Source organism: Balaenoptera borealis (genome assembly GCF_965194805.1).
Source record: "Balaenoptera borealis genome assembly, chromosome: 5".
Classification (NCBI taxonomy): Eukaryota; Metazoa; Chordata; class Mammalia; order Artiodactyla; family Balaenopteridae; genus Balaenoptera; species Balaenoptera borealis.
In genome coordinates this window covers 76,522,239-76,666,417 of record NC_138862.1, presented here as the reverse complement: position 1 = coordinate 76,666,417, position 144,179 = coordinate 76,522,239, and the positions used below count along the sequence as shown (strand labels likewise).

The 144,179-nt window shown below is 35.2% G+C and overlaps 1 long non-coding RNA gene across 1 annotated transcript; it reads right to left on the bottom strand.

The window, feature by feature from the left end:
• Window positions 1–65,618: 65,618 nt before the first annotated feature.
• On the bottom strand, window positions 65,619–131,232 carry LOC309629405. The gene is made up of 2 exons (XR_014245059.1): window positions 129,968–131,232; window positions 65,619–75,413 (listed from the first exon to the last, which is right to left on the bottom strand). It is a non-coding gene; the product is annotated as an uncharacterized lncRNA (long non-coding RNA).
• Window positions 131,233–144,179: the final 12,947 nt, after the last annotated feature.

Below are 144,179 nucleotides of genomic sequence, written 5' to 3'. Positions count from 1 at the left end.
GCTTTCTCTAGTTGCGGTTAGCGAGGGCAACTCTTCGTTGTAGTGTGTGGGATTCTCATTGCGGTGGCTTCTTTTGCTGCGGAGCACGGGCTCTAGGCGCGCTGACTCAGTGGTTGCGGAGCACGGGCTTAGTTGCTCCGCGGCATGTGGGATCTTCCCAGACCAGGGCTCAAACTCATGTCCCCTGCAATGGCGGTCGGATTCTTAACCACTGCGCCACCAGGGAAGCCCCTGCCTCGCTGATTTATTTATTTCTAGAATACATGCCAACAAGGGAAAGCACTGCAGACTGCATCGTTCAGCAATTTAGGATTTCACAATCACATTTTATTAGTTTTTCCTCACTAAATCCCATGACATTGACCTAGCTGACTTTCTTAATAGGAAAAGCAGATTTCTAGATATTATAGCTTAATGTTGTGGAAAAAGGAAGTTTTAAACTATTTAGTTAGGACCCTTGATTTCTGCCTCTGTCAGTAACTACCTGTCCGGGGGGGGGGGGGGGGGGCGGCAGTACTAGTCTCCAAAATACATACTTGTTTTCCTAGCTGTAAAATGGGGGTAAACCTGCTTTGATTCCTTCATAGGGATATTGCAAGGATAATGGGAAAAATATTATCATATATTTGCATATATAAAAGTAGTTAAAAAATCTGGCACAGTAGCTAAGAGTTAAGTGGCAGGACTTGGAGAGCTGTGTAGACAATTCCTGGGTAGATAATTCACCTTTTTTGAGCTTAAGTGTCGTCATCCATAATGTGGAGAAAATAACATTCTTACATATAAGGGATGTTTTTAGAATTAAAAGTGTTAGTATGTATATGAAATTTAAAAGAATTCCCATGTATACTAGGCTCCCAGTAACTGTTAGTTCTTATTAAAGAAACATACAAACATTCAATTTTATAATTGTTTTGGGACATCCAATGAGTAAGCTTCTGGATGACAGAGCTGTTTCTATACAAAGCACAGAACATTTTGACACTGGGAACATGAAAGCTCCCAAGCTTAAAATAGAATCTTAAGTCTAAAGGATAAAATATGACCCATATTTCTTTTCACTCCTCAGCAAACTGTTATTTTTTTTCTTTTCTCAGGAAAGTCCTCCATGATTAGTGTTTGGTGATCTGTCTGTGGGTCTGGCTGTAGCCCTGTGACTTGCATTCTCTGTAAGATTTCTTTAACAAGGTAGCATACTAACTCCTTTCTTACTTGAAATGAGGGACACAGAAAGACTTCCGTGCCCAGGAGCCCAACAGGGTCCTGCTTGGTTTCAAAGGGGAGGAAAGCAATTGGCATGGAGATGGAAAAGCAAATGTTTGTAAACAAATGTTTTTGGCCCATACAGAGACAATGAGACAAAAAGGAATATTAAAAAACAGACTTTGCTAGGTTCCTCTCTGTGTATACACCCAGTTCATACTTTGTTATCTATGATGATGATTCCCTTCCTGGAACAGGTCCTGTATCTACATTCATTCAGCAGTTGGTGGGAAGGTCAAAGTTTCTTCCTGAATCTTTTGAACCTGTATTGTTTTCAGCTCAAAATAATGCACATGCCAAGTAGACATTTTGGAGTGACAAATTTTGTCTTCCCACAATACAAACACCAATTTTAATTCTGCAGTTTGTATATGGATAGTGATGATTCAGGGTAAACATGGGCTCGTACTGAACCATAGTACTAGCATTTTATCTCTTTGTCTTGTATAGCACATAAAATTTTGGATGCATTAGCTCCAGAGTTTAGGCTTTGTGTGTTCTCCAGGACTCTACACTTTGTGATGTGACTAGGAAAGAGGTAGAATGTGACTCTCAGCTCTTTTTCAGTCAAGTAATCAATTCTACCCCTGTCTTTTTGTTTTCCTATACAGTTTCCACCTAGTGAAAGCCACCAGTCATCAGTAAATACCTGGTTACCTCTGTTCCTCCATAGCATATAAATGATAGGCTCAAGAGAATAGTATCACCTCTCTTGAAACATAACATGAAAGAAAACTTAAGTTCTTTCACCAGTGGCTGCCATCTTGACGTAGCCTTTAATTCTGTTTTCTTTCCTCAACTCCTGCCCTTGGTCAGAAACACTTCTCATCCCCAGTTTATCTCCTTGTGATCTTGCTCCCTCTTTGTTTCCCTACACTTTATACTCAACATTAATTGGATTTACTATGAAAACAATGATAAAATGGAATAAGCACAATGACAATAAAAAGAAAACAGAAAAGCAATAGCAAATATTTTCACAATTATAGAATTTCAGAGCTGAATGCCACCTTAGGTGTAGAAAGGCATTGTCATTTACATGATTTGTCCTTCTTATATAGATATCAAATACTTATAAAGTATTGGAGCCAAAGAAAATCTTAGAAGTTACTCAGCTTCCTTAGTGAATCAAAAATATATATTGATTTCCTACTGTATGTTGGGCAGTGTTCTTTGGCATTAGGATATAATAGTGAACAAAACAGGGCTAGTTCTAGCCCTCAGGGAGCTTACATTTAAAATTAAAAAAAAAATGTATGGAGGTATAATTGACATATAACATTATATTAGTTTCAGGAGTACGATGTAATGCTTTAATATTTGTATATATCATGAAAGTGAAACTGTGCACCTCAGATTAGGACTTGAACCCACGTTCTGGGACTCGAACCCAACCAAAACCCAGATTGGGACTTGAACTCACGTGACCGGGACCCGAACCAGGCCAAAAACCTGATTGGGACTTGAACCCACACCTCTGGGACTCGAACCTGGCCAAAACCCACAGTCTTCCAACTGAGATCATACACCTGGTTTCAGGACTTAATGAAGCTCAGGTTCTTGCTGTCTCATTGCAGAAAGAATTCAGTGAGAGACAAAGTGATAGGTAAGAAGTGGATTTATTTAGAGAGAAACACACTCCACAGACAGAGTGTGGGCCATCTCAGAAGGTGAGAAAGGCACCAGGGTATGGAGTTGTCAGTTTTTATTGGATTGGGTAATTTCATAGGCTAATGAGTGGGAGGAATATTCCATCTATTTTAAGAAGGGGTGGGGATTTCCAGGAATTGGGCCACCGCCCACCTTTTGATCATTATCGTCGGTCTTGGAACTGTCATGGTGCCCGTGGGTGTGACATTTAGCTTGCTGATGTGAGCTTGCTGATAATGAGGCTCAAGGTCTAGTGGAAAAAGTTGACTTGTCTGCCATCTTGGATCCATTTGGTTCTAATCAGTTTATGCCATGTCCTCAGGTTATGTCATTCTTTCAAAGGTTGTGCCCTACCTCCTTACCTCCTGTTTCAAAAGATCACCACAATAAGTCTGGTTAACATCCATCAACATACATCGTTACAAATTTTTTTTTCTTGTGATGAGAACTCTTAAGATATACTCTCTTAGCAACTTTCAAATATGCAGTACAGTATTACTAATGATAGTCACCAGGCTGTACATTACACACCATAGTTTATTTATTCTTAACTGGAAATTTGTACCTTTAGACCCGCTTCACCCACTTATGGATGAAGATTATACTTGTTGAGTGGAAAGAGACACTAGATTTTAAAAATAAATAATCACACAACTTTAGAACATGAAGAAGTGGTTGAAATGGGGTTTAAAAAAAAAAAAAGCCTCTCTAACAGTAGACATTTAAATTAAAACAAAAATAAGAAGATGAAGACAGCCATGTTTCCAACTAGGGAAGAATGTTCCAAACAAAAGGAACAATAAATGCAAAATCTCTGAGATGAGAGTAAGCTTGGGATATTTAAGAAACAGAAATGAGGACACTGCGGCTGGAGTGAAGTGAATAGCGCAGAGTGCAGGTAGGGTAGACAACAAGGAGAAGAGAAGGGGCCCGATGACATAGGGTCTTGTAATGGCTGGTAATTGGACATGGTTGTGTTATTTACTGAGATGGAAAATGCTTGCTGGACGGTAGATTCTGGTGGTGTCTCTGGGTTGAGGTATGAGGAATCAATATTTCTCTCATGGATGAGGTGAGAGGACTCTAAGAATGAAGGGGATTTCCCATAATGTTTTTTGTGTAAATGAAACAGCCCTAGAAAAGAGGCCGCTTGATTTTTAGTCCTGTTCTTCTCCCAGCATGATTGTTGCCCTGCAGGCCTGCAGCCCTGTACTTGCACAGCCTTGAGAAGAAAGAAAGAGCTCAGAGTCAGCAACAGAGACATCAATGGTTTAATGGATAGGGGGATCTTACACGTCTGAACTAAGGTCCCGGAGCGACATCCCACCATGTGGCAGATGGTGGCCAGGACATGGCAGCAGTTTTCACTACCAGGGGAAGAGGGAGATTACCAGTTAGAGGAAGAATTGATGTCAGGTTGGCTCATCAGTTGTCAGAGAAATCCGCAGAAGGGCACTCCCCTCACCACCCCTTTGATAAACTATCATAGTGGAGACAGTTCTGATCTAAAGATTAGAACAATCACTAGCCAGGGCTGGGGGCAAGTACATAAGCATTTACTGATTAGGATTTATGATTAAGAGGGAAGGTCAGTCAGGTGAGTAGGATGTGGGTGAGGCAGGGACAGGTCGAGCAGGGGATGTACAGAGAGCAAGAGAACAGCCATCTTGGGTGACCTGATCATACAACGATCCTAGTCATGAGTTACTTAGATAAGACCATACTGTTCTCAGATCTATCCATTGTGCTTCCTGGCCCTTATTTGCCACTGTGACTCATTGACAGGAAGCACACTTATGTTTAGAATTGCAGAAAATAAATGATCTGATTATCAATGTGCTCTGCCCATCTTAGATTTTCAGTAGGTTTCACTATTGTATCATCTCCTTTCTTTCCACATTACAGAATATTCATTAAAAATAAGGAAGCAATATTTTGGCCTACATTCATATGAAAAATGTATCCCAGTTCTGGTATGAAACTGTCCCCTAGGAAAGGGAACAAGTCTTTCAACTGCAATTTGAATGTTATCCACAGTTGAGCCAAAATTATATGGTGAAAATAATTACACATTTGCCTGACTAATACCATTCAGTATTTTAAAAATAATCTCTTTTACCAGCTGATGCTGAGCTCTGTGTTAAATCAGAGGCCCTATACTAAAAAAATGTGCTGTAGTGTGGGAAATATAGGGCTCCTCCAAAACGTCCCATTAAAAACAGTTAAGAGGCTATTAGCCTCTGCAGAAAAAAATAATGCAACTATTAATCTTCATGCTTAACTACTGACAGCTGAGAAAAATAAACGACTAAACCACAAGGATAGCTGTATAAAAAAAGGAAGGAAACCCTTTCTTCTGCACTTTCGTACACAGATTGTACAGAATAATTTTAAGCATTTTGCTTACTTTTCTCCAAGTATTTTAGAATCATTGAAGATGAGAAGTAAAACTTAGAACTTTAACTCACTTTAGAACCCACTTACCTTAGAATCATTAATTTCAAACTGCCTATTTTACAAATGAGGTAACTGATATTCAGAAACGAGGGGTACTTCTTAAGGTCACGTAGCAAGCTGGTTGGTATGTCAGGATAAGAATCAGAATCAGCTCTGGTGTTATTCATAGGCTTATTTTCTCTGATTTCTCCTTGTTTCCTTAGAAAGTCTGTATTTTCTTCAGAAAGCTGATATCAGAATGTCATAGTTATATTTCAGTGAAGAAAGAGATGGTTATAAATCTTCCAAGGAAACAAATACTATCAAAAATACAGCTATTAGTTACTCCCTAGATGATAAATTTTATCTCATGAGATATCAAGAACATCAAGATCTTTCTTGAAAACCAATGAGGAGACACATGACACCTGACCCCTTTGTGAACTACATCCTCATTAGGGAGGTAATTGGAAGCCCCTCCGGCCCACCACTGTGCTACTACTTCTAATGGTCTAGGCCTGCATATGGCTGTTGCTTTATAATGGTTGTATAGAATTATGAGACGTCTCCTTGTGCCTGAGCTTGAAAAGAAAACTTCCTTTTTAAAAATATTTTCAAAGAAATAAGCTTTGGGTCAAAAATTAACTGGCATGTTAACCATATTAACAGTCATTGAAGAGAAACAGGATGAAAAGAGCAGAAATGCAAATAAACAGTATTATCATTTTACAATTGCCTTTGTGCATCATGAATTAGAAAGAAAGATGATGAGTCAAATTTTATTTACAATAGGTGCTTTTCTCTTTCTCCTAGTTTTTTTTTTAATAGAAAAGATTTATAGCCAGACAGAAAAAAATGTTAATCTACAGCCACTAGTAGTTTATAGTATCTCCTATAAGACAACAGTTCATCAAATTTAGACAGTGTTTCCTAAGTGTACAAGATTCCTTTAGGTAATCATTTTATTTGATCCTTTCAACAAACCTATGAGGCAGATAAAGCAGAGATTTACTATTCCCATTATACAGGTGAGGTGACTAGTACAGAGAACAATAAATTGATTTGCTGTAAATAAATGGAGAAGCTGTGACTTTTGGCTGGACCTTCTTCCCCTGCTCATTTTACCATATCATATCGCCCCCTTCTCTTGGAGTTCCCTAGGATTTTAGATTTTAAACCTAAGGCTGTCAGAATCCCAGTGTGTTAGATCTCTGTTCCCAGTGCAGAGGACTTTCCTCGACAAAGCAGCAAGGTACAGATGAAATAGTGTTAGATGAGGAAATCCTGGTTTCAGTTCAAGTTTAACTGGAGAAAATCACCAAACCCTAGCGGTCACTGATCCTCTAAATGAATAACATCCATCAGGAGATTTCTGGCAAGTGTCACTAAGAGAGCTGGGTCACTTCTCACAGATTTTAATTATTGAGAGAAGACTAACAGACTCTTTTTTTTTTTTTAATTAATTTATTTTTATTTTTATTATTTATTTTTGGCTGTGTTGGGTCTTCGTTTCTGTGCGAGGGCTTTCTCTAGTTGCGGCAAGCGGGGGCCACTCTTCATCGCGGTGCGCGGGCCTCTCACTCTCACGGCCTCTCTTGTTGTGGAGCACAGGCTCCAGACGCGCAGGCTCAGTAGTTGTGGCTCACGAGCCCAGTTGCTCCGCGGCATGTGGGATCTTCCCAGACCAGGGCTCGTACCCGTGTCCCCTGCATTGGCAGGCAGATTCTCAACCACTGCGCCACCAGGGAAGCCCCAGACTCTTAACAAGGTAGAGCGCAATAAGAGAGCTTAGCCAAATCCCCAGTGAAGCTGGTGGATGCTACTCACTTTTCTGAAGGGAATATTCTAGGCCTTATGAGAGAGAGTGAAGACGATTTTTACCGTGGGGACTGGAACCAGCAGAGCTGAGTGGACCTTTGTAATGTCGACAAAAGAAGGAGGCTGGAAAAGAAGGAGGCTGGAAAAGAAGGAGGCTGCAGGAGGCTGGAAATAAAATAGTTTATTTGGGGTCTTAGGAATTGCAATTTGAGAGACACAGCTTCAGGTAAAAATGAAAGAGTGTTCTGGGGAAGAGAAAGTCAGGAGCTTATAAAGGCAAAATTAGCCACAAGGTTGTTCATTGTTGCCTGATGAGAATTGTGATTGACTCTAATGCGAGTCAGGACATATTTGTCCTTAAGGAATCACAAGTTATTGGGGTATTGGGTAGGGGATCTAATAAGTAGATACACTATCATAAGTTATTTTAGGGTAAAGGTCTAAGAAGCATCTTGAGTTTCTGGCAGATGTTCTGGATGACTTCATTAGGAGACTAAGTGGCCAAAAGCTCAGATTCTGTCCAGGCTGAGATGTGCATAAGCCACACTTTCTTCATGGCCTCCCAGCTCCATTTTAGAGATCTCTCTGAGCAATACCAACTTCATTTTGATTTTTCTTTCATAATATCCAGGAGGATTTTCTATCTGAGGTATTTACAAGAGGAAGAATACAATATTTCCTTGTTCCATCAAAGGTTTACCATTGATTATGTTGCCATCATTGAAAAACGCTTATTTGATGATGTCTTTTGTGAAAATGTCCATCTTTTCCTCTGCCTGAGAAGGTAATAAATGGAATACTGTATCACTCAAGACTGAACTTGAGCAGATCAAAGTTTTAAGGGGTATATAAATACCTACATCTATACACACAGACACATTGAGCATGTACTATTAACTACCAGAGATTGCACATTTGTTAGGAGAAAAGATAGTATGTATCAGTAATGTGTAATTGTTAACATTCTAGTGTGCAATTCCTTGTTTTGTTTTATAACATAGACATTCTGTTCTAATTGTATGCATCTATGTGCTCTGGTAAGGCATAATGTATTTATTCTACTGGTTTAAGGCTAAATGTTTTGGTTTTTGAAAGCTGTGTGTGCTAAGAAAGCCCATTTAAGACAATAGTATCAAGTAAAATGAGCAAATCATTAAATTGAGAAGAAATAAATATTAATGTTCTATAGTCTTTAATGGCAGATAAGCAGTGGTCAAAGTGTTGACCATATTGATGATTCATTAAGTTCTAGAAAACTGAGTGCTAATCCAGTAGACATTGTCTATGAAATCTAATATGAAGGCTACTTTTTACATCTTATAGTTGAGGTACCAAAGAAGAAAATCTTCTATCTCGCTGAATAAGTAATTAGAAATTTAGACTTTATTTTCCCCTACCCCACCCTGCCAAATTGTAAGGGCCAAACAAGATGTGATTCAGAGGGAAACAAGCATAATTCCCATTTGGTTTCCTGGACAGCCATCCAAGCAAGCCCTCCTTGCTGCAGCTTTGAAGTATGACAAAGAAATAGCTGCCCCAGGTGGTATAGCAGCAAGATGCCTTCACACTGCAGGAGCATCTCATCAAGGAAAATCAGCTTGGTGAAAAATATTACTGAAGTGATTTGGAGTGATGGTATTTCAGAAGGGAATTGCTAAATAGAATTCAAAAGATTACCTAGGTTGACAGCTGTGATGAAGAGAGATTCTTTCCTCTGATAATATCCCCTCATCCTTCTCTTAGCCCTTCACTCCCATGTTTGTGAGTTAGAATACCAGTGTAGCTAATTTAATATATTATGTGGTAGTTAAACAAAATAGGATGCAACATTAATTTATATTTTCCCTTTTACCTGCAAACTTTGTGAATTAAAGATAATTTTTTTTTTGGTCTTGATGCTTTGGTTATCAAAAAGGAAATAATAATTTTAAATTTAGACTTCTATTAGTGAGAATAATTGTGAAACTTAAGTATATTTTTGTACATTTTCAAAGGAAAGAACATACTGCATGTAAACACAAAGTATTTTATTTGCATGTAAGAAGATTCTTATAATCACCCTAATCAAACTTATCATACTTACATGAACAGAATTTTCATATTCTTAAAGACCTAAAAAGGAGCAGTGTTAATGAATTTTTATTCAAGATATTTTGTTAGTAGTAAAATAAATATAATTAGTGACAATGTTTCTATAACAGTTTTATTACATTGTAGAGTAGAATGTCATTGACATAAGAACTATTCAGAATGGATGACAGTTAAAACAATGTAAAATGAGAATTTGCAGTAATCTGTAGAGAGTATACTTCTGACTTCATAGGAACATGATTCAATAAGTGGAGGATTATATAATAATGAGAAAGTCCAGCCTCATTTCAATCAGGCATGCCTAATACCATTCTTTCTGTGATTGAAAGCTGGGCTTGTTTTATCTCCTATAACTTAACATTCTATATCTAAAGGTGGAAACCCCCAGACTGTAATTTACTAAAAGAAATGCTAATGATTTTTGATATGATTATTCAGAAATTTATGTATCTTACTCAATTGAAGCTGCTTACGGATGGGAATTATCAATCCATGTCCTCTCCTTGAATTGGAGGGATGACTGGTACATGGCCTGCGCCCAAATTTTTACTTTTCTTCCAAAATTCATTCAAGAAACTTTTTTAAACATCTATATCATGCCCCAATTCTTAAAACTCTATGATGAGGGATTCTATTATTTTGAGTTAAGCATCTCTTTACTCTCTGGAATTATTGAGTGGATGTGCTCTAGTTATTGACTGAGATTGATTTAAAGTATACACATAGATTTCAGCCCTATTCTTTTTTCAATATACACGTTCTTGGGAGTGTAATCCATTAGTTTTGCCCAGTGGCATTTTGAAATCCATGGTGATTTTAAAGGGATACGTATTTGTGAGTTAGAGTTGTTACTGCATTGGGAGCTGCATTGTCCATCTGATGTCTAAGTTAGTTGTGGTTAGAGGTGGTGTAACTAAAGGGATGATATGTAGAGAAAGTCTGCCTTGCCCTCTCGGATATGATTTTTTGGTGAGGTCATCATGGCCCAGAGTTTTATCTTTAATTTTGCAAATGCAGACGGTTGGTTTATAGGCTCCCTCAAAGGTTATCAACTTTTGGAGATTTATTCACACTAATCAAAATTATTTGAAACTGAGAAATCAAATATATGTGGTGAAATTAACTTTTTAGTGACTGGAAGATTCTTTTTCGGTTTTCAATGTACATGGGAAATAAAAAGACTCATTATAATATTAGTTTTTTGAGTGTTTGTTAGAGTGTTTGATTATGGATGACTTGAAGATAGTCCTAGTTTCAATAGATTGAATAGAATCAAACTTGTTCCAATATGGATACTTTTCTTATGTGTACACATTTTATTACTTGCACTTCTATATATTATTTCTTGTTTTGTTTTTGTTAAAAATGATTTGACATGACTTCTTACATGCAATGTGAAATGAGGTGAAATTTTAAGTGTTTCGTTCTAGTGCCTAAAGTTATTATAACTGCTTGAGAAGTATAAATAAATAAAACCTTTTTCCAACATGCATATGTGTATATGCAAATTTATGTGGAGATACACACACACACACACACAGAGGTATTTGTCAAAACCACTGTGAAATACTCCAGTCCAATTAATCGGGGGAGACATGCTATTCACCTTGCTTGCTTGTATGACTCTAGCTCATGGTATGTGTTCAGGGGCTAGACTGAAGTTCAGCTTCCAAGAGAATCTGATTCCCTTTCCCTGAATAATTCAGTGCCAGGTTGAATTATTTGTTTTTCTAAATGGTTAGGGATTGAGCTGTTACACCTGATATGGGATATATGGAAAAAAACTCTACAACCTAAAAGAATGAGATGCATATAATACTAAAGAGAGATAGAACAAGAACATTTATTTGTAGATTTATATTACAAAACAAATAAATTTAACAATGCTTCTGGTTTTTGCTCTCAATATAATTCAATAAAACATAGAATCTATGAAACAAGTTCAAAGATGAGATAAAACAACAATATGAGACAACAGACTGAGTTGAAAAGGCAGCTGGCTGAGCGGCAGAAATAAAGAGAAAACTGCATGAGATAAGAAACACTGTGAAGAAACTGAAATTGCTGTTACAAAGGGGCTTAGTATCCCTGGTTTAAAATGTCCTCTAGCTAGGAGAAGCTAATAGAGTTTGCTCAACATTTTTTTCTGAAAATATTCATAAAGAAAAGCCTTTCACAGTATTGAAAACAAAGATTGATAGAAAACTAATCAAGGGAAAATTAACTAAGGGATTCTTCTACTGGAATTAAAAAAAAAAAAAATTGCCACATAGGTTTTGCTCCAACCTGCTTTAGGACTTTTGCATTTTCTTTTTCTTCTTTTTGGAATAGTCTTCTTCTCACCCCATTTACTTTTAACAGCCCAATGGGTTGACTCCTACTGATACTTCATATCTCTGTACAAATGTCACATGCTCAGAGAAACCTTTGCTGAAGACTAGATCAGATCTCTCTCATTTTATATTTCCTCTTGACAGTGGGCTAGCCCACTAAAATAAAAGATACTTAATGGGAACAGGACGTTCATCTTTCTTCACTGATCTATCCACAGAATCTGGAATAGTGGTTGGCACTTAAGAAGGCACTCAATGAATATTTGTTGACTAAATGAATTAATGATTAGATGGCAATCATCAGGGTCTATTATTGTTTTTGCATGTGTGGTTATTTGATAGTCTGTTTCCTTACTTGATCAATAAGCTCCACAGGACTAGGGACATATGCCTTGTATCTATCTTGATCACTGTTATATGTTGGCACTAAGCAAGAACACTTGGCACATGGCAGACAATTAAATATTTGTGGGATATTTACTGAGTATTGGACAAGCTTGTAGGCAGAGGCAGAAACATGAAAAGCACTGGTAGCACTGACCACTAGGAAGTATAGCTGCTCAAGAGTATAAGATAAACATGCTGTGAATAAAAAGGAAGATAATACTACCAAAGAGCAGACCTATCCTGGCTGGAAGACCAGTGGGAACTTGGAGGCATACATTTTAATCTGTTCTCTGCTTGGGGGCTGTAAATGGCATTTAACAGCCACATCAACAAATAGAGAGTGAGATCAAAGCAGTCTACCATCCTCTTTTTAAAAATACCAAGTTTTTTTTTTTTTATACAGATTCCATGTTGCCTGAGGATATGTAAAGGTTGTTTTGGAGGAGCCTATTGAAAATTGTTATAGAACAAGTGAAAGGAATATTCAGAATATTCCTCTGAAAATAGTTTAACAATATGGAGGTTTCTTAAAAAACTAAAAATAGAATTACCATATGATCCATCAATCCCACTACTGGGCATATACCCAGAGAAAACCATAATTCAAAAAGACACATGCACCCCAACGTTCATTGCAGCACTATTTACAATAGCCAGGTCATGGAAGCAACCTAAATGCCCATCGACTGACGAATAGATAAAGAAGATGTGGTACATATACACAATGGAATATTACTCAGCCATAAAAAAGGAACAAAATTGGGTCATTTGTTGAGACGTGGATGGATCTAGAGACTGTCATACAGAGTGAAGTAAGTCAGAAAGAGAAAAACAAATATTGTATATTAACGCATATATGTGGAGCCTAGAAAAATGGTACAGATGAACCGGTTTGCAGGGCAGAAATTGAGACACAGATGTAGAGAACAAACATATGGACACCAAGCAGGGAAATCGGTGGGGTGGTGGGGGTGGGGGTGTGATGAATTGGGCGATTGGAATTGACATGTATACACTGATGTGTATAAAATTGATGACTAATAAGAACCTGCTGTATAAAAAAATAAATAAAATAAAATGCAAAAATTAAAAAAAATTTTAAAAAGTAATTAAAAAAGAAGAGAGCAACCAAACCAATAAACAAATCCACCGATGTTATCAAGCGCTAAAAACTATACTAAGATAAACATAAAAATCACAAACAAGTTAGTCGCATACAGTAAACCCCAAGTCTACAGTTGCTCCCAAAATCCACTGCCTCAATTTTGGGATGATTCGTTGTCTTTTCAGGTATTCCACAGATGCAGGGTACATCAAGTTGACTGTGGAGATTTAATCCGTTGCTCCTGAGACTGCTGGGAGAGATTTCCCTTTCTCTTCTTTGTTCGCACAGCTCCTGGGGTTCAGCTTTGGATTTGGCCCCACCTCTGCATGTAGGTCGCCTGAGGGCATCTGTTCCCCGCCCAGACAGGAGGGGGTTGGAGTAGTGGCTGATTAGGGGGCTCTGGCTCACTCAGGCCAGGGGGAGAGAGGCATACAGAATGCAGGGTGAGCCTGTAGCAGTAGAGGCTGGCGTGACATTGCAACAGGCTGGGGCATGACGTGTGTTCTCCCGGGGAAGTTTTCCCTGGATTACAGGACCCTGGCAGTGGTGGGCTGCACAGGTTCCCACAGTGGGGGAGGTGTGGATAGTGACTTGTGCTTGCACACAGGATTCTTGGTGGCTGCAGCAGCAGCCTTAGCGTTTCATGCCCTTCTCTGGTGTCTGTGTTTATAACCGCCATTCTCGCCTGTCTCTGAAGGTCGTTTAAGTGGCTCTCTGAATCCCCTCTCCTTGTGCACCCCAAAGTAATGGTCTCTTGCCTCTTAGGCAGTTCCAAACTTTTCCCTGGACTCCCTCCCAGCTAGCTGTGGTGCACTAGCCCCCTTCAGGCCGTGTTCACGCAGCCAACCCCAGTCCTCTCCTTGGGACCTTACCTCCGAAGCCTGAGCCTCAGCCCCCACCCGCCCTGGCAGGTGAGCACACAAGCCTCTCAGGCTGGTGAGTGCTGTCAGCACCGATTCTCTGTGCAGGAATCTCTCCGCTTTGCCCTCTGCACCCCTGTTGCTGCTCTTTCCTCTGTGGCTACAAAGCTTCCCCCTCAACCACACCCCATCTCCGCCAGTGAAGGGTCTTCCTAGTGTGTGGAAACTTTTCCTCCTTCACAGCTCCCTCCCAGAGATGAAGATCCCATCCCTATTATTTTGTCTCTGTTTTTTCTTTTTTCTTTTGCCCTACCCATGTACATGGGGATTTTCTTGCCTTTTGGGAAGTCTGAGGTCTTCTATCAGCGTTCAGTAGGTGTTCTGTAGGAGTTGTTCCATATGTAGATGTACTTTTGATGTATTTGTGGGAGGAAGGTGATCTCCACCTCTTACTCCTCTGCCATATTGAAGCACCCCTCAGGAACATTCTTAATGAGAAGATTACTATTCTAGGCCAGTACTGTCCAAAATGGTAGACACTAGAGACATGTGACTACTGAGCACTTGGAAAGTGTCTATTCCATTTGAGATGTGCTGTAAGTAGAAAGTACACATTGGATTTCAAAGATTTAGTACAAAAGATAATGAAAAAAATCTTATTAATATTGGTATATTCATTAAATATTAAAATCCAACTGGGGTTAAATTCAATATATTTTTAAAATTAATTTCAACTGTTTTTTTTTTTCCTTTTGCTTTTTATAATATAGCTAATAAAGAATTTACATATGGGGCTTGAATTATATTTCTACCGGACAATATTTATTTAAAATGTAGAGTTATAGAAAATAACCAGACTGATGTATGTAGAGAGAAAAGAATAGAGAACCTAAAAGAGTGTAAGATACATATAGGACATGAAATAATTGTCAAAATGAATGCAATTGGAAATCCCAGAAGGGTAAGTAAGAGAGAGAAAAAAATGATGCAGAAACAATACTTGAATAGATAATGACCGAGTGTTTTCTAAAATTATTGAATGAAATTTATAGAATCAAGAGTTATGGTAAACCACTAGAGAGAAATAAATTACTTAGGCACATCATAGTAAGACTATTGATGACTAAAAATAAAGAGAAAAATCTTAAAAGCAGGTAGAAATAAAATACTTTAAAATGAGCCACAATAGACTGATGGCTCACTTCTCAACAGAAATAATGGAAGCTAGAAAACAATAGAATCACATCTTCAAAAATTGCTGTAACTGCCAACCAGAATTTTACATCAAGCAAAAATGTTCTTTAAAAAGGAGGGCTAAATAAAGACATTTCTAGCAAATGACTGCAAGCAAAATTGCATTAAAATGAATACTATAGAGAACATTTCAAGCAACAAAATATCACAGAAATGTAGAAAGTAATAAAGAACAACATAAATGCAAAAAATATGGACAAAACTAAATATTGACATTTGAAAAAAACAATTACAGTAATATCTTATGTGATTTAAAGTAAATGCAAAATTAAAATGCATGACTATAGTAATATGAAAAAATGAAAGATGGTAAATAGAATTGAAAAGTGTGAAAAGTGCTAGCATTGTTTGCAAAGTGTATTGTAAACTAATACTAAATTTTGTCAGACCTTGATAAGTCAAGGATGAGATTGTTATCTCTTGGATAATTGCTAAAAGTACAGCAAACTAATGTATAATTAACCATCTAATCAAGCTAAAATGGGATAATAAAACATACATGATTAGTCCAACAGATGGCAAAAAGGAAAACACACAGAGGAACATGTAGGGTAAAAGAAAAAATAATAAGATGTTAGATATAAACTAACATAGATAAGTAAATGCATTAAATGTAAATGGAATACATACCTTAATTAAAAGACAAAGATTGTCAGATTAATTTTAAAAGTAGCCTCTGTATTTTTTCTTCTAAGAAGAAACAAAAAAGTTGAAATTGAAAAGACAGAAAAGATATACTTTAGGAACACCAAGCTCAAGGAATCTGGTGTAGCTATACTAACATAGTACAATGCAGCCTTTAGCAAAAAAGCAACACCAGGAATAAACAGAATGTTTCCTAATGATAGAAAATTAAATATGCAAGGAAGATGTAAATTTTTTTAACTTTATGTACTTAAAGAGATAGCTTCTTAAAATGAACAAAAATAAAAGTTGAAATAGACATATCAACCATCACTGGAAGATTTTAAGACACCTAATTTCAGACAAAATATAAATCCTAAAGAAGGTACTGTATCATCATGCTATTTCCAGGTTTCAATCTGAAGAAACTGTTGAGTTTGACCACTTATTAAAGCTCTGGCAGGAATTTTACATGCAAAATCAAACCAATTATCTCCAGTTCAAAAAAAATTCTGCTTACTAAACTCCACTTCAGCTTTTCCAAAGTTTTCTTGAAAATTTACATATAGGTACAAGAAATGAAGAAACTAACATAATTTCCACAAATCAGATGCATGATGGCAGCTTCTTGGCAAAATTAACACAAAATATTTATGTAGTCAGAGCCTGAAAATTCTTACCAGTGCTTTAATAATATTTGGGTAGTGACTACCTTTAGATATATTTTTACTTTTTAGAAATAAATTGTGGTTTAGATTTTCTTCCTATTATTATATGGTTACTTCTATTATTTCATTTGCTGTGAATGCTTACATTGTATTGGCTGAGTTGAAATTAATGTTCTTCTCTTCCAAAATTCTTCCTCCTGCCTATTGTTCTACAAAGACTCTGAGTTTCCTTAGACAGGTATTGTATCTGAATCATCTCTGTTTCTTTATTGCTTAGCACAGTGCCTGAAAATGGCAGATATTCAGGAGCTGTTAGAAGAATAAATAAATTATATCTTGTGATGATTAACTGTGACATGATTCATTGCTTTGATATTATAGATGGTATCTTAGTAAATTACTTTGCAATAAATAGAAATTAAGAATGTAGACAAGGATATATCTATAGCAACATTAATGCCACATAACTTTTTCAAAGGCTTTGATCCACTGGCATTAGTGTTACAAAAGAATTTTGGTCAGTCTGTGGATTGTTGATGGTAAGATTAGATCTCAAATAATGATTTCTTATTGATAGTCTTTATTTTTCATTTATAGGCCTTTTAAGAAAGCACATTGATATCAAGAGGGAGAAAAATCCACAAATTCTAAAACTTTGGTCAAAACCAGAGAAATTGGCTGCTTTGACATAAATATTTTTAAGGCAATTATCTTAGTAGTAGCCTATTGTCGTATACTAGACTCTTTTCAAGGAAAACATCATTTAATTTATTGTGGAATCCAAGAGGATCTTTGCAGATACCAACAGATGTTTAAGTGCTAACAGAAGAAACGTTTGGAATGTTTTTAGATGTAATTAACACAGGACATGTTATAACTAATTGTACCTTTAAAAATTGCTTGCAGCAGTTTTCTTTTTTATAAACAATTTGACCTTGAATAACACAATCTTTTCTATATGTACTCTGTTGACGTTTAGCAAAATATAAAGCAAAAGAAGACAGTATGTCCTCTACAGCATTGTCCTTTATACTATAAAAATCAAGCAAACAAAGAAATGAAACAAAGCAAATAAAATAAATACTGTACTACCTGGTCAAATTAACTTGGGAAATACCCACTTCACCAAAGTTCATTGAATATGCAGGTTTATGATTATTCCATTACATTATATTTTAGGCTTTTAAAATTATATTGTAAATCCATAAGATATGATACTATGTTTATCATAATTTTTCTTTTATTCATTCAAGGTTCATTTAAGGATATTAACATATTCTTGTTTCATGTTTCCTGAACTCCTTAATTTTTAATTGTGTGTATGTGGGGTGGGAGGGAATGATGTGACTGTATAAAACATGATGGGGAAAATACACTGCAATGAAAAGAAATTTGGATTAAGTAGTAGGAGACCAGGAATTTGACCCTGTTTCCTAGATTGTTGCTTTGTGAGCTTTGACACATTGTAGATTTTAATAATTCTATGTGCAAAAGGGAATGTTGGATAAAATTACAAAAACTTCTGTTTCAATTCTAATGGTCTCGGATTTATAATCCAAGAAGAATTTACCTCAGAGCCTTGACTTCTGTCCTGAGACATGGAAATAGCCTACCTCACCCATTAAATAAATTTGTCCAATAGTTTATTTAAATTCTAAGGTGGAGAATATTAATCTGAAGCTCCCTAGGATCTGCTTTTATGTTTTGCTTCTTGTAAGATTTAAATCCTAGTGCCCCTTTTCTAGTTCACACCCCACCCACTCACCAAAATACAGGTGAATTTAAGTGCTTTTAAAACAATCTAGATACATAATCTTCATAAGGGAAGCTAGAGTATCTATTTGTAGTAATTTCCCCACTCACTCATTATGTACAGTTAATTCAGAGAGAGTTGAAATAGAAAAGGTTCACAAAATATTCTTAAGTAGGTTCTGTTTCAATATTAGAAAACTGCATAATTTTAAATAAATAAACACTTGTTAAATACTTAGAAGTGGCTCAGAGAATATGAGAAAGTAGGCCCTTTGCATTTTAGTATAAGTAGAAAGGACATGGCATATTTGGGGCCAGCAGAAATGGGCTCATGGCAGAGCTTCCTTCCTTAACTAGCTGTGTGATGTGATCTTGGATGAGTTTGTTTTCCTCTTTCCTCAATTCAAATTCTCTCATCTATATAAACTGAGAATAATAATGTTTTTCCTCCAAAGATTGTTGTAGGTATTAATTAAATAGCAAATGGGAAAGCCTTAGTAGTGCCTGGGACATAACAGTGGGTGTGGAATCCAAATCCCTCTCTCCTTATATAAGATGGGGACAAAACCCTTTTCCAATATAGTACTGTTCCAATTTTGGCTTTACAATAACAAATCTGTGCATTCTCAGTCCCCAGTTGGACTAAGTAACCCTAATGCAAACTGGAGGGTTATCTCTGTATCCACAGTAGCTTTAACAAACTCCCAAAACTTAAAAAAAAAATTCTGTAACATAATTTGAATCACTGTTCTGACTACCTTGCAAGAATGGCAGATTAGACTGTGAGTGTAAAAACACTGTATAAATTCTACAGTACAAGAGAGGGAAGGTCTAGTAATCATGGTGAGGACCCAGTCCCTGCTCTCAAGATTACACCCTTAATGGGTGGGTGAAAGGAAGTGTAAGATAAATTAATCAGAGAAAACATATAGTAGTTAAGTTCTAAATTGATTCATATTCTTTATGGGAGAGCAGAAGAAATGCTTTCTTAAGATTAGGGAATAACTCCTAAAAGTGGACTTTGTAGGAACATTAGGAGAGAAATCTGAGATGAAGCTTTATCAAGCCACAAGGGAAATATATTCTTTTCTGGTCATTCCTCTTGTTTCCTTTAACCATTTTCCTCTGCCCTTCCCTTAAACATTTGTCTCCTTATAATCCTGAGACTCCTTTTCTCTTACCACTTTATGCTTTGGAGTGGTTCATACTCAGCTATTGCTATGGTTTCAGCCATTTAAATTCCAAATTAGTACCTTCAAGATGAATTTCTCTTTTGAATACCTGTCCTCTATATCCAAATACCTATGAGAGAGTTTCACAACAAAGTCTCATAAACACTTTAAACAACTCAAATTCAGTAAGTCACAAAGTGACCTAATTATCTCTCCCCCCACCCAAATCCGTATCTCTCTAATAGTCTATATTTCAGTGAATGGCATCACCATCCACCCAGTTTTGCAAGCTGGGAATATGAGCATCATTCTAGTATTCCCTATCAATTATTTCTCACCAACCAAATCCAGTTAGTCACTAAATCTGAATCCCCGCTCTCTCTCAATCGCTCTCCTCACATTCCATTGCCATTTACTGCACTTCTTCTTTTCATCATCTCTCACAAAGATCATGCAACAGCCTCCCAACTAGTTTCTCTAGTTCTATTTCTGCTGTTTCCAATGTGTTCTTCACTTTCTAGGTGACTTTTTATAAACTTCAAAACCAATTGTGATGAGATAAATATTAACAATTCATTTATGGCCCTAGTCTTTTAACAACCCAATAAAGAGTATTCAAGCTTAAACACCCAGAGAGTTTCCTTCTTCCATCCTCTATATTTAGAAATAAATGTTATCGATTTTTAAATTATCAATTATATTTTTAAATTATGAAGACATTCCAACAATAAAAGCCAACAATGCAAAGATGCCCCAAATTTTAGTATCATATCAAACGCCTAGGCAAAATAAAAGCCTAAAGGTTAAAAGTCTCTGGAAGTTAAAGACATCAAAGTTTAAAATAATTAAAGTCCTGAAATACAATTATTTTGCCCTACTGAATTAAATGTCCAAAGAGATTTCAGTGCTCTTGAATACTTTATTCGACTCAGTCTCATCTAGAAGTGTTCTTGATGCCTTTTCCAAAAAAAGGTGAATTTTTTCCATTGGCGGCTACATTCAAGATGCCTCTCACTAGCTTCAGGGTCTCAAGGTTTGTGCTGGTTCAGTGCTTAGTCTCTGATGTGCCTAATTTTCCAGAAGTCCTGAGAATTAATGGGACACCCAATACTATCAGGGCATTAATTCAATGACTATTCCATTCAGGCAGTAAGGTCATTGGCAGCGCCATGGCTGGTTTATCAGGGAAAATTTGGTTCCTAGTGTTACCGACCAGGGTTCTTGGCCTCCTTAATCAATAGAAATTGATCAGAGGCCAGACAAGAAATTCAGGCAAGGCTTTACTGGGGCCCCTGCTGCAGCAGGGGGGAGTGAGAACAAGTAGCAGGTTCCCTGGCTTACTTGCTTGCTGAGGGGAGGGGCGAGCTGGTTCCTTATGTGGGGTGAGGGTAGGGGTGTGTCCAGGGGTTGGGCTGGAGTGGTGGCTTAGGAGGTTTTCCCAGCCCTCTGGTGGTGTTCTGTTCAGGGAGCATGCTCAGTACACTGCTTTTGCTCCTGACCCCCCTGCTTTTACTCCCGGCTCTTCAGAAGTGGCAGTTGGGGTTTTTTGGTCTTTTTATATCTTGTCCATAATTTGCCCCCACTGTGCATGCATGCAATTATTTTTAGTGTCTTGTAATTTCTTTGTATTTTGTTGCTTGAAGAGATGTTTGTCCAGGTGCAAGCACTGCAGCAAAGGATCCCAGGTCCCAGGTCCCAGCCTATCTCACTAGAACCCACTACCTGAGGAAGGAGAGTAGATGAAGAAATTTTGTTTTTAGCTCTGTGGATGCTAGTTGACTTCAGTGATCCAGCAAATGGAACCTGAAAACATAAATTCACCCAGGAGAAATTCACCTAGAGTGTTGATTTGGGAAGGCCATCCTGTAATACCACTACTTGGCCTTGCTCCTGGAAAAGATTCCTCCAGGTAATTATATTTAACAGTATACCAAACAAAAACAAAAACAAAAACAAACATGATTCTCAACAAAATAAAATTCTATTTTTGTCTTGTCTCTGGATAAGAATTCCAGCAAAGTCATGAGTTTTTTGCCAAGTGCTTGATAATAGACAATCCTACTGTCACCTTGAGACATAGACATCCTCACTTGTGTTAAGTATTCTCCCTTTTTCAGTTTAGGGCACTGCAGACTGCGGTGGGAAATCAGAGCACAGTAGGCTTCTCCCTTTTTTCTCTGTGCTCACCTCCTTCCCTACTCACTCCCTGCTCTTTAGCTTTCCCATCAAGATTAAAGTGGGGCAATGTTCATTGCAGCTCTGTTTACAATAGCCAGGACATGGAAGCAACCTAAATGTCCATCAATAGATGAATGGATAAAGAAGATGTGGCACATATATACAATGGAATATTACTCAGCCACAAAAAGAAATGAAATTGAGTTATTTGTAGTGAGGTGGATGGACTTAGAGTCTGTCATACACAGTGAAGTAAGTCAGAAAGAGAAAAACAAATACCGCATGCTAACACATATATATGGAATCTAAAAAAAAAAAAAAGTCGTTCTGAAGAACCTAGGGGCAGGATGTGAATAAAGACGCAGAAATAGAGAATGGACTTGAGGACACAGAGAGTGGGAAGGGTAAGCTGGGATGAAGTGGGAGAGTGGCATGGACATATATACACTACCAAATGTAAAATAGATAGCTAGTGGGAAGAAGCTGCATAGCACAGGGAGATCAGCTCGGTGCTTTGTGACCACCTAGAGGGGTGGGATAGGGAGGGTGGGATGGAGATGCAAGAGGGAGGAGATATGGGGATATATGTATATGTATAGCTGATTCACTTTGATGTAAAGCAGAAACTAACACACTATTGTAAAGCAATTATACTCCAATAAAGATGTTTAAAAAAATGATTAAAGTGGGGAAAAGGTGGAGGAGAGAGTTCTTACTTGAACTTGTGCTTTTATATTGCCAGCTCTGAGTTCTCTGGGTGTGCCAGATGTTTCAAGATGATTCTTTCTCTCCTGGAGCCTTTTAATGGCTTTCCACAGGTTTCCTGCTGGGCTCTTTTGCCTTCAATTCCTTGATGCTTCTTTCTTCACAGTAGTAGTTGCAGTAGTTCCATCTGAAACTGAGTACATCTGGGGGAATAATTTCAGTCACTTTCTTTTTAGATTTCCTAGACTCTCCAGCCAACTCATTGGACAGGACTCTAGGTAGCCTCCAAATCTGCATTTCTCACCCAACAACCTTAGGGTGTGAAGATCAATCCCTACACAGTCACACTCTCCTGTTCTGCCACCAAAGCATGCAGTTAGCCTTTCTCTTGCCCTCAAGATTTCCCAAAAGTATGTTACAGCCCACTCCATATTCTGTTTTAGCTTTCTCTGACTTAACTTAGGCACAAATCACCTGTCTCTATTAAGAGTTTAGGGACTCAAACTCCCTTCCTTCTGACAAGTGTCCATGCAGATTGTCAAATGCAAGATTGTCCTTAGGTACCAGGTTTCTGTGGAGAAAACCCACATCCAATAACTGTTCTGAGTTCCTTCTACCCCTGGTCCTCTTGTTACCAAGTCCATTCTCATACTGCTTGCCAAACGATAGGCCAATATAAATCGAGAGACAAGTTGTTGAGGCAAGGAATAACGACTTTATTTGGAAAGCCAGCAGACCAAGAAGATGGTGGACTACTGTCCTCAATGTCCTCAAAAAAATCTTACCCAAGTTAGAATTCAGGTTCCCTTTATACTAAAAGAGGAAGGGGTGTGGTTGGTAGTTGCAAACTTCTTGATGTCGGAATCCTTTGTTCTTGCAGCTGTTCATGTAGGTCAGGTCATGGTATTCCTGTAAACCTCCAACAAGACAAATGTTACTCTCTGTTCTGCAAATTTTTATCTCTGTATGAATGGCGGAGTGTTATACCTTTAAAGGTCAGAGCCTTGAGAATGGGCTATCCTGTATATTTCAGGCTATTGGCAACATTCTTAACTTGTAGCAAATGCAATAGAATACAAAGGTTAAAGTAAAAGAAACAGATCTAATATGGACTGATTTATTCTTTCCTGTTGCACACTTCACCTAGGCCATCTTCTAATTTACACTTGTCAGTAAGAGGCACACTTCACTTCTCTCTTCTTTCCTCTAGTTCCAGGCTTATCTGGAACATTCCTTTTAGGAGAAAAAAATATATATATCCTATGAGCAAGATTCTTCACTGTTACTTAGATGTTTATAGCTGAGGTGAGGGGTTGGTTCTTTGAAGTTTTATTTTTACTTTCCAGTGACTTAAAGAATAGAGAAAGCTCTTCAGGGAATAAGAGAGAAAGAAAAGAAGGGAATGTGCAGAGAAAAACTAGATTTATATTTTGAGTTATAACATTGTTACATATTCTTCCCTTCTAAACTTTGCATCTTTCCAAAGAAAGTTACTTTCTATCTAAGGGGCTTTTCCTTCCCAAGAATGCAGGAGTCAGGGTTCGCTGAATTATGTTTTAACAGGATAGTAATTTCTAAGTGACTCCTTGCAAGCCAATGTGCCACGTGGTTGACATACTGTCTCCTGGTTTCCCAGACAAATACACAAACCATGATGCTTTTTTTTTTTATTAAAAAATTTTTTTCTGAAATATAGTTGATTTACAATGTTGTGTTAGTTTCAGGTGTACAGCAAAGTGACACATATATTCTTTTTTAGATTCTTTTCCATTATAGGTTATTACAAGATATTAAGTATAGTTCCCTGTGCTATACAGTAGAGCCTTGTTGATTATCTATTTTATATATAATAGTGTGTATATTTTAATCCCAAACTCCTAATTTATCCCTCCCCTCCTTTCCCTTTTGATGTTCATAAGTTTGTTTTCTATGTCTGTGAGTCTATTTCTATTTTGTAAATAAGCTCATTTGTATCATTTTTTTAAGATTCCACATATAACCGAGATCATATGATATTTGTCTTTCTCTGTCTTACCTCACTTAGTATGATAATTTCTAGGTCCACCCATGTTGCTGCAAATAGCATTATTTCATTCTTTTTTATGGCTGCTTATGTTTAAACCTGGCTTCTCATGAAGGGGCACGGTTACCTCTTTTACCAGATGGAGTCCCATCCAAAAGAATTGGGATCATTCAACTCTCTGACTCCCACTTCACCTCTACTTCTTACACGTTATTTGTAACTTCCAAAACTTCATTTCATCTTCTTTTTCTTTTAATGGAAAATTCCAAACATACAAAATTTCATTGATTCTAAGGTACACATAATTTTTCAGCTCTTAGTATTTCTAAGGTTGGAATATATCTCAGTTGATGATGAGCTATAGTTTAATTCTTTTCTCTTCTTAAGTGGTGCATTGCCTAGCATCTAAGGTTTGATAACACACATTGCATAAAAGTGGAGAGAATAGACTAACATTCAATACTGATCCTCCAGGATCAAGAGGATCATTATTGTATATCTTCATCTTTTAATGGTATAGATTTTCTTTTATTTAGTCATTATTTTATACCTATGAAGTTTTTTTAAAATTTATTTTATTTATTTATTTATTTATGACTGCGTTGGGTCTTCGTTGCTGTGTGCGGGCTTTCTCTAGTTGCGGTGAGTGGGGGCTACTCTTTGTTACGGTGCGCAGTCTTCTCATTGTGGTGGCTTCTCTCGTTGCAGAGCACAGGCTCTAGGGCGCGTGGGCTTCAGTGGTTGTGGCTCGCAGCTTCTACATCGCAGGCTCAGTAGTTGTGGTGCATGGGTTTAGTTGCTCCACGGCAGGTGGGATCTTCCCTGACCAGGGATCGAAACTGTGTCCCCTGCATTGGCAGGCGGATTCTTAACCATGAGCCACCAGGGAAGTCCCTATCTTTATCTTTTAAACTATTTTTTTTTATTACTGTGAAATCTCTCTTTTTAATAATTATCTTAGTAATTTCACTGCATGTTAACCCTAAATACTATAGTTTCATCTTTAAAAATCTGAGTACATTTTCTTATGTAACAACAATATTATCATGCCATCAAAACTTAAAAATATACATTAACATATTCTAATACCAAATCCATTTTCAATTTTTCCCAGTTGCCTTTCTTTTTTTCTGTCATTGACATTTGAGGAAGCCACATCATTTGTCAGAAGGCCCAAATTCAATATTTGTCTGATTGCCTCCTTATGTTATAATTTAAATTATTTTTCTGTCCACTCTCTTTCCTATGAATTAGAAATTAGAGATAAAAACTTGATGATATTCAGGTCCAATCTTTTTGGCAAGTATACTTCAGAACTGGTACTGTATACTTTGTATTGTATCACATCAGGGGAACACCATGCCTGGTAGTACCACATTTAGAGACCATCAATTTTAGAATTGATGCCTTTCCTTAGCAGTCCATTTTCTTTTTCAGTGAATGAAAATGACTCTCAAATCTTTCCAAATATGAGAGGCATGTTAATGTTCATCTCTTTCTTTGTTTGAGTCCTTCTCTTTCAAACTATTTGTTTTTCACAAGTCGTGGACATCCATCCACATAATTTATGAGTGACTATGTCTACAGAATGATAGCTCAGTATCAATGGACTTCCTCCTTAAATAGAAAGACTGATAAGGATTCCTTTGTAAGTGTGTGGGTTATGGTGTTGCATAGGATTCCGTTTTAGGTCCACATAAGTAAGCTAGAATATGCTAATATCAAAATGAGGCTGGGAGTGGAACACTTTAAAATATTTCCTCTAAGCTAGAGATGTTCTTTATTTTTCCCCTATACGAGGAGGAAGGAAGAAATGACTCTGATCTGAAAAATCTAGATAAATTAGCTCAATGCGTATAACCAGAAATTACATGGCAAGAAATTTATTTAATCTCTTCTGAAATTAAATAGGAAGTTGTTTGATTTCTGGAATTTACTGGGATTATAAGAACTTTTTAACTCCACATTTCTTTTCTTTTTTTTTTTTTAATTTTATTTATTTATTTATTTATGGCTGTGTTGGGTCTTCGTTTCTGTGCGAGGGCTTTCTCTAGTTGCGGCAAGTGGGGGCCACTCTTCTTCGCGGTGCGCGGGCCTCTCACCATTGCGGTCTCTCCTGTTGCGGAGCACAGGCTCCAGACGCGCAGGCTCAGCAACTGTTGCTCACAGGCCCAGTCGCTCCGCGACATGTGGGATCCTCCCAGACCAGGGCTCGAACCCGTGTCCCCTGCATTGGCAGGCAGACTCTCAACCACTGCGCCACCAGGGAAGCCCAACTCCACATTTCTATACTGATAATTAGAGAAAATATATTTCCAATCTTTAAAAACTAAGTGCCAATTTTTTTCTTTCATAGAAATATCTAATTCTGATTGCTTACTTGTTCTTGTATATATTTTAGTTGTTTGAGTTAGACAGGCACCCAGAAGAATTAAGCATCAAAATTCCATATACATGGTCCCCAAAGCTTTATAAACAGCAGCAAAAAAATAAAGTTTCTGAAGAACATAATGTTTTCCAAGGTAGGGGGAAGTAATAATGAAATTAGGCATGAAGATGCAAAATAGAGCAGTCAGGAGCTCTCTGAGGAACCCTTGTTTAAAATTTATTATCATTTTATTTTTTATTTTTAAAAATTTTTTAACATCTTTATTGGAGTATAATTGCTTTACAATGTTGTGTTAGTTTCTGCTGTATAACAAAGTGAATCAGCTATATGTATACATATATCCCCATATCCCCTCCCTCTTGAGTATCTCTCCCACCCTCTCTATCCCACCCTGCTAGGTGGTCACAAAGCACTGAGCTGATCTCCCTGTGCAATGCAGCTGCTTCCTACTAGCTATCTATTTTACTTTTGGTAGTGTATATATGTCAATGCTACTCTCTCACTTCGTCCCAGCTTACCCTTCCCCTCCCCGTGTCCTCAGGTCCATTCTCTACGTCTGAGTCTTTATTCCTGTCCTGCCCCTAGGTTAATCAGAACCAGTTTTTTTTTAGATTCCATATATATATGTTAACATATGGTATTTGTTTTTCTCTTTCTGACTTACTTCAGTCTGTATGACAGAATTTAGGTCCATCCAACTCACTACAAATAACTCAATTTCATTTTTTTTATGGCTGAGTAATATTCCATTGTATATATGTGCCACATCTTCTTTATCCATTCATCTGTCAATTGCTGGGTCATATGGTAGCTCTATTTTTAGTTTTTTAAGGAACCTCCATACTGTTCTCCATAGTGGCTGCATCAATTTACATTCCCACCAACAATGCGAGAGAGTTCCCTTTTCTCCACACCCTCTCCAGCATTTATTTGTAGACTTTTTGATGATGGCAATTCTGACTGGTGTGAGATGATACCTCATTGTAGTTTTGATTTGCATTTCTCTAATGATTAGTGATGTTGAGCATCCTTTCATGTGTTTGTTGGCCATCTGTATATCTTCTTTGGGGAAATGTCTATTTAGGTCTTCTGCCCGTTCTTGGTTTGGGTTGATTGTTTTTTTGATATTGAGCTGCATGAGCTGCTTGTATATTTTGGAGATTAATCCTTTGTCAGTTGCTTTCGTTGCAAATATTTTCTCTGATTCTGAGGGTTGTCTTTTCGTCTTATTTATGGTTTCCTTTGCTGTGCAAAAACTTTTAAATTTCATTAAGTCCCATTTGTTTATTTTTGTTTTTAATTGCCATTTCTCTAGGAGGTGGGTCAAAAAGTAACTTGCTGTGATTTATGTCATACAGGGTTCTGCCTATGTTTTTCTCTAAGAGTTTTATAGTGTCTGGCCTTACATTTAGGTCTTCTATCCATTTTGAGTTTATTTTTGTGTATGGTGTTTAGGGAGCATTCTAATTTCATTATTTTACATGTAGCTGTCCTGTTTTTCCTACATCACTTATTGAAGAGGCTGTCTTTTCTCCATTGTATATTCTTGCCTCCTTTATCAAAGATAAGGTGATCATCTGTGCATGGGTTTATTTCTGGGCTTTCTATCCTGTTCCATTGATCTATATTTCTGTTCTTGTGCCATCCATACCATACTGTCTTGATTACTGTAGCTTTTTACTATAGTCTGAAGTCAGGGAGCCTGATTCCCCCAGCTCCGTTTTTCGTTCTCAAGATTGCTTTGGCTATTAGGGGTCTTTTGTGTTTCCATACAAATTGTGAAATTTTTTGTTCTAGTTCTGTGAAAAATGCCACTGGTAGTTTGATAAGGATTGCATTGAATCTGTAGATTGCTTTGGGTAGTATAGTCATTTTCACAATGTTGATTCTTCCAATCCAAGAACATGGTATATCTCTCCATCTGTTTGTATCATCTTTAATGTCTTTCTTCAGTGTCTTATAGTTTTCTGTATACAGGTCTTTTGTCTCCTTAGGTAGGTTTATTTCTAGGTATTTTATTGTTTTTTTTTGCAATGGTAAATGGTAGTGTTTCCTTAATTTCTCTTTCAGATTTTTCATCATTAGTGTATAGGAATGCAAGAGATTTGTGTGCATTAATTTTGTATCCTGTTACTTTACCAAATTCATTGATGAGCTCTAGTAGTTTTCTTGTAGCACCTTTAGGATTCTCCATGTATAGTATCATGTCATCTGCAAACAGTGACAGCTTTACTTCTTGTTTTCCGATTTGGATTCCTTTTATTTCTTTTTCTTCTCTGATTGCTGTGGCTAAAACTTCCTAATCTGTATTGAATAATAGCAGTGAGAGTGGGCAACCTTGTCTTGTTCCTGATCTTAGAGGAAATGGTTTCAGTTTTTCACTCTTGAGAGCTATTTTGGCTGTCAGTTTGTCATATATGGCCTTTATTATGTTGAGATAAGTTCCTTCTATGCCTACTTTCTGGAGAAGTTTTTTTTTTGTTTTTTTTTTTTAACTCTGGAGAGTTTTTATCATAGATAGGTGTTGAGTTTTGTATGTTATTTGTGGCTTTTCTCTTGCTGTTTTTAATATTTTTTCTTTGTATTTAATTTTTGATAGTTTCATTAATGTGTTTCTTCTTGAATTTATCCTGTATGGTACTCTCTGTGCTTCCTGGACTTGGGTGGCTATTTCCTTTCCCATGTTAGGGAAGTTTTCAACTATAATCTTTTCAAATATTTTCTCAGACCCTTTCTCTTTCTCTTTTTCTTCTGGTACCCCCGTAATTTGAATGTTGGTGCATTTAGTGCAGACCAGAAGTCTCTGAGACTGTCCTCGATTCTTTTCATTCTTTTTTCTTTATTCTCTTCTGCAGTATTTATTTCCACTATTTTATCTTCCAGGTCACTTATCCATTCTGCCTCAGTTATTCTGCTATTGATTCTGTCTAGAGAATTTTTAATTTCATTTATTGTGTTGTTCATCATTGTTTGTTTGCATTTTAGTTCTTCTAGGGCCTTGTAAAACGTTTCTTGTATTTTCTCCATTCTATTTCCAACATTTTGGATCATCTTTACTATCATTACTCTGAATTCTTTTTCAGGTAGAGTACCTATTTCCTCTTCATTTGTTTGGTCTGGTGGGTTTTTACCTTGCTCCTTCATCTGCTGTGTATTTCTCTGTCTTCTCATTTTGCTTAACTTACTGTGTTTGGGGTTGGCTTTTTGCAGGCTGCAGGTTCATAGTTCCCTTTGTTTTTGGTGTCTGCCCACAGTGAGTGAGGTTGGTTCAGTGCCTTGTGTAGGTTACCTGGCGGAGGGGACTGGTGCCTTTGTTCTGGTGGATGAGGTGGGATCTTTCCTTTCTGGTGGGCAAGACTGCATCTGGTGATGTGTTTTGGGGTGTCTGTGAACTTATGATTTTAGGCAGCCTCTCTCTTAATGGGTGGGGTTGTGTTCCTGTCCTGCTAGGTGTTTGGCATGGGGTATCCAGCACCGGAGCTTGCTGGTCGTTGAGTGGAGCTGGATCTTGGTGTTGAGATGGAGAACTCTGGGAGACCTCTCGCTGATTGATATTATGTGGGGCTGGGAGGTTTCTGGTGGACCAATGTCCTGAGCTCAGCTCTCCCACCTCAGAGGCTCAGGGCTGACACCTGGCCAGAGCACTAAGACCCTGTCAGCCACATGGCTCAGAAGTAAAGGGAGAAAAAAATCGAAAGAAAGAAAAAAAAAAATTGAAATAAAGTTATTAAAATAAAAATATTATTAAAATAAAAAAAGTAATTAGAAAAAATAAAGCAAGAGAGCAACTACACCAATAAACAAATCCACCAGTGATAACAAGCTCTAAATACTAAACTAAGATAAACATAAAACCAGAAACAAATTAGACACAGAAAGCAAACCCCAAGTCTACAGTGGCTTCCAAAGTCCACCACCTCACTTTTGGGATGTTTCATTGTCTATTCAGGTATTCCACAGTTGCACCAAGTTGCATCAAGTTGCATCAAGTTGATTGTGGGGATTTAATCCGCTGCTTCTGAGGCTGCATGGAGAAATTTACCTTTCTCTTCTTTGTTCACACAACTCCTGGGGTTCAGCTTTGGATTTGGTCCCACCTCTGCATGTAGGTTGCCCTCTGGCATCTGTTCTTCACCCAGACAGGAGGGAGTTAAAGGAGCAGCTAATTAGGGGGCTCTGGCTCACTCAGGTCAGGGGATGAGAGGGGTATGGAATGCAGTGTGAGCCTGCGGCGGCAGAGGTTTATGTAACATTGCAACAGCCTGAGGCTCATCGTATGTTCTCCTGGGGAAGTTGTCCCTGGATCATGGGACCCTGGCAGTGGTGTGCTGCACAGGCTGAGGGGAGGTGTGGATAGTTACCTGTGCTTGCACACAGGCTTCTTGGTGGCTGCAGCAGCAGCCTTAGGGATTCACGCCCATCTCTGGTGTCCGCATTGATAGGCGCAGCTCACATCTATCTCTGGAGCTCGTTTAGGTGGTGCTCTGCCTTCTGTGGGCAGACAGGGAAGGAATCCCCTCTCTTTGCACACCCTGAAACAATGGTCTCTTGCCAATTAGGCAGGTCCAGACTTTTTCCTGGACTCCCTTCCCACTAGCTGTGGCACACTAGCCTCCTTCAGGCTGTGTTCACACAGCCAACCCCAGTCCTCTCCTTGGGATTCGACTTTCAAAGCCTGAGCCTCAGCTCCCAGTTCCCACCCACCATGGAGGGTGAACAGACAAGCCTCTCAGGCTGGTGAGTGCTGGTCAGCACCGAACCTCTGTGTGGGAATCTCTCCGCTTTGCCTTCTGCACCCCTGTTGCTGCTCTCTCCTCCATGGCTCTGAAGCTTCCCCCCTGCCCACCCCCTGTCTCCACCAGTGAAGGGGCTTCCTAGTGTGTGGAAACTTTTCTTCCTTCACAGCTCCGTCCCAGAGGTGCAGGTCCTGTTCCTATTCTTTTGTCTCTGTTTTTCCTTTTTTTCTTTTTCCCTACCCAGGTATGTGGGGAGTTTCTTGCCTTTTGGGAAGTTTGAGGTCTTCCCTGCATTCAGTAGGCGTTCTGTAGGAGCTGTCCCACATGTAGATGTATTTTTGATGTATTTGTGGGGAGGAAGGTGATCTCCACATCTTACTTCTCCACTATCTTGAAGGTCCTCCTCATAATTTCCTTTTCATTACTGCTCTTTGTGTTCTATTGAGCACACTTTAGTGATTGCTACTAAATAATGCAATCAGTGAATTTAATATAATCTAAAAAACCTACACTCAAGTAATATATCTTTATTAAGATAATGTGAAAATTAAAGAAAGCAAAGAAAAAAATATATATTTACTTGAGCTAAATATAACCAATATTAATAGTTTGTTATATTTTCTAGTATGTTTCTAAACCCATAGCAGTTTTAAATACATGGTTATAATTACATTTTATGTTAAATATTGTAACATGCCCCTCACACTTAGAAACACTATAAGTAGTTTTCCACATGAAGCAGTATTTTTTTAATGCTTCGTAATATTCCAGCAGGTTTATTTGGCCATTCCCTATTGTTTAACTTAGCTTTATAAAAATCCCTCTGTTTCATATTTTTATAAATTCTGCTGAGACAATTTTGTTTACAAAAACATTTTAAATTAAGTATTAATTTCCATAAGATATTTTCTGAGAGGTATACTTTCTAGGTCAAAGTATATAAACATATTTAGGACTAAGAAGAACACAGTAAAATAACAATGTATGTAAATCCTCTTCCACAGGACCCTAATATATTTTTCATTGGTGTTTTGAAAAATAAAGTGCTAACATAATAAGTAATCAGGGTTGTTATATTGTTTCTATTTGCATTTTTGTGGTCACCAGTACGTATGCACATTTTCAGATTTGTTTAATTAGTATAATCTCTCTTGTGTTAATTAACTTTTAATGACTTAAGTGTTGTGGTCATAGTATTATTCTCATTAATTTGTGTGAGGTTTTATAAGATTAACATGATAACCTTAATCATTTATAAATACAAGTAATTTTCCCATGTTTTTATTGCTGAATCATATTTTTAAATTATTAGAGTGACACATATTCAACTAAAAAACATACCTAACTAGTGTGATCTTTTGCTTGTGTTATTTCCTCTTAATTGGTCTTATTTCTTCTTTCCTCACTTCCTGTCTCACTTGGCATGGGTCTCTATTAATCCACCAAGGGAATAATTTTAAAACATAAATCACATCATATCATTCCCTGATCAAAACCATCCAATGACTTCCCACCCCAGAGGAAAATCCAAAGTCCTTTATATAATTCCTAAGTCCCTGTATGATGTCAGACATCTCCTATAACTCTTCTTTTCACTCAATCACTCAACCCCCACTGGCCTTCTTACCTTTCCTGGAACCTCCATGCATACTTCCACCTTGGGGCTTTGTATTAATATCTTTTAAAGTAATCAACCTGCCCAAATATTCATATGGCTCAATCTCTTTCTTTATTCAGATCTCCTCTTAAATGACAAATCCTCAGTTTTATCTATGATTGTATCTTCAAATCATTCTTCATCCCTTTTTTTTCTTAATAGTCATAGTACCTGTCAGTATTTCAAGACACACAAACACACACACACACACACACACACACACACACACACCACACACCTTTGTCTCCCTTACTAGAATAGAAGCTTCAGAAGGTGGGGCTTTTTTTCTTCCTCCCTCCCTCTCTCTCTCTTTCTCTCTCTCTTTCCCTTTCTTTCTTTCTTTCTTTCTTTCTTTCTTTCTTTCTTTCTTTCTTTCTTTCTTTCTTTCATTTCTCTCTTTCTTTTTAATGCTGAAAACGTTGGACCTAGAATAATATCTATATCAAAGAACTAGAAGAAACTTAAAAATATAAGAAAGTAATGCAATCACAATCACTGTTAACATATGGGCATTATTTTGTCTTTAGAATTTATTATAGATATTTTAGAATTTATTATATATATTTTAGAATTTATGATAAATTTTTGAATTTTACATTCAGAGTAAGTATATGGAAATATTTTATTCAAGTTTTTACTTGACTCTATTCTGTAAGCATTTTTTATGTCATTATGTAGTCTTCATAAGCATTTTAAAGGACTGAAGATTATTTCTCAATTATAACTTAATATCACACCAGGGTCACACTATTTTAATTAAATCTTAGCTTAAATATTTTATTAATCAATAGGGTCATCTTCTTTAAATTCATTAGTAAACTTTTGTCATTTTAAAGTAAATTTATGTTTTCTTTTTCTTTGAAAATTTACATTTTTGAAAGCCATTTATTTTTTTTTAATTATTAAAATTAAACTGTTTCTATAGTTCACTAAGTTTGCTCAAGTCCAATATATTGCTACAGTTCCTTTCTTTTTATTCCAAAAGCTCATTTCTACATTTCTCTTAACTGAGTTTTCCAGATATTTTCTAATATTACTTACATTAAAACAATACAACCTCTATATTTTTAAATGCTGCTGTTTTTCAGCTTAGTTTATTTAGTTTACTTTTTTCTTTGCCATTTGATTTATTCAACTCAGATAATTTATTTCCTCTCTTTTTTTCAAATAATGAGAGCATTTAGGTTTATAAACCTATCTTTGTTCAAATTCAATTAATTTTTGCCTGTTTGTCTTTATTTTTAAATATTGACTTAACAGTATATTAAAATTCCACCTTGATCCAATATTTATATAAGAGGATGCTTTTGAATATTCAAACAGGTGAAAATTTTTGAACTATTTAAATTTATTTATTGTCAAGTTCTATTCAATTTTAATTAGAAAATGTACTCTGAATAAATTCTCTTTTACTATTTTTTATGTAGTCATGGAGCTAAATCTGATCATTTTTTATAAGTTTCCTTTGGTATATTTATCTTTATTCTAGTACTTTTTTATTGTTTTTATTAATGCTAGTATGGTTATTTTTAATTTGTCTATTTCTTTACCATAAAATGAAGCTTTATATCTTTTTTGTTTTCCTCTTTAAATCATATATACAGATCTATTGCTTGTTTGTGTCTCCCTGACATATTCATTTTGCTTTTTGTTTTAACCTTACTATGTCATGTCATGTTGTTTTAAACCACATAGACAAACTATGGATTTTTTTAAAATACAAAATTTAAAAAAATGACTTTTCACAGAAAGGCATAATTAATGTCATATATTTTCTTGACTACTATGATTATTTTATATATATATATAAAGTTTTTTTCAGCATATAATTCAACTAAAGCTAATTTTCAAACCAGAAAAATAAGTGTGGTACCCATTTATCAAATATGAGGGAGAATATTTGTTTTACTAATCAGTTTTCTTGGGTGAAAATCTAAGGTTGTAATATCCAGAGTTAATATATATATGATTAAAATATGTATAATCTCATTGTTCCATCTATTGTGATCACAATTTCAATAGTTATTTAGACATATCCCTACACATTCAACTGTTTCACTGGTCACAAATACCAGTTCCTTTCCATCTTATTTTTTCACACTTTTTGGTTTATTTATTTGGAGTCATATCTTGGTTATGGCTTATGTATTCAAATAATTTTTCAGTAATAATACACATTAGTAATATGCTTTTATAGACCCTGACTATATAAAAAATTATTCCTTTTAACTCTCTTTTAGCAACAACTTAGTTCAGAAGAGAATTCTGAGTTACAACCTCTTCCCCTTAAAACATTTCAGATGTTACACTAGTAGTCTCTAATATTTAGGTTGTGGAAAAGAAGTCTAAGATTTGTTTTTCAAAATTTAATATGTTATTTTCCAGATTGCTCTATTTTTAAATACTTCTATTCGTATATCATTTAATTAAAAAATTGTATCCTCTTATTCTTTTCCTTTGAGTTTTGGATTATTGAGTTTGGATTATTTTCAGGATTACCATCTAATTACTTTTTTCTCTGCTGTGACATCATCTATTTCTTGACTGCAATATGAATTTATATCAAACAATTCCACAAGGTCTTTTATCACATAAATTTGACTGTTACCACAATCAAGATAAATATCAATTTTGAATATGATAACCAATACTTAATCTGTAATAATGAGCTATGTCTTTATATGTGTTATCAAACAACCTTCAGAAGCATTCCTTAATGTAGTTTCTCTTACCTCCTTTACAGATGAGGATAGAAAGAAAAATTCATTCATTCATTCTTTCAAAGTCATAATTAGTAATAATTGAATCAGGCATTCGATTTCTGATTTATTGTACTAAGTTCTTCACAACTGGGCTCTTCTAAAAGGTTCTTATGTATTTTGTAGGGAATTCAGTTCAGAGGAAGAATTTTCCTTTGATGTCTGTCATCCTCTACTACAGAAACTTTTAGAGGTCTAAAATATGTTTTCTTCTGTTTAGTCATTTGGCTATAAAGAAAACTCTTATCAGGTCTGGAAATAGAGAACAGCAAAATTGTCTGAATGTCACTTAGCTGCTTCATACTCCATTTTATGTCTGACAGAATAGCAATCTTATCTTTTAAGTTGAAGAGAAAGATGATGCAACGTTCTTAATACTTCCCATGTAATCAGGTCATGTTAGTTCCACTTTGTGAGATAAAGAATATTCTCATCATCTAGGCTGATGGTTCCCAAACCCAGAGTAGTGAAACGCACTAAGATGACCCATGATGATCCAAGGCCTCATGTAATTCTTTCCCCTTGACTGTGGGTAGGATTCATGATTTGCTTCTAACTTGTTTTATATAATACATGGTAAGGTGATGGGAGGGATGCCACTCCTAAGATTATGTTTTGTTGTATTAAGATGCCATCTGAGCAAACTGGAAAAGAAATTCTTCTACTGGCCTTAATGGAATAGGTAACAATGTTATGAAATACCTGTGAAGAGAGCCACACATTGGGTAGTTTGTGAGCAACCACTAGGGACCTAAAGTGGCCTCCAGCTTCCACCCAGCAAAATGTTGGGTATCTCAGTAGACAGCTGCATAGATATGGATTCTACCAACTATCTGAATGTACTTAGAAACAGATTCTTTCCTACTTGAGCCTTCAGATGAGAATACAGCACAGCCAGAAACTTGAGTACAGCCTTGTGAGACCCTGAGCAGAGAATCCAGCTAACCTGTGGCTGGACTCCTGACCCATATAAACTGTGAGATATTCCTGTGTTTATATGAGCTACTAAATTTATGGTAATTGGTTATACAGCAACAGAGAACTAATACACATGTTTATTTACATAATTAACCTGGAGGAGATGGTTAAAACCATATATTCTTGTACATTTTTTATTATTTTTAAACTTAATCATGATCCTGAGGTAGGAACACGCTTTAAAAACTCTTTTTTTCATGAAGCATGCTTGAGAACTATTCTCAGAATAGTATTTGAAAATCAGCGCTCTAGATACTACAAAGAAGAAAGTATCTTTTAGTGAAACACAAGTTGGAGTGCAGGGTCTGGGAAAATCTCAGGTATATTCATGTGAATGGCTTAAATCTGAACCTCTATCTATAGGGCAAATACATCTAAAGGGATATCCTTTTCATTCAGTTCAGCTCTCTTGAGAAGCAGAAGCCAAGACAGGACTGGAAGTCTGAGAAATTTATTGAAGGAAATGCTTGCAAATCATAAAGGGAGCAGGAGCTGACAGTGAGAGGCTTCAGATAGTGATGCAGGTCTGACATTAGGGAGACAAAAAGGAGAAGAAAGCTGGGGCTCATCCTATACTCTCAGACCCCAGCCCAGTACTAATGATGTCTCAGCCTATGAGAATCCTCAAGTAAAAGTTGCTTATTCAGGTAGGAGGGGTCCAGCTACAAAGGCCAACATGTTATTATCTGGGAGTAACCTGAGTATGGCTTCCACGTTCCTGTCTAGGTAGATCCAGTCGTATAGCAGTGGGACTGTCAGTCAACTCTGATCCTTGGAGCAGTTTATCTTAAAAGAGTATCTGAGAGACACACCTCCAGGGCCACATTTTAAATTAAGTTCTGTCACCCCCTCCTTAGATGTGTATAGCCCAATTTACTTAAATTAGTTTTTCCTTTTGCTACAATCTGGCTGAGAAACATGCATCTTCTTTCCAGTGAAAGAATAAAATGAATGTTCTGTTCAAGGGCAATCACCCGAATATTCCAAACAGGCAGATGGCTTTATCAGCTTAGATCTTGGATGACTATACCATTCAGTAAGATTAGAACATTTGCATAAAAGAATTGACACACACTCATATTGATAAATCTGTGAAAATATTGTCCATCATTCAAGTTAGTTCACATCTATTAAAACAGGTTCCATCACCTCCTTCTTGCAGTTTTTTTTTTTTTTTAAATAAATTTATTTATTTTTGGCTGCGTTGAATCTTCGTTGCTGTGTGAGGGCTTTCTCTAGTTCTGATGAGTGGGGGCTACTCTTTGTTGTGGTACACGGGCTTCTCATTGCCGTGGCTTCTCTTGTTGTGGAGCACAGGCTGTAGCGAGCTGGGAAGAGTATTGCTTTCACCATTAAAGCAATACAAAATTCAGGGAAATCAAGTAAATAACTTTACTTGTACTTATCAGAAAATTGAGGTTGCAGTGTAATCAACTAGCCTAAAATCTAAGGAAAGAAAGGATTTTCAAGGAAGAGATGTGTCAAGGAAAACATTGCACTGGTCAAAGTTAAACAGGCAAGAAAGACTTTAATCAAGGCTATTGCAATAGGAGAGAGAGACCAGATCTCAACTCCATAGAAGCAAAGGGCAAGAGGGTTTTTAAGTGCTGGGGTGAGCTAGTGGAAAAGTACAGAGTGTGGTGGGGGAAGTCATGGGCTATCTGTGTTTGCTAATTGACTTTATCTAAAGGAAGAATAAACTTCACATAGCTCTATGACAGGAAGTAGTTTTGCAACTTGGAGCAAAACATCCACTGAAGGTAGGCTTGCTCCTACTCTCCCACAGAGACTGCGGGGCAGGGGCACCATCTTTCTTGATGAATACATTGCAAAAGGAGCACTCCAGTTTCCTTGAGAAAGACAATCCTGAATTGTAAAACTGGCAAGAGGTTTTTAAAAAGATTTATATCTCCAAGGGGCAGAAGCAGTTTATAGTTACAAGTTTTCTAAAGTAAATGGTATAAGAAATGGGAGGTCAGGGACCTAGAGTAAGCAGGAAGCCTGTCTGAAGTTTAGTCACGCTGGTCGGATGGGATATAAGCACTGGTTTACCTGGGGCAGACACAGAGTGCTATAAAAACTAGGAAGAATTCAGATAAAATTTTCTGTAAATTGATGAAAGCCACGTAGAGTATGGTCTAGAATAAGACCATAGAGCCACGGATATAGCGGAAATTATCCCCCATTAGCAGGCTCTTCTTCACGGATCTCAACAGATGTTCATGAGAAAGACTGAGGGGAGGGCAGGAAACCACAGAGACCCTCCCTGTGGTCCAGGCCTGAGGCAGAGCAGCCACAGTGCTGTGGACAAGGCAGGAAACTGCCAGGATCCTCTGCCCTTTCTTCCCAATGGAACAAAAACTTTAAGCCATTGGGGAAGGCAGAAAAACCTGTTTCTCTCAAGCTCAGAAGAAGACCCAGTGTAGCTGTAGGAAAAGATCAGGAAAATAACTGTCTACTTCTGGGGGAGGGGCAAACTACCATCCTGGCCCTGTATCATTGGAGATACCCTCCTGCCAGGAAAGGGTCAGGGTCATTGAGATGGCCCCACCTCTGAGAGCTATTAATTCAAACTTTATATTGTCTCTTCTGACCGTCTGTCAGAATGTCTGTCATATTTTAAGGATTTATTTATGTATGATTTTCATTTCCTTCCAAAAAACGGCCTAATATATGTGAAGAATCTGTACACAAGGGACACAATGTATCTTACTGGTATATTTGGGGGAAAAAAATAGCAAATGTTGTAGATAGGAGAGGTTTGCAAGTTAGTTCTCTTTCTTTTTCTGACCCTACTTCTGAGTAAGGGATGTGAAAAACAATGGCATAGAATCCTATTATGCCATTTTTGTTGAAATTTCTTAGTCCATGAAGCCACCCCTGCAGCATGGCCCCAGGATCATCATTGTGCTCTTGGCAATGATTGATATTGTTCAGCAGATGTTATTGCCCCATCACATAGCTTTGGTTTAATTTATTCTTACACAATTGCATTGCTCTTTATGTTTCTATGCTGTATATTATTACAACATAAAAAGGGGCTTTGTTAGTATGAGTGTACCATAGAGATCCAGCAAGAGTCTTCTAATCATTTTGGTTTAGAGATGTTCAAAAAGAATAAGTTGTGCCCTTGGGGCCTGGTAATTTAAAGACACCATTGTAAGCACTTTAGGGAGAATAATAATAATAATAACAACAACAACAATAATAACTAGAATAGCTAAAATGTTAATCCCCACCATATTTGCATTAGTTACAATGATATTCATTTTACAGATGAGATTTCTGAGACAGTACGTTTTAATAACTTATTCAAGATCACCCAATAACATGTTGGAATTGTTAAAATTCACATCCAGACTGATGTAAAAAGACCATGACCTTAAGCTTTTTTTTTTTTTTCAAAGCGTTGTTGGTCATATGACTAAAGAAGAATAATATAATTTTTTTGATTTGCTATTATGTTTCAGAATTCTGTGGAGTAATTTATTAAAAGGTGCATATTTCTAGGTCTCATACTTCCTCTCCCCTAGACCTTTGAAACCAGACTTTCTCAGGGTATACCTCTGGAGTGTGCATTTTTTTTAATTTAATTTTTTTTTAATTTTTTGGCCACGCTGTGTGGCATGTGGGATCTTAGTTCCCCTACCAGGGATGGAACCCACACCCCCTAGAGTGGCAGCTTGGAGTCTTAACCACTGGACCGCCAGAGAAGTCCTTCATTTTTAACAAGTAATCCTAGATAATTCTTATGCACAGTAAATTTGAGAGCCCTACCACCTCCAGCTAACCTTCCAGCACTTCATTAATAAGCTTCTTGGACAGTAGATTTGGGGTAGCTTCTTAGGTGTTTTGCTGGTCCTTTGAGTATGGCAGCCAATTTTTGGAGGAGCATTTTACGTTTTCCCCATCTCCATGCTAAAATCAATTAAGTAGATAGTACAGGGAACTTCTCCAGCTGACTTGTTGCAAGCTTAGCCACAACTCATCAGTGTTGTGGCATCTGCCATCCTTGTCTGGCCTTGAATCATCTCACCTATTAGGAAGGTTTCCTACAGCAGGAAATCTTTAAGCAAATGTAAAACTAAAGCCCTGTACAGCCTAAGGGCAAACAAGGATGAAGATGGATGAAGGAAGAAGTGAAAAATAGAGAATTACTTTGATTTCCTAGAGAAAAATTTGATAGTTAAAAAAAAAGAAATAAAATATAATGCATATATTTACTTATTGATGACTGTGGTGGTCAATGTTTTAAGTATTGATTATAGAGTTTGCTCTTTGCTGGATGATATAGTTATAGAAGCTGCTAAATAAGAACTTGCACTAATAATTTTAATAATTCATGTTTGAATAGAATTTCATACTTTTATAAATATTTTAGCTTAGGTCATTTCATTTGACTCTCAAAAAATTCTTGGTAGGTAGGCTAATAGTAATTTTCACCATCTTAGCACACAGTTGGTGTTTATTGAATAAACTTTGAATACATTCAGAAATAACTAAACGTAATTAGGGATTAAATATTCTTACCCCATAGTCACACAGCCTTTAAATCATACAAGTACTATATCCATATCATTAGGTTTTTTATACTCTTCAAACTTGTCTACACTTCTTCCAATTCTTCCAAATATTACTCCATTAGACTCTTTCCTGACAATCCTATTTATCTCTGTACCCTTAGCTCTAACATAGTGCCAATTAATGAAAGAATACAACATATTATTCTTGTGCTTAGGAGTTTCCTATGTTTTATTGGAATCGTGTCTTCATAAAAAAATACATCAGAATACAGGGCAATGTATAAGTAAGCCACATAAGTAAATTCATCAGTCATTTAAATATATTAAAAATTAAAGAGACAATTGAATAGTTGTAGTAGGCAGGATTTCTAAAATGAGACCCCAAATATGTCCCACTATAATCTCCAAAACCTATGAATATGGTGAGATATCACTCCCATGATTATGTTATGTTATGTGACCCTAAGACAGGGAGATTATCCAGGTGGGTCTGATTTAATCACATGAGGCATTAAAAGCAGAGCACCTTCTCCAGCTGATGACAGAAGGGGAAGCGAGAGAGAGTTGAAGCATGAGAAGGAGTTGATGTACCATTGATGGCCTGAAGTGGGCCACATGAAAAGTACAAGGAGTCTTAGTTGCTGAGAGGGCCCCAAGTTAGCCAGCAAAGAAATGCACACCCAGCCTGCTATTGCAAGGAAGTGTATCTGCTGAGAGGCTGAAATGAGCCTGGAAGCAGATTGTTTCTCAGAATTTCTAGATAAGGACCCAGGCTGGCCAACCCTGATTTTGGCCATGTGAGATCCTGACCATAGAACCCAGCGGAGCCTGCCCATACATCTGACCTACAAAACTGTGCCATAATAAATGGGTGCTGTTTTAAACCATCATATTTGTAGTAAATTACGGGAGTAGAAAACTATTCGATTTAATAGAAGTGGCTGAGGTTTTCAATAAAGGTTTATGGAACTTGTTTTTCTGAGAATGAAATAAGTGTTAATTTTAATAGTTTCCTATTCCTTCTGTAACAAACGACCACAAACTTTAAAGCAAAAAACAACACAAATTTATTACCTTAACAGTTCTGAAGTCAGAAGTCAAAAATCAGTCTCACCGAGCTAAAATCAGGCAGAGCTATTTCCTTTCCAAAAGCTCTAGAGGAGAATTCACTTCTTTGCCTTTTCTACTACTGAAAGAGGCTGCTGCATTCTTTGCCCTGTGGAACCTTCCTCCATCTTCAAAGCCAGCAATGGCCTTTTAAGTCTTTTTCACATTGTATCATTCTGACTGACATTTCTGTCTCCTGCTCGCACATTTAAGATCCCATGTGATACTACTGGGCCCACCTAGATAACAGAATAACCTCTCCATCTCAAGTCAGCGGATTAACAAAATTAATTCCATCTGCTAATTTAATTATTCTTTTCCATGTAACCTAACATATTCATAGGTTACAGGGATTAGAATGTGGACATATTTAGGAGGCCATTATTTTACCTACCAATAATATTTAGAAGAAAAAATGATATGCTGGTCTGGCAATGAATTGTGCAAAAACTACCCTTGGTAAATTATTAACTGTGCTTATTTTCACTTATGGGTGAGATGTTTATTTATAAGTAGATTTTTTTTTTTTTTTGGAAAAAGAAATGTTTGAAAAGATAATGAGCCTTAGCAGTCCATGAAATATTTGAATGCTTACATGTACAAAGTTCTATCATGCTGTGAAATGTCCTCTTTATTGAGAATGGAGGTGGGGAAACTTATAATAATTTCTTAAACAGTATAAATCTTTAATGTTTGGAAAATACTTTTCCAGACATTATTCCATTTATTTATAAGGACATCTGTGAAACTTTTGCTGACTTTTCTGGTCTGCATTTCTCTCCTTTCTCAGAAGCAATTTAAAAATAGTCCTGTCATAACCTTCATAAGAGTATATTTTGATAACTCTTTTAATATTTGTCATTAAGTGCAGGGGCATCTCTATATCACCAATGCTTGGGTAGTACCTGGCACCTACCTGTGCTGGTATATGTTTACTGATAATGAATGCATCATGAAAAAATCATTATTCCATAGAGAAGGAATAAATAGGCTAGTAATGGTTGAGGTCAGCACTACAGAACATTTTCCTCTGATTCTGATCCTAATATCTAAACTGAATACATTTAATGATCAAGATTTAGCTAAAGTTTAAAAGCAAAATTTATCAAGTAATATGATCTCTTCTGTGATAACATTTGTATAAAAATCTAAATTTGTTCAACCATGATAATGCTTAGCTATATGATATATGTGTTATATGTTATGGCTTTGTATCTTATGTTAATTAATATTGTGCACAAATAAGTATCTATGCACGTGTGGATGAATAAATGTATGTCTTGATATGTTTAGTTTGTAAGGGCCGCATGTAAGTCCATTTTAGCAAATACCACCAGAACTTCTAAGGTATGGACTTAAGAAATTCATTTTTTGCAGCAGCACAAAGGGAATGTTTTTAACATGAATTTTTCTGTTACATATTCATTAAGAATCTCTCCACATAATGACATGGAAGTCTCCTTTGCTTAAGTGTGTCTTTTCTCATTTTAATCAAACATCTTTATTATTACCTATGTGTCCCATATTCCTTCTTTCTGCTCCTACAAGCTCCTGGCAGTTCAGATTTCCATAGGTTTAGCTGTTTCATTCTTTTCACAATATCCAGGCACCAGAGTATGCTTCTGAATGCTCTTTTATCTCTTTTACATATATTTTTTTGCTCAGTAGGCACTTTAATGCCTTATGGTGACAAAAAATTAACGCCTTTCTATGATCTCATATACAAGTAATTTCTTAGCTTCTCTATCTTTTTAAAATTAACATGGAAACAGTGGTGTAAATGAACCAGAAGAAGGACCAGAAGAAAGAAGGTTTAGATCCTAGATGAATTTTTCTATTCACTAGTTATGTGACCTTGGGAAAACTCCATACCTCTCCAATTCTAAATTTTCATCTTTAATTTACATAGACTAGCTCCTACCTATGTTAGAGATATGTCAAAAATAAACAGGTATAGAGGATAATATAATAGGTACTAATTTACTTACTTAAAATATAAGAACTTAACAAATATTGGAGATTCTATACAATCTTCCCCAAACACATTCTCTCCCATTTATCCTCAGGGATAATCTTTAAAACTTATTTTGTGCAGATCATTCCGATATGTGCGTTTTTAATTTTTACTACATGTGTTTGAATACATTGTTTGTTCTGAACGTTGTTTTATTTATCTTAAATTTGTTATTACAATATGGAAGTAAGCATTTTTGTACATCTTATCTCCCTGTGAATATGTGCAAAAATTTTGACAGGGAATATCATTAGAAGTGAAATTCATGGGTTGTAGGGTATGCATGACTAGCTTTAGTCACATTTGCCAGATTGCTCTCCACATTTTTTGTGACAATTTATATTCCCACTACAATTTATGAGAACTCCCATTGTTCCACATGCTCACCAATACTTGGTTTGGAGTGTAAAATGATACCTCAATATTGTGTTTCACATTTTTAACATATTTACTGATGTATAATGACATATAATAAACTGCATATATTTAAAGGGTACAATCTGATAAGTTTTGACAAATATATATATTCCTTGCTCTAGGATTTCCTTATGCCTCTTTGTAAGCCCTTCCTCCTCATTTCCCTGCCCCCCACCACTGTCCCCAGGCACCCACTGATCTGTGTTATGCCACTTAAATTAGTTAGAATTTTCTAAAATTTTAAATAAATGGAATAACAGTGCATGCATTTGGAGGTGGGGGCGGTCTAGCTTCTTTCACTCAGTTTGATTATTTGGAGATTCACCCATGTTGTAATCTGAATAGTTCACTTTTTTAATTGTTGAAAGATAGCCCATTGCATGGGTGGACCACTGTTTGTTTGTGCATTCAACTATTGATGGACATTTGAATTGTTTCGAGGTTTTGGTCATTATAAATAAATTTGTGATAAACATTCATGTACACATCTTTGTTTGGATGCATACTTTCAGTTCACTTTATTTCTCTAGTTCATTTCTTAGGAGTTAAATGGCTGAATAATATGGTAGGTCTGTGTTTACTTTTGTTTTCTGAAGGGGTTTTACAATTTTACAACCTGAATGAGAGTTTTGAAGTTTCTGTATATATTCTGAACACAAGTTCTTTATCAATTATATGATTTGCAGATAATTTTCTCCCAGTCTTTCACTTGCTTTATCTTTCACTTAATAGTGACTTTCAGAGAGCAGCAGTTTTTACTTTTGATGAAATCAAATTCTTTAGTTTGCACTTTTATGGATCTTGCTCTTCATTTCACAGGTTAATTTTTTTTTTTTCCTAACAGAAAGTCACCAAGTTTTCCCAGATAATTTCTTTTAGTTATCTTACAATTTTAGAGTTTACATTTAGGTCTATGAATCGTTTTAGATTCATTTTGTGTATGATTTGGGAAATGGATCAAGGTTTTTTTTTTTGAATATAGACATTTAGTAGTTGTAGCAGTATCATTGAACAGATTCTTTTTTCTCCATTGAATTACCTTTGCACCTTTATGAAAATTAAGGTTCTATATATATGAGTCTATCTATGGGCTTTCATTTTGGTTTAGTAGTCCTATTTGTCTATTTTTATACCAATAGCCAACTGTCTTTATTACTGTAACTTAATAATAAGCATTAAAATAAGGAAGTCACAGTGAAACTTCGTTCTTTTTCAAGGTTTTTTTTTGGGGGGGGGGGCTATACTTAGGTCCATTGCATTTCTTCATCAATTTTAAAAAGAGCTTGTCAATTTATATATATAGTTTTAGAAAAGACTGCTAGTATTTTAATAGGGAATACATTGAATCTATAAATAAATTTTGGGAGAATTGATATTTAACAGTAGTAAATCTTTCAACTTATGACTGTGATTCATTTCTTCGTTTATTTAGGTCTTTAATTTCTCTCAGCACTATTTTGTAGTTTTCCATGTACAGGTCTTTTGCATATTTTACCAGATTCATTTTTTTAGTGTTTCATAATTTTTGTTATTGTAAATTGAATTTTTTAAATTTTGATTTTCAATTGTTGTAGTACTTAGAAAACAATTGATTCATATATACAGGATCTTACAGAACTCACTTATTAGTTTTAATAGCTTTTTTATAAATTATATTGAATTCTACACAGACAACCATGCCTGTGAATAAAGGTTTTACTTCTTTTACAACCTAATTGTTTTTTAATTATTTTTCTCTGCCTTGTTATACTAGCCAGAATTTCCTTTACACTGTTGACTAGAAGAGTCTTGTATCTGATCTTAACGACAAAGTGTTCAGTGTTTCACCGTTTGGTCTGGTGTTAGCTGTAAGGTTTTTATAGATTCTTTTTTATCAAGTTGTGTTACTTACCTTCTGTGTCAGGGGTCCTAAAGACTACTCCCAGGACTGGTGATTGATTGGGTAGTCATTATACTGACTATTACAAATTATCACAATATAGGGTTACACAGAAAAATCAGCAAAGAGAAAAGGCACATATGGAAAAGTCTGAAGGAAACCAGACATGAGCTTCCAAGAGTCCTCTACCAGGAGACTTGCGAAGGACACATTTAGTACATTCAGCAACCAGTTGTGACAACACATACAAAGTGTTGCGTAATAAGGAAGTTTGCCTGAGCCTAGGTGCCCAGAGATTTTATTGGGGATCTGCCATATAGGCACATAATGTCCACGTGACAGACTGTAGTTATCGAAACTCCAGACCCTTAGAAGGAAAGCAAGTGTTCACATAAATCACACTGTTTGCACAAACTATCTAGACTAGCTAGTATAGTACGTTTCAAAGCTGTAAGCATTCAAAACACTCTTACCAGTTAGAACATTCCAAGAGCTCGATTCCCAGGAATTGGTCAAGGGCCATTCATGAAAATTGGGAAATGCAAGGCTTGAGCAACTCAGGCATGTTGAGTTAACTCTTTCCTACATACTTCTATTCCAAGTTTGCATAACATTTTCCTCAGGAATGATGTTGGATTTTGTTAAACACTTTTTAAACACTTTTTTTCCATCTTTTGAGAGTATCATAAGTTTTTTCTTATTTAAGCTATGAATATGATTAAAAACATAGATCGGTTTTCAAATATTAAACAAACTTTGCCTTCTTGGCATAAAATCACTTGGTAGTTAGGTATTTTAGCTTATATGTGTTCTTGGATTCGATTTGCTAAAATTTTGTTTCAAATTTTTGGTCAAGTTGTTTGAAGAATTTTTTCCAATTTTCTGTATGGTTATTTATTTTCTGTCTATTTTTTCTATGAGTTATTGAGAGGGGTATTGAAATCTTCAACTATAATTGTGGATTTGTCTATTTCTCCTTGTTCTGTCAGTTGCTTCATTCATTTGGAAGCTCTGTTATAGATGTTCAGACTTATTCTCTTATCTTGATGAATTTGCTTATTTATTATTATTGAATAATTTTCTGTATTCCTGGTAATATAATTTTATATATAAAATCTAATTTTATATTAATATAGCCATCCCAGCTTTCTCTTGATTAGTGCTGGCATATCTTTTTCTAAATTTTTACTTCTTTATGTCTTTACACATGAAGTGTATTTCTTATAGGCAGCTTATAGTTGGGTTCTGCTTTTTCTTCCAATCTGACAATGTTTACTTTTTAGTTGGGATATTTAGTCCATTTGCATATAATGTGTTCATTCATATAGTTACGTTTAAATTGATAAACTGATACTTGTTTTCTCTTTGTGCCATATTTTATTTTTTCCCATTTTTCTCATTTTCTGCCTTCTTTTCAATTATTTCTTTATAATTCTATTTTCCTTCCACTTTCTTATATATTCTGTGTCTTTTATATTAATGATTGTTTTGGGATTTATAGTTTACATCTTTAACTTATTACCCTCTAAGTTCAAGTGATATTATACCACTTCTGAGCAGTGCTCATTTTCGTGCTGTTAATTCCCCATTATTGAAGTAAGACCCACCTGTATACTTTACCTAATGTCTCATGTTTCATGTATTTTCTATTCTAGCTGGTGAGAGACAGCACTATTCACAGCTGTGTTGAATGTTGGGTATCATTTTCTCTAATCCTGTGGCTATTTCTTTCCTCAGCCTCAGATATTTCCCTTATATGCATGCACAGATCAGTTCTCAACTGAATGTATAAGGGGACTCTCTGCAGATATCTGGAAATCTCTGTGTGTGCAGCTTTCTCCTATTTAGGAAGTTCAGCCACACTGGTTTTCCTAGACTCTCAGGAAGTCTGCCAGACTCCTGGTATATTAGTTTCCTATTGCTACTGTAGCAAATCACCACAAAATGGTGGCTTAAACCAACAGAAATTTATGATCTTATAGTTCTTTAGATTAAAGGTCCAGCAAGAGTGTTACTGTGCTAAAACCAAGGATTCAGCAAGGCTGAGTTCCTTTCAGGATGCCCCAGGGGAGGATCCATCTCCTTGACTTCCAGATTCCTTGGATTACATCCCATTCTTCCATCTTTAAAGCCAACAAAATTGCATCTCTATCTCTCTAACCATTTTTTCTGTAGTTATGTCTCCCTCTAACTCAGAACTGAACTGGGAAAGTTTCTTTGATTTTAAAGACTCATGTGATTAGATTTGGCTCATCCAGATAATCCAGGATTATCTCCCCATATTAAAGTTCTTAATGTCTACAAAGACCCTTTGCATGTAAGGTAACATATTCACAGATTCAGTGGATTAGGAAATGGACATCTTTGTAGGACCACTATTCTACTACTACACCTAGGTTTCTCCTCATTACAACAAGAGCTAGAAACTTTCTCAAGTCAGTAAACTGGACAGTTTGAGGAAGTAGCTCCTTTGGCTCCCATCTCTAAATATTCAATGTCCTTCATTGGCTTATGTTCGCAGTCTTTTACACTGTGATCTCATATATTTTGTCTGTTTTTTCACTTGTTGTATGAGAAGGTAAACCCAACCTTTGTTACTCCTTCTGGGCTAGAAGCAGAAGTCCTTCATACCTCACTGTTTTAAACTGAATTTTCTTGATTTCTCATAAACTTGGGCATCTTTTAGTTCTCTTTTTATTTTGTTTATTTGCTTGGCTAACTCAGATTTCCTTGTTTTTTAATTGCTTTTTTATTTACTCTTTTGATTTTTCTATTGAGAAGTTTTTCTTTTATCTTATTGGTTTATAGAAATTATCGATATGTTTTGAAGAATAAATTTTTATCAGTGTGTGCAGTATACTTATTTTCTTCCGGTATGTGATTTATTGTAGTCTCACTTGTTTATGGAGAATTTTTATTCAGAGAAAGGTTTAATATTATTATAAACATATTTATCATGTTTTGAAGATTTGTGCTTGAGACATCTTTCCCTGTCATGCAGTTGCAGAGAAATTCTACCCCATACTTTTCCTAAAAAATTAAAGTTTTTTTTTTTCTTTTGCATTAGGTCTTTAATCATCTGAAATTTATTTCTGTGTATGGTATGAAGTAGAGATTCCCATTATTTTTATATGAATAGCAAACTATACCATTTACTGACTAATCCATTCTTTTCATAATGATTTATGAATCTTGTTGCCATTCCCTTTAGTGTAGTCTTTTGGTGATGAATTCTTGCTTGTCTGAAAAATATCTTTGATATCACCTTCCTTTTTTGAAGGATTTTCCATCAAGTAAATAATTATAGTTTGGCAGGTATTTTCTTTTAGCCATTAAATTTATCATTCCACTGTCTTCCGATTTTCATTGTTATTGCTTAAAAACATTTGTAAAGTTCTGCAGTTCTTTTGATATCAATTTTCTTGTCTCTGGCTGCTTTAAGATTTTATTTTTGTGTTTAGTTTTCAGAAGTTTTACTGTGATATACCTAAGTGTGATTTTCACTGTATTTATCCTGCTAAGGTTCTACTAGTTGCATCTTAAGCTTAATATATTTTTTTTAATCAATTTTGAAAAATTCATGCCTTCTGGCCTAGTCTCTCTTTTTTTCTCTCTTAATCTTCAATTATATGAACCTCTTCCCCATATCTGATTTATCTTTGGATTTGTTTTGTATTTTGTATCATTTCTTTGTCTCTCCATGCTTCAGTTCAGATATTTCTACTGTATTATCTTCCACTTCCCAAATTATTTTATCAACTGGGCCTAATACATTAGTATGTCCCTGCTTGGAGCATTAAATCATTCTTTAAGTAATGCATTCATCAGAATTTCTGAATAATTCATTTTTTATGCTTTTCACTCAACTCTCATGATTCACTCTCTTATTTATTAAATGTTAATTGTATATGAGTAATTTTAAAGTATAATTCTGATTTTTTTAAATTCTAAATTTCTTGTGCATTTCTTCTCATTGTTATTTTCTCTTGATTTTCAGTCAGTTCTTGTCTATGTACCTGATTAGTTTTGATAGAGTGCCAGAACATGTGGGTAAAAATTTTTAAATTAATGAGGCTCTGAATCATGTTATCTTCCTCCATGTGTAATTTACTTTTCTTTCTGGAAGACTATTTAAGCCATTCAGGAGTTGAATTGACTAATAGCTGGGCTTCAATTCCAGTTATCCATTATACAAAAGATAGTAAAATGTGCCCCACAGAAGTCAGAGTTGAAAGGCAATAAGTATTTGCAGGAAAGATATACCTATTGTGGGCCAAAGAATCAAGAGGTGGGCTCTGAAGAGGATCTGTATGAGTGGTTGGGAGTTTGACATATATAGCTTAGAGCCATAGATTGAGTAAGGGGAGAAGAGATAAGCGGTCAGAAAAGTGACTTTAAAAAAGCACTTTTGAGGTTAATCTAATGTATTCAAATTCATACAGAAACATAAGTTTTTTATTGTCATCCTCCTTTTTTCTGTAGATAAGCTGAAATCATCCTTGGAAACAGACACAGCTTGTCTTAATTAAGTGAGAAATAAGATGCAGTGGTTTTCTGATTGTTGTCTTTCTATACCGAATACTTTATATGTGTATAGTACTGCCATTCTTAATGTGAAGACCATTGCTACTATTCTGTGAGGCATTATCTCACAGAGTGAAAAATTTCTTTCCTTTCGACAGTGTACATGTGAATTTAAACATTAACTATTTTAATCATACCAAAGCTTCATCTCAAAAGCTGATATAATTTGGGTTTTTTGTTGTTGTTGTTGTTTAAAAGCAACCTAAATCCTCAGAACACATTAAAAAAAAAAACAACATGAGGTAACTTTTCCTTCACAGATTAGAATCTCATTTGTAAAACGGGAATTTAGTGATTCATGTATTTATTAATTCAACAAATATTAACAGAGTACTTTTATGCACCAGATATTTTTCTTGTAACATGATAGTACTTTCATTATAGGGATGTTCTGAGGGAAAAAAAAAAAAAAATATATATATATATATATATATATATATATATATATATATATATATATATAGGACTTACCTCAAATGACTGGCATTAAAGGCTTAATAAATGTCCACAGTTATTTTATTGATAGCTGTTTTTGTATGTAGGGATTTGATGATTTATTTCTTAAAGTACAGTACATGGAAGATCAGTAAAGAGAAGTAATGATGTTTTCTGTGTTGATCTTGAAGAATTTAGGAATATTAATGTATCAAATCACAATACTTCTGTACCAAATGTTTACCACACATATGTGCACACACACACATTTTTTTCCTCACTCTGCTTCCCCCTCTCTTTTTTTTTTTTCTGAATGCCTAAGATGGCAAATATATCATGCACTTTGCCATAATAAATGATGCTTTTCAGGAAATATCTCTCACGTTCTGCTTAAATATGGAGAAGTATTTTATCAAAAGATATAATTATAGAGGTTTTATTTACTTAGATCTCTTGTTCTTTAGATGATACTCCCCATCTCAATTCCATGTTATCTACACTGTCTTATTATCCCAGATTAACTCCTGAGATATAAAGTTAATTAATGTCATGTCTAGAAGTTTATACTTAAGATATTTTGTCTACTTCATCCCCCCTTCTAAATTTCTCATTCTTATTTGCCCAAAATTATTACTTTTATTTCATTTATTGCTTTTCTTTCATTTCAGAGACATCTCTTTTATTTTTCCATACCAAGAACAGCTGGAATTTTTTCATACTGGCAAAAAATTTCAGACACTGCCGAGAAAAAGGCCTGGTGACACACTGGGAAGCCCTTCTAATCTTTTTCCCCTGGAAAACTAGGGTATCCTTAACACTAGGAAAGGCCTATTGTACTTTTTCTGCAATGGTCTCCTGACTATAACAGAAAATAAAAGTGTAAAATTTCATTAAAAATTCTCAATCCTTGACATAATTTATCTTATATCGCTCTACTTTTTACTTCTAGAAGGTGCTGCATTTTTCAGTTTTACATTTGGATATCTGTGGCTCTGAGGTAATCAAGAACTTATGTAGATTTCAAGTAAAATATTTATTGATTTTCTACTACGTGGGAAATACTATGATATGTTCTGCAGGAGACATAGGGATATCCAGAGATGTTCTAGTCCTGTGGGAACTCAGAATCTCGTGAAAATGTGTTGGCTTATGATACTTTGTCTCTCACTATCAACCCTACCCTTCTATGCTTTCTTTGTGATGCTTGCACTAGGTTATGCAAGCCACATTTCTGTTTTGCCTGATGCCTCCCTGATAGTTCTGCTAACAAGGAGTGCTAGAGAAAAATGAGAAGCTGTGTTCTCTAGCGTGCTATTTTCTGTTCTTGTCCCCATATGCCAGTATCATCTCTTTATTCTGGCAGTGGAGTTGATACCACTTTCCAGTTTTCTCTCTTCACTCCAGAACCGGTCTCATTGTGCTCCCTGAGAAATAACAGCGGTAGTCAGACTGTGCCCCTCTTCATGGGTCTGAGTGCCAGCTTCACGTTTTCTCCTCTGAGATGTTGAGATTCCAGCACAACTGGGCAACAACTTCTCGAAAGAGGGCTAGATCCCACCTCTAAAAGAGCCTCCTCCAAGTTATAGAGTGTCAAAAACACTTAACCTCTTCTCCTTCTTTAACCTCATTTGCCAGAATGGTAGCTTCTTCCAGAAAGAAATAGCTCTTTGTTATCTCAATGTTTCTGGTTTTGCCTTTTTAATCTTCTAATATTTGTGTAACCAACTATTTATATAGTCTTTTCTGTTAAAACAGTTGGCATATTTTACATTTTCTTGACTGGACCCTGAATGATAGAGAGCCATAGATACTCATATAAATGATTCTAATATAAGTAATCAATAGTAGGTGTTATATGATATGGATTATAACATATAATGGAAAGAAAAGGAAGAAAGATGATTTCATGGCTACTTAATGATCCATGGAAGGCTTACAAGAAGACTAGCTTTTAATTGGGCTTGATGCATAGACAAGAAATTAATTAAGCAGGTATGAAGCTTGTAGCATCCATATAGAGGGACTTTCAGAACAAAACATATGATTCTTTAAAATTAGTATTTATTTACAACAACTATTTAAAACTGGTATTAAGTGCCCTAGTATGACTGGACTGTGAAGGTATAAGAGAATGTGAGAACTTACTAGATGAAAAGATTTTTAAAAGGTATTTTGGATAGCCTCCCATCAAGCCTCTTAGATAGCCTCTACCACCAGAGGGCAGACAGCAAAGGCAAGAAAAACTACAATCCTGCAGCCTGTGGAACAAAAACCACATTCACAGAAAGACAGACAAGATGAAAAGGCAGAGGGCTATAAACCAGATGAAGGAACAATATAAAACCCCAGAAAAACAACTAAATGAAGTGGAGGTACGCAACCTTCCAGAAAAAGAATTTAGAATAATTATAGTGAAGATGATCCAGGACCTCGGAATAATAATGGAGGCAAAGATGGAGAAGATGCAAGAAATGTTTAACAAAGACCTAGAAGAATTAAAGAACAAACAGAGATGAACAATACAATAACTGAAATGAAAACTACACTAGAAGGAACCAATAGCAGAATAACTGAGGCAGAAGAACGGATAAGTGACCTGGAAGACAGAATGGTGGAATTCACTGCTGTGCAACAGAATAAAGAAAAAAGAATGAAAAGAAATGAAGACAGCCTAAGAGACCTCTGGGACAATATTAAAGGCAACAACATTCGCATTATAGGGGCCCCAGAAGGAGAAGAGAGAGAGAAAGTACCAGAGAAAATATTTGAAGAGATTATAGTCGAAAACTTCCCTAACATGGGAAAGGAAATAGCCACCCAAGTCCAGGCAGCACAGAGAGTCCCATACAGGATAAACCCAAGGAGAAACACGCCGAGACACATAGTAATCAAATTAGCAAAAATTAAAGACAAAGAAGAATTATTGAAAGCAGCAAGGGAAAAATGACAAATAATATACAAGGGAACTCCCATAAGGTTAACAGCTGATTTCTCAGCAGAAACTCTACAAGCCAGAAGGGAGTGGCATGATATACTTAAAGTGATGAAAGGGAAGAACCTACAACCAAGATTACTCTACCCAGCAAGGATCTCATTTAGATTTGATGGAGAAATCAAAAGCTTTACAGACAAGCAAAAGCTAAGAGAATTCAGCACCACCAAACCAGCTCTACAACAAATGCTAAAGGAACTTCTCTAAGTGGGAAACACAAGAGAAGAAAAGGACCTACAAAAACAAACCCAAAACAATTAAGAAAATGGTCATAGGAACATACATATCAATAATTACCTTAAACGTGAATGGATTAAATGCTCCAACCAAAAGACACAGGCTTGCTGAATGGATACAAAAACAAGACCCATATATATGCTGTCTACAAGAGACCCACTTTAGACCTAGGGACACATACAGACTGAAAGTGAGGGGATGGAAAAAGATATTCCATACAAATGGAAATCAAAAGAAAGCTGGAGTAGCTATACTCATATCAGATAAAATAGACTTTAAAATAAAGAATGTTACAAGAGACAAAGAAGGACACTACATAATGATCAAGGGATCAATCCAAGAAGAAAATATAACAATTAGAAATATATATGCACCCAATATAGGAACACCTCAATACACATGGCAACTGCTAACAGCTATAAAACAGGAAATCGACAGTGACACAATAATAGTGGGGGACTTTAACACCTCACTTACACCAATGGACAGATCATCCAAAATGAAAATAAATAAGGAAACAGAAGCTTTATATGACACAATAGACCAGATAGAGTTAATTGATATTTATAGGACATTCCATCCAAAAACAGCAGATTACACTTTCTTCTCAAGTGCGCATGGAACATTCCCCAGGATAGATCACATCTTGGGTCACAAATCAAGCCTCAGTAAATTTAAGAAAATTGAAATCATATCAAGCATCTTTTCTGACCACAACGCTATGAGATTAGAAATGAATTACAGGGAAAAAACCGTAAAAAACACAAACACGTGGAGGCTAAACAATACATTACTAAATAACCAAGAGATCACTGAAGAAATCAAAGAGGAAATAAAAAAATACCTAGAGACAAATGACAATGAAAACACGATGATCCAAAACCTATGGATGCAGCAAAGGTAGTTCTAAGAGGGAAGTTTCTAGCTATACAAGCCTACCTCAAGAAACAAGAAAAATCTCAAGTGAACAATCTAACCTTACACCTAAAGGGACTAGAGAAAGAAGAACAAACAAAACCCAAAGTTAGCAGAAGGGAAGAAATCATAAAGATCAGAGCAGAAATAAATGAAATAGAAACAAAGAAAACAATAGCAAAGATCAATAAAACTAAAAGCTGGTTCTTTGAGAAGATAAACAAAATTGATAAGCCATTGGCCAGACTCCTCAAGAAAAAGAGGGAGAGGACTCAAATCAATAAAATTAGAAATGAAAAAGGAGAAGTTACAACAGACACCGCAGAAATACAAAGCATCCTAAGAGACTACTACAAGCAACTCTATGCCAATAAAATGGACAACCTGGAAGAAATGGACAAATTCTTAGAAAGGTATAACCTTCCAAGACTGAACCAGGAAGAAACAGACAATATGAACAGACCAATCACAAGTAATGAAATTGAAACTGTGATTAACAATCTTCCAACAAACAAAAGTCCAGGACCAGATGGCTTCACAGGTGAATTCTATCAAACATTTAGAGAAGAGCTAACACCCATCCTTATCAAACTCTTCCAAAAAATTGCAGAGGAAGGAACACTCCCAAACTCATTCTATGAGGCCACCATCACCCTGATACCAAAACCAGACAAAGATACTACAAAAAAAAAAATTACAGACCAATATCACTGATGAATATCGATGCAAAAATCCTCAACAAAATACTTGCAAACAGAATCCAACAAGACATTAAAAGGATCATATACCACGATCAAGTGGGATTTATCCCAGGGAAACAAGGATTCTTCTATATATGCAAATCAATCAATGTGATACACCATATTAACAAATTGAAATATAAAAACCATATGATCATCTCAATAGATGCAGAAAAAGCTTTTGACAAAATTCAACACCCATTTATTATAAAAACTCTACAGAAAGTGGGCATAGAGGGAGCCTACCTCAACATAATAAAGGCCATATACGACAAACCCACAGCAAACATCATTCTCAATGGTGAAAAACTGAAAGCATTTCCTCTAAGATCAGGAACAAGACAAGGATGTCCACTCTCACCACTATTACTCAACATAGTTTTGGAAGTCCTAGGCATGGCAATCAGAGAAGAAAAAGAAATAAAAGGAATACAAATTGGAAAAAAAGTAAAACTGTCACTGTTTGCAGATGACATGATACTATACATAGAGAATCCTCAAGATGCCACCAGAAAACTACTAGAGCTAATCAATGAATTTGGTAAAGTTGCAGGATACAAAATTAATGCACAGAAATTTCTTGCATTCCTGTACACTATCAACGAAAGATCAGACAGGGAAATTAAGGAAATAATCCTATTCACCATTGCAACAAAAAGAATAAAATACCTAGGAATAAACCTACCTAAGGAGGTAAAACACCTGTATGCAGAAAAGTATAAGACACTGATGAAAGAAATTAAAGATGATACCAACAGATGGAGAGATATACCATGTTCTTGGATTGGAAGAATCAATATTGTGAAAATGACTCTACTACCCAAAGCAATCTACAGATTCAATGCAATCCCTATCAAATTACCAATGGCATTTTTTACGGAACTAGAACAAATCATCTTAAAATTTGTATGGGGACACAAAAGACCCCGCATAGCCAAAGTAGTCTTGAGGGAAAAAAACGGAGCTGAGGAATCAGACTCCCTGACTTCAGACTATACTACAAAGCTACAGTAATCAAGACAATATGGTACTGGCACAAAAACAGAAATATAGATCAATGGAACAAGATAGAAAGCTCAGAGATAAACCCACACACCTATGGTCAATTAATCTATGACAAAGGAGGCAAAGATATACAATGGAGAAAAGACAGTCTCTTCAATAAGTGGTGCTGGGAAAACTGGACAGCTACATGTGAAAGAATGAAATTAGAACACTCTCTAACACCATACACAAAAATAAACTCAAAATGGATTCAAGACCTAAATTTAAGACTGGACACTATAAAACTCTTAGAGGAAAACATAGGAAGAACACTCTTTGACATCAATCACAGCAAGATCTTTTTTGATCCACCTCCTAGAGTAATGGAAATAAAAACAAAAAAAAAAGAACAAATGGGACCTAATGAAACTTCAAAGCTTTTGCACAGCAAAGGAAACCATAAACAAGATGAAAAAACAACCCTCAGAATGGGAGAAAATATTTGCAAACGAATCAACAGACAAAGGATTAATCTCCAAAATATATAAACAGCTCATTCAGCTCAACATTAAAGAAACAAACAACCCAATCCAAAAATGGGCAGAAGACCTAAATAGACATTTCTCCAAAGAAGCCATACAGATGGCCAAGAAGCACATGAAAAGCTGCTCAACATCACTAATTATTAGAGAAATGCAAATCAAAACTACAATGAGGTATCACCTCACACCAGTTAGAATGGGCATCATCAGAAAATCTACAAACAACAAATGCTGGAGAGGGTGTGGAGAAAAGGGAACACTCTTGCACTGTTGGTGGGAATGTAAATTGATACAGCCACTATGGAGAACAATATGGAGGTTCCTTAAAAAACTAAAAATAGAATTACCATATGATTCAGCAATCCCACTACTGGGCATATACCCTGAGAAAACCATAATTCAAAAAGAGTCATGTACCACAATGTTCATTGCAGCTCTATTTACAATAGCCAGGACATGGAAGCAACCTAAGTGTCCATTGACAGTTGAATGGCTAAAGAAGATGTGGCACATATATACAATGGAATATTACTCAGCCATAAAAGGAAACAAAACTGAGTTATTTGGAGTGAGGTGGATGGACCTAGAGTCTGTCATACAGAGTGAAGTAAGTCAGAAAGAGAAAAACAAATACCATATGCTAACACATATATATGGAATCTAAAAAAAAAAAAAAAAAAAAAAATTTGTTCTGATGAACCTAGGGGCAGGACAGGAATAAAGATGCAGATGTAGAGAATGGACTTGAGGACACGGGGAGGGGGAAGGGTAAGCTGGGACGAAGTGAGAGAGTAGCATTGACATATATACACTACCAAATGTAAAATAGCTAGCTAGGTGGAAGCAGCTGCATCCCACTGGGAGATCAGCTCAGTGCTTTGTGACCACCTAGAGGGGTGGGATAGGGAGGGTGGGCGGGAGATGCAAGAGGGAGGGGATATGGGGATATATGTATGCATATAGCTGATTCACTTTGTTATACAGCAGAAACTAACACAACATTGTAAAGCAATTATACTCCAATAAAGACGTTAAAAAAATTTTTTTTAATAAAAAAAAAGTTATTTTGGTACCAACTTGTTGATCTTAATGTTAGGCTAAGGAATTTGGGCTAATTTTGTATTTAGTAGAAGGGCATCTGTGATTCTTGGAAAGAGTCACATATCCCAGGCTATAATTTAGAATGTTTCTCCAGGCAACGTTCATGGATTGAATACTGAAGAGTTAGACTTGTTTCTTTAAGAGAGTGTGACAGTAGTCCAGGGGATAGATGATGTCTTAAACTAGGTTAGTAGCAACAGAAGTTGTAACCTCAGTGTAAGCAGATCTGGTAGCATAAAAATAACAATACTAAACAAACCCACTGAACTTTTGAAATAAATGTGAATTAAAAACTTTTTGAAAAAGCATTTTATTACTGTAGAATAACAAAAGCAAAGATGGCATCTTTAATCAATATGTTTTATAAGACAGACTTTTTTTTTTGTTGGGAAATTCCAATTTCTGTTTTCTTTAACAGTTTTCTTTCCCTGGACAGTGAAAGTTGTCTTCATTTTTGTTTGTTTTCTTTAGTTTGAAGCTTCAGGCTAGTAAGTTTGAACTCATAGTGGAATGTTTAAAGTAACACTAATCAAGATAAAAGTCACATTTTTAAGAGACAGCTGCTATAAGGACTCAGAATAGCAAAACAGAGTCTAAGGTGAGGTATTTTCTGCTTCCTCCACTGACTTGGTGTCTTGCCTTAAGCAAATAGTTTCATGCTTTATGCCCTGTGTATAAAGTTGCTATATTAATAACTATACTCTCGCCTTCATTTTTAGAACTAAGTAATGTCTGTAGGAATATCTCTACTCTCTAAAGGAAATATCTTTTTTTCTCCTTACTAAGTAAGGATTAAGCAGTAGATTTATAGTGTCTAATGTCGTTAAAGTAGGTTGATTTATGTTGGATCATCTTTGCACAAACTTCTCAAAAAGTGGAAAGAAAAATAAAACAAAACAAAATGCTTCTTTCACAAAAAATAAATATGACCCAGCACATTTACATTATTTTTAAGGCCTGCATGAATTTTGTCTTTGTTATATTTCTGTCATGAAGTGACAATTTTAAGATTTGAAAGAACCTAAAAGCATCTGTAACTATCGATACCTTAGCATCTATCTTCCCTCGCTGCTGCATTCCTTCCAACTGGTCAACTAGATTTTGCTTGCAATCTTTTGCTTAAGAGGAGTGCAAGTTTTCTCCCAAGGCTTCTCTTTAACTTTGAAACACAAACAGAAGGTTGTTTGTAAAACAACTTATTCAACTCCTCTAAGTTTCCACTTTTTCTTGGTGGCTCTATCCTTTGCAGTCAAAAGAGCAAATGTAATTCGTCTCCTATATAAGGGCTTTCAAGTCTTTAAAAACACAATTTGCATGCTCCCTTCCATTTCACTCACCAGTAATTCACTATACACCTGGTATTGTTTCTTAACTCTTTGATAACTCTCTCTTTCACCAAAGGCTGTGTGATGGTCTCCATGAATCTCTTATTGTTAGTTATAAGATACAGGCATATTATAGAGAGGTCGTATCATTTATTTTGGCATGGAACATATCTTGAAAGCACTCTTGGCACAGAGTCATACAAGTTTATTGCATAGTAAAGAATACGCTAAATGGTAATTCACTTACCCAAATATGACCTTGATAAAACTCTTTGTTCTTTGCCATCAAGTTCCCAACTCTCATTGCCCTTCACTTCCTTTGTAATGGTGAAAATTTGAGATCTCCCTTTTTAGATCTCATTGCCTTTGCAGCATACGTACACTGCATAGCTCCCATACCGATCGTCCCTCCAATTTTATGAAGCCTCATGTAGGTGTACTGCTTCCAGTTCTTTAGAGGTCTGTGCCCTCTTGTGGCCCTGGAGGTTATTCAGGATACTTGTGTACTCCTCTGTTATTGTGAAATATCACAAAATCTTACCACAAGAAGAAAAATTTAGGTTTCATAAAATGTGAGAGAAAATCCTAGTACCTTTCTCTTACTGCAATCTTTTCTTCTCCCTGGTACCAACATTGGACTCACCCTTGTCCCTCCACCTGTACACACCCTCTACCCAAAAACAGATTATTGCTATTGAGAAAAACTGTACTTCTTGCCTATCCTGGAGGCAATTCATTTGAACATGACCCTGAGGCAAAGACAGTCTCATTGGTCCAAATCTTCAACCCCACTCCTTCCACAGTGGTTGGCCATTTGGCCACTGGTAATACTACATGTCCCAGCTTGCCTTGTAATTATGTTGTGCTCTTGCAACTAACTCAGTGCTCTCTAATCAAATGAAGGTAGACATTATATGTACCACTTCCTGGCCTCAAGCATAACATCTCCCTCGAGTGTTTCTCCCTGCTCTTTCCCCCTCTCTTCAGCTAGATTGACAATAACGATGACTTGAGAAGGCTTAGAAGTCACATATTGAAGACAGCAAAACTTCAGTCAATTTGGGTCCTGAATGACTATGTAAAACGGCGTTTTCTTCTCCCTGACCCTGAACAGCCACTATGAACTATTACAAAAGAAGGGGGAGGCAGTTGTATTGTTTTGAAATCGTTATACTTCTCCTAAAGCATGTTTACTTCTAACAGCAATTCCAAATGGCATCCTGAGTGGTAGTTGTTCTGGGTCATACTTATTTCAATGCACATCACCCTAGGAAAACTACCAGAAATGTGAAGCTATAACATTTCATGGTTATCTAATTTGATCCTCATAACATGCTCAAGAAATAATTGTAGATTGTTGATCTGGAAGGAACCATCAAGTTTAGTGGGTTTTAAAAGTTTTAAGCTGCAGAATCCTTTCTTCAAATGGCAGTATGTTGAGTCCTATATAGAGAATGGATAAAGGTGAAACATTAATGGTTGAGACATTATAAGGGTGAGGAGTATAGTGGTCTCAAATGAATCAACAAGGTTATTTCTTTTAATAATCGCCTCCCTCCCCCAGTTTCCTCTGAGGCCTTTCATAGACCTTCTAGGCCTGCAAAGAATACTGTTTATAACTCACTTACGGATGAGCTAACTGAAGCTGTTAGGTTCAGCTTTATGAGACAAACAATTGATTTTGTATCACACTTGAATTATTCTGCCTTTGTGATATTACCTATCCTTTACCTTCTACCTGGATGCCATTCTCTTAATCTCTTCTTTTTTGTAATCCTAACCATATATCAAAGTCCATATCTATAAAGCCTGTATTGGTTTTCTGTGATGCCATAACAAGTTACCACAAATTCAAAGGCTTAAAGCAATGCAAAATTTTAATCTCACAGTACTATAGGTCAGAAGTCTTGGATGGCTCAACTGAGTCCTCTGTTCCAAGTTTCACAAGGCCAAAATCAAGGTTTTGGCAGGGCTGTGTTCATCACTGGAGTCTCTGGGGAGGAATTCACTTCCAAGTTCATTCAGGTTGTTGGTAGAATTTATTTTCTTGAGGTGCTGATATTTGCTCCCAGAAGACACCCAGATTCATGATTTTCATGTACCCACTCCCAGCAATGGCGGGTTGAGTCCCTCACACTTTGAATCTCTTTGCCTTCCCTTCTGCTGCATCTCTCTAACTTCCTCTCCTGCCTTCACCTTGCAGAAATCTCTACTTTTAAGAGCACATGTGTTTACAATGGGCCCACCTGAATTACCCAAAATAATCTCCCCAATTTAATGTCAATTGATTTTTGCAACCTTAATTACATCTACAAAGTTCCTTATGTTCATATAATGTGACGTATTCACATATTCACAGGGCATGACTCAAGGGTTGGGGGAAAGAAGGCCATATGGCCAAAATTCTGCCTGCCACAAAGCCTTTCCTGAAAAACCATTCAGAGTGAGCTCATCTGCATTAGAAACTGCATATCTCTTCTTAGTACCTCTAGTAATGCACTTACCTTAATCCATGTATATTAAAGTTATTTATGTAATTGCCTTAATTTTCTTATTCAATCTTAAGACCCTTCTAATGGTGGTTAGTCATAATTTTATCCCTTTAGTGTCTAATATAGCTGGGGCCCTATGACAATTAGATGAACTGAATTGAATAACCCAAGTCACACAGTAAAAGCAGAAATGGGGCAGAACCAGAGCTAGAAGAGGACTCTCAGCCCAGTATTTTCTCTTTAATAATAAGCTGTCTCTCAAACTTCAGTGTGCCTTGCTCCTTTATTTCAAGCTTGTCTACATAAACACAATGTTTTGTCTGCATACACAAATGCTAAGCCCAGCACCATGGAGTTTCCTTTGATAGATAAGGAGTGACAGAATAGGAAACATGGCTATGTTAACCCCAACTCTCATCCCCTACTCAAGAATTGGGCATCATTTAAGACATGGATTTTTTTTATTGCATTTTAGGGAAACATCATTTTTTTTTTCAGTAAAAGAAGATATAGGCTTCTGTAATGGCCTTTTAAAATCTTGGTTTATCTGTAATCAGGGCTGAGCAATCTGTTACTCTCTTCCATTAAATGCTTCAGTGAGCAGTCATGCTCAAGTCCCAACACACCCCACTGTGTTTCTTAGATACCACCTTAATTTACCAACCTGCCTGTAGCCTGAAGGCTTTTTCTCCTTTCCTTTTCAGCTGCTATCCTGCTGAGGTCCTATTTGTACATCCTAGAGGAGAATTTCTCATTTTGGTGGAGTGATTCTGCTCATATGTGTGGCTGACACTGTAAACTTTTCAAAATGTAACGAGTTGGCCTTCTGGGACTGAACAAAAGCAGTAGAGGGGCTGACAGACATAAAAACCATGGCTTTGCCGTCTTTCTATGGTAGAAAGAGCCTATCGACTACCTTTCCATAGTAGCAACAGCAGCAGTGCGCTATCATAAGTCTTGAACTAGAATCAGAAGGTGGGAATTCAAGTACTGGCTCTGCAGTCCTCCTCCTTATTTACCTTTGGTAAATTACATACTTTCTCAGCCTCTGGTACTTTGTCACAGAGGGAAACATACATGCCTTACTTGTTTAGGTTTATTTTGAAAATGAAATGGATGTATTTTATGAGTTATAAAGAATGATGCAAATTACTACCAAGAGTAATAACCCAAACTATTTTAATGTACATGAATATATAAGCAGCAGCAGCATCCCTCTTTTTCCAGAGAAAACTGAAGAACAGGTAGGCTCCAAGCAGCAGGTTAACCAAAGACTGAAGGTGAGAATTCAATAGGCCAAGATTCCCATTAGATTCATTAATTCCCCGTTGCTGCTGGAGCCAGACTGTTTCCCTGCAAAATTACTGCCAATAGAACACGATGTACATCTTAACTGTAATTTATCTGCATTTTCTCAGAATTAAGTGGGGAGCTTTTTTACTCACTTTTCCAAGAATATCTTAATTTTTAAAATGCCCTCATCTTGATCACATCTTAATATTTTAGCTCTCATCAGCCTTCACGTCTCCTGATTAGTCTGTTGATGAAATTCGCCTCTGCGTTTGTTCTGAGAATTTCTAGCATCTGCCACATCTTTATTTACTTATTCACTGATGGGAAAAAGACATTTTTGACAATATTGCCTTAATCTGTGACAGGTGTTAAACTAGAGCAGGACCACTGTAAAACTATTTTAAGAAACACATTTTTAAAAAATCTATAATGATCAGACTTATTTATATAGTAGTCTTATTTAAAGATAACTTATATTTTACAAACAAACAAACAGACAAGCAAAAACTACTTGAAAGGATTTCCTTCAAAATAATTCACTTGGCCAAGTGAGAAGCCTTTGAGAATACGACAAATAGAAAATGAGCTGGAGGTGAAACAAGATTGCTCAGGAATTGATAACTGATGAAGCTGGGTTTTCTGTCTACTTTTGTACATTTGAAATTTTCCATAATGGATGCTAAAGAAATCTATTTTATAATAAAAGTTAAAGGTACCCACACACACAAAAAATTGATATTATTAGAAGGTATAAATACTTGGTCTTACGAATGCCTGTGCCTGTTTATCAACATGGAAATACTTTTAACAGTTTTAAATTGCATCCAGATGGAAGAACCACTTAATTTTTATAGAGTTAATAAATGATAAATATCTTGTATACAAGTAAAAACTTAAAGATTGGCAACTAGTCCTACATCGAGATCTTTCAGCTCAGAAATCATCTTGGTCTATGACTTACCTTTGTCCTGGTATCTGGATGTGAATATACAATCCACTTCTACAATCCACTTTCATGAGCTTATTAGGTACTATTTGGAGACTTTGATGCTCAAAAAGTATCATATAATTTAAGCTACTAATGGATCAAGATGCCTTGGGATTGGTTTCTGGGCTTAGAATTTAATAACTTCTTATCTTTATTTTAAGACTACATTTCTTTTTGCATGTGTGGCAAAAAGAGTTCTAAAAATATATATATATATTTTTTAACATCTTTATTGGAGTATAATTGCTTTACAATGGTGTGTTAGTTTCTGCTTTATAACAAAGTGAATCAGCTATACATATACATATGTTCCCATATCTCTTCCCTCTTGCATCTCCCTCCCTCCCACCCTCCCTATCCCACCCCTATAGGTGGTCACAAAGCACCGAGCTGACTTCCCTGTGCTATGCGGCTGCTTCCCACTAGCTATCTGTTTTACATTTGGTAGTATATATAAGTCCATGCCACTCTCTCACTTCGTCCCAGCTTATTTAACCAGCTGCAATTTCTTTATTAAAGAAGATGCTGAGAATTTTGACCGGGGTTATTTTCATAGTCTCTCTTTCAGAGTCACATTGATCCATCTTTTTCTGTGTCCTTCCCTCTAACTTTCACATCAACACTTTTGCAAGGTGTTTGATGACAATCAACTGCTCTACATGAGCTGCAATAAATTCTCAAAAGAATAAGCAGAATTGGAAATATCACTCTTCAGGGTAAATATGAAATGTCAGTGCTTAACAGTCTTGACAGAGTACATAAAATGTCTTGGGAGACAGTGTCCACAGAAGGAAATCTCAATTTGATTATCATGTAATGTACTATACAAGGTTACAGCAAGATATTTTATATAACCATATCAGTGAAATACTGACCACCGCAAAGAGACACAGATTAAACTTTATCTAATTGGTATCAATATCAACTCTTTTACCTGAAGTTTTATTCAGAAAGAAAACATGTAAAAAAAGTCTAAAAGTTAATAATAAGAGATTTTATTTTATGTGAGAAATCTCACATATTTATTCTCTTCCTTTTCACACAAAAAACATAATGACCCTACTATATTATGGCAGGCAGATGATGGTCTGTTTTGTGTTAAGTTTTAAAATTTAATAAGAATAAAAATTATTCAGACTACTTGAGGCTGAGTCATCACATAATTCAAATGGTTTTTATACATTATAAATTCATGATTTGCACCACAAAGATCAAACACAACATTTAACACCTCAAAGAATGTGTACCTACAGGGAGCAGATCACTCAGTGACTTAACCCACCTACAGAAGCTGATTCTGGGACTGAAGTCAGGGTGTGCCTGGTGTCCAAGGAATAAAAGTCTTCATCAAAATTCTGAGAACATTCAGCTCAAAAGGCTTCCCAGCAAGTGGTTTTCCATTACAGGTTCTCTGGCCACTGGGGACTCTTATTACTCAGAATAGGTCAGCGATCTTTAAAGGAAAGATACGTACATGAGTTGCCAAGCTACCATATTTGAGGTAAAAAGGCAAACTATCCTGGGACAGAAATGAAGAGAAGAAAAGTGAAGGAACTCTTGCTATGAAGCCAATGTTCTGGACCTTCATGGGACATTTATTTATTGATTCATTCATCCATTTAACAATTCAGAATGTAAACTAAAAGGAGAGGCAAAATTTCTGATTCTGATTGCATTTGGGTCAAACATAAAGGAAAAGAGCAGAGCTATAACTCAGAAAAGAATGAAGAAAAAAGAGGAGGAGGCAGGGAGAGAGAGTGGGAGAGAGAAAGAAAGATTTAAAAAACAGTAAATCTTTAGTGTCGTAAAGAAAGTATACTGAAAGTTAAAGAAAAATTACCCTTCTTTAACATAGGCAGTTGTACCCAGATTTTGTTATTTATCTCCTCAATGGAAATATAGCAGTTGCATCATCCACGAATTTAATTTATGAACTGCCTTTAGAGCTTACAGAAGATGCAACCACACCATGCTACAGGCTACAAAGATGTTTTCAAGCTATGTTTCCAGTTTTTTTTAAACTTTTAATAGGTTATCATAGTTAATTCATAATGTAGTAACTATTTTAAATAAATTGCACTAATCTACATTAATTACAGCCTTTCAGTTCCTGCAAATCTATTATTTGGATAGAAAATTATAAATTGTCTTGTGTGGCCTTAGGGGACAGAATGAGCTACAGTAGAATTCGGTTTAAAATGTGAATAGCCTTCTAAGACTTCAGTTATCTGACACAGTAATGAGCTACCTTGGAAGCTGTGAGATGGCTGCCGTCTGAGTTATTTATATAGACTGAAAAATTGCTTTGTAGACTATGCCATAGGCTTTCTGCAATATGTACAAGAGGTACCTTTCCTCTAACATCTTATCAATAATTTCATAGTTGTATAACATTCAGAAAAATATCACAACTCAACCACAATTATGATGTAAAATTTAACACTCCCCTCCCCCCCGTGCCCATGCCTTACCAGTTTATTACACGGCATAATGCTGTGAATGCAAAAAGTAGCCTTAGTCCCTTTAATCTTAAGCTTCCACCAGTACAACCCGATTTTGTGCTGATTTTGAAGATTTAAGGTCCTCAAAGGGGACTAAAGATATTTGATATTAATTGGAAGGCTGGTCATAGTCTAAGAATTTTTAATGCCTAAATAAATGTTAAAAAATCCAACTCATTCTGATTCACCTTCTCAGAAGCTATTTGGTACATGAGAATTTATATTTAAAATGACATATGACAAACCAATCTCCAAACTAGGTGCACTGATAACAAAATCTAAATCCACTGGCGAGTGTCCAAGAAGACATGTAAAATTATATACTGTGTCTTTAAACCAGGACCCAAGGCTCAGAATTGTCCTTGACTTCAAAACTATCTGAGTGAAAGGGATCAATATTCAGTTTCACAAAGGTAATGCAATACCTTGGAAGAAAAAAAAAACAAACAGGTTTATCAGAAACTTTGCAAAGTATAAGATATTGGGATATGGAATCAAACCTTGAAAAGTTAAGCAGCTAGAAAGATTTTTTGGAGACGGCTGCTGGATTGAAGACAACTTCACTGAGAAAACTGATCACCCTGAGCGCTGCCAGGTCATTTTGGGTTCCCTAGTCTCTCCCACAATACAGGAAGCACTGAATATCCAGCTGCAGAATGCTGACAGCCAGCCCACAAATGAATTGCCTCTTGAAATCACATAGGGCCATTCTTTATTATAGGAAGCCAAGTTCTTCCTTCTGTTATTCCAAACATAAAACTAAAGACAGGACAATGATTTGGCTGACATTTTAAAATAACTCTAAAACATTTCAAATAAAATGGGACATCTTTATTGTAATGTTAAATAAATGGTACGAGGTAGGGGATAATGCGTTTAAATAATTGTCAGATTTAAAGGGATGGGAAGATGTTTGCAGCAATCATCTTTGGTCAAGATTTACAGCAAGGAACCACAGCTTAAAAATCGGTCCCAGAATCTAGAATTTCAGGCTTAGAAAAGACTTAAGAGATTGGTTGGTGCAATGTTCCATCTAGTGCCACCTTCACCACACAAACCTGATGACAAATTCCAACCTGCAATGATGTAGAGCTTTATAAGCTCCAACGCAATAGTTTGACCTTTATACATCTTTTATTTTTATGCAGCTTTCATCAAATCTATCTTTCTGGAATATTTACCCACTGTTTACAACTTCAGAATTAAAAGCCCCATGTATTAAATCCAATACTTCTTCTACATGCTAGCCTTTCTAGTTTTTTTCTCCCAGTGCTAAGAATCCTGTGTATTCAGCTCTTCATCATGTATGTTGTACTTTTGTTTGCCTCTCGTCACCCTGGTAGATTTCCTCAGGGCCCTTTCTGGGCTGTTAGCAACCATCTGAAGGCTAGCCACAACTTAACAAAACTCTGACCAGTTCAGAGTAGAGTATGTTTTAGTCCCAGTATTCTAGATCTCAGAGTCCTATGGAAGTGGCCATACTCCTTGACCATAAATTGGTGCAAGCAAATCCTTTTACCTTTTCTCCCCTTGCCACATAGCTAAGCTGCATTTCTCAGACTCCTCTGCAGTTAGGTAGGCATCTATGACTGAGATCTGGCCAATGGAGTGTATATAGAGGTCATATATTAACTTCTAGGTTTGGCCTATAACTACTAAAACTATTCTCATGGGATTCTCTGTGAATCCTCTCTCTCTCTTCTGTCCCTTGTTTCTTGGTTTAAGGGAAAGCACCCAGCAGAGCCCTCAGAGGCCCACTGGGATGGCAAAGATATAAAATGGAATGACTCTAAATCCCTGAATAAAGTTATGCAGAAGAGACTCCCCAGCTCACTTCCTACCTTCATTAGACTATTAAAGGAGTGAGAAATACACTTTTATTATGTTAAGCCACTGAGAATTTGAATATACTTGTGAAATTTGAACTCAGATGCTTCAATACAGAACCCAGATGTTAGTGCATCAACCAGGGAACAATTATGACAGTGCTTCAAGTGATGCACTAATTGGCAAACTTTTTTTCTTCACCTGTCCTTGTTGAAGCTCTCAAGAGATGAGTAAATTACGCCTTAATCCCAAATGTTAAAAGAGTGGTGTCATCAACATTTTGGGTGTCACGACACACTTTCTAATACTAGAATTTGTGGCAGCACCCACCTGAAGATGCTAAAGACCCAAGTCAGCACCAAACGAGTCAACAGTTACTATGATACAATCACTATAAAAAAATAACAATGTCTCTCAGTGTCTACAAAAGCTCTTCCAGGAACCACACAATTCACTCATCTGCTCTTCCATATTGTGCCTCTGTTTAAATAAAACTCCGTATTACTCTCAGGCTCCCCTTTAAAATGTTCACATCTTTCACTAAAGTGATCTTTCTTTACTGTCAGAGTGCCAGCCTCCACTTGCGTTCCTTACTCATCAGTTGTAAGACACCTTGTGTGATAAAGCCTGCTAAGATCGATATTCTGTATGACAGATATTGTCAGTTATATTAAGCTGAAAAAATAAATTTTGCACATTGATCTAAATTTTATAGAACACTTGCGAAGGGCTTGCTGTACAATAATGTGCCACGGCATACCTGCTAAGAACTGAACTGTTGGGTATCTTTTTCTGGGTAATTTTTTCTAAGAATGAAAAAAAAAATTATATTTTTTGTCTCTTTGTTGAATAGATTCTTTTTGCACTATGTTTGTAGTCATTTGAAGCATACCCTCTCTACATATAACCAATATGATGAATTTTGGCAATTACATATATGTATGTTTGTGTATATTTTATGTGTGTATGCACATGCACATTGCTCAGAGGAGACCAGTAGAATGGTTAGAATGCTGTAATTACTTTGTAAAAAATTATTTCAACTAACTTCAATGTTATTTGGATAAACTTATGGTCTGCCACACTCTTCCAGGAATGAAACAGTTAATTTCAGCCGGGCAAACAGCTCAGCCAGGCGCTGTGTCCCGTCCACCCCATTAGTAATGTCTCACAAGATTCCAGCAAGCTCAAGAATCACTCCAACTGTCTCGCATCCTGGAAATGTGTTCGACCTATTCAGGCAGTTGTCTGGCTTTGATGGATTGATACTAAAATTAAGGTCCTCAAAGATCTCCAATATTATATCACTTTACACTTGGCCACATCTCATCATGCATCTCTTTCCACCACTTAAATACCCATGCCCAAACCACATCAAACTACTCACTCTTCTCTTTAGGCTGTCTCTTTTCACCTCCATGCCTTGACATCTGCTGATGTCTGCTTATAATGCCTTCACCCACACTGCTTTATACAATTCTGTTGATTTTCCAGTGCCAGTAGAAATGCCTTCTCTTTTTTGAATTATTTCTTCCTCCATTAGAAATTTTTTTTTTTTGCCCTCAGATTTCTTTATTGTATAGCTCTTTTTTTATTCCTTTTTTAACTTTTTATTTTATATTGGAGTACAGTTGATTAACAATGTTGTGTTAGTTTCAGATGTACAGCAAACTGATTCAGTTATACATATACATGTATCTATTCTTTTTTAAATTCTTTTCCTATTTAGGTTGTTACATAGTATTGAGCAGAGTTCCCTGTGCTATAAGTAGGTCCTTTTAAATATAGCAGTGTGTACATGTCAATCCTAAACTCCCTAACTATCCATAGCTCTTATAGCAGGACTTTTACAGTAGTTTTTCAAGTGCTGGGTTATCATTCCTACTGGATGGTAATCTACACAGGAGCACGAATCACATTTCGGTCTTCTTATATGGCCCAAAGGAGTTGTATATAAATGTGCTCTGTATATGGACAATGAAGCAAGTGAATGTCTAGACAGTTGTGAGTGGGTCACAATGTGTGTTTGGAGGAATTTTCAAATTGCATTTTAGGATTATTTTTAAATTTCAAGAAGAAAAATAATAATAATAACAAGCCTAAATTGACTTTTAAAAATGATTTGGATGACTTAGAAGGACTGAAAAAATTTGAATTTATTTTTTGACAGCAAGCTTCTTCCTTTAAAAATAAAGATGCACATGCATCTGTGTCAATAATCAGTAAGATCTCAATCTTGAATTCCAAAATTATTAGAAAAATGTTTAAACTGAAATTATAGAAACTGTAAAATAATCTAACTATAACACTCTCTCTGGACGTTCATATGGATTATTTTTTTCACATCTGGTTTCTAATCAAACTTCACCTATATAAAATGGTAACTTCTCCCCTGCACACTTCCTAAACCCCATATTCTACTTTCTTTATCTCCATTGCATTGATTGTCACCACATGACATACATATTTACTTATATATTTGATTATTATTTATTTATTAGAATGGAAATTCTCTTGAGGAAAAGGAATACTCATTTTATTCATTTCTATATCCACATTATCTTGAAAACTGCCTGAAACATAGTAGCAGTCAGTATATTTATGTTGAATAACTTGTTGGATAAATTTAATCCCAGTTCTGGATCACTCTTTAGTTAATGTTTACATTATTCTCAAAAACAGAAATCCATCTAAATAATCATTGAAAGCATACAAAAGGCCCATCAGGCAACATTAAGCAGAAATATATTGTCTAGCATAAGCGTTTATAAATGTTGTGCCTTTAGACATATTACTTAGTTTTTGAAGTTTTAAGTTCCCCATCTACAATGAACATCAAAAGCCCTACCTTTAAGTTTCAGTATTGGAATGAAATGATGTAATACATGTAAAGCGCATAGCTCGGTGCCTGCTACATTGTAGGAGCTTCATAAAATTAGTTCACACCTCTACTTTCCCAACTGGAGATTGAGTCAAGTACATTGGGACAAATACAAACTGGAAACTCAGTACAAACACGTCTCACTAAGTACCAACCATATATATGGTGGCTTTTTTTTTTTTTTTTTTTTTTTGCTGGAAAGAAAGAAATTAAGAGAGAGAGAGAGAAAATATAAACTGAAAAAGATATGTTATATTAATCCAAGAACCTTATAATGTAGTAGGGAAATGGACACATGATTTACACTAACTTCAACCATCCTAAAAATATAGCATAGTATGGGAGAAAGTACTGGCTTTGGAGTCATAAGACATTACTTTGAATCCCAGTTTCATTAATTACCTGTTGGGTCATTCTGAGTAATATTTTTTACTTCTCTGAATTTATTTTATCAACTGTAAAATTTAATTGTTAATAATATTGCAGCTGACAAAGTTGGGAATATTAAATGAAGATGAGTTGTTGGAGAGTTTTTAGTAAATTGCAAAACTCTCATAAATAAGGTGCAGTATATTTACAAGAAACATTGGGCATCCTTTTCACAGTACTCTCATTGCATTTCCTGCACTGTATACAAGCACTTATCTCACATGATCACACATTTGTATAAGTCTCATCAGTGAAGCGAGAGTTCCTTGAGGGCAGAAATTGTTTTATTCATTTCAGTTTTATGATGCTTATTTAATAAATAAATGTTGAAAGAAGGAAGAAAACGTAAGAAAAATGAATAAATGATTGTAATAAAGGTATAAGCATAATGGAGGGGATAATAAATGTCAACTTGCATGGAGGAATAGAAATAGAGAAGACTTCTCAGGAGTGGCATATTGAATTGAGTTTTGAAACTTGAATTGGATTTTGACAGGCAGAGGATAAAAGAACATTACCGGTGGGGTAAAGTTTCTTCATCTGGGTTTAAATGATAGGATTCTAGGGACTCATAAACTAATTATATAATTTTATGTGTTTATGCATTTGTTCCCAAGGTTATGGACCATAGTTTTCTTCATACTCTCAAAGGTGTCAGTGTCACAATAAAAAGTTAAGAATGACTGAGTTTGAGATAAGAAGATGAGTAAAAACAAAAAGTGGGATAACCAGAGCATAATTAGGGAGTAAAAATTTGTTTGTTATAATCCGATTTTGCTTACTCTAAACTTTAAAATCTAAAAACTCTGGAGTTTAATTTTTCTTCTGAAAAATAAGTAATAGAATTTTCTTATACTTCCAAACTCAATACAAACTAGCTTTATAAATGCCAATGCCTGATCTGTTATTAAATACAGCTTAAGTACAGTCCAGAGGGAAGGAGGATAAAAACCCAGTCACTCATTCAAAACTGTCCATGTATTGATTCACAGCAACTCTTTGAAGTTTTCTTTATTCTCTGATTCTCACTTCTTCTTCCTTTTTTTTTTTTTTTTAATACAGCAAGTTCTTATTAGCTCACTTATTCTTAAACAGCAGGATTTCAGTCTTCGATTGTTTCCAACTGAGTCCTGGCCTCCTTCCCTATATTGGAGAACAGCTGGTTGCCTACAGTAATCCCAGCAGTAAATGCCAAGCTAAAGATGAGCTATAGAACACCATGTTTGCAGAAAAAGCTAGATCCTCATTTTAACAGAGTCAAAATTTTTCCTGCTGCTGAAGATGGCAGTGATTACTATGCTAATTGCAATTTAGAATGGCTTTGCTTTATATTCTTTGTTTTGTTTTCCTTACAGTCAAACACCATTTAGATTTTTCCTTTATGAAATCTATTAAATCACTCAGAAATTATATAATCTACCACAAATCTTATAAAGAGGACATGCTGTCTAGTGGGAAAAGCCTCTTTCACATAAGGGTCTCTCCAAGGAGTGGTCTGCTGAGTCATCTGGTAGACCCATTTTACTCCTTATATAAACAACTTGGGCTAGGTATCAGTAGTATCAGGGCTTGCATTTTTAGTTATAGTTTCATAAATTGGAAAGTCCAATTTACTTGATTAGCTAATTAAGTGGAACACTTAACTTTTAGCCTCATATACACTCCACCCATAAAAACATGTCTTATTAACTTCTTTCTGCTGAGTTAAGTATAGGGATAGACAAAAAGGAAGAAATAATAAATGTGGTATTGATAACCCTGCACATTTGTATAGCAGTTTGCAGTTTACAAAGTACTTTCACAGAATGTGACATACTAGAAAGTGGATAGAATGTGGATTCAGAGAAAGTTATATTTTATTAGTGGATCTAGAATTTACTAGTAAAGTTGCAAAATCACTTATTCGTAAGCTTCAGTGTTATTGGCTTTTTAAAGAGGATCCATCTGCCTCTTCCATCTATCAGCCTTGTAGGGAGAATTGACTGGAATTAAATAAGACATGGAAAGTGAAAGCATTGATAAACTCTGAGTACTCTATTGAGGTTAAGCATCAACATCAACACCATCATCATCATCATATTTCTTTGAAGCTATATAAGAGACTATAATTTCTCATTAAATAAAGATGGAAGTTAAAATCACTGCATATTTATTTTATGATAAGTAGATATTAAATATGCAACTAAATTTTTTATGCATTTTATTTTAAAGAGGCAATATTAAGAGAAAGTAAGAAAAAGAATCATCAGTAAGATTAGTGCCTTGAAAAAATAAATTAGCTCAATGTGGGAAAAATAAAAACTTACCTTAAGAGTGCAAATATTGTACAAGAGTCAAGACTTGAGTTGCAGGAGAAGTAAGACAGAGAACTAGAAAGAGAGTAGAGAAATAATTTTTACTGCACAAATATCTCTTGATGAGATCAGAGAAAAAGGTTTGGAAAAAGCCCTATCTCTACCTGTCAAAATTTGTAAGGGATAAAATTAATAACCTTTATTATTTAGAGATTCTTATAGTCTAAGCTTGAATTAAATACTTCAAAATGTTAGAGATTGGGAACAAATAAAGAGTAGAAAATGGTTGATTTATAAGACTATGAAAGAATTTTATATTGTTGAAAAAAATATCCAAAATTTGGAAATAAGGCAAAATATGATTGCATGTCTTTTCATTGTGATACTAGAGCATTGTCTAACAGGCCTTCATAGGAATTTTTTTTTAACTATCCTAAGGGCTTTTCCCTTTGATTAGAGCCCAGATTCTAAAAAGTAACCTACTAATTTTTATTTATTTTTTAATCGGTAGAGATACAAATGAGTTCTGCTCTGTAGAAAAGATAATTCCATATATTTTATTGCCCCATAGGACTCTAACTTAGCAAAATTATTCCAGTATGAATTTCCCAAGAGACTATATAAATCTCTGTTCCTCAAATGTTCTTTGAACCATGCTATTAATTCTTCTATTCATACATTAAACAATTGGTGACATGCATTACTCTAAATTTCTATATAACATTTTAAAGTTTAAAAAAATGACACTTTCACGTTTTGTTTTACTTTTGTACTTAACATTATCTGCATACCTTTCACAAACTTCAAGAACATGACAACAAATTTGGTAAGTCTATATGATTTTATTAGAACTTGACCTGTACTTTGCATTTATATAGCATTATTTTACCAATTTTTCAACCTAATCTCATTGACTTGATTGTTGATAAGTGGTAGAATTATTCTCACATTTAGCTGAATGAAGTGATGCAGAAAAGTTTTTGAATTTGGATGATATTAAATTTTAAACATCACAAAAGATGTTTAAACATCAGAAGAGAAATAAGAATTTTTGACAATATGGTGACCTTATGAAATCTACAGGCTCCCTTCTTAAACCAAACTCAGGACGTATTAACGGTTTAAAAGCAGTTGAGTATAAATTAATTTAATAAACTAATTTTTAAAATCAGTAGAGATACCCTTGAATTAAAAGAAAGTTGGTTCTAACAAACAAAAGTCCAGGACCAGATGGCTTCACAGGCGAATTCTAGCAAACATTTAGAGAAGAGCTAACACCTATCCTTCTCAAACTCTTCCAAAAAACTGCAGAGGAAGGAACACTCCCAAACTCATTCTATGAGGCCACCATCACGCTGATACCAAAACGAGACAAAAATATCACAAAAAAAGAAAATGACAGACCAATATCACTGATGAATATGGATGCAAATGTCCTCAACAAAATAGTAGCACACAGAATCCAACAACACATTAAAAGGATCATTCACCATGATCAAGTGGGATTTATCCCAGGGATGCAAGGATTCTTTCACTATGCAAATCAATCAATGTGATACACCATATTAACAAATTGAAGAATAAAAACAATATGATCATCTCAATAGATGCAGAAAAAGCTTTTGACAAAATTCAACACCCATTTATGATAAAAACTCTCCAGAAAGTGAGCATAGAGGGAGGCTACCTCAACATAATACAGGCCGTATACGACAAACCCACAGCAAACATCATTCTCAATGGTGAAAAACTGAAAGCATTTCCTCTAAGATCAGGAATAAGACAAGGATGTCCACTCTCACCACTATTATCCAACATAGTTTTGGAAGTCCTAGCCATGGCAATCAGAGAAGAAAAAGAAATAAAAGGAATACAAACTGGAAAAGAAGTAAAACCGTCACTGTTTGCAGATGACATGATACTATACATAGAGAATCCTAAAGATGCCACCAGAAAATTAATAGAGCTAATCAATGAATTTGGTAAAGTTGCAGGATACAAAATTAATTCACAGAAATCTCTTGAATTCCTATACACTAACAACAAAAGATCAGACAGGGAAATTAAGGAAATAATCCCATTCACCATTGCAACAAAAAGAATAAAATACCTAGGAATAGACCTACCTAAAGAGGTAAAAGACCTGTACTCAGAAAACTATAAGACACTGATGAAAGAATCAAAGATGACACAAACTGATGGAGAGATATACCATGTTCTTGGATTGGAAGAATCAATATTGTGAAAATGAATATGCTACCCAAAGCAATCTACAGATTCAATGCAATCCCTATCAAATTACCAATGGCATTTTTTACAGAATTAGAACAAAAAATTAAAATTTGTATGGAGACACAAAAAATCCCGAATAGCCAAAGCAATCTTGAGGGGAAAAAATGGAGCTGGAGGAATCGGACTCCCTGACTTCAGAGTATACTACAAAGCTACAGTAATCAAGACAGTATGGCACTAGCACTAAAACAGAAATATAGATCAATGGAACAGGGTAGAAAGCCCAAAGATAAACCACGCACCTACGGTCACCTAATCTATGCCAAAGGAGACAAGGATATACAATGGAGAAAAGACAGCCTCTTCAATAAGTGGTGCTGGAAAAACTGGACAGCTACATGTAAAAGAATGAAATTAGAACACTCCCTAAAACCATACAAAAAAATAAACTCAAAGTGAATTAAAGACCTAAATGTAAGACCAGATACTATAAAATTCTTAGAGGAAAACATAGGAAGGATACTCTTTGACATACACCACAGCAAGATCTTCTTTGACCCAACTCCTAGAGTAATGGAAATAAAAACAAAAATAAACAAATGGGACCTAATGAAACTTCAAAGCTTTTGCACAGCAAAGGAAACTATAAACAAGACAAAAAGACAGCCCTCAGAATGGGGGAAAATGTTTGCAAACGAGTCAACAGACAAAGGATTAATCTCCAAAATATACAAAAAGCTCATGCAGCTCAATATTGAAAAAACAAACAACCCAATCCAAAAATGGGCAGAAGACCTAAATAGACAGTTCTCCAAAGAAGACATACAGATGGCCAAGAGGCACATGAAAAGCTGCTCAACATCACTAATTATTAGAGAAATGCAAATCAAAACTACAGTGAGGTATCACCTCACACCAATTAGAATGGGCATCATCAGAAAATTTACAAACAACAAATGTTGGGAAGGGTGTGCAGAAAAGGGAACCCTCTTGCACTGTTGGTTGGAATGTAAATTGATACAGCCACTATGGAGAACAGCATGGAGGTTCCTTAAAAAACTAAAAATCTGACTAGCATATGACCCAGCAATCCCACTACTGGGCATATACCCAGAGGAAGCCATAATTCAAGAAGACACATGCACCCCAGTGTTCATTGCAGCACCATTTACAATAGCCAGGACATGGAAACAACCTAAATGCCCCTTGACAGACGAATGGATAAAGAAGATGTGGTACATATACACAATGGAATATTAGCCATAAAAGGAAAGGAAATTGGTTCATTTGTAGAGATGTGGATGGAAATAGACACTGTCATACAGAGTGAAGTAAGTCAGAAAGAGAAAAACAAACATCGTATATTAACACATAGATGTGGAATCTAGAAAAATGGTACAGATGAACTGGTTTGCAGGGCAGAAATAGAGACACAGATGTAGAGAACAAACATATGGACACCTAGGGGGGAAAGTGGGGGGGGGGGTGGTGGGATGAATTGGGAGATTGGGATTGACATGTATACACTAATATGTATAAAACAGATAACTAATAAGAACCTGCTGTATTAAAAAAATAAGTAAAATAAAATTCAAAAACAAAAAGTTGGTTCTAAGTCAGTGCTGGAGTTATGCTTGGTAGAAGTCTGATGTGGTTATAAAGGTGTCAGGCGGGAAGGATCAAAGAAAAGTGAAAGCAAGCTAGGGTACTTTTTTTCTGGAGACAGTGGAGAGGTGGAAATAGATATTGATAAATGTTTTAATTAAGGTTCTCCTGAGATATAGAACTAATTCTCTAGTATTTCAATGTCAGTCTCTCTCTGTCACCACTAAGAGAGAGTGGTGAGAGAGAGGTGGGAGGAATGAGAAATTGTTTAGAAAGTAAAGTTAGAGGTAAAAGTATAAACCTAATAAAAGAAAATATAGGCAAATATCCTCATTACCTTAATATGAGAGAGAAAACATCTTAAAATCCCAAAAGTATAAACCATAAGACAAAAAAGGAGAGAATATGATATCAAAATTAAGAGTGTTTGTCATTATAGGACACCATTGATGGTGGAAATTTAAAAAGGCACAACCACTTCGGAAGACAGTTTGGCAGTTTCTTACAAGCCAAGAATAGTTTCAACCTATGATCCAGCAACCACCCTCCAAGGTATTTACTCAAATGAGGTGACAACTTATGTCCACACAAAAACCTGCACGAGTCTTTACTCGTAATTTTCAAAAACTAGAAGCAACTAAGATGTTCTTCAAAACGTGAATGGATAAACAAACTGGTACATCCATACAATAGAATATTATTCCACGATTTAAAAAAAAATGATTTGTCAAGCTAAGAAAAGACATGGAGGGACTTTAAGTGCATATTGAGTCCATCTCCAAGCTAAAATTCTATGTGTTATCTTTCAGTCTTGACCATAGCAATTACAAAGCCTTTATCTGGCAGGCCTCATAAGAGAAAGCTGCCCTCCTCATATCGGACTTAATACACAGTCTGAAGGGAGTTGTAGTCAAGTACTCAGTGCCTTCCCACCTCCACCCTAGCTGGTCTGCTGTATGCATATATGCATTCCTAGCCTAAATGCCTTAACTTGGAGACCTTCTTATACAGAGCCCTCTCCTGCGGCCTTTCTCAGATGCCTCTGACATGATCATCTTCTTGGAGGGCCATGGGGCATTTGGCAGCATTCTGACTTCGTATTCAGTACTTTTCCATTCCTAGCCTTTGCCTTCTCCTCTCCTCCCCATTAAATCTAAAAAACAGCAGGAGCATTTTGTTCAGGGCTCCCTTGGTGGATTCTCCCATCTGCACTAATGTATCTGACTTTCCTCTGGCACAATTCCATGGGAAAAATTTAACATTGAAGGAATTGGTGCTTTATCCTGGTTAGCCTCTTACTTATCCATTGTAATAAATTATTAAAGGCATGATTAAATGATTAAAGTAACAGTACTTTCATTTTGGCTCTTTGCCTTAACTGACCACCTTAACACCTGGCAGCTCAACTTTCTCCAGCTCAGCTCAACTCAGCTCTTGACACATATTGCCTAGTAAAATGATATGTACATACTGTACTATACTGAAAAGGCTATGTACATTCTGTACAATTCCAATTATATGACATTCTGGAAAAGACAAAACTATAGAGACAGTAATATATCAGTGGTTTTCATGTGATAAGGTGAATAGGTAGAGCTCAGGGGATTTTTAGGGCAGTGAAACTCTTCTATATAATACTGTAATGATGGATACATAACATTATGTATTTGGCAAAACCACAGAAGTGTATAACACAGAATGGACCTTAATGTAAACTATGGACTTTAGTTAATAATAATGTATCAATATTGGTTCATCAATTGAAACAAATGTACCACACAAATGCAAGATGTTCATAAGAGGGTAAACTGTGAGGGGGGTTGGTGGGTAGGGGAAGAATAGTTATATGGGAACTCTCTTCACTATCTCTTCAATTTTCTATTAAACCTAAAACTGCTCTAAAAATGTTTATTAATTTAAAAAATTATGCCCACTTGGAGAATTTTCCATTAGAGCTGTCATTGAGGGACATCCTGGTGAGACTATATAGTGCTAGATATGCTGCCAGGCCTAGATTTCTTCTTCTTGAGTCATTGGTCACAAGGGATCCCCCTTGAGACCATCAATGCTGGTTAAGAGAGAAGGGATATGGGGCATGAGCTTGGGCCATTATCATCTCTGACATGTTTTTTCACAAAACTTACTTATGCTTTTAGAACTTTCTCAAGCCTGTCTCCATTTGATGATGGAATGCTACTTTGCACACTAAACTTTATGACTCAGTAGGTCAGAAAATACTGAATTTGTAATGAGCATCCCAGGTCACATGGTAACATGTGGGCCTATGTTCAAGCATTCTGTCTCTAGTAAGCACTATAGTAAGCCAAAAGCTGTTTTTCAAAAGGAGAATAGTTATCTGTAGAGGACTATATAGCTTTTCTCCAAAATTCTGAGGTCTGTACGATGATGCATTTATAAATGCCTGTGAAATAATCCATACCTCATTCATATTTGCCACAGACAGCCCAAGACCATCAGATTTGAAGGGTCACATGGCCCAAGTGTCAGAGCAATTTGCATGGCAGCCTGGACCTAGTGCAGATATTTCTCTGGTTCCAAACCCTACTCAAAACTGGCAGCTTTTTGGATTAATTATTTTATCAAAGTATAAGCAACATGCCCAAATGAGATATATTTTAACCCCAAATTCAAAGAAGGTCATTAGATGTTGTACCTTTTTTCTTAGTTGCCAGATGCAGGAACTTATCTTTTACCTGGGAAGGGACATCTCAACCTGTCATAGATCACTAATTTTCTACAAATTTCATCAACAAGGAACGCTGCTAAATTTTTTTGGAATTTATTTCCAAGTGGCCAACTGATCTCCTAGAGGGTTTATATCATATTAGAGGCTCAATATTGGTCTCTATCATTAACAATTTGACTGTTCAGAAGCAGATGTAGCTAGATGTGCCTTGAAAGTAGGAGTCCGTGCTGTTGGACCCATGTGTAGCTTCTGTTCTGCCACTGTGACCACTCCATTTATTTGACCATCAATCATTGCCAGTTCTGGGGTGGCTAATGACAAATGTTGGATAACATCAACTGGGCAAGTCACTTTATCCACTTGATTGTTCAGTGACTCTTATGATGGCTGTTAGGAGGTGGTATGAAAATTTTACTCTTTATGCTTACTCTCTTGAGTCCATCCACATGCCTCTACCCCTGACTTCCTTGTCACTGATTATCCAGTCCTTTTCCTTCCAGCTCTTTAACAGATGACCAGGCCCTTGACCACTGCCATGAACCTATGTATATTCTCACTTCAAGCTGCTTTTCCTCCTGTACAAAGTAGAAGGTGCACCACTTGCAGCTCTGCCCCTTGGGAGCCACCATCCATTTCTGGCTTGCGCCCAGGTCCTGAGCTAAGCCATCTTGAAACTGTGTTTGAGTGCTTTCCTCCTCCTTTAGCTGCTCCTACCACATAGCTACTGATTTTGTGCAAGTCCTGCTGCTATTTATGGTTTGGTCATAACTATTTTCATACAAGGTTCCCGTGGGATATTCTGACTCCTAGATTGTTAATGATGATGTCATGGATTTTTTTACTCTTAGTATAGTATCTGTACTTCTTGACTTTCAAGAGAAATTTAGCAAGTGTAAATACTACAGAGATAGTATAATCGCATTTTTACTTTGCCAGAATCCATAAAAAAATAAGGAGGTGAAAACGATTGGTGCTCAATTGGTTTATAGGTATATTGAAAGCAACTGTAGTATAAGTGATGGTTTTATAAGGCTAGAATAATTTTAGAAATGCTTATATCTCCTATGAATATTATGGAACTTTAGTGTCTATTTTTCTATTGAAAATGTGTAACATGTAGACAGTACCTAATACTTCTTCCTAACCACTTAAGTGATCAAATACTAATGACTATCAAATGAAAATTTTTCATTTAGTATTTTAGATAAGAGGGAAATTTATTGCTGAAATTTTCAGCTTACCAATTTTATAATATAGGCACTTTGAGAAAGCTTACATTTATCTAATATCATTTTATAAAACAATGGCATGTTAAATGAAATTCAGAAAGCAAATAGAAAGATGTTACTTTCCAAATGTCAATATTTCACTTAGCTCTGTCACTGACTTTTTTAAATCAAAAAAAGATATGCAGGTTCATTTGAAATTTCATAAGAACTCTTTATCGTGTTTTTATAAGATGAATGTTACAGATATTTCACCAGGAGTCATTTATTTTTGAATCATGTCGCTTAGAACAAGTTTCATGGAAATCCTTCTATTCATTCATATACTCATTCATACATTCATTCAGTATAATTTATACAAGTGAAAAGGTAATGTGACAGCAGAAGCAAGGAGAGTATAGTTTCCTTTTTCAAGGAGTTCAGTTTAGGAGTGAAGTCATATAAGCAATAAACAATCGAAAGCAATGTGTTTACTCTGCTGCAAGTACTCCATTGAGAAATACTATACTAACTAATTCTCTTAATTTACCTCCTACTCCTTTTCCACTAACTCATTAGTTCTGACATACTAACCTCCAAGCTGGCCCTTGAACAAATTAAGCATGCTCTCACCTCAGGGACTTTGCACAAGCATTTGGACATAAACACTTGAAAGTTAGAAAGAAGTATGGGCTGGTGATAGAGATTTGGCAGAAAGGGAAGATATTGAATAAGTAAGGTGTTATGTAGAGAAATAAGTGTATACTATATAGAATTAAAGTAAGGCTATGGCAAAACTATACTTAAGGATCCTAAGAATAAAATCAAAAGGAGTCAGTGAAGAAAACTAAGAAAAAGATATCTAAGAATCTGAAGGCTGACTAGGAGAATGTGTTGGAAGTAAAGGAAAAAGAACTGATGGTCAAATACAAAATGTAAATGCTAGAAAGCCAGTAATGAAAAGTATCAAGTTTATTTGGCAAGAAGGAAATTATAAATGACTTTCAGGCAAAATTACAACGGAGCAGCAGAGGTGGAGACCATTTTGCAGTGAGTGACGAATGAATAGGATAGGAGGAAATGAAAACAGAGCATCAGATTTTCCTTTTAGAGGCCTGGCTCTGAACAGAGAGAGAAAAACAAGGCAGTAGCAAATGCTGATTTTCCATGATAGTAATGAGTTTAAGCTTCAGGGACTATCATTTGCTTGGGTCCCATGAGTTCAGGGCATTGCTGAGAGGTATGGAATATTCTGTGCCAGTAGCAAAATGGAACATTTCCATGTACACACTTCTGGTAAATTCCCCAAAATATCTCAGAATAAAAGGCCTGAGTATTCTAGTCCTTGTTCATTTGTAGAAATTTATGTTTTCCATAATAAACATATACTTGCACCTAATCCAGTATTTATAATTTTCTGGGTTTTTTTTTCCTTAAAGAAGCACAAACTGTAATAAGTTTCAAAACTCACAAAATCTAGGTCCATCTAGCACTGGTAAATAACAGGAAAGAGTTTTCCTGGGGGGAATGTTTTTTTAGCATGGTAGAAATGTGACCATATTTGCTGAATTAAAAAGAACTAGATGCACCCCAGTGTTCATAGCAGCATTATTTACAATTGCCAAGACATGGAAACAACCTGTGTCCATCAACAGATGAATGGATAAAGAAGATGTGGTACATATATACAATGGAATATTACTCAGCCATAAAAAGAAACGAAATTGAGTTATTTGTAGTGAGGTGGATGGACCTAGAGACTGTCATACAGAGTGAAGTAAGTCAGAAAGAGAAAAATAAATACCATATGCTAACAAATATATATGGAATCTAAAAAATTAAAAATGGTTGTGAAGAACCTAGGGGCTGGACAGGAATACAGACACAGATGTAGAGAGTGGACTTATGGACACGGAGAGGGGGAAGGGTAACCTGGGACGAAGTGAGAGAGTGACATTGACATATATACACTACCAAATATAAAATAGATAGCTAGTGGGAAGCAGCCGCGAAGCACAGGGAGATCAGCTTGGTGTTTTGTGACCACCCAGAGAGGTGGGATAGAGAGGGTGGGAGGGAAACGCAAGCGGGAGGGGATATGGGGATGTAAGTATACGTATAGCTGATTCACTTTGTTATACAGCAGAAACTAACACAACAATATAAATCAATTATACTCCAATAAGGATGTTAAAAAAAAAAAGACATCAGCCAAACAGATAACATTAAAAAAAACAATAGAAAATTCCATTTTAATTTGAGTTTGAATCATAGTATTGCCCCCAAGAAGTTGTTAGTATCTTTAAAAATCAGGTATTCTAAAGTTTACATCTTTCAGCTATGCACATGGGCTTAATTTATCCCCTTTAAAATAGCCTAAATAATTTAAAAAATTATTAGAGTAGGAAAATTCTTACTACAAACTAAAATTGCTAAATTTTGTTTATAACAGCACTGTTTGTAATAGACTGAAGTGGAAACAATTCAAATGTTTTTCAGTATTAGGATACCATACAAGAATGAAAAAAAAATGAAGTTCTTCTACAAGCAACAGCACAGATTAATGTCATCATTGTATTGAGTAAAGAAAGGCAGATACATGAGTACAAATGGTATGATTCTATTTATATACTTCTCAATAGCAGGTAGAAATAATGTTAATTTGAAAATACGTTTTAAAAAATTGAATAGGAAATATGACTTTTTTGTCATATAAACTAAAATATTCTTTAACTTATCTATTCAATGCATGTTCAGAGTACTTTTTATGAAGTGTTATGAGAGAAGAAAAGATTAATTTTATAGAAATCATTTTTAAAGGAAATATTTTATTGGAGCTTAACATAAATGCAGAAAAATACATAAATTATTTGATGGGTTTTTATGAGCTTTACAGACCCATGTGACCACCAACCAGATCAAGAAACAGAATATTGCTTGGATCCCAGTAGCCACCTTATGCTCCCTCCTGGTTACATCCTCCTCAAAGAGGAACTGACTTCTCATTTCTGTCTCCATAGAATCTCTGTATCTCTAGTTATCTAAAAGTCATTTTTTTTAACATGATGGTTTTAGATCTTATCACAAGTTTTTTCCTCATCTGTTAAGATGATCATATGATTTTCTGTCTTTTGAAAGGAAATATAATGATTCATATTGAAAATCTAGCATTCTTTGGAATATTTTGTAGTAAAGTACTACTTTTATATATACTGCTGAATACTATTTTATATTATTTTGCAAATAATTTGTTTTTGCATTTATGTTCAAGAGAAATTAGCCTAAGTTTTTCTTGTTTGTTTGTTTGTTTTTCTCCCCTGCAAAGCCCTTGTCAGGTTTTAGTATCAAGGTTATGCTGACCTCTTAAAATGGGAAGTGTGATCAGTCTTTTTCTATTGTTTAGCTGTAATTTTTTAATTATTTATGTATTTCTTCCTTAAATATTTAGAAAAATTTGTCAGTGAATCCATATGTGGTTGAGATTTTCTTTATGGAAAAAATTTAAAATATATAATAAATTCAATGACTAGCCAGATTTTCTATCTTTACTTATTTCAGTTATGGTATAGTAATTGCTTCATTAAGATTAATCTATTTATTTACTTATATAATTATTTTTACTTTGATTTATAATGAAATATTCAGTTACAATTTAACAATCTTCCTTTGGCAATTTCATTTTTTCTGGTTATATGCTCTTTATTTCTTAGTAAGCTGTCATGCTCTCTTTCCTTCTTATTTCCTTATGGTGTCTTTGTATTGATGCTGTACCAGATTTTCCCCCTCCAGAATGGGTTATATTTTTTGGATCAGGTGTTTGCATGAGGTTTCCATAAATAGTAACAGGGCCAGGACAGTCATTTGACAAATATGGCTCCTATGTATTTTAATTTTGTACAGATCTACCTTGTCTGCTTCTGTGACATATACATAATCAATCAACAGAATCTAATTGCCATATACAGGACACTCCACCAGTAGCTGCAGAATATGTGTTCTTTTCAAATGTGCATTGACCATTCACAAAGACGGACCATATAGACAAATCTTAACAAATGTACAAGAATAGAAGTCATTCAAAGTGTGTTCTTGGACCAAAAAGGAATTAAACCAGAAATCAATAACATAAAGATACTTGGGAAACCCTCAAATATTTGGATTAAACAGCACACTTATAAATACTCCATCAATCAAAGGAGAAGCTTAAGAGAAAATAGTTTGTACCAAATGAAAATAACAATACAACAAATCAAAATTCCTTGAATACAGCTAAAGCAGTGCTTGAAGGAAAAAACATAGCATTCAATGTTTATATTATTAAAGAAGAAATATCTAAAAAGAGCAATCTAAGATTCAATCTTAAGAAACTAGAAAAAGAGGAACAAATTGAACCTGACGCAAGCATAAGGAAGAAAAATATAAATATTACAGCAGATATCAATGAAATTAAAAAGAAAAACCAGTAAGTAAGATCAATGAAACCAAAAGCTAGTTCTTTGAAACGATTAATAAAACTGATAAAACTGTAGTTAGGTTGACCAAGAAAAAAATAGATACAAATAATCAGTTTCACAATGAATGAGCAGATATCACTACTGATCTCACAGATATTAAAAGGAAAATATGGGCCTTCCCAGGTGGCGCAGTGGTTGAGAACCTGCCTGCCGATGCAGGGGACACGGGTTCGAGCCCTGGTCTGGGAAGATCCTACATGCCGTGGAGCAACTAGGCCCGTGAGCCACAACTACTGAGCCTGCGTGTCTGGAGCCTGTGCTCCGCAACAAGAGAGGCCACGATAGTGAGAGGCCTGTGCACCGTGATGAAGAGTGGCCCCCGCTTGCCGCAACTGGAGAAAGCCCTCGCACAGAAACGAAGACCCAACACAACCAAAAATAAATAAATAAATAAATAAATAAATAATTTTTTAAAAAAAAGGAAAATATGGAAATGATATAAACAACTTTTACTCATAAATTCTAAAATATATGGATTTAATCAATTCCTTGAAATTCACAAACTACCAATATTCATGCAAAAAAATTCTGGATTATCCTATATTTATTTTAAAAATAGAACATATAGTTTGAAATAGTCTATAAAAGAAAGTACCAAGCCAAGACGGTTTCAATGGCAAAATAACACCAAATAATTAATGAAGAAATAATACTAATTCTACATAATCATTTCAAGAAAATAGAAGGATTTTTATTTATTTTTTTGTTTTTGGTTGTGTTGGGTCTTCATTGACATGCCCGGGCTGTCTCTAGTTGCGGCGAGTGGGGCCTACTGTTTGTTTCGTTGCATAGGCTTCTCACTGTGGTGGCTTCTCTTGTTGCAGAGCACAGGCTCTAGGTGCACGTGCTTCAGTAGTTGTGGCCCACGGGCTCTAGAGTGCAGGCTCAGTAGTTTTGGTGCACGGGCTTAGTTGCTCCGCGGCACGTGGGATCTTTCCAGACCAAGGCTTCAACCTGTGTCCCCTGCATTGGCAGCCGGATTCTTACCCACTGTGCCACCAGGGATGCCCAGAAGGATTTTTAAATGATTGATGTGTCATTAAGAAAAAGGAAAGACAGATAAAATGGCAAAAATTTCAACAGAGAGTTGGAATTTATGAAAAGCAACCAATGCACATTTTAGAAGAGAAAAATATAAAATCTAAAAATTGATAATTCAATGAATATATGAATGATTTGTTTTCTAGAACAAAACCTCACATATTTTAGAGGTAGGTAACTTAGATCTTCTAACACATATTATGCACTAAGTCCAGATTAACTTTAAAAATTGATCGATATTTTAAAAAGTAGACTGAAAGAATTCACATGGCTTGAAATAGAACATGGTAGAATTATTAAACTTGATGACAGGTAAATGAAAGCTCAAAGTAAAAATGAAAAAATAAGCATGCAAAACTTATATATGACACTTCAAAATGTGCACATATATATAACTGGAATCTCAGAAGGAGACAAAAAAGAGAAGGAATAGGACAGGAATATTTGATGAAATAATAGTCAAGAATTCTCAAAATCTGATGAAATTCCTTAGGCCACAGATTCAAGAAGATCAGAAACCCCACGCAGTATAAAGTCAAATAAAACCACACCTAGGTACGTCAGAAAATTAGAAACAATGTAAAATGTTAATATATCAGGAGAAAAATAAGAAAAAAAGATTAAAAGTTATGACTGATTATTCAACAGAAACCAGAAGAAAATTAACTTTTTAAAAGTACCAAAAATATGTCAACCTAGAATTTTATATTTAGCAAGACATTTTCAATATTAAAAGTGAAATAAAAGTGCCTTTACACACATATACACACACCCACACACACACAGTTCGGTCACCAAAGGATCTACACTATGAGAAATATTAAAAGGAGCCTGAAGAAAAATAATCCCAGATTGAACCATGGAGCTGAGGAAAAGATTGAAGGTTAGAAATGTTAAAATAGTGATACGTGGAATTCTGAACAAACGTACAAGCAAAATATATGAACACAAGAACACAAAGTTCACAAAGGTGATAAAAGTATGAAAATACAGTATTCTTATTATGGTGAGGAAATGATAAAGTACAGATTTAAAGCAGACAGTAATAATGAAGAATGCATATAGTAATTTCTAGAGTAACCCCTAAAGGAACAAGAAAATACAGTATAATTTAAAAGCAAATTCAGAATGAAAAATGGAAGAGTAAAAATGGTTTATAAATTCAAAATATGAGAAAGAAGGAATGACGGAATAGAGAACAGATCACTTTGCTGTACAGTGGAAACTAACACAACATTGTAAAGAAACTATACCCCAATAAAAATTAAAATAAATAAATAAATATAAATTTTTTTAAAAAAAAGAACAGATAGCTCAATCATGAGCTTAAATCCAATTACATTGGTGATTACATTAATTGGAAATTATTTATACACTTCAAACAAAAAACAAAGAATATAAAATTCTACAGATGTTTAAAAGAGAACTATATGCTGTTTTTAAGAGACATACTTCAAATGTAAGAACAGAGAAAAGTTGTTAGTAATGGAAAAAGATATACCAACTGAGAGAAAGCTGGTAAAGCTATATTAAAATCAGAGAAAATTTAAATAAATAAATAGTTTAAGGAAATAAAACATAAAGAGGGATATTTCATGAAGATAAAGGGTAAATTCAAAAGGAAGATATAATAATTCTAAATTTGTATGTATTGAATAACATCTTCAAAATATTTTGAACAGAACTAAGACCAAATTTTGACAGAACTGCAAGGAGGGATGGACAAATCAACGACCTAGTTAGAAATTTTTCACATACATCTCAGAACAGTTGGAGATTTTAACGAAACTGCATAATTTACAGGTCAAGGGGCAAAATTCAATGAAGATATAGAAATACAAATCAACTAATTTGACCTGTTTGACATGTATGGTAAAATTCATCCACGAACTACTGAATACAATTGTTTGCAAATATATATAAGCCATTTGTCAAAACAAGCCATATTCTGGACCTTAGACTAAGTCTAAAAGAAAGTAAGAAGAGTATCTTTATGACCTTGGGATGAACAAAATTTTTTTCTAAATAAGATACAAAAAGAAATAAACATTTAAGAAAAGATCAATAAGTTGAATTTTATTAACTTTGCATTAAGTGAGTAAAAGACAACACAGAGATGGGAAGAATATATTTTTAATACATATATCCAACAAAAGACTCATTCAGAATGTATTCCAACTAATCAGTAAAGAAAGGATAAACAACCCAATAAAAATAGGCAAAAACAAAACAAAAAAATAAATAAATGGGGCAATTTTTTTTTAATGAGGCACTTTACAAAATAGAATACCTAAATAGGTCAACTCTAAAGTCTTCAGGAAAATGAAAATTAAAACTACAGGAAGGTACCGTGAGAATGGCTCTGATGAAAAAGACAGAAAATATAAAAAGTGCTAACACAAACAGGATTGTGTTAGATTGCTGGCTTGAATGTAAATTTGTAAAACTACTCAAAAAAAAGCTGTTTGGCAGTATTTACTAAAATTAATAATATGTATACCTTGGAACACATCAAACTGAAGAGGAATAAGTGCTTATGTCCACCAAAAGACATGTGCATGCATAGCAAAATATTATTCACAGCAGCCCCAAATTAGATAGACACAAACATGCATCACTGGTAGAATAGATAAATACACAGTGGTATATTCATACAATGAAATCTACAGAGCAATGGAAAATAATGAACTACTCTTATATGCAATAGCATGAATACATCTCCTAGACGTAACCTTGAGCAAAAGAAGCCAGACACAAAATATTAAGATGATAATATATATGAGCTCATTTCTATAAAATTTGAAAACAGGCAAAATTAACCGATGACCTAACAATGGAGGTCACCATAGTGATTATCTTTGGATATCAACTGGAATTAAGCATGAGGTACATTCAGGGGTGTTGGTTATTTATCATGATTTGCACATAAATAATTTATTGAGCTTAATATATTTGCATTTTACTAAATATGTCATATAACATAACAAATATATATTAGAGAAAAGGCAATCACAAATGTGTAATATCTTGCGAACAAAACTCAATTGTTATGTTTTATATTGAGTAGTCCTTTGTATTTCACAATCCTTTCCCAAACATTACCTAAATTAAATCCCCTCGGTAAACCTGTGAGTTTAACAAACTGTATTTCTCAATCTTTTTTTTTTTTTTTTTTTTTTAAGGGTGAAGCTAGGCAGGGCTAAATGGAGGGGAGTAGGGTGAAACTTTACATTTGGGAGGAAAAAAAACAGCATCGTTTCTGAGTGATGGAATGGTCTTACACATCAGTAACCAGAACAAGAACTGAAGTCATATCTTTTGACCCTAAAGCCTAAATATTTGTCTCTATGCCAAGGTGTTTCCCAAATCTTAATCATAGAACAGAAAATCCTGGGTCCTGTGTTAGCCTGCAAATTCTCATAAAACTTTTCCAATGTTTTTCAAGTCCTTATCATTTGCTTGATAACTCTGAACCAGTCATTTTCTTTCTCTGGTTCACCATCAATAAAACAAAAGTAAAGGTAATTTCTTGTTGATCTCAGATGAAAGTTAATATTATAATAGTGTGAATACATTCTGCATAATATTTAAATCCAAGGACTCTCCCAATATGAATTTTCAAAAAGATTATTTTTTAGATCTTTGTACAAAAATCAACCTATTCCTCCAATCTATGTTAATAAGATTATGTTTAAAATTAAATAGCACAAATATGTAACTTTCTTATTCATTCCTGAAATAGACTTTTAAACTTTTTTTTCAACTAATTGAATTATTGGTTGCTTAAAACTTGCGGTAGCAATATGTTTGGAGGTTTCATTTTGTTTGCCTTAATTGCTTTGAGATTAAGATTACCACTGTGATAGAGTGTGAGACGAACCTCAACTTCTCTAACAGAAGTGTAAGTGGAGCAGGAGAGAATGTATCTAAAGTTTGATCTTTCTACTTACTGCCAACTTCTGATGAACGTAAGGAAATCCTTTTATCAGTATATTTAATTTCTTCTTCTTAATAGGACCATATCAGGCAAAGCGATATGTAGGTATCATGAGGCTCAACTTGATTTTTACCCTGTCAGAAATGTTTATCCATACATATTCATGTTTCTCTCTCATCTAGACCTTCTAATGTCTGGTGTCATATTTAAAAAGTGGATGACTTGACTCACCATCATCATCTAGTATTTCTTAAGAGAATTTCCTAAGAGAATTTTTCATCACTGATTATTCATTAAGTTTTTCTGTGTCCTCATTTTAGTCTGCTAAGTATTCAGATGTTCTTATTCTTTGTATGCCAAGGACCTTCTGGTAGGCAGAATAATGAATGACTCAACTCCACTAAAAAGATGTTCATATCCTAAAATCCTGAACCTGTGAACATGTTAATTTAGGTGGCAAAAGAGACTTTGCAAATGTGGTTACATTAAGGACTTTAAAATAGTGAGATGATCCTGGTTTAGCTGAGTGAACCCAATCTAATCACATAGATCCTTAAAATCAGAGAATCTTTTCTGGCTGAGATCAGAGTTAGAAGGAGATGTGATTATGAAAGAATGGTCAGAAAGATACAACACTGATGGCTTTGAAGATGGATTAAGGGGGCCATGAGCCAAGGAATATGGGTGTCTTCTAGAAGCTGGAGGGACGAGGGAAAGGAGTCTCCTCTAGAATCACCAGAAAAGAATGAAGCCCTGCCAATATTTTGGTTTTGGCCCAGTGAGGACACTGTCAAACTTCTGACCTATACAACTGTAAAGTAATAAATTTGTGTTGTTTTTTAGTCCCTAAATTTGTGATAATTTGTTGCAATAGCTATAGCAAACTAAAAGAGACCTTTTTGACAGTGTGGTGAAGCTTTTCAATACCTTCTTATAATATTTTAAAATATGTAACATAAAATAAAAAGATGTACAAAGGAAACCAACTATATGGAAAACCAGCTACCAATATTTTGAAAAGCACATTTGTGATAAAGTGATACATACACACACGTATATAGTATATATACATATATAGTATACATATATGTATATCCAAATATACATAATCATGTATATATCCATATATGTATCTATATGTATATACATATATACTATACATATATACATATATTTAGGTTTTTAATAAGATCTAGTAGTGAGTTTAATAACTATCATTATTTTGAAGTGCTAATAAGCACAAATGATATTTTCAGTATCCAAAGCACTAGTAATGCAGTATGAAACTATATGTGATTTCTATTAGTCATGTTATAGATATGCTAATTTTACCATGATGAGTTAACTATATTCCCGATTGAGGAAAATTCTATATTTCAATTAGAAGTTAATGAAAATAAAGATTTTTTTTTTATCACACCCAAGTTTTTTGGCCCTCTGACTTTTATTCCTGGATCCCTTGCTAAGAACACCTGTTTTGTTGCTAGGGATCAAGAAATAAATCTTAAGTTTAAACTTTAGCAGTTTAGAAAACAGAAATATGACCTTGATGAAATGTGATAAGGGCTATATAAGATAGTTTGTTTAAAGAATTCCAGGAACACAAATGAGAGTGACAGTCATTCTTACCAAGAGCTCTGAGCAGGTTCTTGAAGGATAGGTATGTTGGCTACTGCTTTGCTCAAGTCCTTCCTCCTAGAGTCACTGAAATCCTCAACCCTACTCAATTCTTTAGTCAAAAATTTGAGAGAACAGAAGGAGTCTCAGAAGCCTTAGTTTTATTAGGCTACAAGGCATTATATCTGATCATCTCCATCCAATCAAGATTGTTCTGAGTATGGAATAGGTTGTAATTTTAAGACTCAGTCCAACTCTCATTCAAGCCTATTCCTTACAGATAGATCTTGCTGGACTTTTGACCCAGAAAATGGAAGTTCTCTTCTCCTAATTCCTGAAAGAGTGCAGGAGCTTTACAGTCATTACATTCAGAAATTTTGAGTTTACTTCTTTGCTCCCTTACCCCACGTAGCTTAAGGTTTGTCAAATCTCTTGAGGGAAATTTCAGTCTAGGATTTATCCTTCCTCTAACGATCTTTGTCTCTAAGTAACGAAAGCTACAGAAGGACTGTTTAGAAATTCTTCTCTCCCCATTCTCCTGCATGCAGCCCCAAAACTCAGTAAATGTCTCATGGCCAGAACTTGCCGCATATTCGGAGCTCCCCCAGTTTCCAGTGCGTCACAGCATCCCAACATGACCTGTAAAAGCTTGACTGTTTTCTCCTTCACCCAGTCAAGTTCTTCTGCCGGGACCAAACCCTATCCTTATCCTTTAGCTGGAATCAGAATATGAGCACAGAGAAGAAAACACCTGAGGTTTATCCATCTCAGAAGGGCTCTTTTTGTGTGTGAAATTTTAGTACATCTAGCCCTTGCTCCTAAAATTTTCCAGTCCTCTAAAACTATAATCCTTGTGATTATTCACCAGTTTCTGGTTTCACAGTGAGAGTGTTGGTCTGCCATGACCTATGACATCCTAGGCAAAAGGGAAGGTCTCCCTGCTATGTACTCTCTTTAAGTGTGTCTTTGTTTTCATGCTCGACTTTGCCTACTTATACATCTAAAGCCTTTGGAAGCATTTTTTTAAAGTAAGCTTTACATAATACTAGGCGACAGCTCCCTAATGAACACAGTGCTGAATTAGGTGACCCTGGTAGCTCCTGAAAGCAAGTCCTATCCTCAAGTAGGTTATCACTGCAGATGCCTATGAGGATATTTTTATGTTTATATGAGGCCGTCAGTGGGACTCCTTTTCTAGAACATTTTTGGCCACATCTGGCACATTATTTATGTAGATTGCATATAGTCTGTTCTTGGACAATGTATATCTACTAATTTGATATTTATTCATTAATATCTTTTCCAATTTAGAGACCATTCATTTGTCAGCTGCTTTAATGCACTAAAAAACTTCAGTCGTTTTATTTATTTGATTTATTTCGTTCTTATCAACTTTATTTCTGGCTATGGTTTAGTTACTTTCTCAGCTTAAGTGTATTTATATGACTCTTCTCATCTCAAAGTAAAATTTAATAAAGCTGTTGGAGTCAAGTTATTGAATTCTCTGAAGTCTATCTGCTCTACTGTTTTATATGATAGTATCCTGTTTTGATAAGAGTTTCTATTAGATGCTCAGTGTTTTTATTTGAATTATTCTATAAAAGGGATAATTCTCTACATTAGAGATCCCTTTAAATGATAAGTAGTCAGCACTTGATAATGCCTATTTTTTAGCATTTGAAGTCATTGGAGTGACAGAAAAAATATTTAATTTTAATACACTTGGATTCTGTCACATTATCAAGGGATACAATTTTGTCTTTGCCTACAAAGGGTTTTGGTGGGTAGAATTGGAACTTAGTAATAAAGGTTGGTTGACATGCATGCTAATTAATTTTCAGATCATTTGAGGCAAGATCAATTGAAGTTCGTATAAGGGCTATACAGAGAACCTAAATTAATGACAAGACCAGATAAAATGTCAGAAAGGTAGCAATGATTGTTGGGGACCTTGGAAAACTGTTGCATTTATGATCTCTTTTATTGAAACTAGACTTTCAGTAAATTGTGTCTGTCTAGAAATATAGATCCAATATTAAAGATCTTCCGGTTTTTCTAAAGAAGTCATATTTTTGTGTGATATCTCCTGATTATTTTTAAGAAATGGGTCAATTAACACACACACACACACACACACACACACACACACACACAAACACACATAAACACATACAACCCATGGTACTCTTCTGGTTTAAAACAGTTACCTGTATTAAATTTGACTTTACTTAATCAAAACAAGCAGATCTGGTATAATTGAAAATTTGTTCTGCTATGTGTACATTTATAATTAAGCAGAATTTTGCTTTCCAAAGACCCAAAATATTACAATTCTGAGTGAGTTTTTTGTTTTAATCACAAATTTTTGTCATATTATAACTGATTTAACTTCCTAAGACCCTCATATTTTCAATCCAATCCTACTCATTCATCCTGTCCATATTTATTGAATAAACTCTATGTGAAAGCACTGGTTTACACCACAAGGATACATTATAAACATAGAAGACATGCCCTACCATTAATATTATTTACATGTGAGTTTTATCATTAAAATACACTCTACATATGCTACATAATTAAAGTAGCTTTTTTCCCTTGAAACATTTTTTCAACATGAAAAGGCCACACTTTACTCTCCCATAAACTCTACAATGTAAGGAAAATTTAGAGAATTAGCTTTGGGATGCAATGACTGGGGAGGACTTCTTAAAATTTCAAAGTAACATACCATAAAATAAAAATGTAATAAAATTGTTTACATAATAAATAATGATTTCTAGTTCAACTAAGGACACCAGAGAGAAAATTAGTATAGAGATGACAGAATGAGAGAAAATATTTTTGATGTCCAAATGTGACTAAGAAGTCCTGCAAATATGCAAGAAAAGCAATACAACTTCTGTGGGGGAAATCTCAAAGGATAAAAATCAGCAGCTTATAGGTAAGGAAACACAAAAACTAAAAAGCATGAGAAAAGATGTTCAAAATCAATAGTAACCAGAAAACATGCAGATTAAAACTACAATGAAAAAGCAGTTTTCCCTATTAGACTGATGAAAACTAGAACACTGGGTAATATCAATGTTCGATATTATAATACAAAAATACTTTTCACGGCTTTATCTGTGATGGTGCTGCAGGGAATGGAGACCTAAGGCAATCTTTGTATCTATCATTCAGGGACCAGAGAGGTAAAACATGGTGGATATCCTCCATGAGGCATTACACAGCAGCTAAGAGCAAAAGTTAGATATATACATAGCATAGCAAATAATTATTAGAAACAAAAAGCTTGAAAAAAGTTTAATAACAGGATTATATATAACACCACTTAACATATTCTTTTTGAGAACAAAAACAAAGAAAAATTATTTAAATTGGACATAATTGCCTATAGAATAGAGTGCATCATGTTATAGAGATAAAGAGAATAAATGGATAAAGTACTGTAAAGGCCAATGATGAAAAGTTATCATAAACTGAATAGTACAATTGACTCAAATCCCTTAGTTGCAATCTCCTCAAAAAGAAAAGAAATCTAGTCTGTTCTATCCTTCCTAAGTCACAAGAAAAATTCTAAATCTTCCACATAATTGTCTTAACAGTTTTTGCTCTTCTCTTCTGGTTATACAACTATGATTGCTTCAACTCCCATTGCTACTCCCATGGCATAGTTTCTAGACTCTTTAATCTTCTGGAAAATCTTTCCTCTGCTCACACAATTTTTTAACATCTCACTTGTGCTTTGGCATCCAGAACTGTATATAATTTCTAAATGTGGTTTGACCAGTTGCAATCTTCTCATCTTGACATTTTACATTTATTGAAGCAAGAGTCCTTAATTTTTTTCTTACTGTTTACTTAACCCTTTTATGTTTTTTTCTTTTATTATTACTTATTTTATATATTCTAACTTCTTCAGTGCAAATAATTTCTTTCCTTCTATTTGTTTTTCCACACTTCCCTTCTTTTGTTCCTGTGACAAAGCCTGTGCTAAGTTCTGGAGCTTTAGAAATATCCAAGTTGCAGTCTCAGCCCTGAATGTACTGCAGAGGGTGTTTCCCTGCAGGAATATAAGAATCAGGCTCATTTGGCCTTAATTGCCTAATCTAGTTTCTTATGTTTACTAAGGAGTTAGAGCAGTATCATTTCTCACCCCCACTGCTATTTTCAGTTAGCCATTATTCTTTTTCAAATCTCTCTGTAATCAATAGACCTCTCTGAAGGGCCATTCTTCTTGATATAAAAACAAATGCTTCTCTACTCCTCTTGAAAATGCTAAGATTTATCTCTAGAAAGTCATCTGCCAATATTATTTTAATGTGTTAGAGAGGTCTTTTAAATCAGAAACTATTGGATTTCTTATTCCACGTATTTTATTTGTTAAGGAAAGCAATTCCATAAAGAGGTGAAAAAAAAGCAGAAGATACGTTACAATTTTGTGCATTGCTTAATTCAGGTCCAAAATCATAGATGCAGTGGCAGGAAAGTACTTCACATCGTTCACAGGTAGTATTAATGGATATGATGGATTAAACCATTCTTTTTTTATGTGATCAACCATAGTTTGCACATATTTTTCCCCAAAAGCCAATTTTGTGTACATGTACAGGCAGGCATAAACAAAAGCTTCTCTCACGTGTAAATTTATCTGGACATGAATAGACATATTTGGACTGCTTTGGTTTCCCATCCAACTTTCCTAAACTTATCTACACTGGAATTCAGCTTTATCTCTTTCACTCCATTCTCCAAGAAAACAGTACTATCTTTTTATTTAAGATAAATTTTAAACAATTTCCTGAATGCCAACCTCTCTTGATACTGCAGGGTTCCTGTTCCAGATAGTCTCTCCTTCATCTCTTTACCTCCAAGCCCTTTCTCTCCTTTGGCTGTTTTCCTCTGACCATACCAATCCTAAAATTTTCCCTTCCTCAGCCAAAAAATAAAAATAACCTTTTTTGAACCTGCATCCTCCTCCCCATGTAGTCATCTTCTTTGTTCTCTTTCTCTTGCCAGCCATGCCTACACTTTGAATTTCTAGTAATTCCCCCCCCCCCAGCCCCCGGGCCCAACAGTCCACAGCCTACTTGGTGCTTTACCAAAACTACTCCATTGAAACAAATAGCTTTCATTATGTCAACAGAGTTATCAGAGTCATCCCAGGTGCTAAATCCAATGAACACTCTATAATCCTTGTCCATATTGGCTGTACTGGACTCGATTGACCAATTTTTCCCTCCTAAAACTTATTGTTCCATTGGGTTCAATAACATCCTTTCTTTCTCAATTTCCTTCTTAACTATTCCCTCTAAGCCTCTGCCATCAAGTTTCCTTACTCTGCATATCCCTGGTATCCTTCAGAGTTACTTTCCATCTTCTATGCTTTTCTCACTTCTCCTCCACTTCATAGTTTTAATTAGGATCTATGTGTAAATGACTTTTAAATCTGTAAGTTTAGCCCTGACATTCCTCCAAGCTCTATACATATGTACTTTAACTGCCTACGGGATACTCCTTTCTCAATACCCCAAAGACGTATCCATTTCAGAATGTTCAAATTATCAATATACTTCCTGTCCTTATTCTAAAGCTCATTTCCCACCATAATTCCCATGTGAAATATCGGTACCGCCTAGTACTCCAAACTCAAAACCTGGAAATTATTATTTACTATTTACTCTTTTAACCCCTTACCTCCATATTAAAACACTTAGTCATTCTTGTCAATTGTATTTCCCCAATTTTTAAAAATGTATTTCTTCTCACCATTTTCACTGCCACTTCCTTAGTTCACAATATCTTATTGCTCTAGAAATGTGTCTATATCTCCAATTCCGCTTGTTTTAACATATTGCAATTTTGTGTTTAAGTGCCTTTAATGCTTTACCTTGGCCCTTTTGAACTATCTTAAAAGATGAGTTTCTCAAGTCCCTGGAGAACTTCCTCCCAGGTCTTGTGTAACATCCCAAATATTGCTAAGGTCTTGTGCTTATTGCCAGAATATTCTCCTTTTTATGATACAAATAACAAATCATAATTTGAAGTACATGTCGAGTTGCATGTTACACAAAGACCTATAGGATATAAATATTATATGTAATTACAAGATTTTTAAAATCTTATTTCCAGACCTGCTAAATTCACAATTCTAATTACCACTGCATTAATATTTGGGTAATTTGTTTATATTCAGCTTGTGCTGTTCTTTTTTAGGTATAATTAAAGAATGGTTTGGCATCTTAATTGCTTTCTACTTAAGAAGCAGGTCTCCCTGACCATGTCTCTGGGTACATTTTGACATTGCTTTCACAAAGGGTGTAGCAATAGAGTGATAGGGGAGCTGCCACACTTTATAGAAGACGAAACTTCTCCTGGCTTCTGAGCTGTATATTCTTGGAAATATACAGATAGCTAACCATGGTGACGAGCATAACGTAACATGTGGGGAATAAATAGACATCATGAATAATAATAAAAAAAAAAACCCAGAGATTGGTTTTTCTGGGGGCTGGGAGTGGTGCTAGTCTGTGCTCCTGGCTGTTGTTCTGACACAGACAATCCCATATTATCATTTATTCAGAAAAATACCATCCATGGCAGGAAGAAACTTAAAAGAACTAATTACAGTTGTAAGGCCACATTCTATAGACAAATTAGCACATCACGTGGCTGTATATTTTACATCAAATACCAGATGGGGTAATGTGAAAAGCCTTTCAGTTTGAGGAAATGGCAGAAGTCTTAAGAGTTAGAAACTGTCACTTTAAGTGGCCTTTCTTTAAAAGAAATCTTAATAGCAACAACAACAAAAAAAGAGGAAACATGAATATAAGCAAGCAAAATCTCATGAGATCTCTGGGTAGAAAATCTTAACATGCAGTGAAAAAAGAAAGATGAGAAGACCCCTGGTTAATTCCAACATAGTTATATAGCACAATGAGGTTTCAACTATAAAAGTAATAATAATATGAATTGGCAATTATATATGTTATATAAAACACTTTTATTTTTTCTCATCATCCTCATAGCAAACCTGTAGATAATGCCGATATTAGTTATACATGGATTCGAAGGGAGAAACAGAGCCTCAGAGAGATAGGGTACCTTGGTCAAAGTCGAACAGCTTGTGAGTTAAAGAACTACAACTTGATTTCAGACCTTCTGACTCCAAATTCCATGCCCTTGTTCTTTCTTTTGAGTGACAGAGCCTGAGTAACAGTTCTCCTCTAGGCTTTGCACTCTAAGAGAAAATTTAGCCTCATAAATATTTCTCACTCCAAGGAATAGCAAAGGTCAGCTTATTCAGTGTGTTCTCTTGATCTGACCTGTCAGCATATTGCCTGAGTGCTTCCAAATCTGAGGAAGCCTGACCATAAATAAATAACATTCTAAACAAGGCTTACCCAAGGATGCCTTCTCTGGAACTCTAATGATGCTGATGCACCAGTTATGGAAGACACTCCTGCTGCATTGAAATGGTGTCCTTCTTTATGATTATTAAGATAGATCTACATAACTGATGTCTCATGGCACCGGTGATGAACAGATTAGATGCTGCTCTAAAAAATTCACAGCAACTATTTCTTTTTCTTTTTTTTTTAGATAAGCTGCTTATTTAATGTCTCTTTAATTTTTGGTTGGATGACATTATGGATGAACCATATTGAATTTGATCCTTCTTTCAGGTGCTCTTTATTTTATCGGACTTCAGACGCTGTAAAATTAGTCAGTGGCAAATATTACTCTGTTTTTACCAGGGTGTATGGCCCTGGAGGGCAAGAAAAGAAACTCCCAAATCAAGATGGGCCTTCTAGAGTGTTGAATTTATTATACTAAATAGTTACAACCTACTGGTTATTTTTGTTCCAATTTCTCTGATTCCTTTCCCCCATTTCAAGTGCTACCCTGCAGGTAGAATTCACTGGCATTGCTGCCTTCCTCATGAACACTCCCATATTGTCCCTGCTATGTGTTATCATTCTTTGCTCTACCCAGCCACCCCACCAAAATACACACTATGCAAATTCTCTGTACAAGAGAATATGATTATTATTACTTGTGTCTGTCTTTTCCTCTACTACATTGACTGACTTATTTATACCTTCTCTGGTAACCAGTCCAGTATCATGCAAATTGTTGATCCTCAAAAAGTGTCTACCCTGTGTGTGAATATGAGAAATGATGTCATACTTCTAGGATTTATGACTATTGCTTGAATCTCAACTAGCCTGATTGATATCTCTGTTTTTAGTGATGAGATTTATGAGGGGTTAATTAGTCCTTTCTTGAGGTAGGAGGATTGTTTTCCACTCGGTTCTTATCCTGGGCACATCCATTAGAGGGGCAAGAATAGAAAGACAAGAAAGAGGCAAAAAGGATACAAATGAACTTATTTACAAAACAGAATAGACTCAAAGACACAGAAAGCAAATTTATGGTTACCAAGGGGGAAAGGGGAGGGAGGGATAAATTAAGAGTTTGGAATTAACAGATACACACTACTATATATAAAATAGACAAACAGCAAGGACCTACTGTATAGCACAGGGAACTATATGCAATATCTTGTAATAACCTATAATGGAAAAGAATCTGAGAAGATTCTTTTGTATATAACTGAATCACTTTGCTGTACAGCTGAAACTAACATTGTAAATCAACTATACTTCAGTAAAATTTTTAAAAAAAGAATAAGAGGCACAAGTATTTGACCAGTGATGGAAACACAAATTCATATTCTGCAACCATATTGTCTGCCACCTACCGTGTCAGCTTGCAAGTCTGTGATTTGTACATGCCATTAACTCTTGGAAGAAAGGTTTTTCCCTTTTCTATCCAGTAATTTTTTTATTTTAAGACAGCTCATATGTTATGTCCTATGCAAAGTCCTCCCTAATTCCCAAGAATTGGAGAGTTATACTATTTTTAGTGCTGTCAGAGCACTCTGGCGGTATGTTTATTATAAAATTGTTTTATACTTTTTGGTTTGCATGCATGCCTGTGTGTCCCCCTTAGACTATGAGTTCCTCTGAGTCTTATATTCTTTCTGTCTATAATGCCAGTCTCTTCCATTGGACTTAACACATAGTTAATACTCAGTAACTACTTAATGAATTGGTTATTTTTAATAACAGAAATTATCACCTTTATACACAAAGCACCTTACTAGGCACTAATAGAAAATTAAAAATGACTCAAACAACACCAAATTCTGTAAAAAGCTTTCATTAGGGGGACAAGGGATACAAGGATGGAAACAATAATTGGAACAGGAACCTGAGCTGTGCCTCAAAATATGACAATTTCCATGAACAGAGAGGAAGTGAGGAGAGGGGTGGCAGAGACAAGACCATTCCAGAATGAGCAAACAGCAGGTTACCATAGGAAGCTTTCCTGAAGTGAATTAAAGGTAAACTCTATTAGATGTAAATAAAACTGCAAGATGTTAAAAGAAACAATGCACAAAGGATTAAAGCAGATTAAAACTAGCGACTACCCTCTGAGAGCCCAAATGTGTTTAGTGCAGTTTGAAATTAACTTAATGTACAAAAATTTAAATAAGTTGTCAAGGAAAAGAGAATAGCGTTGGGCTGGCATGCTTTAGCCTCTCTCATTTAAAACAGCAAGTAGCTGGGCATAAAATCACCCTTTAGCATGCATTTATGTTATTAATTGCACCCATAATTCAAAGTCATGATTAGAGCTTAAACTGAATGTCTGCAGTGGAAATTATGATGCACACTTGACTTCATGCTTTAAACACTGTGTAGGGTAGGCACCTCTGTGAAGGACAGGGTGAAACCTCCCTCTTCCTTTACTATTTAAACTAAATTTAAGTTCTTCAAAATGGGATGATAAACACTTTTCTGGTTTTCTGGAGAAGTATAAGTTCTTGCCATGGCCAGGAAGCATCAGAGGATGTAGGTGACTGACACATGGAAGTACCAGAAAATGATTGGCACCCTGTTTAGCAGTGACCTAGTGGAGAAACTGCAGAGAAGGTCCTGGAATATACAGAAAGGCACAGTAGAAATTTAAAACATTCTGCATATGGAGACTATGTGAGGTAGAAAAGCAGGAGTCAGAGAGTGACTGCAGTGAGTGGTGGACCTAGAAAAGATTGAGACATTGGATGAAAACAGCAGCAAAGGCAAGTGGAGGAGGGGCAACTAGAAACTGTTCTACTGTGGCGGGGGGGGCCTTTCCAGAAGCCAGTCTCAACTGCTGTGTTCAAGTACACTTGGGGTGTGCCAAAATTTGTTACCAATACAATACCAAACTTATTAAGTTTATTTTGTAAATAAAGTAGATATATGCTTATTCATAAAATAACATCACACTCAAAAATTTGCCTTCTAGTAGGGTTTCTAGGATGGAGGAAAGGCTGCAGAGTTATATCTGGAATACTGCTTTTATCTGTATCTGTTGTTCTCAGCATGAGGTATCCAGACCAGCAGCATCATTTGTTACCAACCAGGGTCCTTGGACTTCTTAATCAATAGAAATTGATAAGAGGCCAGACAAAGAATTCAGGCAAGGCTTTACTGGGACTCATTCTGTAGCACAAGGGAGAAACAGGTGTCCTTGCTCCCTCCCTGAGGCGAGGTGAGCTGGTCCCTTAAATGCAGTGAGGGTAGGGGCAGACCGTGGGCTGGGCAGGCGGGTGGCTTAGGTGGTCTGCCCACCCGCTTGGACGTGCTGTGTGCAGGGATCATGTGCAGTACCCTGCTTTTGCTCCCAGCACCCCAGAAGTAGCAGTTGGGTTTTGGCCTTTTCGTATCTTGTTCATAATTTGCCCCAACTGTGCCTGCATGCAGTTATTTTTAGTTCCTTATAGTTTCTTTGTATTCTGTCCTCTAGGAGACGTTTGTCCAAGTATAAGCAGGGCAGTAAAGGGTCCCAGGTCCCAGCCTGTCTCACCATCACCTGGGAATTTGTTAAAAATGCAAAGTCTCAGGCAGGTGTTATGAATCAGAAATTTTAGGAGTGGGGAATCAACAATCTAGGCTCTAATAAACTCTCCTGGTGATCCGGATGCACTAAAATGTTTGAGAACTGCTGATTTATGTCTGTAGTGGTTGCCTGTTGCAGATGTACTTTTAACATTGACATACCTACAAAGCAAAGTGTGTTTCTGAATTCATGTGCCAAATTTAAACATATAACACTATTAGTTTTATTTCTCTGAAAAACTGACTAATGCTTCTTAAAACTCTGGATAAACCCATGTAGATACCATCTTCTTTTCGTGTGTATAATTGAAATTCACTGTTGTTTTCCTTGATGAAGTGAACCACTGGAGAACAAGAGGAGAGACATAGCAATCATGATTTTCCTGTACAACTATCACACTGAACACAAGAAGAACGATTTGCCTTTAATAAACCTAATGGAATTAGGGGCCCAGATTTTATGAGTGGGCACCTTAGCCAGTTCCAGAGATCCAGCACTTAGATGTGCAGAGAAAGACATGACTAAGAAAAGGGGGTTATGCTTTTTTAATGAGAAACTTCCAATGAAAAGTTTTTGTTTTTGTTTTTGTTTTTTACAAGAGATAAATAGACTGACACCAAGCATTGTACATGGATGACCACAACAAAAGCAACAATGATTGCAATTACCAAACATGAAACACACTCATACTATGTCATAATATTGACATTCAGTCCAGTAATCCTCCACTGTAACAGCTCCTTTACTTTGCAGTGGAAATTGATTTGTATATTCTTTGCCTCTGAGTCCTTGTGGGATTTTTTTTTTTTAATTCAGACAGAAAGTCACAAAAATTATACTCATCCTCATCAGTTCACTCAGTCCCATGTAATTAATTTTTTTTTCATCTTGATCTTTTGTTAGCACTTTTATGAGTTCATCAGTTTTTCATTAGAGTTCTGAAAATGCTTATTCATTCAGTTCAGCAGTACAGTCAGTTACCAGAAACCTGTACTTGTCAGAGTCTTTTCCATGAATTTCTTGAAGATGAAACCCTTTTATAGGAACATATTTGCAAAATCATCAGAGTACACCCAGAACTGTCTGTAAATGACAAAAGACTTAAAAATGACCATGGTTAAAGATTTGATGAAAGTTCATAATAATGCAGTTGACAAGAAAATTAGTTATTTCTGAGATATACATTTTAAAGTAATAACTAGGATTATTACATATAACATTATACCAGAACATATAAGATTTTTAGAAATTTCATGTAATGTCTGAAACATTTATATTAACATATTTCCATACATATTTCCATACACATACAAATAAAAGATTTTTAGAAATTTCATGTAATGTCTGAAACATTTATAAGTTTTTTAAAAACCTTCTGATTAAAAAAAAAAAGTCTCCAGTAAACCTGAGACTAACTTCAATTATAAAACCAATTTTTTCCTTTATCCAAGCAACCACATAAAGCCAAAGTCTGTTAAAAAACCGAAAAATATTATGGCTTAAAAAATTGAGCATGCAAGCATAGCTCTGTTTGTGTAAGCTGTAACACAGGATAGCAAACACACTTAAAATGCCAAAAAGGTTTCCTGTGGGTGCACTGTGCTAATTGAAGTCAAAGCCTAAATGAATCTAGTCCCCAAGAGTTCCATATAACTGGAAAACCTGCAGTGTATCACTGCAATTAGAAAATGGTTATTTTAAACTTTGCCTATTGAAATCCTCCTGAACGTGTGCATGTAAATCCCATTAAAGTTCATAGATGCTGCGCATACAATCAGTGAGAGACACGCAGCCCCCTAATGCTTTCTCTAATGAACTCAGACTCAGCAGATAGGAGCTAATAATTACACAGCACAGAATCTGTATTAGATTGCTTGCTCAGTTTATGACTGTCTGGTAACAGTGTGACACAGTGTACACCTTCTGTTGGAGATGAGGGCAGGAATATTTCTGCAGATTGAAATTTAAACGTGGAGCTAAATTCCTAGTCTATTTGTAGTCAAAGGATATGAATAGATAATTCTTCCAAAGGAAAAACATAAGGTAAGTCAGTAAAGTAAAATGAAATAAAATGTTAAAAATGTAATAGATGCCTTTTAATTATAGAAAAAAGTGTGATAAAATCAAATATAGTTAAGGCTACAGGAATACCACGGTATTTTTTCTTTTCCTATGTAAATTTGATAGAAATTTGGCTTTCTTTATGAGGAAAGTTCTGACAATATTGCATTAAAAACTGCAAAGTATTTTATATCTTTCATCTAGAAATTCACTATCAGTAAATTATCCTAAATAAATAATTCAAAAAAATTTAAAAATAATTGGATAAATGTATGCATTGTGCTGACATTTTGGCTATATCTTCTTAATGCAGCTAGATCACTTTTTATTCTATACTTTTATCGAGGTGTAATAGAGAAAAGTGGAAAGATAAGGAGTATAAAAAGCAATTAATTTTTCATAAACTGAACACACATATTTAATCAGCACCCATAGTAAGACACACAACATTACAAGCACCTGAGAAGCTCCCCTCATTGCACAAGATTAACAACGGTCTTGACCTCCAACACACATAGATTTCCAGTTATTCATAACCTGACAAAAATTTTGTATTATTACCTTTTTAAAACTAATTCATTTTGGCAGTTATGTAGTGGTATTGCATTTTGGCTTTAATTTGCGTTTCTTTTATGGCCAAATATTGACCATCTTTTCATTTGGCTATCTTCTTTTGTAAAATGCCTTTCAAGTCTTTGCTTATCATTTTCCTATTGGCTTGCCTATCATTTTACCATTGTTTTGTTTTATATATTCTAGACACAAGGCCTTTGTGAGAGATATATGTTTTGCAAATATTTCTCACTCTATTTATTCTTTTTTCATTATCTTAAAGTTGTCTTTTAATGAATATATGCCCTTAATTTGTCTAATTAATCTTTTTTTGTCTACCAATTTTTGTGTTCCTATTTATGAAAGCATATCTCAATTCATTAATAAATTCACCTGTGTTTTCTTCTAAAAATCTTTATTTTTATATTTTTATGTTATATTTATATCTGTAATTTATCTCTGATATGTTAGTATTTGTATATGGCTTGGAGTACCCCATTGTCCCAGAACTGGTTACTGAAAAGAATCACCTTTCCCCACTACACTGTACTTGAAGTGTATTTGAACACTACACTACACTGTAGTGTTACCTTTGTCATAACTTAGATGACCATATATGTATGTTCAGGACTCTATTTTTTGCCTATTTATCTATCCTTGTACCAGTACATTACTACTAGTATAGCTTTGTAATAATTATTGATATCCATTAATGTAAATATTCCAAATTTGTTTGTCTTTAAAATTGCTGTTTGTGTTACCACATAAATTTAGAATCAGCTTTTAATCATCCTCCACTAAAACTAACTTTTGGGAGTTTGGGTTTCTGATTGACACTGAATTTTTAATCTATACATCAATTTATTTTAAATTGACAGTTTTATATACATTGTGTCTTTCAATCCATGAACATGGTATTTCATTACATTTCTTTAGGTTTTCTTTTATTTTTGCTGATAACATTTTGTAGTTTTCTGGTAAAGGTCTTGCATATCCTTTGTTAAGTATATTCCTGAGTATTTTTATCTATTGAAAATAGTATTCATTAAAAAAATTTTTTTAATGTTGCCACTGTATTTCAACAGAATTAACTTTTAATTTATTTTTATTTATTTATTTTTGGCTGTATAGGGTCTTCGTTTCTGTGTGAGGGCTTTCTCTAGTTGTGGCAAGCGGGGGCCACTCTTCATCACGGTGCGCGGGCCTCTCACTATCGTGGCCTCTCTTGTTGTGGAGCACAGGCTCCAGACGTGCAGGCTCAGTAGTTGTGGCTTATGGGCCCAGTTGCTCCGTGGCATGTGGGATCTTCCCAGACCAGGGTTTGAACCGATATCCCCTGAATTAGCAGGCAGATTCTCAACCACTGTGCCACCAGGGAAGCCCCCTCAACAGAATTAACTTTAATGGACTTTGTGTCCACCAATTTTACTACATTTGTTTATCAATTCTTAGTTTGTAGAGTGTTTAGAATTTCTTACGTACAAAATAATATTTTTTTATGTCATCCATAAATAACAGCAGTTTTTTTCTCATTTTCCATGTATATGCCTTTTGTTTCCTTTTCTAATTGTAGTCACTAGGATCTCCAGTAAACTGTTGAAAAGTAGTGCTTATAGCTGGCATTATTGCCTTATGGGAAGCTTTCAATAATTCATCATTGATATGATGCCTGCTGTATGATATTTTTAAGATTCCCTTTATCAGATCAATGTAATTACCTTTTAGTTTTAATTTCTATTTTTTTTTGTTTTAATTTCTTAAAATTATTTATCATGATTACATAAAGTTGACTTTGACTAATACATATAGAAGTTTAGAGAATGCAATGTGTAGTGTAACCTCTCCTTTGAATTATAGGTTTCCAGGTGTATAGAAAATAAAAGAAAAACTAAAGTGAACAAAATGTATGAATTTATGACATTATAAAGGTAAGACATTTTCTTACACTCCATTATCAATATCTTAGCAATCTAGCAAATAAATGTTCTTATTTATTTCTGTAGAGATCATTTTAATAACTGTACTTGTGCCAAAGTGTTATTTATTAATAATTTTTCTAATTTTTATTACTGAAAGAGTTTAGGTATTTTTTTCCAATGTGTTTTAGTTTTATCAGCATTTAAATGAGGGTCCTCATTGACTATGTTTTTCCATAGAGTAAAATGGCAAAATTTATTTTTCCTATAAGTGTAGTAAATCTATTTAAAGAAGGTAAGGGAAGATCGATCCATGCAAGACATTCAGTCAGATTTTTGGAGTCATGGAAGCAAACTTTTGCATTATAGACTTTTTTTAAAGTTGATTTAAATAAGCAGACAATATTTGTATCACAGATGTAATCTATATTAATTATTGCCATGAGATTTAAGATTTTTCTCTAAAGTAATTCAAAAGTTAGAGTTCATCCGCACATAAGCTTGCTATATTCATTCTTTTTTGTGTACATTATAATCCATAATCCAAAGTAAATGACTTGAATTTCAATGAAATTCCTGATGATTTTCAAATACCCTGATGATTTTCAAAATTACCTTGGACTCATGCCAGCCTGAAAATGATTATTAAGTAACAGATTTTCCTGCTCAGTATCACTAAGAGTAAAAAGGATCATTTGTTGATAGATTTTTCGTAAAGAAAAAGCTAGATCTTTATCTTGTTTAGAATCCTTTATATTTTCTAATTTTATAGATGAAGTAACAGGTACCAGAGGGACCAACTGACCTCTGCAAGGTCACAAAATTGTAACATCTTCATTTAATTTATCAAAGTGATAGCACTGAGATTTGTTTCCAAAATATGAGAATCCTGGTGTTTCAAGATATATAACAGTGTGAATGTTTGTTACAATCCCAGACTCAGGACTTGAACTGTAGTTATTGCTACTACTGAAGCAATGCATACATATACATGTATACACACAGATATGTATTCAATTAAAATCATGTGGGAGATGGGACAAAGAGAAGAAGGATATGTGGAGAGAAATGATGGATATTAAACATATTGAAATAAATTGTAGTATCTAAACATCTAAGCCTCATTTCTATTCTAATTCAAAGACAAAATTACAAAAGTATCTTCCTAGTTTATAGTCTTCTCTTAATTAGCTTTTACAAGATTCCTGTACACCTCTGTGCTAACAGAAGGATATTCACTCTGTAACAGCCTGAATTTTACTTACGTAGATTTCAAAGATGTACTGTCTTAATTGGAAAAAACAAAAAAAAATCTTGAAATCTTAATTATTCAGGATCAAAGTGAAATGTTTTGTGGAGAAGAATGAGATTTGATGGGATATAAGATAATCAACAGATCAAAGATTAATAAGTATTTGAATATTTTATTGCATATTACAATGGAATACTTCAATGGGAATCTTTCAGCTATTCTTCCACTTTGAGGACCAGTTAGTTGAAAACTCAAAGCACATTGTCCTACTGAAGTAGTTCCAACATTATGAAACAGGAGCTTGCATTATATAACATTGATTACAAACTACAGAAACATTCCAAAACAAGTCTCACACAACCAAATTATTCATACGAGTTTCCTCCATTCTGCCCTTGCTTTTTTTTTTAAAAAAAAAAGTGAATATTACATATGAGAATTAAATATCAATAAAAAACAAATAATTAAAAGTAGGTGATAAGGTGAATTGATAAACATCCCAAATACTTAGAATTAGAGCTAAACCAGTCTATATGTTCTAAAAAGTATGAAAATATCTCAATAAAATTCCCATGTAAACAATAAATCTAATCCAGGAAGTGCCGCTGCTAAAGCAGAAATGGTAAGCAAAGCTTACAATTCAGAATTCCCATTACATGTTTCTTTTTAATAGGAAGTAAATCTATAATTCTCCTTTAGGTTGGCAGGAATTCTCAATGAACTGAAATAAAATTGGCCCTAAGAATAGACTCTATTGATCTCTTATAATTGGCAAAAAAAAATAGGGCATTTAGTTTTTCACTGACACCGACTAAGAAGTAAATGTTTATTCTAATTTTCAAACTCACTCAAACTGAAAACATTCAGCTAAGTAGTAAGAACAAATCAAATTATGTTCTATTAAATTTAAAAAGCTCTCAGATGGAGTCAACCAAGATGACAACATAAGAGTCTCCTGAATTTTTCTCCTCCCAAGGATATACTGATTGTATAGCCACACATAAAAAATTTCCTCTGAAAGAAAACAAGAAATTAGCTGAGAAAATCCTACATATAACAAGAATGAGACAGTAACCACATCAAAACATGTAGGCAAGATTGAATCATGGAGAAATAGAAAATCTGAATAGACCAATTACTAGTAAGGAGATTGAATCAGTAATCAAAAACCTCCCAATAAACACAAATCTAGGACTAGATGGCTTCACTGGTGAATTCTACCAAGCATTCATAGAAGAATTAATATGACTCCTTCTTAAATGCTTCCAAAAAATGGAAGAGAAGGTAATACTTTCAAGCTCATTTTATGAGGCCAGCATTACCTTGATCCCAAAGCCAGATAAGGACACTACAAGCAAAGAAAGTTACAGGTCAGTATTCCTGATGAGCATAGATGCAAAAATCCTTAAGAAAATATTAACAAACTGAATTCAACAACACATTAAAAGGATCAGACACCATGATTTAGATATTCATGATTTATGCCAGGGATGCAATGATGGTTCAACATCCACAAATCAATCAATGTGATATATCACATTGAGAAAAAGAAGAATAAACATCATATGATCATCTCAATAGATGCAGAAAAAGTATTTGACAAAATTCAACATCCACTCATGATTAAAAAAAAAAACAAACAAACTTCTTAACAAACCAGGTATAGAGAAAACGTATCTCACATAATAAAGGCCATATATGACAAGCCAATACCTAACATAATACTCAATGGTAAAAAGCTAGAAGCTTTCTCTCTAAGATCAGAAATAAGGCAAGGATGCCCACTCTTGCCACTTTTATTTCACATAGTACTGGACATCTTAAAGAAATTAGACAAGAAAAAGAAATTAAAAACATCTAAATCAGAAGAAAAGAAGTAGAATTGTCTCTGTTTGCAGATGACATAATATTGTATATAGAAAATCTTGAAAACTCCACCAAAAAACTGTTAGGATAAACAAATTCAATAAAGTTTCAGGATACAAAATCTATATACAAAAATTATTTGCTTTCCTATACATAAATAGTGAATTGTCAGGAGGAGAAATTAGTAAAACAAACCCACCTACTGTTTACAATTGAATTAAAAAGAATAAAATACTTAGGAATAAATTTAATCAAGGAGATGAAAGATCTGTACACTACTATAAAACATTGATGAAAAGAAAATGAAAAAGACACAAATATGTGAAAAGATGTTCCATGCTCATGGATTGGGTACGTGCAATCAAGCACACATCTTGGTTGAAAGTTGCTGCTAGTCATGAGGAACAGATATTTTAGTTAATGGTTTTGTGCTTTTCTAAATATGGGAAAGATACAAGAATCTGGGTTCATAAAAAATCTCCTGAAAATATCTAACTCCCTGAGAGCCTGTTCTGTCCATTTTCCCAGAGTACAGAGCACTTCCTTCCTGATCTCTGCCCCCATTTTTCTCCAGGTTGTACAGTAGATCAGCGACTGCGGTGGCTGATAACTCAATTCTGGTAGAACCGGGTGGTGAGTGACACTCCCTAGTTGGCATTGGTCAAAGGACAAACTTTCAGTCATAAGATGAATAAAATCTGAGGATCTAACCTATATCATGCTGACTCTAGTTGATAACAGTGTATTGTATAATTGAAATTTGCTAAGAGAGTAGAACCTAAATGTTCTCACACACACGCACAAAAGGTAAATATGTGAGGTGATGGATGTGTTAATTAACTTGGGGAAAATCCTTTCACAATACATATGTATATGTACCATCACATTGTACACTTTAAATATCTTACAATTTTATTGGTCATTTATACTTCAATAAAGTATAAATAAAGCTGGGGCAAACAAAGAATAGCCAAAAATATTTTAAGGCTTTCTACAAAGTCGTATTTATAGTAAATGCTGATGGGTTTTGCAGCAGTTTAATTTTTGTAATGCACTAAATTAGCTGTGGTGTGATGGCCCCATACCAATTTATTCAGGATTTTCCCATACACTCACGGGGTTGTAAGAGGCTAATGATACCTTGAGACACCAGCCTGCAGCACTCTGTCTTGGTACGAGATGTAGAAACCCCCCTTGACAAAAGTGTTCATATTCTGACATTGTGGAAAACTTGAAATATTCCTTATAGAAAGAGCTGTTACTTACCAATACTTTTAAAACTTTGGCACCTAAACTTCTTTTCTGGAGTACAAATCTGATCATTGCAGAATAAATGTAGAACAGATCAAATCCAGAGATGATTATCAGCTGTATTGTTTTTCAGTTCCTACCTCTTGTGTAGCTACACTAAGAACCCTGGGCCCCTAGCAAACCAGGCTCCCTCTCTTCTGATGGGTTTCTCTTCCTCCTTGGTACCCAGCCAGGCTTGAAGCTAACTGCCTTGCCTGAAAAGCCCAGGAGCAGGCTTTATTGGCCAATTCAGTGCTAAGCCATGCGCACATGGTTCCCATTAAGCCCTCTATATAGTTCACTACTTCTGTTTCCCGAGTGAAAGCAGGGATGGTTTCTTGTCTCATTGAGGGGATAAATTTTAAAATTCTGGTTTGAACTTAAGGGGAAGAAAACTGTTTCAATCTCTATGTCAGATAAAGAAACCATGCTGTGTGATAAAGGAGAGTTTAATAGACTGCTGCGGTGTGAGATCAAAGGCCTAGCTAATAAGAAAGCCTGTATTTACTGCCTTTGTTTCCTTTGTGTATTTCTTTTCTTCAGGGACCTTAAGAGGAAAAAGGAGTCTTTCTGGATAAGGGCAGACCTAACATTCCTAGAACTTCTCTAATAGATTTAAATACTTGTGATCATCATAATAGTATATCCTGACTTCACTCAGCATCTAGCACACGTCTTTTATAAGTGCTGTGTTGGAATGTTCTTCCTCCCCTTTATTCAACCGGAAACTTCTCTTCCTTCTTCAAGCATGTACCTTTCTCTAGGAAGCCTCCCAGAAAAAAAATAGTTTCTCAGCAGCCTATAAAGACTTATATCTTAGCTTTTGTTAAATTGTATTTTAGCTATGTGTTTACATATTTGTGCATCTTGCTTAACTGTAAGATTCCTTAAAGAAAAGAACCATCTTCTATACTTCTTTGAATTCTCATCACCTAACCTAATGCATTTCACAAAATGCTTATCAAATGACAGATAGTAAATAGTTTTGAATATGAAATGAAAATTTAAAGAAAGAACAGATGAGTTGATTGAATAATTAATTGAGATTTCTTGAGCCCAATTTCCAAAGCATAGCATGGTAATTGGAGATAGGGAGAGATGCAAGATATGACTTGATAAAAGCCAAACTCTTCCATCTGCTTGTTACGATCTCTCTTCTGTTTTATTTTAAAGCCTATCTTCTATTACTCCTTTATACACAAGTCATATGAACATATTTGTTTTCTCAATACATGCCCAAAGTTTTGTTTCTGTGATTTTGCTCATGCTTTCTCTTAACATGTTTTCCCAAAATCTGATGCACTTTTAGGGCATCTCAAAAGTCTTCCCCGCCCCATGATTTCCTTGTTCTCTTCACATCCATGCCCAGCAAATGAATATCATTTGTGTTTCATCCAAAGAAAACAGTGTAATTTTTTGTAACAAAAATGTCACTTGTGTACGTGTCTTAACTTGCCTACTGGAGAATATGTTCTAGAGTAAACAATGTTTTCTTGATATTTGCATCCTTTAGTCGTCCGGAAACATAGAAAGTATTAAGTATTATTTTGTGAAATTTAATTCATGCAGAGGCCTCTGATATGAGTCCCAAATAAAATACGAATTGACTATGTGATCTTGGGTGAGTCATTTTTTTCCTTTTTAGGCTTTTATTATTCTCATTTGTAAATTAATATTATTGAGTTAAAATATCTTTAATGCCTCTTCAGCCTCTAATCTTTTAAGTTTTACATATTTTCTTTCAATAAAAAACTTTGTACCTCTTTACTTTTTTATTCCAAGATTGGAGTACAGAAAGTTTACCATCTCCATGTAATCTGAAAACATCATTTTTTTCTACGAATGGTTTTGCCTTATAAATGTAAATTATTACTTTTAGCATTTATCTATGAGTGTTATGAAAATTTGTGCACTAGGAATAAATCAGAGCATAGAAGCAAAACTAAAACAAGCACAATCATTACTTTTATGAATAGCAATAATGCTACAGCAAAAAAAAAAAGTGCACCCTTTCTAATGCAGCTTCTATTCATTAGCATGATTAATTAATAAATCTTTTGGCATTAATATTTTAAATAATCTTCATTTTTCACTAAAGGACAAAGATGACAAATTTTGCTCAGCAATGAGTCTAAGAATGATAGAAAGTCACAAATCAATTATCTTAGTCCCATCTCTCTTGCTGAGTTGGTCTGTGACCTTGAGAACAGTATTTCAATGACCTGATTTATCCATTTGTACGTTGGATTAGTATTTGTTTCTTTTACAGTCCCTGAATATTAGATTTAGTTATGTTATGCAAAGAAGATTAAATGGAACATATTTTTTAAAGACACTCTGAATTCAGAGGGGAGTTGGGCCCTATGTAAACTTGGGCTCTGTTTTTGTTTTTCTGAGCAACATTAATAACAAGATGTGAATCGATTCCTATCACTGCCATTTCCATACTATTCATTCTGCATTTATTCCCTCCCTTTCAAAAATGATTGTGCTCAACCGCTCACCCTCTGTCACGCCCCAGATGTACCTCAAGAAATGAATAATTTCCTCTTGGCTTTGTACTTCAATAGTTTATGGTAGTCAATGTCTGCTACTTTAGGGAATGCACTAATAAATATAAATATTAGTAGTGTCCTTTTCTTAACCTTCCCTGTTTTTCCAAGAACATTTAGCTGAGAATCTTAGAGTGAGAACTCAATTTTTATTTGCTGAATTGAATCACATTTAGATTGATGGATTTAAATACTGAAAATTTATAATTAATATGGAGGCAGATTCTTTCTCTTAAATTTCCTCAGTTAGCTGATGAGGCAAACAAGTTTATTTGATATTCAGCTGAAGTACAAAATCCTCTCAGATTTATTGATGTCTGTGAATAGAAGATGGAGCACATAGAACAGGGTTAGGAGAGCCATTTACCTTCAAAATTGAAAGCCATGAAAATAAAGAGAAAGGAATCCTGGGGTCTCCTAAAACAGAAACCAGCTATCATATTTATTAGTGATCCACTTTTTGGATTTCTTATATCAGTATTTCTCAAGGTGTGGTACCTGGTCCATCAGCATAAGCCCCAACCCAATCCTATTGAATCAGACACTGGGAGGAAAGCTTAGCAATTTGTGTCTTAAGCCTGTCAGATGACTCTGATGTATAATAAAGTTTGAGAACCCTTGTCCTAAACCATAGAGGTAACTAGTTAGGAGAGTTAGGACTTGAACCTAGACATCCAAGGCCAGGAAATTTAAATAAATGGAGCAAAAAATATACTGTGTAATGTTATGAGCCACCTAAGCTTATGCTCTTTAAGTAATACCTCTCCTTAAGGCATTCCTAGAGACATGCATTTTTAAAAGACCATTTAGAAAAATATATTACTCTAATCACTATACTCCCTGTGCTATTGGGAGAGTGACTTTTTCATTTTCCCAGAATAAATTATTGGCCCCATTTCTCATGCCTGCATGCATCCACGTCCATGCCATAGCCTCGCTGTGCCCCTTGACTGTTGCCTTGGCCACATGTCTTGCTTTGGCCAAGAGAGTATGGATAGATGCAAAAACATGCTATTTATGAGCATAGGCCTTAAGAGACATGTTTGGTTTTGCTTGACCTTTCCTGCTTCTGCCCTTGTTGTGAGAACATGTCCAGTTAGCCTATTGGTCAAATTAGACGCAGGAAGCTGAGTTGCTCTGCTGACCTACTGGCAATGGATAAGCAGATCCAGGATACCTGACACAGTGTTAAGCAGAACTGGCTCAGCCAAGCTTCAACCAACTCAGAGATCAGTGTTATATCCTACTGGGATTTCATGACTATTATTCAGAAAAGGCTATCCAATGATCCCAGTTAGAGAAATTAGAGGAATAGACAAGATAATAGTTTTCAAAATACCTCTCAACTCTAACTTTCATTACCTGTGAAATGGTCTTTAAATGGTGAATTTAGATATTCTAGTAGAAGATAAATAAAATGACCATCCTGTAAGAAAGGTATTTAAGGGCACATCAAACTCCATAGTTACTGTCAAAACATGTTATAAAGTTGGCTATGTTTCCAAGAATAAAAATGAAGTCTAACTTTAAATACTATTAATATGGATTCTTCTTTCTAATTCAGGTACATCAGCATATCTGAAAGTGCATACTGGAATCTTTTAAGATGAAAAATATGTATACACTAAGGACAGTAATAGCAAATGTTAGCATTGACATTTACAACCATTTAATTCTTCATTATAATAACAGATCTAGAATTTCATGGTATATGTTCAAGGTAATCACTAGATTATTGTATCAGGGGAAAAGATTGTTACGCTAGCAAGTTCTCTGGTTCAGCTCCTGTATAGTTTCCCTGAACATGGTAACTGTTATTTGCTGCTTGTATTTAAATCAAATAAATTTCTTGAACTTTCATAGAGAAGGATGGGTAAGAATAGTTTTTCTGGCTCTGTGGCTCTCAGGCTCTTAGTTGATCATGAAAATATAAAAAAATAAGGTAAGGCCTTCTATTTTCTGAGATTTGACTACTTTGCTTCTCTTCCTTATTTTTGTCTTCATTTATTGAGGTTATTATACAATTATTCTTCTTTGCTCAGTTACTATGTTGAATTGCATTGTTTGATTATCTAGTGTTATATCAATGTTACATTTCTGGCATAAATTACATATGGTCACAATGTTTTATGCTTTTAAATTATTTACTGGATTCAAATTTCCAATATTTTATTGAGGATTTTAATGTTTACATTCCTTAGTGATATTGACGTGAAATTTGCTTTTCTTGGAATATCTGACTCACATCAGATTACATTAAAACACTGAAATTTTTTAGTTTGTTTTTAACCTTCGCATAACTTAGTCTCAATAATATAGTATTTAATATAGAGAAAAGGTATACTGGCATATTTTTACATTCAATAGCATTTTTGTGAATAAAACAATGTTATTATTTGAAAATAATAATTTTCAAAAATGACCTCTGGAGATAACATCTTTACCCACTTATCAGCTTTGCAGTTGAATCATTAGTTTGCAATGTTATGCAGAGGTTCCATGATATCCTATTTTTTTTCAAATTATTGACTTACCACTTTTTGTTTTATTCTCAGTAGGTTGAGTTTGTTTGTTGGCTGGTTGATTTGGTGGTTGGTTGTCATTCCTTGACAGAAAAAAAATATTATTTTCAAGCTGTATAGTCAAGCTCTATAGAAAGACAAATCCCAGAAAGAAATCATTTTATTTATGAGAAGAAATCACTGTATCAAGAAATGACAGTAGTCAAAATCCTTCTGATCAACGGAATTTCTGAGTGTAGACATACCAGGGGCATATTCTATTCAGAATTTATGTTAATGAGCAGGGAATCAGAACAACATCAGCTTGGTACACTGAACTTGGACTATCTCATTATTGGTTTATTCTCGCAAGGGATTAGAAATATTTGAAAGTTTTGGCATCAACTCTGTTAGCCACAGCTGTGTATGTACCTCCCCAGAAAAAAATACAGCTTCACCCTCAAGAGCAGAAGTGTGTTTAGTCCAATGACCAAAGTTTCCTAGTCTCTGAACAGTATTTGGATAGAAATTGGTTACGTTTGCTTCAAAGACTGATTTTTCTAGATTCTGTGACTAAGAAAGACTCCTTCTGAATCACACTTTTTATTTAGATATACTTAATATATTAAAGAAGATTATATACATTCTGCTGATCTGAGAAAAATCTTGTCTCTTCCAGATGGCTTTATATTTTCATGGACCTACAGTCAGATTCATTAGATAGTATAGTTTCTGTTTGATTCTCAGAGACCAAACTTACTTCCATGTCTTCAAGTTTGCTGGAGTACAACATCATAACACCAAATTCTAAGGATAGTTATCAGTAGTCTATCCCTGTAAAATATTTTATAATATAAGAAAAATTATTGTGGCATAAATGAGAAGTATTTAATAAGTAGTGCTGAGAAAAATGTTTAGTTACTTGAAAAATATGAATCAGAACCTCAATTCACAGCATTCACTAAAGACATACCAAGTGAATTAAAAAGATAAACAGAAACAAAACATAGATAAACAAACAAACAAAACATACGGATAGGTTTATTTTGTTGCAAGTAATTCAATCAACTCTGGGTAACATAAAAATATTTTTCAGATATTGCCAAATTTGGGGGAAAATAGAATACCAAGGTCTTGGGTAGGGCTGAAACCTGGAGAGTACAAATATCTCAGTCAAGAACTCTTGAATGATCTCACTGCAAGACTGCAGCAAAATCAATCAACTTCTCTCTCCTTTTGCTCCTGTTTGTACTTCAAGGTCATATTCCACGAGAAATAACTGAGCATTGGCTTTGTTCTGGATATTCTTTTTGAGGAGCCAGTATGTTAACGGAACAGATGCATTCTCTGCTCTTCCATGTTCTAAGTTTAGCAATATTAGACTTAGAGAAAATGCAAGTTCTCCAATGGGAAAGATTAGAGGGTTATGAGTATGTACAATTCTGGGGAGTGTTTTTCACAGATTTAATGTCACATTTTCCAGTCTATTTTTTATCAGTAGTAAATCTAGTCATTTCATTTACGTCTGCTTAATTGCTTTGCCTTCTTGCTCAGTTGATTCTGAACTCAGGATGGAAAGAGGAATATCATTTAATAGCTTCCTAAAACGCAAGCTAAAACAAAAATCTGTGCAAGTGTTAGGAATGTGGGAAATGGGACCAGCTCTTGTGAACCAACCAGCAGTGCTTAAGAATCCCAGTATGACCTCAGTGCATGTATTGACCCTTAAGACTTAGTAAGATGACCCATGTACTTATATTTGACAACTTAGGTGATTGGTAGTGTCTACAACTTACTGATGCTCTTTACAATTTAGTGGTTGCCTTTTAACAGTTGAATGTCACATGAAGACACAACAAAAATTTACTGTTGACTTGTATGTGAACTTTCCCATCTTACTTGATACAGACTAGACTAGCTTTTACCTCAGCAGACTTGGCTTAAGTTGACTAAAACTAATTTTTTGTAAGGCTTACCTCAAAATAGTCATGATATATACAAACTTCAAGACTCTGATGACTGAGATAATTTGGATGGTTTTATTTTGATTCTCAGGCACACCCAAAAGTTGCAGCTTTAAACTTCAGACACAGCAATGTTCTCTGCCTCTACAGAGCACAGGTATGTTAATTGGGTAGAACTGAGCATCAATAGGTAGTACTTGATCAATTGCCCCAAATTTATTTCTCTCTATGATGGTTTTATTTGCATTCATGTTCAAGGACTAAGAAAGAAGCAGTGGATGGAATAGTCATTTAGGCACAATAATTATACGCCTCTTCAAATATGGCTTCGAGTTGGTTCTGGCTTTTTTAGTTACACAAGATTTATCTAAGTGAAGTTGGCTTTATATTTGGAGACCAGTATGTAGCATCTCCATTCAGAAGGGACAAGATCTAAATGAGGAAAACTACAAAAATCTGATGAATGAAATCAAAGAAGAACAAGATAAATGAAGAGATATTCCATGTTCATGGACAGGAAGACACAATATTGTCATGATGTCAGTTTTTTCCAACTTGATCTATAGATTCAATGTAATCCCAATCAAAATCACAGCAAGGTATTCTGTGGATATCAAAAAACATTATGAAGTTTATACTGAGAGGCAAAAAACCTAGAGTAGCTAATACAATATTGAAGGAGAAAAACAAAGTTGGAAGACTGAGGCAACCTGACTTTAAGACTTACTATAAATCTACAGTAATCAAGAGAGTGTGGGATTTGTGAAAGAACTGGCAAATATATCCATGGAACAGAATAGAGAACTCAGAAATAGACCCATGTAAATATGGTCAACTGATATTTAACAAAGGACTAAAGACAGTATACAGGAGCAAAGATAGTCTCTTCAATAAATGGTGTTGGAACAACTGAACATACACATGCAAAAACAATGAATCTAGACACAGACCTTACATCCTTTACAAAGATTAACTCAAAATGGATCACAGGCTTACATGTAAATCATAAAGCTATAAAACTCCTAGAAGATAACACAGGAGAAAATCTATATGATCTTGTATGATGATAAATTTTTAGACACAATACCAAAGGCAAAGTGCATAAAAGAAAAAATTTATAAGCTGGACTTTATTACACTCAAAAACTTCTGTTTTACAAAAGACAAATGTCAAGAAAATGGGAAGACAAGCCATAGACTTGAGAGAATATTTGAGAGAGAATATTTGCAAAAGACACTCTTGACAAAGAACTGACATTCAAAATATAAAAAGAATTCTTAAAACTCAACAACAAGGGACTTCCCTGGTGGCGCAGTGGTTAAGAATCCTCCTGCCAATGCAGGGACACGTGTTCAAGCCCTGGTCCGGGAAGATCCCACATGCCATGGAGCAACTAAGCCCGTGTGCCACAACTATTGAGCATGCACTCTAGAACCCACGAGCCACAACTACTGAGTCCGTGTGCTACAACTACTGAAGCCCGTGCAGCTAGAGCCTGTGCTCCACAACCAGAGAAGCCACCGCAATGAGAAGCCCACGCACCGCAATGAAGAGTAGCCCCCACTTGCCACAACTAGAGAAATCCTGTGCGCAGCAATGAAGACCCAATGCAGCTAAAAATAAATAAATTAAATAAATAAATAATTTTTAAAGAAAGATTAAAAAAAAAAAACCAAGTCAACAACAAGAAAACAAACAACTGGATTAAAAAATGGGCTGAAGACCTTAACAGACACCCCACCAAAAAAGATATGCAGTTGGCAAATAAGCATATGTAAAAAATGCTCCATATCATATATCATCTGGGAGACGCAAATTAAAACAACGAGATACTGTTGCACACCTATTAGAATAGCTAAAATTTGGAACACTGACGACACCAAATGCTGGCAAGGATTCGTGCTAACAGGAACTCTCATTCATTGCTATTGGGAATGTAAAATAGTACAGCCACTGTGGAAGAGAGTTTGGTAGGTTCTTATAAAACAAAACATACTTTTACCATAATTCAGCAATTGTGTTCCTTGGTATTTACCTAAAGGAGTTTAAAACTTATGTCCACACAGAAACCTGCACATGAATGTTTTTATCAGCTTTGTTCATAACTGCTAAATCTTGAAAGCATTCAAGATGTCCTTTAGTAGGTGGATAGGTAAATAAACTGTGGTGCATCCAGACAAGGAAATGTTATTCAGTGCTAAAAAGAAATGAGCTATTAAGCCATGAAAAGACATGGAGGAAGCTTAACTGCATATTACTAAGTTAAAGAAGCCAATATGAGAAGGCTACATACTATATTATTTCAATTATTTGACATTCTGGGAAAAGCAAAACTATGGGGACAATAAAAAGATCAGTGGTGGCCAAGGACTGATGAGTTGGTGAAAGGATGAATAGGCAGAACACAGAGAATTTTGGGGGCAATGAAAATACTCTGTATGATAACATAATGATGGATACATATTATTATCCATTTGTCCAAATACCTAAAATATACAGCACCAAGAATGAACTATAAATATACATTGTGGACTTTGGGTAATTATGAAATGTCAGTGTAGGTTCAACAGTTGTAACAAATGTACCACTCTGATGGGGAAGTTGATAATGAGGGACACTATGCATGTGTAGGGTGGAAAATCTCTGTACCATCCCCTCAATTTGCTGTAAACTTATAACTGCTCTACAAATTATCCTTAATGAAAAAATTCAGTCTTTTCACACAAAAAGCAAGAATAATAAATCCATATTCTGAAATGTTTCTTTCCACTCACAATGCTCTATTCTCACTTTTTCTCTGTGCTGTTAGTTTTCTGTCAAAAAATGACCTATTCTGGCATTTTTCCTGTATTAGATAAAAGGGTCATTGAAGCTGGAGAATCTCTCTGTTATTCAGCTGAGACGTGAGGGACACACTTAAGTCCCCAGCACTTGAAAAGTCGCCCAACTCAAGCTATTGTTTTTGAACTAAGACCTCAACTTCATTATTGTTGTAGGCTGAAATGAGAAGGTCTTTAAGAGTACTCCATCCTTAAGAATAAAAACTGCCCCAGCAAAAGCTCAGGAAACAGTATTACTATTTTACAAAGATCTTTATAATTATTAATGGAGAATAAAGAAATTTATATAAGTGAAAATATGATGAGATCCTTGGGAAATTTTCTAAAATTTTGTAATTTTTCCATTCACCTAAGTGCATGGAGAAATTATGCAAACACCTATTAAGGGTCTACAATAAACCAATCATGACAATGCATACAAAGGTGAATTCAGCCTAGTCCATACCACTAGTGAGTTTTCAGTTAGTGGGGTTGGGTGAGGCAAACTATATTTACATAATTAACTTGAGCCATACTCTTATAAGAACTGTACGAAAAGGAAGAATTAAATATATGGTGTAATTGGTTATAGGAATCATGATCTGCTATTAATGAGAAAACTCTTCTGAGTCCTTGATCTACAACTAGCACGTAACCTAACTTGGCTCTTAAATGACCAAGCATATGTCCACTGGAATTGGAGATGGTCCTGGAATTCCTCATCTAAGGCCATTCCACATTTGACTTTTCTAAGGCAGCACCAAACCTAGTATAAGCTGGGTTTAGTACACCATACATAAATGAGTTGTAATAATAATTATAACACAATTTTAATAAGAGTAATAATGGGTAATATTTATTCATCTCTAAGAAAGTTACAGGCACTGTGCTAAGCATTTTACATTTCTTATCTCATTTAACTCTCACAATGGCCCTTTGAGATAGCTATTAATATTATCACCTCAATAAAAGATAAAATGAGGGTTAGGGAGGTTAAATCAGTTGCCAAAACTCACACAAGAGCAAGAGGTGTGGCAAGAATGCACCCCAACAGTCAGCTTCCAGAATCCCCATTCTTCCCCAAGACCAGTCCTGTCCATTATGTACGCCAGGGGAGAGCTCTCACACTCAGGCTGGATACCTTCTTCTGAATTTTGACCATTTCCCACACTGCTCCCTTTATCCCATCCAGGCATTCTATGGTACTGGTAACAGCATAGACTTAGAAGACAGATACAGTTAGGTCCAAATATTTTGCTGTCTTACCCAGGGCATGCCATTTTACCAATTTTAGAGTGATGGAGACAAATAATCACTTTGCATGTTGTTGTGAGGCTTAAATGATATAATATATAACAATGGAATTTTAATCAAAAGGACCACCTTAGCTCTGTTTCCTGAATACACTTGAACTTCTCCAGTTTTAGCTCTTTTCTTACTCATTTTCTTCTACCTGGAAGATCTTTCAAATTAAGTCATTTCTCAAAATATTCTCTATATGGAAAACATTTTAAGCTATCAAAATCCTAACCATCCTTCAAGTTCCAACTTATATTTCACTCCCTCTGTAACTCCATGACCCATCTCTTCCCTGAGGATTAAGCCTCCCTCCTGAATCCACTGGTTTTATTCTTAACACTTACCATAGTCTGCCTTGTATGAAATGGATGGGTTCATGGAAGGCTAGACCATAGCTTTTGTCACTTTGGCATCCTTGTTCTCTCCACCAGAGCCTTGCATAGTAACTAGTGTAGAATAGACACTCCATAGAGGTTTATTGAAGTGAGTTGTTTAGACTTAAACCATCGGAAACTTGATACTTAGGCAGATACATACAAATTAGGATGTTCTTATCCCCTGTAGAAATTATAGCTGACAGAATCAATTGCTGGTTGATAGCTCTTTACTCTGTTGTCTCTCTTACTATGTGGACTTGAATAGTACAGAGGAACATTGTCTACATTATGGTATTAATATATCTTTACTGCTGTTTGTAGTGTGTGTAGACAGAAAAGGGCAAATCAACAATAAGGCCTTTTAGGCAAAATAAGGCCTAAGCTTGTCATGACCTACTCAGTCATTATTCTGAGTATTCAATAGACTCATCCTGCCCATCACAAAATTAGTTATACAGTCTATTGTCTTCATAATATCATTTTCATTTGCAGTATTTGCTAAACAATGCTACTAACTAAATGTGTGTGTGTGTGTGTGTGCCTAGAGGATATTAATGTAATAATTTCTTAATGTTTGTGTATAAGACCCATAACATTTAGTAGCACTTTAAGTCTGCTTAATATTGTAAAGTTTATATGACTGGAAATCAAATAGCAACCTGCTTAAAATTCTGCAGAGAAAATAGCCCAACATCTAAGAGATAGCCACTATTAAGTAGTCTTTGAGACAGAGTGACGGATAAGGTCTTCCACACTCTGATCTTTATGTTTTCAGCCCCATTTCTCAGTATTTCCTCAGATGACTCCCATAGTCCAAGTAAACCGCTATCTTGACTGCCAGTTCTCCTGCCTCCAAGCCCTTGAGCATACTGCCCAGAGCCACCATCAGCATCTGTCAAAAATTAAAAACTCTATGGCTCAGTTCAATTACTGCCTCTTGAATCCCTCAACATTTAATAATAATTTTGGTCCTCTGCCTGTGTCACTTTAAGTGACTCTTATTTTCTCTCTCATAATAATAATAGGAAAGGGCTAAGCATGTTAAAAAGATTTTCTCATTTAATATTTGCATAGACCCTAAGAAGAAAGTACTAACATTCTGTTTATTTACAGTAAGAAAAGTGAAGATCAGAAAGGTCACATAACTAGCCCAATAGCACCCAGCTTGAAATTGGCAGGGATGGGATCCAAGCCTGGACCATCTGTCTCTAGAGACCAAATTGTTAACACTTTTTTCTGCTAACATCCTTAAAGTGAGTACTATTGTGATCCGTGTATTTTACCCCTGCTACTATACCCTGTGTTGCTTTGCAGCAAAACCTGTGTTCTATTTACATATAAGTGATTCTTTACATATAAGTAATTTGTATTCTTAATTTATATATAAATACCGTGTGCTCTCCATATCAAATTATAATCCTATTAGAATTTCCTCTTGCCTCTCAAAGGCTGCAAGGGGAAATAGGGACAAACAAAAGGAAATGTTCATTAATTAAACCATTGGATCATAGACAGAGCGCCCAGTCTCCCACAGCTGTTAAAGGAAAGCCTAACTATTGCTATTCATTTCTTACATTAAATGTGTATTAGCATAGTTAGAAATTTCATTTTCTGAAAAAGATTGAAAAGAGCAGAAAATAACTCTAAAAACAGATTCAGAACATGCTAGCTCAACGTTATTGAAACAAAATTTTACTCAAACGGGCACAGATATTAAACATTAAAATATGTATGTTTACTATAGTTGACAAATATTCAAACAACATGATAATATTATGTACAGCATTTTAATTTGAAGAAATATGGAAAATAAGCATTTTCAAAATTGGGAAATCAGAGTTATAATAATACTAGAGGTATATCACTATAGGTTAAAGTTGATTTTTTACCCCATACATATTAGCATAAATAATTTGCCAATTATTTGTTCTTGAGAAGTTTTATTCAAGAATATAAGCAATAAAAATATGAAAAGGGACGTAGAAAATAAGAGCCAATGCTAAAAGAAAGAAATTGATATCCTAATTTACAAAGCATCATCTGAATATCCTGGTATTCTATGCAAAAAATAAGAACACAGCAAACTAGATAGATTTGTATCACAAAAGAGGTAACTTATCATGTCTTCAAGAAAGATAAAGATTTTACTAAAACTAAATTCTGAAATATATTTTATTTGGTATGTAATATAATCTATTTCTGAGAGTAGAAATTCTCAACCACAAATTTACAACAAATATAAAATCTATTTATTTAAATTTTTTAATGATTTCTATGAGACTGAAGAATACAGTTAAAGTATCTCAGTGGAGGCTTCTACAAGAAATATGAGCTGAGAGGAAAAAACCAATATTTTTCAAGTATGTAAACATATATCATATAATTTGAATCAAATTAAAACTTAGAATATGTAGAAAGAGACGATCCCTTAGATAATTACCTCTAAATAAAATGATCTGTAAACTCAGGGGCATGGGATATATTTTGTTCACTTTAAAAGAGTATTTAAGTGCGGGGGGAGGTGAGAGGAAAACATAATTGAGAAATCCAAAGGCTTATACAAGACAGACTTTTAGAAGCAAGCAGCAACTTTTGTCTCCCCAGATTCTTGCCCGGTAAACACTGCAAGTGAGGCAAAACAAAAGAAATGAAATGAGGGGGTGCATGGAGAAATGAGTTCCTTGAAAATGAAAATGTTGCTTGAAAATGTTTAGTTTATCTGTTTAGTTATTCCCTTTGCTTTGCTGTTACCATTAGAAGCATTTCTCCTCTAAGTCAATCTCTGAAATAACCATTTTATTCATGGGTTGTTATCCTCCTTTTCAAGGATTTGCATTTATACAAGTTGGGACAAAGTTCTAGTGCATTTAGAATAATGGGTTTTACCTCTCTTCTTCTCCATGTGGTGTCTTGATTAGGGATTGTTGGTTAACTGCTTTGAGTGTGTCAAAGCACTTTTTATTTTATTTTTTCAATTTAATTTAATTTAATTTTATATTGGAGTATAGTTGATTTGCAATGTTGTGTTAGTTTCAGGTGTACAGCAAAGTGATTCAGTTATACATATACATATATCCATTTTTTTCAGATTCTTTTCCCATATAGGTTATTACAGAATATTGAGTAGAGTTCCCTGTCAAAGCTATTCATGAAATGAGTGCTATTCATACACAGCGGATGCTCCATTACAGTTTCAATATATGGGGAGCTTAAGGGAAAAGACTCACATGTATTGTTTCCTAAGATTATTCTGAAGATCATATCTAAGAAACTACTATTTAGAGAGTCCCTTAAATAAAATGGTTGAATCTAACATTTTAAGATTTACATTTTAAGATTAATTTTGGAAATAGAAGTTAATAATAAGATGAATTATAATGTTATCCTTTCTTTTACAAGCATTGCAAATAATTGGTTAAAATTTTACAGAGAAATTTGGAAATTTCTTATTTTTCCTTTAATTATATGTAAAGTATAAATATCATAGCTAATAAACTGCTAACAATTTACACAACATGTCAACATACTGCCAGATTCCAAGTGAACATAAAATGTGTGTATGTGTGCATATTGTTATAACTGTTTGTAAACGTATTTCATATAATAGTGCTTATATGTATATAATAATGTAAACAAATAGGGATTACAGATAAAGAAGCCAAAAAAGAAAATGATGCCCACAATAGAGAAACCAGTTAGTATAGACATTTTTTTTTAAACTTACACTTTTTATAGAGTTCTAGACTATTATGGTGGTAGAGACTTTTAGGTCTCTTTCCGGGCATTTAATAGTCAAAATAGATGTGAGATCCCAAATGACAAAGGCTGAATGTCACTCACTTTCAGTTCCAACTCTAATAAAATCATTGCTTTATAGAGTACATAAATCTTGCCACCATCTACATTCCAAAATGCTTCTCTCCATACAAATAATTCAGTATGCTTTTATTTTATTTATCTGTAAAACTTCTTTTATTTATTCCCCCAAACAGATTTTTTAAATAGCTATAGTTACCAACACATAGGAAATGGCAGTATTACTTTCTGCAGATTTTTTTCACCAATTTTATAAAGTATTCAAAGCATATTCTAAGCCATCTAACTTATACAATTTAAAGGTATGATTTTTGCATGTGTTCTAATCATCAGATGCTTATGAATATAATCAAGGGTAATAAAAGCTCCTTTAGTCTTAATCTGATTGTGAAAATGCTTAAAGATAGTCACCATTTCTTTGCCATTTCCGAATGTGATCCAAAAACACATGATAGACTAAACTTTCCTCTTTTCCACACCCTTACTCTTATTTCTGTACCCTATCAAACGTCAGAGAGATTGTGAAAGCAAGTGTTTTGTCTGTTACCTTGAAGTCAAGCTGGTAACAGTTCTGTGTGCGTCTTCCTTCAGCGGTGAGCTATCCTAAGGCAGTCTGAAAAACAGAAGTAACAAACAGGGAGGAGAGTTAGGTCCCACAGTAAGAATTTTCACATATGTTTCAGTCCTACAGTGACAATGCTCTGAAAAGCAAGACAGTTCCAAAAGTAGCAGCAGGCTGCAGAATATTCATTTGCTTCCCCAAAATATATTGACTAAAATTTTACGGGAACTTGTTTGATATTTGGAGGAAAGCTTTCCAGTCAATAACGAATGTCTATAACCGAGGATCAAATCTGGAGCTTGAGGATCCACACAAAATGTTTTACTACAAATAAAAAAAATCCCGTTGCTGGAATGAATAAGCCGTATTTATTTATACCTTGCCCGTGAACGTTTTGAAAGCTACAGATTCAGCAGTGACATATGGTGCATCCAAAAGGCCTAAAAAATCTTTTTTTTTTTTGGACAGAGATGTTCCTTGGCTTTTTCTCACTATTCATGTTACTAGAGGCTGCTGTGATAAGACTATTTTTTATAGACTCTCAAAATAAAAGTCTGATAAAATACTACACTGTTTAGAAGTTTCTATAATACTATAATCTGTCTACTACTTTTAAACATGTGATTCAAATGAAAAGGTACATGGTGTAATATATACTTGCATCCCTCAATTTTAAATAAATTTAAATTCCAGACTTCTTTGTTAGAGTATGAAACTTCTACTCACTGCCCTAGTTCCTCTCTGTAAATACATCTTAGGAAAAGTAATTTTGAGATAGGTATTCCATTGAGATCTCAGATTATTAGAGGGTCAAGTCTAAACTGCTATTACCGCTATTAATCTTCCCCTCTCGGTGACAGCATTCCTTGTGGCAGTCTCTGAATCTTACAGATGCATTGCAGTTCAATCACCCAAAGGGAGTTTCAACTTTAAAAATATATCCTTTGTGCAGTGGAAGAATGTACTGTAATTTAGGGTGAAGGAAGGCAAGCCATTTTCTATAAGGTCATTTCAAATGGAAATCACAGTAAGTGTGAAACCCTTATTATTTATGGCTACAGTATCACAACATTACCAATCCTTTTTTATCCATTTGACAAGTTTTACTATAATTATGAAAATCAGCAAGTCATCCTGGAATTTTAGAAAACACACTACATTGGATAAGGACACAAGTTTTCCTCAATGTGGCTCCTGTTCTCTCTCCCCTGTTTTTTGCTGTTCAGTTGCTCATCTTATTTCAAATTGACTTTCATTTTATTTCAAATTGACTTTCATGGAATTATAGCATGCTGAACTGGAAAGGAATATTAAGAACATCATGCTGGGGGTTTCCCTGGTGGCGCAGTGGTTGAGAATCTGCCTGCTAATGCAGGGGACAGGGGTTCGAGCCCTGGTCTGGGAAGATCCCACATGCCGCGGAGCAACTAGGCCCGTGAGCCACAACTACTGAGCTTGCGCGTCTGGAGCCTGTGCTCCACAACAAGAGAGGCCGCGATAGTGAGAGGCCCACGCACCGCGATGAAGAGTGGCCCCCGCTTGCCACAACTAGAGAAAGCCCTCGCACAGAAACGAAGACCCAACACAGCCAAAAATAAATAAATTAATTAATTAATTTAAAAAAAAAAAGAACATCATGCTGCTCATGAGGAAACCAAAACACAGAGGCTGGGAGTGATTTAGCTAAAGGCAGACAGAGAAGTGGTGGAAGCACCTGATTTTCTTCTGGGTTTTGCTACTTTTTATCATTAAATGATATAACGTATATGCCTGTGATCAAAATAACTTCTAGACTTTAAACAACAATAAAACTGCTATCATGTGACTAACAAAGGTACCCAAACATCCTCTAGCCATTTGATTTCCTCAGTGTTATGCACTTTTCCTAAATTATATACTTAATCCTATATCCTTGATAGTTTTTAAACATCTCAGCCTTTATGCTCTCTGTGACTCCTGAAATTCAAAAAGCTGGTAATTTTTGGATTTTGGCATCATGAACAAATGAATCAATGTTTTTCTTTTTCTCTCTCTTATTAAGGAAAGAACAGAGAGATTTAGTGATAGATACTATGTTAGGAATTATGCAGTGTTTCAATCCTAGTTCACCCACTTTCAAACAGTTTCCAAAGAGGGCATAGAGCACTCTAAGAAACAATGACTTGGGAGGAATTCTATTATTGTTGCTGTTGTTGTTGTTATATTAATTAATTAATTAGTTAATTAATTTTATATTGGAGTATAGTTGCAGCAAGGTAAATCAGCCATATGTATATATACATTCCCTCTTTTTTGGATTTCCTTCCCATTTAGGTCACCACAGAGCACCGAGTAGAGTTCCCTGTGCTATATATTAGGTTCTCATTAGTAATCTATTTTATACATAGTAGTGTATATATGTCAATCCCAATCTCCCAGTTCATCCCACCCTCCCTTTCCCCCTTGGTATCCATATGTTTGTTCTCTACGTCTGTGTCTCTATTTCTGCTTTGCAAATAGGTTCATCTGTACCATATTTCTAGATTCCATATGTATGTATTAATAATGATATTTGTTTTTCTCTTTCTGAGTTATTTCCCTCTGTATGACAGTCTCTAGGTCCATCCACGTCTCTGCAAATGACACAGCTTAGTTCCTTTTTAAGGCTGAGTAATATTCCATTGTATATATGTGACACATCTTCTTTATCCATTCCTCTGTTGATGGACATTTAGGTTGCTTCCATGTCCTGGCTATTGTAAATAGTGCTGCAATGAACATTGGGATGCATGTGTCTTTTTGAATTATGGTTTTCTTTGGGTATATGCCCAGGAATGGGATGGTTGGGTCATATGGTAGTTCTATTTTTAGTTTCTAAGGAACCTCCATACTGTTCTCCATAGTGGCTGTATCAATTTACATTCCCACCAACAGTGCAAGAGGCTTCCCTTTTCTCCACACCCTCTCTAGCATTTATTGTTTGTAGATTTTTTGATGATGGCCATTCTGACCAGTGTGGGTGATACCTCATTGTAGCTTTGATTTGCATTTCTCTAATAATTAGTGAGGTTGAGGATCTCTTCTTGTACCTCTTAGCCATCTGTATGTCTTCTTTAGAGAAATGTCTATTTAGGTCTTCCACCCACTTTTTGATTGGGTTTTTTGTTTTTTTTGATATTGAGTTGCATGAGCTGTTTGTGTACTTTTGGAGATTAATCCCTTGTCAGTTGCTTCATTTGCAAATATTTTCTCCCATTCTGAGGGTTGTCTTTTTGTCTTGTTTATGGTTTCCATTGCTGTGCAAAGCTTTTAAGTTTAATTAGGTCCCATTTGTTTATTTTTGTTTTTATTTTCATTACTCTAAGAGGTGGGTCAAAAAAGATCTTTTTGGGATTTATGTCATAGAGTGTTCTTCCTGTTTTCCTCTAAGAGTTTTATAGTGTCCGGTCTTAATTTAGTTCTTGAATCCATTTTGATTTTATTTTTGTGTATGGTGTTAGGGAGTGTTCTAATTTCATTCTTTTGCACGTAGCTGTCCAGTTTTCCCAGCACCACTTCTTGAAGAGACCGTCTTTTCTCCATTGTATATCCTTGCCTCCTTTGTCATAGATTAGTTGACCATATGTGTGTGGGTTTATCTCTGGGCTTTCTATCCTGTTCCATTGATGTATATTTCTCTTTTTGTGCCAGTGCCATATTTTCTTGATTACTGTAGCTTTGTAGTATAGTCTGAAGTCAGGAAGTCTGATTCCTCCAGCTCCGTTTTTTTCCCCTCAAGACTGCTTTGGCTATTCGGGGTCTTTTGTGTCTCCATACAAATTTTAAGATTTTTTGTTCCAGTTCTGTAAAAAATGTCATTGGTAATTTGATAGGGATTGCATTGAATCTGTAGATTGCTTTGGGTAGTATAGTCATTTTCACAATATTGATTCTTCCAATCCAAGAACATGGTATATCTCTCCATCTCTTGGTATCATCTTTAATTTCTTTCAACAGTGTCTTATAGTTTTCTGCATACAGGTGTTTTACCTCCTTAGGTAGGTTTATTCCTAGGTATTTTATTCTTTTTGTTGCAATGGTAAATGGGAGTGTTTCCTTAATTTCTCTTTCAGATATTTCATCATTAGTGTATAGGAATGCAAGAGATTTCTGTGCATTAATTTTGTATCCTGCAACTTTACCACATTCATTGATTAGCTCTAGTAGTTTTCTGGTGGCATCTTTAGGATTTCCTATGTATAGTATCATGTCATCTGCAAACAGTGACAATCTTACTTCTTTGCCAATTTGTATTCCTTTTATTTATTTTTCTTCTCTGATAGCAGTGGCTAGGACTTACAAAAACTATGTTGATTAATAGTGGAGAGAGTGGACACCCTTGTCTCGTTCCTGATCTTAGAGGAAGTTTTTCACCATTGAGAATAACGTTTGCTGTGAGTTTGTCATATATAGCCTTTATTATGTTGAGGTAGGTTCCCTCTATGCCCACTTTCTGAAGAGTTTTTATCATAAATTGGTGTTGAATTTTTTCAAAAGCTTTTTCTGCATCTATTGAGATGATCATATGGTTTTTATTCTTCAGTTTGTTAATACGGTGTATCACATTGATTGATTTGTGTATATTGAACAATCCTTGCATCCCTGGGGTAAATCCCACCTGATCATGGTGTATGAACCTCTGTAAGTGTTGTTGGAGTCTCTCTGCTAGTATTTTGTTGAGGATTTTTACGTCTATGTTTATCAGTGATATTGGCCTGTAATTTTCTTTTTTTGTGATATTTTTGTCTGTTTTCGGTATCAGGGTGATGGTGGCCTTGTGGAATGAGCTTGGGAGTGTTCCTCCCTCTGCAATTTTTTTGAAAGAGTTTAAGAAATATGGGATAATGCTCTTCTCTAAATGTTTGATAGAATTAGCCTGTGAAGCCATTGGTCCTGGACTTTTGTTTGCTGGAAGATTTCTAATCACAGTTTCAATTTCATTACTTCTGATTGGTCTGTTCATATTTTCTATTTCTTCCTGGTTCAGACTTGGAAGGTTGTACCTTTCTAAGAATTTGTCCATTTCTTCCAGGTTGTCCATTTTATTGGCATAGAGTTGCTTGTAGTAGTCTCTTATGATTCTTTGTATTTCTGCAGTGTCAGTTGTAACTCTCCTTTTTCATTTTTAATTTTATTGATTTGAGTCCTCTCCCGTTTCTCTTTGATGAGTCTGGCTAAAGTTTTATCAATTTTGATTATCTTCTCAAAGAACCAGCTTTTAGTTTCATTGATCTTTGCTATTGTTTTCTTCATTTCTATTTCATTTATTTCTCCTCTGATCTTTATGACTTCTTTCCTTCTACTAACTTTGGGTTTTGTTTGTTCTTCTTTCTCTAGTTCCTTTAGGTGTAAGGTTAGATTGTTTATTTGAGATTGTTCTTATTTCTTGAGGTAGCATTGTATAGCTATAAACTTCCCTCTTAGAACTGCTTTTGCTGCATCCCAAAGGGTTTGGGTCATCGTGTTTTCATTGTCAATTTTTTCTAGGTATTTTGTGATTTTCTCTTTGATTTCTTCAGTGATCTCTTCGTTATTTAGTAGCATATTGTTTGGCCTCCATGTGTTTGTTTTTTTACAGTTTTTTTTTTTCCTGTACTTGATTTCTAATCTCATAGTGCTGTGGTCAGAAAAGATGCTTGATATTATTTCAATTCTCTTAAATTTACCAAGGCTTGATTTGTGACCCAAGATGTGATCTATCTTGGATACTGTTCCTTGTGCACTTGAGAGGAAGGTGTATTCTGCTGCTTTTGGATGGAATGTCCTATAAGTATCAATTAAGTCTATCTCATCTAATGTGTCATTTAAGCCTTGTGTTTCCTTTTTAATTTTCTGCCTGGATGATCTATCCACTGGTGTGAAGAGAGTGTTTAAGTCCCCCCACTATTACTGTGTTACTGTCGATTTCCCCTTTTATGGCTGTTAGCATTTGCCCTATATATTGTTCCTATGTTGGGTGCATAAACATTTACTATTGTTATATCTTCTTCTTAGAATGATCCCTTGATCATTATGTAGTGTCCTCCTTATCTCTTGTAATATTCTTTATTTTAAAGTCTATTCTGTCTGATATGAGTATTGCTACTCCAACTTTCTTTTGATTTCCATTTGCATGGAATATCTTTTTCCACCCCCTCCCTTTCAGTCTGTATGTGTCCCTAGGTCTGAAGTAGGTCTCTTGTAAACAGCATATATACAGGTCTTGTTTTTGTATCCATTCAGCCAGTCAGTGTCTTCTGGTTGGAGCATTTAATCCATTTACATTTAAGGTAATTACTGATATGTATGTTCCTATTACCATTTTCTTAATTGTTTTGGGTTTGTTTTTGTAGGTCTTTTCCATCTTTTGTGTTTCCTGCCTAGAGATGTTCCTTTAGCATTTGTTGTAAAGCTGGTTTTGTGGTGCTGAATTCTCTTAACTTTTGCTTGTCTGTAAAGCTTTTGATTTCTCCTTTGAATCTGAATGAGATCCTTTCTGGGTAGAGTAATCTTGGTTGTGGGTTTTTCCCTTTCATCTTTAAATATGTCCTCCCTCTCTCTTCAGGCCTGCAGAGTTTCTGCTGAAAAATCAGCTGATAACCTTATGTGGATTCCCTTGTATGTTATTTGTTGCTTTTCCCTTGATGCTTTTAATATTTTTTCTTTGTATTTAATTTTTATTGGTTTGATTAATATGTGTCTCAGTGTGTTTCTTCTTGGATTTACCCTGTATGGGACTCTCTGTGCCTCCTGGACTTGGGTGAATATTTCCTTTCCCATGTTAGGAAAGTTTTCGACTATAATCTCTTCAAGTATTTTCTCAGACCCTTTCTCTTTCTCTTCTTCTTCTGGGACCCCTGTAATGTTGTCCCAGAGGTCTCTGAGACTTTCCTAATTTCTTTTCATTCTTTTATCTTTATTCTGCTCCACAGCAGTTATTTCTACCATTCTATCTTCTAGCTCATTTATGCGTTCTTCTGCTGCAGTTATTCTGCTATTGATTCCTTCTAGTGTATTTTTCATTTCAGTTATTGTGTTGTTTATCACTGACTATTTGTTCTTTAGTTCCCGTAAGTTCTTCTTAAACATTTCTTGTGTCTTTTCAATCCATGTCTCTGTTCTGTTTCCGAGATCTTGGATCATCTATACTATCATTACTCTCAATTCTTTTTCAGGTAGATTGCCTATTTCTGCTTCATTTATTTGACCTTGTTCGTTTTTACCTTGCTCCTTCATCTGCAATATATTTCTCTGTCATCTCATTTTGTCTAACTTACTGTGTTTGGGGTCTCCTTTCTGCAGGCTGCAGGGTTGTAGTTCTTCTTGCTTCTGTTGCCTATCCCCTGGTAGGTGAGGTTGTTTCCAGGGGCTTGTGTAGGATTCCTGGTGGAAGGGACTGGTGCCTGCACTCTGGTGGGTGGAGCTGAGTCTTTTCTTTCTGATGGGCAGGGCCACATCAGGTGTTGTGTTTTGGTGTGTCTGTGAACTTAGTATGACTGTAGGCAGCCTGTCTGCTGATGGGTGGTGTTGTGTTCCTGTCTTGCTGGTGGTTTGGAGTGAAGTGTCCAGCACTGGAGTCTGCAGGCAGTTGGGTAGGGCCAGGTCTTTGTATCAAGATGGCTACTCGCTCAGGCTGGGGAGGGGTACAGTAGCTACAACTGAGGTGTGTGTGAAGTGCCTGCATCAGCAGAGAACTTACATTATTATTATTAATTATTCTAATTCTTGATCAGTAATTAAATGTGTGGAACCAACATTGTCCCTCATTGACATTATTTTTAAAATAGGAATAATGATACCCACTTTGTTTAATAAAATCTTTGATGATTAGAGGAGTTCTTAAATTGTAATACCCCTAGAAACTGCAAATACATCTGCATTCCTAAAGCCTATATTCTGAAGTATGAAATAACAATGCTACATAATTTATCAACTTTTTCTATTATTTTCTTTTTAAGAGACTTTGTTTTGATACTTATTTCATATGTCAGGCACAGTACTAATGAGTTACAGGATACAAAATTGAATATAATATGGTTTCTACTCTCAAAAATGGTTCAATCTATACTTCTAAATAAGAGACATTTAAACAAATAAAAGTAAAGTGGTAAATCAAGGATGATACAAATGCAGAATGCTACAAAAAGAATGTGCTATAGTAATGTGAATAAAACAACGTGACTGTAGTGTGGGCTACATAGAGAACGTTTCATAGACGAAACACTCCAATAATATTTATAATATTGATAGCTTACATTTTCTCAGCACTTTCTGTATGCCACATACAGTGCTAAGCATTTAGCAAATAATATTTCCTTACAGCAATAATAATTCCTATTTTGCAAAAGGGGAGACTAAAGACTAACTATACAATTAGGCTCACACCAAGAGGTTATATAACTTATCCAAAAACGTACAACATGTATATGGGAGAGGTAAGATTGAAATGAGCATAGCCTTATTCAAAAGTCCACATATACAACTGTGTTTAGTGAAAAAGACTGATTGGAGCTAGTTTGTAGATGTTCATTGAATCTTATATTAGAAAATTTGAAATTTATTCTGTAGTCAAAGGAATACAACATACAATACCATTTACTCATTGTGTCATCAAGTTAAAGTTCAAATTCTGGAGCTCCAAGATTGCCTTATAAAATAGTCTGTATCCCAGCTCAGAATTTTAAAGCCAGAAATATTATCAAAGGTAATGAAGCTATAAAAAACATATATTCAATTAAAAATTTTTTATCATGAATACAGATTCACTTTGCAATAATGTTTCCTTACAATGTTTTCCTTTAAATAAAATAAGGTGGCATAACTCCAATATTTAGTTTTTATTCAAATTTTAATCAAAATTAACTAGGATAATTTTAATAATCAAGTATTACAAGAAGACTAATAGAAAGGCAATGATTCACTGCCCTACCATGTATTTTCACCAGTCTTGCTCCTCTGAGGTAACCAATAAGCCTAAATGACAATTTTATTCTACTCTGTCTTGATTTATGAATTTAGGCCTTGTCTCTTAATTTTACACTAAGAGGTAAGAATTTACCTTACTTGTACTATCACCCCATCTTTTTAAATCCAGTAGTTATGTCACTATTCTAAATTTCTTGTTATTTCAACATTTAGATAACATACCTACACCCTAATTTTTTCATTTCATCATCCATAGACTCCCCATGTGCCTCCCTATCCATAGACACGCAAATAGCTCTCCATTTAGGAAGCAACGCCAATGACACTTCCAAGGCCTATCTCTTATACATTTCTTTTACATTTTTAGAGTGATTAACTTTTATATTCTATTTGGAAACCATAGCTATCTTTCAAGAATCGACTATAGACTGATTCTAAAAATTGGCAACCAAATCACATCTATGGTAAAGTAAATATTCTCTACTAAAAAGTGAAGATTTGTGCTAGAATTATCTTTCTTCTCTCTGGATCCAAAGTCATATTTCCTATACTTCTCTGTTCTTACCACTAAATTTCATAGGATTCTTATGATTTATGCTAGCTGCCCAGAATTCATTTGTGTTTCCCCAAGCTAGCTCTAGGGTATTCTAAGTGATTATGAGGAGAGAAAGAAAATAACTTACTTTTCAAAGACTTTCAATTAGACCACTTGTTTTATTACCACATGTTACCATCATTATTTGGCCCATTGGTCTTCTCTGAGTCCAGAGCCTCACTGATGTTCAGTGGACCAGACTGATTGTCTCAGCCTTCAGTTCACCCTGGGCATAGTACATCTTTCACCTTTCTGTGCTATGTATCAATCAACATTCTTCCATCTTCATTCTGTCTACTAATATGTCTACTGAAATCTTTGGTTTATCATTTCTCTCCTATAAATATCTGTGTGAAGGTTTGCAAATTTGTACTTGTTCTTTGACATAAATCAGTAACATATGAACATTTATTTATGATGAAAAATGCATCCAGACTCTGAAAATATAAACCAATAATGCTGAAATATATTTGTTTGAAAAGCACAGTCTTGGAATGTCCTACATATGCAAATATACGTATTTGCAACCTCTAGATATTCTCATGACCTCCTTCAGTTATGAACTGAAATTTTGACAATTCTTTCAAGGAATAGCTGGCATGAATTCAAAGTAGTATGTATAAACCCCATTGGTACCACAGGAAAATCATCAAAGTAGTTGTCTGTTAAATAGGCCAGACTCATCCAACTTGGACAATAGGTTTAAATTGTTAATTTATAGATTAGAGTAATAGTGTAGAAAAACTCAAGGCTAGGTTATATTTTTTTCAAGGTCTCCCTAAGTAGACTTTGTTAGCTATTCAGCCATTTGATCAATGTTTCAGCTACAGACTGACAATTCCATTTCACCTTTTCATCTATCATCTTTGGTCAATTTCCTCTGGGTTTTAAGACTCTCACATACAATCACTTAACAAAGTGGGGCATTGCAATTCCCCAGTTGTGTGTTTGAAAAAAATGATTCACTTTTATCATGTTGCCATTGTGTATATAGAATTTGTATAACTTTTTGTATTTGCTTCTATAGGATAGACTTAGAAGATAATTGAGTCTAAAATCTAGCATTTGTCTAGTATCCTTAAATTCTTCGAAATAATGGCACAGTGTTCTCCCCTTATCCTATGGGGATGTTTGTAACTCTAATTGGTTACATCAGTCCACCTCACTTCCAATAGGTCTCCAAGTGTAATTTGGTTTTGGAAACAACTTTTAAGATCCCTTCCAGCTTTTATATCAAAGACTCACAACAACTATCCACTGCTTTCCAATGAGAGGCACCACTGTATTTTACCACTATAGCTTTTTAGGATACAGCCAAATATTTCTCTTTACATTGACTGAAAATATTTGTAAAATAACAGAATTAATAATCCCTATATCTCCTTCAAACATGGTATACTTAGATCCATAATCTTGTATATAATCCTGCTTCTGTGTTGACCAATAATTACCAAATGTTACTCAGAGCTCTATCCATAACATCTACCTTCTTTTCTTGTCTGAGCTAAAAGAGTTGTTTTGATATTATGAAACCAAAAAGACAAAGGTAATCTGAGTCCTCAGTTTATTTTGATTACACTTAGTTTCTCACAAAATATTATTCATTCAGGCTGGGAGAACTTGTTATTACAGAGGTTCCTTTCAGCTCAAGAACAAACTATTTATGTTCCAATTGAGACAGTGAGTTTCTGTACCAAATCAAACAATGCTTCCCTGAATGGAATTCTACTAGTCCTTAGTACTTTTGAGAAAGTCTTCTAAATCTCTCATAGATGAGTGCATATAATTCTATAATACCAGTAGATTGAAGTGTTCATATCTGCTCAAGAAAATATGAAAAGTCCCCCAAACAAGATACTTCTACCCAGGAATGATGAAGGACTTAAATTGATTAGTCTTGTAAGGCTGAATGACACATTTATTACAAGCTGTTAAACAGGATTTTTTAGGATGAATGTGTCGGATGTCTTTTTGCTCTAGTCTTATCATCATCCTATTCTATAATAAAGGTTATTCCTCCTTTAAGACTATTTGGTGTGAAACACACTAGTATTTGGGAGTGACTATCATCTAAAGAGGCAATTCTTAACTTCAGTGCTTTGATATCACTCTTGTCTTCTCCGGTTTTGAAGTGCATTGAAAATAATGTTACTAATGATAAAGTACATATTTAAAAATAATTTTAAAAGGTTCAAGTTATCCCAGTAACAATTTTATTCTACTTGCATTTTATTCTGCTCTACTTGAATGAGAGACAAAGAGGTGAAGTATTAATAACTTCACACAACCTATGGAATTGGTTGGAATTGAGTACATCTTATGTTATAGACAGTAGTGGGTAACTGTTAATTCATGTACTTTATTTGTACTTTATTTTTCTTTAGAATCTTGTTTGTTTCATCAAACTGAGGGTATACTCATGGGAATGTTCTTCCCACATGCATAACAATTGTTATATTTTCTCTTTGCCTTCTTTGATTCAGAATATCGCTTTCTTGATAAACTCACTGTATTACCTCTTTACCCTCTCAACTGGATCCTTCTCATCAGTATTGAAACATGGTCGGGGCTCTCCTATTAAAAGAGAAATTTAAGTCCCAGGAAAAACAACAAAAGAATCTTCCTTTGAATCCATATCTTCTCTCTTCCTCCTCTTCCTTATCTACCTATTCAAGGCCATTTTTGAAAAACCTTACTTTATACTACACTAGTCATTTCCTAACTTCCTACTAGTTATTGTTTAAAACATTCCAGCCTGGCTTCCATTACTCTCTTGAAATATGCCCTCTAAGGTCACCAAGGAGCACCAAATCACAATGAACACTGTTCAGCCCGAGTGCAATATGAAATTTGGCAGCATTTGGTATAGTTTATCATTCCCTCGTTTGTTTCCCTTTTCTTGTATGACCCAGCACACTCCTGAGTTAGTCCCTGCCTTTTTGGTTATGTGCTTAACCTGTCAATTAAATATATGGACTTCTTCAAGGTTTACTCATAGATTATTTTTTCTTCTCACACTAAACATTTTTCCTAGAGAATTTTATTTGGCTACTACATATGTGCAGATGACTTTCAAATTGATGTCTCCATCCTAGACTTCTTCATATACTTGTCATCTTTACTTGAATATCTCCAAAACCAATTATATTCTTGCCTCCATTCTAACCTACCTGGTCATATCCTATTCTCCCCTACCTCAATGTAACACCCCACCATCCATTCAAGTCACGTAAGCTGGATATCTTGACATCTCCTTTTTCTCAGCAATTACACCCTATTTCCAATTCATTATTAACTCCTGTCTATTCTACCTTATAAGTCTCTTAAATCTATTCTTTATTTTCTATCTTTAAGGCCACTATTCTAACCTAAGTAAACTACCCAAATCTCTGCAAAAACTTTAGACTGGTTTCTCCATCATCCATTCTGGTCCTCATCTATCAAATTCTCCTGTTACAGTCAGTGTTAATTTTGAATCACAAATCATATTATCTTATACACATTCTTTAAAGAATTCAACATCTTTCTATTGTGTTCAAGATAAAGAATAAACCTTAATGTGGTCTTGAAGGGTGCTGTATGGTCTGGCCCTCTACATTTTAGCCTCATCCTATAGCTTTTGGCCCTCTGCCAACCACACTGCACAGAGCACACATACATTTCTCTCTTCCAGGAATGATAATTCATAGAATCCTTTTTGTTCTTCCATGTAGGCCATGCAATCAATGCTCAATTTATTGTAATGATCAGCACTGTGTTATGCACAAATGGCAGAAGTACTTTTGTCTTCAACTGTTGAGACTGATCACCTTGTAATTTAACTACTTCTTTTAGATCTCTACACAGTGTTCTATGTATTAGTTGGTCTTTTGCCATCATAAAGTAAGAATTTTTGATCACTAAGAATTTTTCTGAGGTTCTGACATCAGGGAGAGGAACTCAGGGAGCAGAGCCCAGTTTAGAAACTGATCTTGCTAATGAGGTGGTGATGAAGAAAGTCTTCCTTATGCACCAACCATTCTTATGTGTTCTGTATATTTCACGGTCCAACCATTCATGTTTCAATCACAAAATAAACAGAAAGACTCACTTTCATATTGCTTCCTCTACTATGTTTATATCAGATTTCGCCTTGTAAATCAAGATAATATCTTTTAAATGTTTGAAAAATACCGCTTTTGGACACTGTGATTGAATGGAGAATTTGCTCCTTCCATACTATCCCCAATGCCAACATTAGAGCCAGTTTAAAGCATAAATAAAATAGAATCTCAGCCCGAAATCACCCACTGTCTATAACCGAATCATTTTAAGACCATTATAAAATCTTGTTAACTATACTTAAGAAATATATATATTTTTTTTAATTTCTGCTCTTCTTTTAATTTAGTCCATTCCAAGCCCTCATTGTATCTCACCTGCATTTATCTCTGATCTGTTCTCTTGGCCTATGGCGTCTCTCTTCTTCAATATATTCTGTACACTGATGCTATCAGCATTATCTCAGTCTTTTTCTAATTAAAAAAAAAAAAGTCTCTTTCACTGCTTTCCCAGTGTACCAGGTCTTTCCACAAACTAGTAACTCTAAATATGATGTTCCCTCTGTCTGAATACTCTTTCCCTCCTCTTTCTTCTTGTCAAACTCTTACCCACTCTTCAAAAGTGAGCACAAATATCATC